This window comes from Giraffa tippelskirchi, chromosome 5 (assembly GCF_054371585.1).
Source record: "Giraffa tippelskirchi isolate mGirTip1 chromosome 5, T2T-mGirTip1v1.2.pri, whole genome shotgun sequence".
In the NCBI taxonomy this organism is placed as follows: Eukaryota; Metazoa; Chordata; class Mammalia; order Artiodactyla; family Giraffidae; genus Giraffa; species Giraffa tippelskirchi.
In genome coordinates this window covers 180,978,955-181,122,709 of record NC_137279.1, presented here as the reverse complement: position 1 = coordinate 181,122,709, position 143,755 = coordinate 180,978,955, and the positions used below count along the sequence as shown (strand labels likewise).

At 42.9% G+C, this 143,755-nt stretch overlaps 6 protein-coding genes, 1 non-coding gene and 1 pseudogene across 14 annotated transcripts; 3 read left to right on the top strand and 5 right to left on the bottom strand.

The window, feature by feature from the left end:
* The first annotated feature begins 3,403 nt into the window (after window positions 1-3,403).
* LOC145505907 (small ribosomal subunit protein eS28) lies at window positions 3,404-3,738 on the top strand. Its single transcript, XM_081489172.1, has one exon. The coding sequence runs from the start codon at window positions 3,430-3,432 to the stop codon at window positions 3,637-3,639; it is 210 nt and encodes a 69-aa protein (XP_081345298.1). The 5' UTR covers window positions 3,404-3,429; the 3' UTR covers window positions 3,640-3,738.
* Window positions 3,739-46,787: 43,049 nt separating this feature from the next.
* RRAGC (Ras related GTP binding C) lies at window positions 46,788-61,283 on the bottom strand. 2 transcript variants are annotated; one of them, XM_081492109.1, is made up of 7 exons: window positions 60,935-61,283; window positions 59,029-59,232; window positions 57,879-58,078; window positions 55,293-55,407; window positions 54,206-54,348; window positions 52,349-52,497; window positions 46,788-48,333 (listed from the first exon to the last, which is right to left on the bottom strand). In XM_081492109.1, the coding sequence occupies exons 1-7, from the start codon at window positions 61,169-61,171 to the stop codon at window positions 48,182-48,184; spliced, it is 1,200 nt and encodes a 399-aa protein (XP_081348235.1). In that variant the 5' UTR covers window positions 61,172-61,283; the 3' UTR covers window positions 46,788-48,181. The 2 variants fall into 2 exon arrangements, with proteins under 2 accessions (XP_081348235.1, XP_081348236.1); XM_081492110.1 differs by having other exon boundaries at window positions 59,029-59,132; window positions 60,937-61,283.
* A 3,370-nt stretch (window positions 61,284-64,653) lies between these two features.
* Window positions 64,654-71,960, bottom strand: MYCBP (MYC binding protein). Of its 4 annotated transcripts, none has more exons than XM_081492116.1 (5): window positions 71,873-71,960; window positions 71,609-71,681; window positions 67,444-67,492; window positions 67,120-67,249; window positions 64,654-65,878 (listed from the first exon to the last, which is right to left on the bottom strand). In XM_081492116.1, the coding sequence occupies exons 1-5, from the start codon at window positions 71,954-71,956 to the stop codon at window positions 65,834-65,836; spliced, it is 381 nt and encodes a 126-aa protein (XP_081348242.1). In that variant the 5' UTR covers window positions 71,957-71,960; the 3' UTR covers window positions 64,654-65,833. The 4 variants fall into 4 exon arrangements, 1 of the variants encoding a protein (XP_081348242.1); XR_014054314.1 differs by having other exon boundaries at window positions 65,647-65,878; window positions 67,444-69,530; window positions 69,672-71,681; XR_014054315.1 differs by having other exon boundaries at window positions 65,647-65,878; window positions 67,444-69,549; window positions 69,694-71,681.
* A 22-nt stretch (window positions 71,961-71,982) lies between these two features.
* Window positions 71,983-126,672, top strand: LOC145506771 (uncharacterized). Its single transcript, XM_081492115.1, has 6 exons — window positions 71,983-72,493; window positions 117,928-118,025; window positions 120,038-120,213; window positions 124,365-124,457; window positions 125,184-125,490; window positions 126,477-126,672. Exons 3-6 carry the CDS (start codon window positions 120,209-120,211, stop codon window positions 126,486-126,488), a joined length of 417 nt encoding a protein of 138 aa, XP_081348241.1. The 5' UTR covers window positions 71,983-72,493; window positions 117,928-118,025; window positions 120,038-120,208; the 3' UTR covers window positions 126,489-126,672.
* GJA9 (gap junction protein alpha 9) lies at window positions 73,004-75,505 on the bottom strand. The gene has a single exon (XM_081492108.1). It carries the CDS (start codon window positions 75,486-75,488, stop codon window positions 73,947-73,949), a length of 1,542 nt encoding a protein of 513 aa, XP_081348234.1. The 5' UTR covers window positions 75,489-75,505; the 3' UTR covers window positions 73,004-73,946.
* RHBDL2 (rhomboid like 2) lies at window positions 73,374-134,693 on the bottom strand. 3 transcript variants are annotated; one of them, XM_081492112.1, is made up of 8 exons: window positions 134,435-134,693; window positions 111,574-111,839; window positions 108,749-108,897; window positions 106,938-107,050; window positions 89,159-89,259; window positions 87,413-87,473; window positions 81,350-81,411; window positions 73,374-75,583 (listed from the first exon to the last, which is right to left on the bottom strand). In XM_081492112.1, exons 2-8 carry the CDS (start codon window positions 111,817-111,819, stop codon window positions 75,503-75,505), a joined length of 813 nt encoding a protein of 270 aa, XP_081348238.1. In that variant the 5' UTR covers window positions 111,820-111,839; window positions 134,435-134,693; the 3' UTR covers window positions 73,374-75,502. The 3 variants fall into 3 exon arrangements, with proteins under 3 accessions (XP_081348238.1, XP_081348237.1, XP_081348240.1); XM_081492111.1 differs by lacking the exon at window positions 73,374-75,583 and adding an exon at window positions 80,001-80,575; XM_081492114.1 differs by lacking the exons at window positions 73,374-75,583; window positions 87,413-87,473; window positions 89,159-89,259 and adding an exon at window positions 80,001-80,575.
* On the bottom strand, window positions 102,863-106,641 carry LOC145506770 (NADH-cytochrome b5 reductase 3 pseudogene; annotated as a pseudogene). The gene has a single exon (XR_014054313.1). The product of XR_014054313.1 is annotated as an NADH-cytochrome b5 reductase 3 pseudogene (transcript).
* A 7,846-nt stretch (window positions 134,694-142,539) lies between the features above and the next one.
* TRNAA-UGC (transfer RNA alanine (anticodon UGC)) lies at window positions 142,540-142,611 on the top strand. The gene has a single exon. It is a non-coding gene; the product is annotated as a tRNA-Ala (tRNA).
* The last annotated feature ends 1,144 nt before the right edge of the window (window positions 142,612-143,755 follow it).

Here is a 143,755-nt window from a genome sequence, read left to right as displayed (position 1 = left end):
AGACCAATTTGGAGGGTTTTCTTCTCTTCACACCACCCCGGGACCGGCGGTTACCAGTCAAGTTCACATTGATTATATTCCTATGATCTTTTCTCAACCCTCTGATTTTGGAGCTAGAGATGTCAGCCTGAATAATTAATTAAAGCATCTGGAGCAGGCTTTACAAACAGGAGCTTCAACCTAAGGGGATATTTGCTACCTTGGGTTCAGAGACCATCTTAGTGAAGAGACTTGGAAGGATGCTTTGGAATCTTCAAGGTCAGTCTCCCCCAGAGTGGGACATGACTTGCCCAAGGTCACACAGCTCACTGCACTGGTACCCCCAAGAAGACCTCACCTGTGCATGCATCTGGTGGGAGCTGCCCTTCCCCAGTTTGGGAAGATGAGGCAGGCTCCCTTGGAGAGGCTGACTCAGCATGGTGGTCACCCCCTCAGACTCTGGAATCAGACCACTGGACAATCTTGGATAAGTCACTTTACCTCTTTGAGCTATGACTTCCTCATCTGCAAAAGAAGGTTAATTCTAGAACCTTCCTCAAAGGTGGCTGCTGCTGCTGCGGCTAAGTCGCTTCAGTCGTGTCCGACTCTGTGCGACCCCATAGACGGCAGCCCACCAGGCTCCGTCGTCCCTGGGATTCTCCAGGCAAGAATACTGGAGTGGGTTGCCATTTCCTTCTCCAGTGCATGAAAGGGAAAAGTGAAAGTGAAGTCGCTCAGTCGTGTCCGACTCTTAGCGACCCCATGGACTTTAGCCCACCAGGCTCCTCCGTCCATGAGATTTTCCAGGCAAGAGTACTGGAGTGGGGTGCCATTGCCTTCTCCTCAAAGGTGGCTACAAGAGTTAAATGAGAATATTCCAGGTTAAATAACCTGGCACAGTGCCTGCCTGGCACATGTACAGTTCTTGATAAATAATAGCAACGATTGTGTATACCAGACCAGAGAGAGGGCTGGTCTAATCTCAAAAAGTAAAAATCGGATTTTAAGAACCATTGGAAAATGCTCATCAATTATTATTTTTTTAAGGGCAAGTGACTAGATTGACGTTAGCCAGGCTCTAAGTCTAACAAACCTAGTTGTAGTTCCCATAACTAGGTCCTTAGAGGCCTGCTGTGGTGGATTGACAAGGCATTATGGTAAGCATATCAATTGTTTATGTGTAAATAGTAAGGCACACTTGGCTGGGTCTCTTCAAAATCAGTTGTCCTCTTAGGGCAACTAAAGGCACTCCCCCTCACTCAGTCACCATTCCTATTTGCTTGTGCAAACCCTTTCTCTATGGAAGCTTCTTTGGGGAGTTCTAGCCCAACACTGGTTAGAAACCAAACCAGATTCCAAATCCTCAAATCACCAGGTCTTACTGCATTCACAAAAGCACTCTACTGTTTCCAGCATCTGCCAAGGATGCTCTAGGCCACCCAAGATTCAAAGCTGGTACTTCTCCCAACCTCCAAGGGTCCCACCAGACCCACTGTTCCATCACAATGGCTGTGTCACAAATTATCCCCAAAATTATCCTAAAGTATTCACTTATTACACTCGTGGGTCCTGCCAGTCAGGAATTTGGATGAGGCATAGCAGGGATGGGTGGTCTCTGCTCCACGATCCCTGGGGCCCCACTAGATGCTGGGCCAGTTGGGGCTCTTCAAGCATCTTTCTCTTTCTCCATGTAGCCCATTCACATGATCTCTCCAGCACATGAGCTTGAAGGTAGTCAAATGGCTTGCATGCAGCCCAGGGCTCCCAAGGGGCACGGAGAGGCCAGGGAAGGGAGGGGAGGAAAGTATAGGGGAGGAGAGGCCACCTATCACCTTCTATGATTTGACCTCCAAAGTCATACAGCCTCACTTCCCCCACACTCTCTTGGTCAAGGCAGTTACAAAAGTCCACCCAGGTTCATGGAGAGGGTCAACCTCACATTGCAAGAAGAGCAAGATTGGGATGCCTTTTAGTGGGGCCATCTTTGGACATGACAATCTGCCACACTCTCCATGAGACTCGCCTAGAAGCCAAACTGACACCATTTCCAGGGAAGGCTCATGGCTCCAGCTCCAGGTGAGGATGTGACCCCATCAAGGGTCAGCCATAGACCTTTGGGCTTCCCTGATAGTTCAGTTGGTAAAGAATCTGCCTGCAATGCAGGAGATTCTGGTTCAATTCCTGGGTTGGGAAGATCTGCTGGAGAAGAGATAGGCTACCCACTCCAGTATTCTTGGGCTTCCCTTGTGGCCCAGCTGGTAAAGAATCTACCTGCAATGTGGGAGACCTGGGCTCGATCCTTGGGTTGGAAAGATCCCCTAGAGAAGGGAAAAGCTACCCACTCCAGTATTCTGGCCTGGAGAATTCCATGGACTCTATAGTCCATGGGGTCGCAAAGAGTCAGACATGACTGAGCAACTTTCACTTTCACTTTCATGGACTCTCTAAAACTGTGAGTGGGAAGAAGTCTTGAGGGTGCTATCTTGACATCATGCTCAGCCTCTGCACACAGAGGGTCCAATCACAGTTAGTGCCTTTGACTGGCATTTACTCTGACAATTTCTTAGAATAAGTGATGCCACCCATGCCTGGAACGTACCATTCTCTTTTTGCCCCAGGGCCTTGGCATTTCCTCTGCTGGGAATCCTCAGGTCACTTGGCAGAGACACACGACAGGGTCCCACTTCATCTCAGCCTGTGGCTACCAGCATCCTTGTTCAAAATGAGCCCAAGTTCATTTTTCTTTCCTCTGTGAACTCTATATGGGCTCCTTCTTGCTCTCTGCCAATAGACAGTAAGCTTTCTATGCATGATAATAGATAGTACCTAGATTTACTACAGTGATCATTTCACAATATATACAAATATCAGATCATTATGTTGTACTGTACCTGAAACCAATATAATGTTTCATGTCAATTAACCCTCATTAAAATTTTTGCTGGGACTTCCCTGGTGGTCCAGTGTCCCCCTCCCAATGCAGGAGACACAAGTTCTGTCCCTGGTCCGGGAACTAAGATCCCACGTGCCAAGGGCATCTGAGCCCGCCTACCACAACTACTGAGCCCAGGCACTCTAGACCCCATGCTCTGCAACTAGAAGACCCTGCATGCTGCAACTAGAGAAGAAGCTCATGAGCTGCAACAAAGACCCAGCACAGCCAATTTTTTCTTTAAAGTTTTTGTAAAAAAAAAAAAACAACAACAAACAACAGTAAGCCTTGCTGTCTAAAGAACATCAAATTCTGTGGGTTTTTATGCCTTGAGTAAAATCAACCCCTCAGCTTGGGTAACAGACCTGGCCTCATGCAGACACTGTCCAGTAGAACTTTCTGTAATGATAGAAATGTTTTGCTCTTTTTACAGATCAATAGCCATCAGCCACAAATGGCTATTGAGCACTTAAAATGTGGCTAATACCTCTCCGCCCGACCGCCGCAGTGCCGCCATCATGGACACGAGCCGTGTGCAGCCCATCAAGCTTGCCAGGGTCACCAAGGTGTTGGGCAGGACCGGTTCGCAGGGACAGTGCACGCAGGTACGCGTAGAATTCATGGACGACACGAGCCGCTCCATCATCCGAAATGTGAAAGGCCCCGTGCGCGAGGGCGACGTGCTCACCCTGTTGGAGTCAGAGCGAGAGGCTCGGAGGCTGCGCTGAACTTGTGACTGGGTGCTGGATGTCTGGGTTGATGCCTTGGCCCACCGGGATGATCTGCTGTTAATAAAGCGTTTATATTGTATGTAAAAAAAAAAAAAAAAAAACGTGGCTAATACAACTGAAGGATGAAATCTTTGATTTTTTTACAATTTTTAAAAATTTATTTGTTTTTGATAATTGCTTTACAATGTTGTGTTGGTTTCTGCCATACATCAACATGAATCTGCCACGGATATACATGCATCCCTTCCCTCTTAAACCTCCCAACCACCTCCCACTCCATTCCACCCCTTTAGGTTGTCACGGAGCACCAGGATGAGCTCTCTGCATCATATACAAATTCCCACTAGCTATCTATTTTACATATGGTAGTGTATGTTTCAGTACTACTCTCTCAATTCGTCCCACCCTCTCCTTCCTCCACTGCGTCCACAAGGCTATTCTCTATGTCTGCATGAGGGATCAAATCGTAATTTTATTTTTGTTTCATGAACTTGGACTTCAATTAAACTAGCCACATGTGGCTCCTTGCTACCATATTGGACAGTGCAGATTCCGTTCTCAGGCCTCCAGACAGGTCTAGCTTCTAAGACAGAGAAGAGATTCAAGGCTCAAGGACGACCCTACAGGAGACAGGCTCACCACTGTGCCTCTGGACCCCCTGGGTCCTGACTAGCTTGGAGCATCATTTAAAGAGAAAAGAAGAAATAACAAAAGGTGAGCTCAGAACCCTTCTCCACTGATTGCTCCATTCAATCTGATCTTTTCTGAAAATTATATTCAGACTGCTTCTCTCACTAAATATTAGAAGGCCGAGGAGCAGGGATTCAGCAGTAGAAAACCAACAGGCTTCTGCCTTGAGCATCCTCTCCATCATGCCAGCACCTGCCCAGAAAGCAGAAAACATCTCAGGCCCATTTTTTTACTTTTAATTCTGAAAGATCAGAATGCAAGAGCCACCCAGCAGGTGGTGAAAAGAGTATGCAGAGTGTGCTCCGGGAAGGAATCTAAAAACACCAGGACCAGCCCTCAGCTTAATCTGGGGCTGACAGGGGCTTCAAGCAGAACTAATGGCTCAGTTACAGACCTCATTAGGGGATGGGATTTTCCCACTTTCCTTACTGTGATTGAGGGTTGTTTTTTTTCCCCCCTCTCTGCTGTTGAGCAGAAGGAGTAACAATGTTAAATTATTTGCCGTTTTCAAGAGGGGGAAAAAATCAATTAAAAAAGAGAGAGAAGGTAAAAATGAATTTCTCAATCATTGGTGCTGATTATTGAAGACAGGATTTTCCCCTGCAGAGCTACTGCAAAGCAAAAACGGTACTTCTAGGGCATTTGCTAAAGAAAAAGTTCTTTTTCACTGGTGATTGTCACTGCCATGTCCCACCCCTTTCCCGCAAAAGGGGCTTGGAATTCTTCAGTTTAATCTCCAGCTTGGCGCAGTCTCCTTGATGTTCCAATCTGGGGTGCTCAGAAAAGGAGATTTTATATGGAAGCAGCCATGCCGTGCTCACCGTGGACAAACGCAGAGCCCTTATGAAATAAAAATGCATTTTGTCCCTCCTGCAGACCTTTCTGGGGAAAGCCTGGCTGCCCTTCCTGCCAATGAGTCTCTTTCTAGAAAATAGGGAAATGAACTCCCCAATACCAAGCCTCCTTATCTGTCCACCCTTGTGCTGAACCAGAAGCTTTCTGCACCCCAAGCAAACCTCCATCTCTGCTCTCATAACCTCTAGGAAGTCGAATTGCTAACAATATTTCCGTTTGGAGAAACTTTTATAAAATATTACAATCAATTCAATTGCATTAACACACTTGAACCTCTTAAGTTCACCACAGTGGAAAACATAATACTTCTCTATTACATCAAATGTCTGGTCAGATCTGTATCATAGGAAACTGAAAGCAGAGGCACTGGGGGTGGGGGGGCTGTTTATCCCAACTTAGCAAAAGGAATTATCTGACAGTTGGAAATGAAAAACTTCTAATAAACATTATGGTTTATTGAAAAGTTTAAACAATAAGATTAAGGAAACTTCTGCAATATTAAGAAATGTATATTATCCTACTTTACCTTGCTTGGGGAATTCCTCAAGGATTTATTATTCTGTTACACCACCAAAAAGCCTGTGTTATGTTAAGAGATTCTGTCTTCCTGCCTGCATTCCGCATGAATCTAAAATTAAGAGGCAATCTTTCTTCAGCACGTTGTACTTCCCTAAATTAGGTTTGGTTTCCAGTGCAGAATTTGGAAGCCAGTGTTTTTCCTCCGGGTACCATTGGCCCCTAATAATAAATGCTCTAGAGAAAAGAGTCCCCTTTTCTCTAGTGCTTTTGTTGTTCCCACTGAAAAATATATGCCTGTGAGGCTGGTGAGGATGCTGGCATGGAAGCTGATCCCCAGAGCCAGGGGCCCAGGGTACAGGGTGATGGGCAGGAGCTTGGGGCTGCTGCAGGAAGTGGTCTAGCCTTTGACTAGCCAGGAACAAACAGGTCCTTGGGTGTTTCAGCCTTCCAGAGAGCAGCCTCTAAAATCCTCAGAATATGGTCAACCTATGAGTGGCCTGACCCATGGCAATGTCCTGCTTCCTGGACTACCTTACTCCCCCTTGAAAGGAACTCATCTTTCAGTGGGTCTCCACCTGACCCCCAGCAGCCTACCAAGTCTCTCTCCAGGCATGAGAGATTTTAGGAGAATCAGGGTAGGGTGTTGCTAGCAGGATCTAAAGCTCCAGATGGGAAAAGAATCTAACACTTGACCAGTCATCCAACAACCTCTCAAGGTTCAGATGCCTCCACTATAAATAAAGGGTGTTGATAATATCAGCCAGATGTAACCCCAGTCTGGGGGAGCTACCGATGGCCTTTTCAAACTTTCCCAGGATGTGAGTTGTGTCCGCAGACTCACACACCTGTGGTCTTAATTCTGCTCCCCCATCATGCCTCTGTTCTGCCCATCACCCCAAGTGAAAAACTCAGCCGCTTGACTAGTGTCCACTGGAAATCCATTCACTCTGAGCATTTAGTGAGTTTCAGTGGAATCAATGAAGACGGTAACAGCAAAGGAAGTGGGGAGAGGGGAGAGGGAGGTGCCGCATCAGAGAGTACAGAGCATGCCACCCCTCCCCCATCTTGCACTACCAGTTCACTGATAATCCCACAGCTTTTTAGTAGCAGTGAGCATTCCACCACCTCAGTGACACTCCCTGCAGCAGGCACTCCTGCCTCTGAATTGTTTATGCAGCGGGGCGGGGGGAAAAGCACCCAGAGTCATCCACACTCAGCCTCCTGGGAGGACCAACTGCAGGGCATGGGGCAGATAATACAGCCTTTGGCTAGGATTTGAAGGTTTCTCTCCTCCACATTGCTAATTAGCACCTGCTGAAGCTGAATCTATAATCCTGGTCGAGTTCATGCCAGCCCAAACAACAGGGTATTTAGATCCAGTTGGAGAGGATCCATGTGTAAGACCAGGATAAGGAGATGTGCATTATTGTCTCACATACGCCTCACTCCTCGGGTAGCCTCTAGAAATCTGTGTGTTTCTGAGCCTCAGTTTACCCCAGCTACAGAATGGGCATCATTTTTTGTCCATACTGGTACTAAATGGATCTTTACCAATGCCACCATCTTTTATAACTGAAACTCCAAACCAAAACTACTTTTCTGTCCCAGAATCAATTTATTTCAACAACCTGTGGTGGTTTAGTTCTTACTTCTCCCCTTAAAATCAAATTCGCTAAAGACCCCTTGGTCTCTTGAATGCCACCCCCCTCAGTTAGAGGTGTGAGGACAAAGCTTGGCTCCCACAGGTTAGCTCATTTAGGACTTGCTTTCATCCACTCTGTTCATGTATGTTGGAAATGTCCCCAAATGCATTTTAATCTCCATCTGCCATTATAGGGAAATTTTCCCAAATTTTTTTATTATTACATCTTGTAGTTCTAGAACGTAATGTTTAACTATCAAACCTCAAGACAGGCTTGTCCTTCAAAATTCCAGATCTTTCCTCTCTTGGAAATTTCTGCATCATGAATTGTTAAAGTGTTAAAAATGTAATGGTTTGCAATGGTATTCAACTGTATTTCTTTTTTCAGCACAATAGAATTTACACTCCAATCTGACTTTCCTCAGCTCCACAGGAAGCAACCAGGCAGCTTCATTTCTTGTCCAAGGAAGGTCACTTTACCAAACTGGACATCCCAATAATGCCCCAATAACTAATTCACAAAGCTAGGAAAAATAGACAATGAAGCCAAGTATAACAGAAACCACAACACACAACAGAACCCACTCATCATGATATTTGGTCTGGTCTGGCCACAGTCACAGCTTCCGTATAATCTAAACCCTCTAATGTGAAAACCTCTAAACCCAAGCATATCGTTTGCTGTGTAGAAAAGATGAGATTGAGCTGCAAAGACACACAAGTGCTAAAAACAACAACATTCATCTTCCTGAATGTTAGAGAGAATCCTCCCTACTTCACAGAATCTTGGGGTGAAAAGAAACAGCACATTTTCTCCCTATTACCCCATTTGCTCTTCACAACCTCCTGTGAAGTTGATATGTCTGTGCCCATTTCATAGATGGGGAAACTGAGGCTCTTTTCAGCAGTGATTTGCCAGAAATCGCACTATTAGGGAATTGCAGAGGTAGGAAGTTGTACTCAGTTCTGTCCAGCTTTAAAGCTCTTCTCACTGGTTTTTAATAGTCCAATCAATGCCCACCCCACTCTCCATACCCACGCCCATCATCTAATGCCTGAATCCCTTCTGAAACTTCCAAATATCTAGTGGCCATCCTGCCTCTGCTTGAATGCCTACAGTGGCAGGGGGCTCACTCCCTTATGAAGGAGCCTCCGTCCCCCATCAGCTCCTCTACCCTTTCTTGCCTCTCCACTGGGGAGAGCCAGGAAGATTTTCACGCCCACCGAGGTAGAATGATAAAAGGGAAGCCTCAGAGCTAGCTTTTAAAAAATTAAAATTAGAAACAATCATTCAAATCAGAGAGGAACAAAAACAGACAATACAGCCTGCTCCAAAGTACTCGTCAATTTTCCTTTTCAAAGGAAAATGGGAACAGGTGAAGGCAGTAGGTGATGGAGGAGACATCCCTCCATGGGTCTGAGTGAGTCCAGCTGGACACATCTGGGAGATGGCTTCTATCATCAACCCAGGTGAACATCCAGGGAAATGTGGATGGCCTTTTCTCACATCCTTACACTGTGTCTAGGAGGGAAAAAACACTGCACAAGTTTTGTGGATCAGCAGAGAAATGCAACAGTTTGACTGATTCAACTCAGCTAAGGAGTTGGAACCAGCTTTGCCGTATCTCTCACGTGCTTGTGGTATACCAGGATCTCTGCTGGAATCTTCACCTGTCATTGCATCTCCTAACTGCCCTGGGAGGCAGATGCCATTATTGTCCCTGTTTTATAGATGAGGATTTGAAAATCTTCTTTATCTCCGTGCTCTGACCCAGTCATTGGCAACTGAGCCTCAGTTGCCCCATGTCACTAGCAAGTGGCAGAGCTGGAATTTGACCCCACTGGGTTTCAGAACCTGTGCTCTTAATCACTGGCTACACTGCCTCAGTATACTGTGGCTGTAAGCATGGTGCTTACACAATAGGCAGCAAGCGTGTGTGTGCTCAGTCATGTCGGACTCTTTGGTTCCTCTGTCCATGGGATTAACTAGGCAAGAATACTGGAGTGGGTTGGCATTTCCTTCTCCGGGGGATCTTCTTGACCCAGGGATGGAACTCAGACCAGTAACTTTTATGAGGCCAAAAATCAACCAACCAACAAGCTGGAAAAATAAAATTCATACAGAAACCACAAGTCCAAAATCACTGGTGAGAGTAGAGGCTGCTAAAAAGCTTCCAAATCTGTTTTCATGGTCAGTATAATATCAAAACCAAAACTCCACAAAGAACCAAAAATGAAAATATCTTATCATATTCATGAATATTGAATAATAATCTAAATAGATGATTAGCAAACAGGCTCCTACCACATATTAGAAGACTAACATACCATGACTAAATGGAGTTCATCCCAGGAATGCAAGGCTGGTTCAATTTTAGAAAGTCTATTACTATAATTCACTATAATAACCAATTAAAAAATAAGGACCATATGATCATTTTACAGGTGCTGGAAGAGATTTTATAAATTTCAACATTCATTCCAGATTTTTGAAACAGAAAAACTCAATAAAATAGGAATAGGTAGATACTTCATTAACACGATTTATACATCTTAAGCATCAACACAAAATTTAGGCAATGCTGAGTATTGGCTAGGATGCAGAGCAACTGGAACTCTCATATACTGTTGGTGGACATGCCAAACTTTTTGAAAAAGGTCTGGTACTTTCTTATAAAATCCAATATATACCTATCATCTTACAACCTAGCAATTTTCCTAGGTATATTTCCTAGAGGAATGAAAGCAAATGTCCTCAAAAGACTTTTACATAAATATTCATAACACCTTTATTCATATTAGCCTAAGACTGGAAAGTATCTGGGTATTCATCAATAGGATAATAGTTAAGCAAGCTGTAGTATATTCATGTATTGAATATCTTAGTCTGCTTGGGCTGTTATAACAAAATACCAAGGACTGGTGGCTTAAACAACCCAGAAGTCTATTTTTTCACAGTTCTGTAGACTAGACAGTCCAAGGTGAAGGTGTTAGCATGGTCTGGTTCTAGCGAAGGAGCTTTTGTTGGGTTGCAGATGGCTAGCTTCTCATTGCATCTGCACATGGAGAGGAAAAAGAAAGGGAGAGAGAGAGCTTTGCAGTGTCTCTTCTTATAAGGGCACTAATGCCATCAGACCAGGGCTCCATCACGATGGCCTCATCTAACCCTAACTGTCTCCCAAGGGCCCCATCTCCAACTACCATCACATTGGGGGCTCAGGCTTCAATGTATCAATTTTGGGGGGAACACAGCCTTCACTTCCTAAAAATGAAATAAGACCTAGCAATGAAAGGACTGCTGATACCTATAGCAACATGAATGTATCTCAAAAACATTACACTTTCTGAAATAAAACTTACACAAGAGAATGATTTATTTTATATGAAATTCTAGAAGAAATCTAACTAATCTATGGTAGGAAAAAAATCACAACTGTGGTTGCCTGAGGTGGAGGGATGGGAACTGAGCTAGGAATGAATACAATAGTATTCTGGAATTATAGTAATATCATATATTGATAAGAGTTTAGGTTATGGAAATGTATGAATTCGTCTAAATTCACAGAATGGTAGAATTAGGATCTGTGCATTGAATTGTATGTAAATTTTACCCTCCTTAAAAAAAAGGAACCATCTCAAACATTGAACTCTGGTTAATGAGATGCATGCTGAAATTTTTAGAAGTAAATTGCACTGATGTCTTCAACTCACTTTGAAATGCATCCAAAAAAATCAAATAGAAAGATGGATGGATGAAGCGAATGGTAGATGGATAGATATGTAATAAAACATGTAATAATATGTTAATTGTAGCAACCAGGGGCTGGGTATGTGAGTGTTTGCTATATACAATTCTCTCCACTTTTCTGATATTTGAAATTTTTCATAATAAAATGTTAGAGAAAAAAGCCAGCTTCATACTTAACAGTAAAATACTAGAAGCATTTCCATTAAAATCAGAAATAAGTCAAGGATTTTCACTATCCATCAATATTAACTTAATTTCTTTCTGAAAGTACCGGCAAGGTTACAAACTCAAATGCCTTCAGGGGCCATGCAGGTAATGAAAAAAGTAAAGAGAATTAGGTTTAAAAAAAATAGGGACAGGTTAAATTCTAGAGTCTTGACCCATCTTAGGACAGCAGCTCATGAGTTCCAATGCATTTTCTCCTGCAGGAATACCAGCCCAGTGTGGTCTAATCACCTAAAATTTCACATGAAGCTAGGATTCCAGCTTTTGGTGTATGTGGGAAAGCTCTCAATTTTTTAAAAGATGGTTTAATTGTTTTGCAAATACAGAAAATACACCTGGCCCTAGAACACTTAGTTATCAACCTCCAGAGTGACAAATAAATAAAAAGAAGGTCATTTACATGTGGAACCCAGAAAACAATACAAATAAACGTATATGCAAAATAGAAACAGACTCATAGAAAACATACTGGTAGTTACCAAAAAGGAGAGAGGGGCAAAGTAGGGGCATGGGATTAAAAGATACAAACTACTATGTATAAAATAAACAATAAGGATATACTGTATAGCACAGGGAAAAAGAGCCATTATCCCCTTGTAACTTTTAATGGCGTATAATCTATAAAAATACTGAATCACTATGCTATACACCTGAAGCTAATATTATAAATCAACTATACTTCAACTTAAAAAATTAAAACTTTTAAAAGGAAAGTAAATCCAAAATAATCAACTGAAAATCTATTAGAAAATCTAAGAGTTTCAGTAAGATGAGTAATTACAGATGTAATATATAAACACTGATAGCTTTCCTATACATAAATCACAAGCCATTAGAAAATATACAGGAAGGAAAAAAATGTCATCTATAATAGCAACAAAAGAAAGAAAGAAACCTAACAAGAAATGAGCAGGATCTAAAAGAACAAAGCTTTACTGAAGGTGCATCAGGCAGTATTGGCTAAATGATGTTGCAGAAACAAATGGCACCAAAATCCCAGTGGTTTAACACACCTGAAGTCAGTTGAGTATCGAAGCGGCTTTCCTCCTGTGTGGTTCACTGATAGGCTTGCTTGGATCCTACAACACCTCATGCTTCTATAATAACCAAAGCAAAGGAAGAAAACAGAGAAAACCACACGTGAGTTTGTCATTGTCTCAGCCCCAAAGTGTCACATGTCCCCTTTACTCATATTTCACTGGGCAGAACCAGTTAGGTAGCCCCACCATGTCCAAGATGCTGCAAAATATAGGAGAACAAATTAAATACTTGCTGAGCATTTTCTCCTCCAGAGTAAAAGAAAGTCATATTATGACCTTGACAGAAAAGAATGAAGATATCAATTCTCCCTAAATTATGCCATAAATGTAACATAATCCCAAAATATCAAAAGAATAATTCTTGGAACAAGACAAGTAAATCTTAAGTTTATATGTAAAAATAAGCATATAAATATAGCCAGGAAAATTCTGGGGAAAAAAAGAATAATGGCATGGTGATTGATCCTATTACACATTAAAATATAAAACATCAGTAATTAAAATAATTTGGTACTGAAACATGAATAGACCAACCAATCAACGGAGAGAATAAAGGGTCTAGAAATAGACACAAACATATATCAGGATTAGGTATATAATAAAGATGGCATTTCAAAACAATGAGAAAATATTTGATTCTTTAATAAATACGGTTGGAACAACTGGCTAGCCATTTTGGGGAAAAAAATTAAATTATTACCTCATTTCTTATACTAAAACATATTCTGAAAAGATGAAAGATTTAAACACTAAAAAATGAAATTAGAAACATAAGAAAGAAAACATGAATAATATTTTTGAAAATGTAAAAAATATTTTTAAGATCTTTCCAAGTAAAATACACATATGATGAATTATTTCAAAATTAATCAATTTAACTACACCAAGATGTAAAAATTTCTGCCAGACAAAAAAAAAACCAAATCAAAAGACAATGTCAAGCTGGAAAAAAAACTAATTTCCATAATATTATGTAAGAACTCTTAGAAACCAAGAAGAAAAAGTCCAACAACCCAATAGAAAAAAAGATCATAAAAAGAACACAAATGACTTAAATATTTTAAAAGATGTTCAGCCTCAGCCATTAAAACAATGAATTATTTTTTACCTAGCAGACTGGCAAAGATAAAAAATGTAATAATACCTAGTGTAGACAAAGAAATGGAGATACCAGCATGCTCATGAATTATCAACAGGGGTATAAATGGGTACAACTTTCTCTGAAGGACAAATTGGCAATAAGTTTCACATTTTCAATCTACTTATTCTCTGAGCCAGCAGTTTTGCCTCTAAGAATTTGTCTTACAGGCATGCTCACACACATGTACCAAAAGTATGTTTGCTGCAGCTTTTTTATGGGATCACCAAAAAAATAAAATAAAAATAACTGAAAAACTTAAACATTTGTCAGTAGGATAGCTAAACACTTCAAGAAGTATAGTGAATGTCATACAAAGAGACCTTGGAAAGAGACACTAATAAAAGCAGATGCTCAAGGTGGAAGGAGAACACCCACCGGGGAGACAGGGATAGGAGTAAGACTTCTGAATATATTCCTCTTCCATGATTCTGATTTTTGAATCTTTTGAATGTATTACCTATTTCAAAAAAAAAATTGAATTGAAATAAAAAAACAAGGAGAAGAAGGAGATCGATCTGTATATGCCAATAAAAAATGATCTCCAAATACAATGTTAGCAGGGGAAAAGCAAGGTTCAGAAGCCTGTGGAGTATGCTACTGTTTATGTGGCAAAGTGTATGCATTGAAAACGTCTAGAAAGATACATAAGAAACTACTAACAGCAGTTTCCTCTCTAACAAGGAAACTAGAAATCTGGAGTGGAAGAATTACTTTTCACTTCATACCCACTAATGCTTGTTAACAAACTAATGCAATACAATTTCAAATATTTAATCCTCAGGTCAAAATCACTAGTCTAGAATCACCCTGATGAAATCAGCAGAATCTCACAGAAAAAGATGTAAAGCTTGTGTGTGAGATTTAAAATTAAAAAAAAGAAAAAAAAAATCTAGCAGGGTAGGGAAAGAGCCCCCTGCCAACATTCAGTGACCTAAAAGATACATCTAGCTGGGCACTGAGCTTTGGGAGAAGAACAGGAGTTCAGAGTCAAGTCCACTTGAATCCTAACTTTGCCACTTGTTGGCTGTGTGATCTCAGGCAAGTTCCTTCACCTCTCTGGGCCTGTTTCTTCATTCCTTAAAAAACGAATTATTACACTTGCCTTCTGTTATGATGATTAAATGACATGGTACAGGTAAGGCTCTTAAAGACCTAGCATGTAGCAAGCATTTAATTAGTAGTAGCAAGAGAAAGGTTAAGTTAATTATTATACCCTGGTGCTCTGGAATATTATTATACGGTTTTGAAAAGAATTACACAGGACTTGGCCTGATAACGTGGAAAGATCTCCAGGCACATTCTTACGCGAAGAAAGCAAGTGAGAGACCAGAATGCATAACAGGATTGCAGCATGCGGGGAGGGAGGACCTATATTATGTTTCGATTAGGAATTTTTTTTAAAAATCGAATTGTTATATTAAAAAGTCTGGAAGGCTCCATACCAATTGTAAACGGTGTTTATCTCTGGAGAGGAAGTTTGGGGAAAGACAGGTTGGGAGGACTTTCGCTTTTTACTTCATGTGTCGCGGTATTGTCCGAGCTTTTCACTATTAGCGTTGATCACTTTTTATTTTAAAAGAAGTAAAGACCTTTTCATTAGAAAATTAATGGGAATTAGGAATCAGGGGGAGGCTTCTGCAGCGGCCGGGGAGGTGGGGCGGCAAGGCGCCCACTCCTAGCTCTTGATACAGACCTCCCTACCCGCTCCGCGTCCCCTGCCCTCCCCCCAGCGCGCCCCTGCCCTGGAGGACCGCGGGGGGCACACAGGTTCACTGGGGCCGCGGGGACGGGAAGGGGTCAGGGGACCGAGGGTGGAGGGATCCGCGAGGGACTCGGGGGTGGAGGGGGCGCGGCGGCCAAGGGCGCGGAGGTGGAGAAGGGACGCCGGGGGCCAAGGGGGACCCGGGGTGAAGGGGGCGCGCGGGAGCAGGGAAGGGGGGACACAGAGCCACGGGGGCGCGGGGCCCCGGAGCGTGCGGCCCGGGCAAGCCGGGCGCCCGCTGAGCCCGCGGGCCTCGCCGCCGCGCCGTCAGCGCCACCATCAGCCGCGCCGCGTGCGGCCCCGTGTCCCCTGCTGCTCGCGGCCGCGGGCCCCCGGCAGCAATAATGAGGCAGAGCGCCGTGACCGCGGCCCCGGGCTGCGCCGCCGCCAGCCACGCGGGCGCCGCATTAGCATTTCCGAGGCCTTCCTGTTTGTTCTTTTGTGCTCATTTTCCAGCCTGAATGCTCAGCACATCCCAGGCCGCGTCCTTAGCAGCGGGGCCACCGAGGCAGAACGCGGCTGCCCGGGTTTGGGAAGGCGCGCCGGCCGCGGGCCCGGTGGCCTCCGGAGGACCCCTGCCTCCCGCCCTGCCCGACCAGACCTCCTTGGGGACGGCCCCCCAGGGAAGAAAAGGCTGGGAAGGAAACCGGGCAGAGACAGGCTTCCCCCCAGAATATGCCCTGAGCGTGGGCCGTCGTCTCTGCAATTTCGGCGGGGGCGCACAGGCTCCAGAGACCGGAGTGAGCTTGGGTCCGGGCTCTGCCACGAAATAATATGGTGCCCTGATCTACAGGCTCTTCTCTGTGTGCCTCGATTTCCCCACCTTAAAAATGAAGCTGAGTGCGTATCTCTTCCGAGTAAATGCTTGTAAAGCACTTAGTGCTTGACACATTATCTAATTTATTCTTCAACAATCCTGAGAGGTGGGTATTAATACTGTCAAAGTAAATGGAGCTCAGAGGGGTGAAGTGGCAGAGGTCTTGACAGCTAGGGAGCTGCCGCACGGCTGGAGGAAGCAGCCAAGAGCAGAAGTATTTGTCTCTAAGGTAGACTGAGGCGTTCTCTTTGCGACTGACGTTTTCAGGCCCATGAGTTTAAATGAGGAGGCTGGAGAAGGCTATGCTTGGGGTGACACTTTTTAATAAGGGGCTAAGGAGCCCCGGTTCAAATGTAAGTGTGCATGCATCTGCTAACCCCAGCATCAGTTTAAAAGACCAGCTGCCTCTTTCCACCACTGGTGCACCAAGTGTACGCTAAGCACCTGCCCATAGCCTGGGGAAAGGGACTGGGGAAGGGGGCGCAAAACCTACTACAAAGCTACAGTCATCAAGACAGCATGGCACTGGCATAAGGCTAGGCATAGATCAATGGAATAGAATGAAAGTCCAGAAACACGCCTTTACATTTATGGTCAATTGATTTTTTACAAAGGAGTCAAGCTATGTTTACCTATGGCTGATTCATGTTGAGATTTGACAGAAAACAAAATTCTGTAAAGCAATTATCCTTCAATTAAAAATAAATAGATTAAAAAAAATAATAACTCAATGGGGAAAGACTAGTCCTTACAACAAATAATGCTGATACAACTGGATAGCCACATCATCATACACAGAAAAGAACTGAAAATAGATCACAGGCCTAAATGTAAGAGCTAAAACTATAGGACTCTTAGGCGAAAACATAGGAGTAAATCTTTGTAGCTTCATGGTAAGCAGTGGTTTTTCACGTATAATACTGAAAGTGTGTGTGCATGTGCACAAAGGAAAACCGAACTACATCAAAATTTAAAACATTTGAGCTAAAAAAAAGAAAAGACAATCCCCAAATAGGAGAAAATATTTGCAAATCACATATCTAGTTAAGGGACTTGTATCTAGAATATATAAAGAACTTTTACAACTTGATAATAAAAAGATACCTACCTGATTATTTTTAATAGGGAAAGAATTTGAATAGATATTTTCCAAAAGAGATATACCAAATGTACATGAAAATAAGTACATGAAAAGATGTTCAATATCATTCATGAGGGAAATCATGTTAAAAATACAATGAGCTACTACCTCACCCACTAGGATAGCTATAGCCAAACAGGCAGGATGTGGAGACGCTGGAGCCCTCATACACTACTGGTGGGAATGCGGAATGCTGTAGTGACTGGAAAACAGTTAAACAGAGAGTTACCATGTGACTCAGCAATTCTACTCCTAGGTATGTACCCAAGAGAACTGAAAACATATGTCCACACAAAAACTTGTATATGAATGTTCACAGCAGCTTTTATTCATAATAGCTAAAATGTATTAAAACTCAGGCTTCCCAGGGGGCACTAGTGGTAAAGAACCCACCTGCCAATGCAGGAGACATAAGAGACTCAGGTTCGATCCCTGAGCCAGGAAGATCCCCTAAAGGAGGGCATGGCAACCCACTCCAGTATTCTTGCCTGGAGAAGCCCATGGACAGAGGAGCCTGGCGGGCTACAGTCCATAGGGTCACAAAGAGTTGGACATGATTAAAGTGACTTAGCATGCATGCATGTGTTAAAACCCAAATGTCCATCAACTGATGAATGGAAAAATAAAATATGGCATATCAGTACAATGAAATATTCAGCCAGCACTGTCTCCAGGTATAGGAAGTGGTCTCTATCTGTGTTGAACGAGTGACCGAATGGAAGGTGAAAGAATGACTTCAGCTGAAAGTGGTCAATCCACATTCCCTGGGTCCCTGGAGAAAATCTCAAGGCACAAGTAAAGTCCTACCCTGAAGCAGTGTGGGGACCCTGCCTGGCTCCCCCACCTCCTGGCTGTGTGAGCTTGCGCTGCCCTCTTGGAGCATGTTCACTCACCTGTCACAGAGTCATCAGTGCCTGCCCACTTCCCTTCAGGGCTGTGTGACTCAAATGGAGTGTGGCACGTATTAAGTGCAATCTTCACACTCAAGTGGCCAAGGAATCTTTTTATTTTTTTAAGTAAGTTTAAGTCCAGCTCTGAAGACCCAGCCCTCTAAACCACTGGAAATCTAAACAGGCATGACTAGGTCTCTTCCTTGCCCCAGGGTTGCTCCAGGATACTGGGGTCTTGGGCAGGACCAAGCCTCAGACAGGCCCTCTGGTCACTACCTGCCCTACTTGTTCCAAAGGATGTGCCGGGAGGCCCAGCCTTACAGTCCCTTAGGCCAGACCAACTCTGCTACCCCCATACCCCACAGCCAGCCTTCTGAGGCTGTGTTCTCTCTCCCAGAAATGGGTCCCTGGGATCCCTTTAGAGGAATCCACTACCCTCTCCCATCCCAGGCTCATGAACCCTCTGTCTTCTCCCTCTCTCAGTGCTTTCCAAGGCAGTCCCTACTTTCTAAGCCAGCCAGCAACATTTTCAAGGAACTTTGGCTTTTACAGAACAAGAGCCCTCTCTTCAATCAACTCCTGCTTTGCCCCGGGAATTTGAAGGACCAGGCTATTGGCTTAGAGCATAAGGTCTGGAGAATAGAAAAAAAAAAAAAAGCAAAATGCATTCATATGTCAAAAATAGATCCTGCCACAAGCATGTACCAAAAAAGCTCTAATAGATCACGAAGGGCCATGCCTAGGGTAGAAGTTACACAGCCTGAGCAGGGCTTTACTTACTTCCACGTGGGGACATCATTTGGGAAATGCCCTGCCACAGGAGGCGTGGCAGGCAAATAATAATTTGTGGAAAGAAGAAAAAGGTCTGACTTCTTCAGTCCCAAGCAGCAAGTTTTTCCGACTTAAGCAAGGCCTTCAAAATTCAAAACTCAGTTGCTTGATACCCGACGTTGGCCTTTGGGCTTGCTTTGGTTTCTCTGTTGTTCTAGACCAAGGGCAGGATCTGCAACCAGAGTGCCGGCGCTGACTGCCCCAACTGGGCTGCTACTTTAGAGAAAACATCTTGCTGAGCCATCCTGGGAATACCCACAACCATTCTGACACTGAACACACTAAACACTAGCTTCCGAATGCCAGCACCCTCCTCTCTTTGAGATGGTATTTCACTTAATCTGTAGAAGAGTCTTCCTGCATTTCTCTCTCTTTTTTTTTCTTCTTTCACCACATGGGATCTCAGTTCCCCGGGGATCGAACCCGAGCCCCTATGTAGTGGAAGTGAGGAGTCTTAATCACTGGACTGCCAGGGAAGTCCCTGCATTCCTCTTTTGACACCAAGAAAATTACAGCACAGAGAAGTGGGTTCAACTAGCATCTGTCTGACTCCCGAGGCTGTGTTCCTAACCTCCCTCACACATACTGCCTCCAGTTGTTTTTTAAAACTCTGGAAATTTACCCGCGATGGGAGAAGAAAACTCATTAGTCCCCTGGGAGAAAATTACTAGCTTCTAGCAGGATTTTGGGGCTTTTCTGGTGGCTGAGATGGTAAAGAATCCACCTGCAATGTGCGAGACCTGGGTTCAATCCCTGGGTTGGGAATATCCCCTAGAGGAGGGCATGGCAACCCGCTCCAGTATTCTTGCCGGGAGAATCCCATGGACAGAGGAGCCTGGAGGGATACAGTCTATGGAGTCACAAAGAGTTGGACACGACTGAGCGACTAAACACACAGCAACAGCAGGATTTGGGGGAGAGGGTTACTCAGCACTGGCCCACAGAGCACCAGTAGGGGGCAGAGTCACAATAGCCCTGGTGTGTGTAATACTGCCCCTCACTGTCTCGGACTGCCCTGGGGTTCTGGGGCTCAAGATACAAGATCAAATGCCCAGGTAGTCCACACCACATCATACTTCTGCTCAAACATCTTCAAGGCTTTCCCATCACCCCCACAACCAGACCTCTCGACCTTTTTCCAATCTGCTGTGGAGCAAGCACTGGTCTGGAGTCTGGCGATCTGAACTTTGTTTTCCTCCTGGGACCTTGACTTCCTCCTCTGAGAAAAGAGCGTCCACATCCCTCGGCCCTTCCAGCTCTAGTGGGTCTCTCTGCAGTCCCCTCTCTCAGCCTTTCACACTTCACCCAAAGGATTTGCCTTGCCCTGAATCCTCATGCTTTCTCTCCCCTTTGTTTGTTCATGATAATCCTTTCTTGTGAAATCTTCCTCCCTCCCATCTCTGCCCACCCACATCCTCCTCCTACTCCTAGCCCAAACATCACTTCCTCCAAGAAGTCTGCTAAAGTCCCAAGAGGAAGCCATCTCATCCCCTCTGCACTCTCCCAGCACGATGTTGGTGGTTTTCCCTTCTTTATTTTTTCCTGGGGTGGGGGAAAATTTCTGAATTTTGCATTCAGAAAACTGGTGGCACAACATTGTGAACTTACGTTAGTTACCTAACATTGTTGAACTATACACTTAAAAATAGTTAAGATAGTAACTTTTATGCAATGTATATTTTATCATAAAACTAAATAAGATAAAAATCAATAACTTGCTCAGACCTTTAAAAAAAAAAGAGTAGATTTAGGCTGAATCCCTCAAGAGTCTCAGTAGGAACAGAGCAGCAGAAAAGATGCTCTTAAAGTTTCAAATATTTGGGTATAAAATTTGTTTTAATGTCCATGAACCATTCATATATACATATGCTCCAAACGAGCTCATTTTTCTTCTCCTTTCTGCTCTGAAGGGTGACATAAAGATCACCAGCACAGGAAAGATCTGAACGACCTGCTGATTACAGGATAATATTCATACAATGAGGTTAAAAGCACTGGCTGAAAAGTTCTTTCATAAAACCTGCTACATGAGAAGAGAAAATAATTTATGAGAACATGAACAATTAGCACTTTGTAAAAAAGAAATAATGCACTTAACTTGATCCCTATATTTAACATCAATTAAAGATTATCCTCATGAATGAAACTCGACCTGGAAATTAACAAGGGATTTAAATTGCATTATGCAAGCGAAAGATAGAAACCAAGAAGCCAGTATGCGAGCTCAGGGCTTCCAATATTCAGCTAGGCTGGCATCTGTACAATGAAGCCTGACCATTTCTTCACATTTCTCTGAGCCACAAGATGTTGCTGCAACATATAAGAACATTTGTTTCAGCCCCAAAATTTCATGATAAAAATCCCTAGGTAGCTGCAAGCACGAGGTTGGCACCCTTCATTTTTAAAAATAACTTCTGGGTCATTTTTTTTTTTAACTAATAAAACTAACCAAGAGATTCCCTTTAAAAGAATGTCTGCATTGCTTCTAGATTTGACTCTGAATCATTTCCATAAAACAAGTGAATCTATAGGGTGAGGGTAGATCAGAAATTATATTCTGGGTCACCTAGTTTCTTCCCAAGTTACAGAGCATTTTATTCTCTAAAATGAGCAGCTCAAAGGGTGTGAAATGGGTCTTAGAAAACAAGTGTGGACTGTAGCTACTTATGTGTGATTTTTAAAAAATAAGTTACCTTGTACCGAGCCATACTCTGTGCTAAGCAACACACAACCCAGGAGGCCAGTTTTACTACCCCCATTTTATAACTAAGAAGACAGAGGCCCAGAGAGTTCACTTATTGAGGTTCACATGGGCAGATCTGGGATGGGAACCCAGGTTCCTCTGTTTCCAGAGTTCACTAGCAGTCATACTCTTTACCGTGGAGGGCAGAGATGATGGCAGAAGCAGAGAAACCCTCAAAGAAGACATGCACAAGACCCCCCTCAGAATGCCCCAGAGCCTGTGTCTAGAACCAGAGGCTGAATCTCTGTTTGTCTCCTGATACAAAGCATCATGCTGCTCCCCAGGGGACATGTCAGGACCACAACTCTGATGCTGATTGCTAAGAATTGCCCCACTGGGAGGAAGCAGAGAGCTTCTTACCATCATTCAGACCCCCTGCAAGAAAGGGTCTTGTTCACAGCCCCATGAGAGATTTGGCTTTGCTTTGTTTTTTGTTTTTTTTTTTCCTTCTATCGCTGTCACTCTTGCTACATCCAAGTTTTCTGGTTATTGTTTCTAGTGCCAGATCTGGGGACAATTTACCTCTTTGCTGAGAGAAAAATTCGGCTCTCATAGTCCTGGCTTGGTGTGTGTGTGTGCAGAGCATAGGCTTCCCATTGTTATCTTGGGAAAGAGAAAGCAGATGTTAACCGCTACCCCTTGAGAATTCACCTTGCTGTGCTGTAAAAGTCTGCATTATTAATATTCCAAAATCCTTCCACTCTTGTACGCATCTTAGATGGGAGTGCATTTTTGAGAATTCAAAAATGTGGAGAGGGTGGAGGTGGCAGAAGTTTATTAAATTGGCCCAGGGCAGTTTTGAAATTTGAAAGTTTCTCACTCTCCATGGCTCTGGGCCAACTCACAGCCAACTTGGTTGAATAGCTTGTGCAGAAGTTTCTCACTGGGTAGCCTTCTCCATCCTCACAGAGGGTGAAGGGCAAGTACAGTGGGTACCTAGCGAGGAGAGATTCATCCAGCTCCACTCTGGAAAAAGGGCACAGTGGCAAAAGGAAGACACTCCATAAGACTTCACAGTAAGTGCATTAAATATTAGTTAAATTAATCGATCACTTTTAGACAAATAATTCTAAGGCAACTTCTCTGTTCTATAAGCCAGCAATGAAACTCAGCAGTTTCTTCCTCCTCTGATCCGGCTGACCCATTGGAAAGTAAGAGCTGGGGCACGCTTTTTTTCACTCTATTTTGAAAAAAAAAAAAGAGAGAAACAGAAAAACCAAACACCCACTCATTGCAAAATTGTAAAATAATTGTAAAGGGTATTTCCCAACATACAAATGTGCTTTGCAGCAAATAACTGCAAGTTTCTGTAACAATAGAGCAGAGCAAATAAGTCCAGAGTTTTGAAATCAGAAGGACTTAGGCTGAGTTCCACCTCTGTTCCTTTCCAGCTGTGTCACCATAAGCAAGTTAATTAACCTCCTTGAGCCTCAGTTTCCTCCCTTGCCAAATGGAGATGACAACAGCACCTACTTTATAGGTCTGCTCTGAAGATTAAATAAGATACTGGAGACAGAGAGTGTCTGACACATACTAGGCGCCCAAGGAATGTTAGCTGCCTCATGTTATTATTTTCATCATCATTATTGTTGGTGAGGTTGTTTTTCAAGTACACTGGCCCCCAGATGCAGTAGCATCCACACATCCTACCCTGAGACCAACAGTTGGGATCTGATTTTGCCTCAGGAGCTAGACCCAAGGATCTCCTAACAGGAGACAAACTGTAAAATAAAGGCACTTTCCAGTAGGAAAGGCCTCTCTTCCCCAACCCTCAGCCCCACCCCCTGGTTTTGATCTCAGAATTCCCAGCTACTGAAGATTTATTAAGGCCATTTGGGGATAGGGAGAAACGAAAGACAAAATAGAATCTATTTCTGTAATTAACTGCTTAACTAGAGCTTTCAATTAATGGAATCTCTTAAAGAAGAGAGGGATGGATACCCACCATCTCTCATCTGTCTTCCCAGGGGTGAGTTGTTCCCTAGCCCAAGGGCAAAGTGCCATCCCAAGGGAACTCAGGTGAGTCCTGTTTGTTACCTCCTGAGCCTAAGGCATCTGAGGACAGAAGACCCTCGAGGGTTTGTAGTAGTAATAAAAGGTGGGGTCAGCGGAGCCCGGAGCGGGAGACGGACGTTTACGAAAGACTGGCACAGGTCAGGATGAAACCGAAAAGACTGGTCTCATTAACACAAAGTAACCGGCCAAGTTAACTGACCCAGAGCCCATCTTCCCCGAGCATTTGGGGAAAGGGAGCTTGCTGAAGCCACAGCGCCTGGTGTGGGAGGCTGAGCGGCGCTCCCTGCAGAGGGAGCTGTGCAGGCGCTCCCCCGCCCGGGAAGACAGCCATCCATCACTCCGGGAGCGGCAGCGGTGGGGACGTGAACTCGGTCACCTCCTCCCCCTCTCCCTTCCCCTGCAGGCTCCGAGGAGCCGAGGCGGTGGCGGCAGCGCGAGGAACAGAACGCGCTGCAAACTGCTTGGCTACCCCCTTTGCAAGACTGACGCCGCCGACACAAGTTTTTCCATTTCCCCAAACAGCCTCTTCGGCTGCCAATAAAGACGGCGGCGCTAGGCCCAGGCACACGGTCAAAGGAGGCCTTTCCAGCGGCTTCGGAGAGGCCCTCTGCACCCGCGGCGCGCGCTGAGGGCCCCGGGGGACGCTCAATCTTCCCCTCTCTGTCTGCTGGTGGGCACGCCGGCGACCCGGGCCGATTGCAAGGTTGTGCGGAATAATTACCGAGTAATTGATGGCGGGCCTGATAAGGTCCAAGTCCCCTTCGAAACCGCCGTCTGCGTCCTGCGTGGGTAAGGCACGGTTAACGCCCTGGATCCTACTTTCGCAGGGCTCTGAGGCTCTGAGTTGACAGGCTCCATTAGAGAACGGCTGTGTCATGGAAATTGTGGTCTTAACAGAGGGGTATGTAGTGGATACCCAATTACCTGAACCAGCCTACACTGGCTGGCAGGCCTCTCTCCCTGCCTGCTTAATGGGATCAGGGGCTGTTCTCATCCCTGACCTAACCCATCACCATGAACTAACTCCACAGACCTGTCCTCATTGGACTTGACCTGCAGGGCAAAGATTGGGGAAGGCATGGCCTGGAGACCCACAGCAGGGGAAACAATGTCCCTTCCATGCCTGACCAATTCCTAGACCCAGGCCTTCTACCAAGAAGCTTCAGATGCTTCTCCAAACCAAAGCAAACTGCAGAACTTTGCAAGGCTCTCAGATCTAAAGTAGAAAAGTCTTTGGAACAAGGCTTGCAGCTGTGCAAGACATGTGGATGCCAGGGAGTGACCTTGAGAAAGGCCTCCCGGGTCCTCAGTGATCCCCTCCCCGCCCCCCCGCCCCCCCACCAAGTGCCACGACAAGGCCCAATCTCAGAACCTGAAGCAGATCAGGTCTGTCCCTGACCAGTGCATGAAGATGGCTGCTAGGCCAGGACAAATTCTGGTGCAGCCCCCTTCCTTCTAGAAAGCAGAGAAGGCACCTGCAGAGAAGGGACTTGCCTGGAGAAGGGAGGGGAGAGGGTGTTTGTAAACCTCACCTGCTCCCAAAAGAAAAACTTGGAGCCCAAAAGAAAGAGGCCAATAAAACAAATCCACCAATTCACACCACACACTCCAGAGACAACAGGACTGGCCACAGGCCCCTGGGTCCTCCCTTCCCCCTACTCAGGAAGGACGGTATTTGCCCCACCACCACCATGGCCCCCTCCTCTACACAAACAAATGTCTCTCTCCAGTGGCTGGACCCAGGTCCCAAGGTGTGCTAGCCTCAGAGACACGCCAATCGCTGCTCCCCAAAGGTGGGGCCGTGGGGATGGGGAGAGGAGGGGTGACTGTCCGCCACTGCGGGTCTTGGTGGACCAAGCATCGCCGTGGCTGAGAGGCCAGCAGGGACTGGCCCAGGGTCACCACGCCCCTAGTGAGGCTCAGAACGCTCAAGTCTGGGGCAGAGAGAAGGGGGAAGGCTTAACCGTGGGCCACGTCTAAAGGGACCGGATTAGGACTGGCCAGGTGGCCTCCCTGAGGGCCCTGCGCCGGCGCGCCCTGGATTGCCAGGGCTGAAAGCGCCGCCACCCCGCGGAGAATCCCGGAGCTCCCTCGGACCCCGCGCCAGGAAAGCCCGGAACAAGACCCTGTTCATTCCAGGCAGGGGAGCCTGGACTGCTTCTAGCAACCCTCTTCCCTTGGTCACTTGGACCCTGTCACCCGGTCCTGGGTACCCACGGCAGCGCCTCCCACGGAGCAGCCCGCGGGGCCTCCGGCCGGACCCTCTGGAGCTTGGCGGCAGCCCCCGCTGAGCCCTGTCTGGCCGCGCGCGCGGCGGAGACCAAGGCTGCCATCTAGCGGGCACGGTGGGCGGGAGCCGGGGGGACCGGAGCCGGGGGGATCCCGGGGTCCGCTGCAGCCCGGCAGGGTTTGGAAGCCAAGGACTCGGCTCAAACTTCAGCGCAAGCTGTGTGACCCTGGACAAGCCCCCGACCCTTTTTGAATCAAACCTGTTTTCCTGGTAAAACGGAGAGGGAACGACTTCTCCGCTCAGGGTCGTCGGGAAAGATGTGTCGGGGAGAAAGGCGCAGCCCCCTTCCTCCAGGCCAGCCCTCAGCACGCCTGCTTCACACCCCACTCCTGCCCAAATGAGTCTTGAGCAAACCCAGTCACCCCAAGACGGGAGAAGAAGGCGGCGCTGAGGAAAGCCAGCAAAGCAGGAATCCGCACTGAACAGCAGGATCCTTTTCTAGGAATTGTAAACCCAGAATTGTAAATAAAATGCTAATGATTTATTCGTGCTCAAACTCCGGGGGCTGCGTCGCAGCTTTTGAAGACAATTCCAAGCGAAGCTTTCCAGGAAGGCAGGCCTCCCCGCGGCGCCTTCCAGGGCTCACGGGGGGCTTCCAGGCGGTGGTTCTCGGCCGAGAACTCTGAACTGCCCTCGACTGAGACCTGTACGGGGTTAGAGGAGGACTGGTCTTTTTCCTTCAGTCCGCAACTGAGTCAGACCCCTAAGCATTCACCCATCATTCATTCAACAAATATTTATCCATCACTAAGTACCTACCAAACCCTTAGCTAAAACCTGGGGATCAAAACAGACATAGAATTCACATCTGGTTGGGTAAGTTTGACTTAATGAACAATCCTAGAAATAAATCCATGCAAATTACAGTGAGTGCCTCAAAGAGGAAAAAAAGCAAGAGTATAGATTTTTAACTTCCAAGGAGGGATTCCATAAAAGTTCTGGAAGCTTCCAGGGGCTCTGGAGGGTGGAGCTGAGGGTTGATCTTTGAGTGTCCTAAATATTTCACAGTATTTCTTCAAGGACGAGCTTCTAAAAAAAAAAAAAACAAACTTAAAAACAATTCAACAATATGTATAGACATCTGCTGCGCGTGGTACCCATGGTGATGCCTGACCTGGCTGGGTAAGGTGGGGATCACTGAGCACCCGTAGGTTGAGAAGGAGAACACAGATAGCCCATCAGACTGCTGTCCAACCAGTGCAACCCACAAAGCAGCAGCGAGAGCCTCGCTTTTAGCTGCTTCTCCCGACAAAGCAAGAAGCTCAGCGCATCCTGGGAGAAGCCACAGTGGCTACAAACCCTACCCCTCAGATCAGGAGACCTGGAGCAGCCCCACCCAGCTCCCAGAGCTCCCTGCAAAAGCACCTTGCAGGCTGTGTTTGTTTTTAATAAACCTCTCTTCCCCACACTCCCTTTTATGTAATTTCTTGAGAAATGGTGAGTCTCTGGTTAACACTGACCTTTCCAAGGTCTTTTTGCATATAAGACACAAATGTACTAAGGATGATCCAGATTCCTGCTTCTATCACTAAGCTGGTTTTTGCGTTTCAGGGGCCTCCATCAGCCCACCAAGGAAATAGTTCCTCCCTCGCTGGTCACTGAAGGCCATATTGTTGAGGAAATTCAGGCATCCTGCAGAGGGCTATTCTAAATAACTTTTATTCCTTCCTTCAGTGGACAAATTTTTATTGCTCTCCTACTGTGCATGTGTGCTAAGTTGCTTCAGTCATGTTCCACTCTTTGCAATCCCATGGACTGTAGCCCTCTGTCCATGGGATTATCTGGGCAAGAATACTGGAGTGGGTTGCCATGCCCTTCTGCAGGGGGATCTCCCCAACCCAGGGTTCGAACCTGCCTCTCATGTCTCCTGCATTGGCAGGCAGAATCTTTACCACTAGTGTGACTTGTAGACTGACTCTATACTGGGTCCTGGTGATGTAAGGCAGATAAAACACCTCCTGCCCTTAGGGGGCTCACAGTTTTAAGTCTGGCTTCTCCTTTGCAAAGCAAGGAGTTAGGAATTCCCTTTCCCTGGCCTGGCTGTGTCGAGACATGGACCCCAGTACAATCCTTTGAATTAGTGTATGCTTTGAGGGAATTCATAAAGCAATCAGGTCCCTAATGCTATAAAAAGAGGATAGCATTTGATCAAAGCATCCAGAACCAAAGTCCAAAGAACAACCTTTCTGGGACACAGTTGTTCCAACTCCTCCCCTGTAAGCTAAGTTTTATCATGCTTTATTTCACAAGGCTGGGTTCTAATAAGTTTCTTTAAGATAGTTCCCATGTAAAAGGAAAAATGCTTGCAATGAAAATGAATGAAATTCAACTACAGGAAACAGTATGGATGAATCTCATAATGTTAGAACCAAGAAATAAGACACATACATACAAGATGATTCCATTTATCCAAAGTTTAAAAGCAAGCAGCAATAAGCTATTTGGGTGGGAACATTATGAAGAAAGGCAAGGATAACGGTCAAGAGAGGGATTATTTCTAGGAGGGAGGGGTTGAGATAAGGGAGGGGCAAACAGTGGGCTTTGGGGGAGCTGGTCTAGTTCTTAACCTGTATTGTGGCTGCAAAGTTATTTGCTTTATATAGTATTTGTCAAATAAAGTCTGTTTTATGCACATTTCTATATATGTGTGATAGCTCGCGGAGAAGGCAATGACACCCCACCCACTCCAGTACTCTTGCCTGGAAAATCCCATGGATGGAGGAGCCTGGTAGGCTGCAGTTCATGGGGTCGCTAAGAGTCTGACACAACTGAGCGACTTCACTTTCACTTTTCACTTTCATGCATTGGAGAAGGAAATGGCAACCCACTCCAGTGTTCTTGCCTGGAGAATCCCAGGGACAGCAGAGCCTGGTGGGCTGCCATCTATGGGATCACACAGAGTCGGACACGACTGAGGTGACTTAGCAGTGATAGCTCACAATAAAAAACATGTTCAAGAAATAGGTAGAAAAGTAATATCCAACCTGTTTTTTAATGTATTACAATTTTCTTCAAACTGAATTCTTCAGTTTGAGTATCTATACCCTTCCTGAATTCTCTATAACTGCTGTATCAACCCTTTGTTTGATTCTCTCACGTGACGGCAACAGATTCTAATCCTGACTCAGCTTTATAGATAACACAGATGAGGGAGAGCTCAGCCCAGGAGCTGGAATTCTGGTTCTGTAGTATTACTAATTTACTGTGTGACCTTGGACAAGTCCCTTCCCTCTCTGGGCTTCCGTTTCCTCTAGTACACAATGAGGGGGTTAGAGGAGATGATTCCCCAGGTCTGTAGTTATGTGAGAGGTATCTTGCATGTTGAGCGAGGTTTTCTCTGTTCTAGAAACCCCCTTCCATCTCCCAAAGGACCCATACTTGTGGAGCCCAGCAAATCTCACAGTAATGTCACACTGCAGAGGAAGTGAGTGCACATCCTAAAAGCAAGGCCATCAAACACCCCAGGTGGCTGTCTGAAACTGCCATAGGCACCCTGTCTTTCACCACCTCCCAGCATCCACGCCCAGAGAATCCCAGCGCCTTCAGTTCTCAGATGTCTCCCTTTGGCGAAGGTAAGAGCTGTCTTTGGGCCTGATGGCCCTTAGGGACGTGAACACTGCTAAAATCCCATTGATTAATCGGGTCCCACCCTTGGATCAATGGCTGGCATTAGGCGAGCTTAGCACAGTTTTATTAGTCTGGCTGCCCTCTTGTAGATGTTATAGATGAAGAAATAAAATGAGGAGGAGAGGGAAAAAGGACAAAATCATTAGTCTGAAAGGAGCAAAAGAGCATCCTCTCTATTTTGTATTCAGATTTAGAACTGCACTGGGAGCACACACAACAATCCATTTTTATGCTGTTTCCAGAAGTTCAGTTCAGCCTCCTGATTTCTCACTTTGCCTGAGAGCTAAGATCCCAGGAGGATCTGATCCAGAGCCAAGGCCAGCCTGGGCTCTTAAGCCATTCCAGGACCCCCCAAACACCTAAGGTCCCATTCATTAATTTGTTCATTTCTCACAAGGGTAGAAGGCTTTTGCCTGATGCAGGGGAACGGCCCTAATCCTCCACCAGAAAGTCCATCTTGAAAGGGTCCTGTTTGCTCTGAAGGTACTGCTCCTCGCACAGGACTTGCAGAGAAACCTGCTATACACACATCCCCTTGTTTCCAAAGCTTTGGTTCCAACAGAGGAAACCCATGGCCTCTGCTCACTGAGAGAGACGCTCTCCAGAGAGACACTTTGAATTAAGACCAGAAATGCTTTTAAAAGACTTCAGTCCCTGGCCTTCTGATGATGACCTCTTCCTTAATTTTGTGATGGCTTCATGTGCCTCCTTCCATCATCTAGGTAGCTATAAAAAGCTAAACACCTCCTACTAACCCCATTAGGATGAAAGCGGAGGATTTTATTATTCATTTTTAATAGGAAGAGGCTCAAACTCCCCCAGGAAGTGTAAAAGGTAGGGTTTTGATGTATCTGATGTGGAGAGGTTGCAACAAAGCCGAACCCCCGAGAACGGGGAAGCCTTGTCAGAGGACAAACAGGAAAGACCAGGGTGACCGGCTTCCGCACACAAGGCAATGATCTCAGGCAGCCCCAACTGACTTCTCCAAGGCGCTGAGCTCTGCGGCACGAACTGCTTTCAGAACCTGCCTGGGAATCCAGGAATACCCTGAATCCCCTAGAACACCGTCTCCTGATAATTGTCTGTTAAACATTTGCAACTCACACACAAAGGTAACTAATCGGAATGGTTCCCTCCAGGACCACACTGTTCATAACAGTGATAAAGCCCCTGCCACAGACAGCGTCATTATCCAAACGCCATTAACGTCAATATTCGTATCAAATGCCATCTGGCAAAGAAGCCTGCAAGCCTTAACCCCTCCTACTCTGGGACTTGGCAGCCTGGTGGGGTGAGGGTGGCCCACAGCCCTCCTCCCCCTGTAGCCTGATGCTCCGGACAGGCCTGCCAGGGAATCAGGGCCCAGCTAGTAGGCTGATCCCGGGAGGAGACTGAGGCATATATACAAAGAAGAGCAAGACAAGAAGAGCAAAAACGTCTAATTTATTCACTGCCGTTGACTTTTCTTCAAGTCTTAATTATGAAGATGCAGTCAACTGCTCCTCCACATTGTCATAATAGGAAACTGATTGAGTATTTATATAAACCTCGAAAGAATCATTGTTTGGAAGAGAAACAGAACTTAACCGCCCGCCGGTCCTTGGGGTTGCCTTGCAGACAGCGTCATCTCCAGAACCCTATACTTAAGTTGAAAGAGCTTTCTGCAGGGAGTAATTAGGTGACCCCAGAACACGAGTTCTTCTTGGAGAGAGAGGCTGCGTGCTTGGGCCACAGCTCAGCTCCTCCTCGGGGCTGGATCCCGTTTCCTCAGCCACTGCATTTCTGTCACCAGATGGCCCTCTGAGAATCACGAGTCACCAGGCCATGGGGCCATCCTCCCTGAGCGTGGGCATGTGAAGGCAATGGAGAAGGCAGGAGCCTTGTAGGTGTGGGCTTGTCAAAGTGGTGCTAGACACAGGCAGAAAGAAACACAAGAGCAAGCTTCAAGGAGATCCTCACAAACCACGCCGGGCCTCATTTTTTCCCTCTGTCAACTGTCACTATTATGGTTCTGTTGCTGTTGTCGTTTAGTCACTAAGTCATATCCAACTCTTTTGCAACCCCATGGACTGTAGCCCGCCAGGCTCTTCTGTCCATGGGATTTCCCCAAAATACTGGGAAATTTCCAGTATTATTTCCAAAAATACTGGAGTGGGTTATGATTTCCTTCTCCAGGGGATCTTCCCAACCCAGGAATGGAAACCACGTCTCCTGCATTGCAGGCAGATTCTCTACCACTGAGCTGCCTGGGAATAGATAGCTATAAATGAATCAATGCATACCTGTTGCATGGGGTTATGGTGAGATTTTGAGTGAAGTAGTAATGATGATGGTGATGATGTTGATGGTTGTCATTTATGGAGTATATGTGTCAGGTACAAGGCTGAGTGCTTCATGTTTTATCTCATCTAATCCTCACCACAATCATGTTAAAAAGTATTGATCTCCATTTCATACAAGCAAAACAGAGGTTCAGAGAAGTTAGGTGAGCTACCTAAGCTTACCTTAGCTAAGTAACCTACTAAGTGGGACAGCTAGAATTTGAGATCAAATCCACCCAGCTCTAGTGCCCAAGTACTTGACCACTATTCCACCCTCCTCCCAAAAGCATTTTGTGAGCTCTGATATACTGAGCACAGGATCTTGAATTAGAAGGCCAGCGTTTCAGTCCCAGCCCCACTGACGGCTAGCTGTGTGACCTTGGGTTGGTCACTTTGCCTCTCTGAGTCAAAGTTTGTTTTCCTGCCTCATGGAGCAGCAGTGATGCTCTTAGGATATGAAGGCTGAGACTAACTGCTCTTAATGGGTAAAGTACTGCACAGATGAAAAGAGCAACCACCAGGCTTGCTCCTAGGAGAGCAGCATGGACCAGCAGTAAACAGCTGGGAAGCAGCGGCAGCATCTGCAAAGATGAGTGGCTTTGAGGACGCACCAGGGAAGGAGGCTCTGTTTGAGCCCAGGGTCTGAGGCAGCCAAAAAGCAGAACAACTGTTTCTAACCACAGTGGGCTCCCAAGAGAGCAACCAAGGGCCAGAGAGATGGGAACTGGGGCTATCTGGGAACAATGGACTCCCAGAACCAGGAACCTGGGCGATGGTAAGGGGAACATAATTGCCCTTAGCAGCAGCTGCCAGGTCTTTTGTACTGAGACGTGACTGACCGGCAGCAGCACTTAGAACTGCTCTGACTTATACTGTCCTTAGAACGGCTCTGACTTATACTGTCTCAGTGAAAAGTGAAAAAGTAATCATAAGGCAGGAAGCTCTTCTCTAATCCCATTGTAAATCCTTTTGGGAGAGATACTGGGCTCAATAAATTCAAAAAACAAAACAGAAAGAAGGGAGCTTCCCGACACAGCCCACCAAGTGCTGTCCTAGGGAGGAATTCCTTCATTGAGAGGGAAGTCTTTAGTCCCGAAAAGTAGTTCTGTAGCCACCCTTTGTAATCACCCAGCACAAAGCCTTCATACTGAAGATAGGGACAGACTCTGAGAGGAGATATCGTTATTTCCTGGAAGAATCTAAGTCTTTGGTGCCTCTACTCCATGTAGCTCCTGTGATAAAAGCAGAATCATCCCACAGTCCTTCTCCCTTTCTATATGCCTCTTGGGGCCAGCATAGTGGACACTTGTCAAGGGCTAGGATGGGGTAGGTTTGGAGGTCAGGACAGAACTGGAGTTCTCTGGCCTTGGAAAGCAGAAGACACCACTGCCAGATGGGAGCGAAGTCAGAATGAAGCTCTGAGTCCGGAGCAAGAAGGTAAGTCCAGCGAGGCAGGTCAGTATCTAGTGGAAAATCTGTGTGATTGCATCGAATTCCAGCCAGCATTTAGAGCTCACCTTTACAACCGATGAGGACTTGACTCATGGCTTGGTCAGCCCTGTTCAGAAAAGATCGGAGAGGATGGGTGCTTGGAGTGAATAGGAGCCGCCCCTGCTCGTGCCTGTACCCTGACATACATAGGACCCTCTGAAAACCTTGGGCACATCCTTCTTCGACTCTAACCTACTAATACTGCAACTCTGGCAGAGAGAGCTTTTTCCTTTTCTACTTTTCCCTAATGCATTCAGACAGAAGAGTCATTAATACTTCACAAGGAATGAAAAATCAAAGGAAGAAGACAATTTTTTGCTGTATTTCTTAAACATTTGGGTAAGAAAAGTCAGATGCCAAAAAAAAAATCCCCATTTACATCTTTTAAAATGTGAGCAATTAATATTTTCCATGGAGGTTCACGCTCCCTCTCTTCATTCTGTTTTCAGGGTATTGTTAAGCCATGCTTTGTAATTTGTTGCATGTTTAAATATTCAGTCTGTATTTCATTTGGGCTCCACATTTAATTCAGCCAACATGTTCATTTTAAGATCAATACTGTCATAACTATGTTGAAAAATTAAATTATTGTAACTTTATTTACATTTCTTAAAAGTACTGTGAAAATTATTCTTAACCAGGACCTAATCAATGTTAGAGTCTAAAAATATGCCACTCTGCATGAAGCTATAAAAAGATTAATGTACATTTTTTTACAAGAAATTAGTAGCTTAATGAAGTGGATAAAAACGCTGTCACAATTTTTATTGGATCTAAATTGCATAGTAGTGGAGGTACAGTAAGTGCCTTCTACATAATGACATAATGAGTCATGACTGGTGCTGGAAGGCTAATTTGCCCTTAACTGACACAAAACCAGGGAATTAACATCCCAGTCGCTCTACGCCAATAGCAGATGCATTATTTCATTGCACAGCAGGGTTTTTAACTAAACTCTTAACTGTAGAAATATTGATCTATTCTTCTGTGAAATGATGAAATTGGAATTTTTTAAAAGGACGTCTTAAATTATGGCTGCTGCAGTGACATTTGCTTTCACAGTACCACGTCTGCCGACAGAGCAAATGTAACCAGAGAAGTTTGATGAGGCTCCTACCTGTGTTTTAGAATCTTTAGTCAGAGGAGAGAGGAAGGGGAAATTTTGTGTGAGAGCAAATGCTGGCGTTTGAGAAAATGACGGACCATCTATAGGAGCCCCAGTTCTAGAGGAAATGTTCTTGAGCATTGTCCTAGCCCAAGTACTGGTTTCCTTTAAAGAGTATTTAGTGCTTGAAAGTTGTTTGGGGAAAAACACCACCAAAACAATAATATTCAACTTAAGTCCAAAATAATAATGTAGTGGTGCAAGGTAGCCTGGGAGAAGTTGAAGGAGCTAGAGACCCTCATAAGAGATAAATATAAAGTTAGAGACACTGTACTACCACGGTTTCAATTTTGTGATTCATTCATTCACTCATTCATTCATTCTGCCTATATTTACTTAGCACCTATCAAGTGCCAGAGGTAGATAAAAACAGTCAATTCTCTATGGGGGCTAATGATTGCTTCTGTCAAATAGTGCATTGCAACATATTTCTTTGTTTAACCAAGTGAATCAAACTTCATCTTGCTTTGAAATTTTTGCAATAAACCTGGTAATAACTGCAGACAGTTTGAGCTATCGCAACCCAGGAAGTTAAAAGAAAAAAGAACAGTGTAGAGACTAGCAGATATACATCTGACACCTCTCATGTGTCTCTATCGACACATGAGTTAGCATCAAAAAATAGTAGTAATAATAAAGATTGGCAAAATCCAAATTCTTTGTGATCAAGGAGCTGGCAGACCAAATCTATATAACTCAATTCAACAAGCTTGTATTATGCTTATGACCTAAACCTGGACACCCAGAGTAACTAGATGTGGTTGGATCCAGAGGATCTCAACAACACTAAAAGACAGCAAGTCACAACGGGACAGCCTTATTAGGACAAGCTGGTATCACTATTTTTTTAAGTCAGCCCCAAGTGATTCTGGAGTGCAGCTGGGGTTCACAACCACTGCTTAAAAGGCATACAACATAACAACAATAGAGACTGCTCAGACCACACTCAGAAAGTTGGAGGACTTGACGATCAGGCTCTGACTAGGAGCAGAAAGGGAAAGAGCCATACATCGGCAAGGTGAGGATGCACAAAAAAGGGGCAATTTGAGTTACTGGAAACTACAGACAACAAATTGGGTCCCATATGCAGGTTCTTTAATGTCTGAGCCACCAGGGAAGCCCTAACACTGTTCCGAGTCTAGGACCATGTTCTACTGTATATTAGAAATCACAAGACCTCTACTCCTCATCTTCCCTTCAATTTGTATATGATATTTTTAAATCCGTGTGTGTGTGTGTATATATGTATATTTATGTAGTTATTTATAAAAAGGATACATATTCATTGTAGAAAAATTGGAAAACTATTAAAAAGGTTAAAAAAAAAGGAAGATTTTTCAAATCTGTCATTTTTAAAGAAGTACAAGAATCGATCACTTTTAAACCATCCAAAAATGATCTGACAGCAACACATGTGTGAAAGATCCCATTCTTAGACTCTCATCCAGCATCATCCCTTGGGAAAAAGTGCCCATTTGATAAGGAGAAAGGGAAGCTGGTTGTTCTTTTAATTTGCGTTTCTTTCTATTACTTGTGAGGTGTTATGGGTTTTCATGTTTTGGGCCTCCTCTACTTTGTGTGTCTGTGTCATTTTTTCTCCTCACTCTACTTTGGAATGTGTTTCTTATGATTTGTAAAATTACTTTAAGAATATTAACATTATCTATTACACATTAGTGAGCGTTTTCCCTGGTTTCTCTGTTTTGTTTATAGTACATTTTGACATAAAAAGCTTTCCATTCTTATGGGGCAGGGGGAGCAGACAACAAACAGAACTCTGTTAAATTGCCTCTAATATATTGCTTATTTCTCCTCCCTACACTCTACGTGTATCGACAAATCCCTGGGACATGGAGTCAAAAGATCATTTAAATAGTCACTTACTAGCGTTTAATTGAGGGCACCCAACTTCATGTCTCTAAATCTGTTTTCCTTCATCAACATCCCAGCTTTTATCAGGATGAAATTCAGTCAACACTCTAATGGCAAGAACTTGGCTATCTTGCCCACTGATATGTCCTCAAGATCTAAAACAGAGTACTCAGTAGGCACTCAACATTGTGGTCACTCACAGCAAGCCCAGATGCCACTGTCTTAACCTGTCAGAATCTGTATCTTGTAGTCCCGCCATTTACATCTTTGCCATGATTCCCCAAGTACAGTAATGTATGTATTGAGTGTAGAGTATGAGGATAGGCCTGTTCTGAGCATCCCTGGTGGATATGAAAGAGGGCTACTGCACAAACTCTGCCTTCAGCCTAGTGACAACTCTTGTAGGATTTCACTGTACATACAGAATTCAAAGAGGAGATGAGATGAGCCAGAATGTGGGCCAGGAGTCTCACTGAGAAGTGAGATCAAGAAGGGAAAAGCAGAACCACGGAAGGCTTGTTAAAGAAGGAGGCCCCCAGCAAGAGATTTGAAGGATGAAGATTCTTCCAACATGCAGTGGCGAGGAGGCTTCGAGCCCAGATTTTAAACAAGGATCCAGGCTTGCTTTTCCTCCTGACTATTGGCCTAATGTGTTACTTGACCACAAGACAATTGTATTATATATTCATGATTTCCCTCACCCAGACTATTTTACTTGCTCATTGGCAATCACACCACATGCTAGTGTACTGGTTTCTAGAAAAGCGCTCCTTTTCCTCTTAGGATTGGAAACCCCAGGGAAAAAATGTGAAACCCAGAACATTCAGCCAAGTCAGGCTTTCATTGTAGTTCTAAATCAACCTAAGTGGTTTATGTTCAGATTCACAACTGATTCTTCACTTTTTTGAGTGCAGACACACTGGAGAGTGAGAAGAAAAGTGGGTTCCTTCTGTCCATGGGGTTCCTTCTGGTACATGTAATTTTGCACACAAATGCAGGAGCTCTCAGAACCCCTGTAGCCCATCCAATGACTCCTAGGGTCATACAGTGAACCCCTGGCATCAGAAGTTGACCCTGAAGAGTAGCCAGCAAACTGCAGCCTTCAGATTCTGTAATTATTATAATCTCCTTGGCCTGAAAAGGATTGTTTTGGGCATTTTGCAACTGGCTACAAAATCTGAATCTTTCCAGTTTACTTCTTTCAAGAGATAATTTCCTTTATCACTCACTACCTGTCCAAGTTCCTACCTAAGAATTACAACTGAAAGAGTGTGTAGGTGTGTAAGTTAAGATAATACCAACTGCTATAACAAATCAAGTCTAAGGACTTCCCTGGTGGTCCAATGGTTAAGAATCCAATGCTGAAGCCAATCCAAAGCCTTCCAATGCTGAAGATGCAGGTTCAGTCCTTGGTCTGGGAACTAAGATCCCACATGCCCCAGGGCAACTACTGAACCCTCAGGCGCTGAAGCCTATGTGCCACAATTAGTGAACCCTGCATGACTCAACTAATATCCCGCATGATGCGATGAAGATCCTGCATGTCTCAACTAAGACCCGACACAGTCAAATAAACAAACAAAAACTAAATCAAGTCCGTCATCTCAAAGACTTCACATCATTTATTCACAGTTTATGTAACATTCCAATGCAACTGTTTCTGGTCAGCAAATGAGGCTCTCACAGTCTGTCCGGGAATCCAGGCTCCACCCACATCAAAACTCTGCATTTTCTGAAGAGTTGTAATGCTCTTGGGCGGCCATCTTGTGGAAAGAAAGGATAATGAGTGGGAGGATTTTATCGGTTAGACCTGCAGTGGTGTGCACCACTCCCTCACATTCTTAGAGCCAGAATTCAATCATATAACCATCTGCAATTGCAAGGGAGGCTGGAAATGTTATCCCTGCGCCCAAGAGGAGAAAGCTTATTGGTGAACAGGTATCCTGCTTCGACCACGATGGATGACTACAGCTATTCTCAAACTGCTCTTGGGCAAGCTGTTCAGAGTCCTCACTAGCCATTTTTCCTCCTCGTTTTGTAGACTCAGCCTCTAAGGAGTTCTGCCACTACCAAGAAGGAAGCCCTTTGCTCAGGCATCAGACAAGTGAGACTTCAAATCCAAGCTCTGCCAGTAACGAGCAATATGTTCCTGGAAGTTCATCTCTGTGCCTCAGTTTTCTCATCTATAAAGTGGACCACACAATAGCTCTAACCTCATGACATTACTTATTTAACTTATATGCAGAGTACGTCATAAAAATGCTGGGCTGGATGAATCACAAGCTAGAATCAAGATTGCCCAGAGAAATATTAACAACATCAGATATGCAGATGATACCACCCTAATGGCAGAAAGCGAAGAGGAACTAAAGAGCCTCCTGATGAAGGTGAAAGATGAGAGTGAAAAAAACGGGCTTAAAACTCATAATTCAAAAAACTAAGATCATGGCACCCTATTCTACCACTCCACGGCAAATATATGGGGAAAAATGGAAACAGTGACAGATTTTATTTTCTTGGGCTCCAAAATCACTGTGGATGGTGACTGCAGCCATGAAATTAAAAGACGCTTGTTCCTTGGAAGAAAAGCTATGACAAACCTAAACAGCATATTAAAAGGCAGAGACATTACTTTGCCAACAAAGGTCCGAATAGTTAGAACTATGGTTTTTCCAGTAGTCATGTACGGATGTGAGAGATGGACCATAAAGAAAGCAGAGTGCTGAAGAATTGATTCTTTTGAACTGTGGTGTTGGAGAAGACTCTTGAGAGTCCCTTGGACTGCAAGGAGATCAAACCAGCCAATCTTAAAGAAAATCAACCCTGAATATTCATTGGAAGAACTGATGCTAAAGCTGAAGTTCCAATACTTTGGCCACCTGATGCAAAGAGTCAACTCATTGGAAAAGACCCTGATGCTGGGGGGGTGGAGAAGGGAGTGACAGAGAATGAGATTGTTGGATGGCATCATTGACTCAATGGACATGAATTTGAGCAAACTCTTCGAGATAGTAAAGGACAGGGAAGCCTGGTGTGCTGTGCTGCAGTCCATGAGATTGCAAAGAGTCAGACACAACTTAGTGACTAGACAACAACAGCAACATAACATTGGTGGACTACATGAGAAGGCACAAGTAAAGTTCTTAGCCTGATTGTTGGTGAGTTGTAAGCACTCAACTAACCTAATACCAATGCTACTGCTAATAATACTTATAACAAAGACAAAGCTATTATTATGGGGCTTCCCTGGTGGCTCAGACAGTAAAGAATCCGCCTGCAATGCAGGAGACCTGGATTCAATCCTGGGGTTGGGAAGATTCCCTGGAGAAGGAAATGGCTACCCACTCCAGTATTCTTGCCTGAAGAATTCCATGGACAAAGGAGCCTGGTGGGCTACTGTCCATGGGGTCACAAAGAGTCAGACGCGACTGAGTGACTAACACCTTCGCTTTCACTTACATTTCCTTTTTTTATAGGCTAGTCCAGATTTTGAAAATGAAGAATCTAAGAGATAAGCCAAGGCTTCTGTAAGAATTTTGATGAAATGTGATAAAGATTTGGCCTGGGGTAAAATGAAAAAGAATTCCAGTGTTCAACAGGTACTTTTATAACCATTATCTTGGATCTGAAAGAAATCAAGAATAAATAATTTGGGGACTTCCCTGGTAGCTCAGTGGGTAAGACTCTGTGGTTCCAGTGCAGGAAGTGAGAGTTCAATTCCTGGTCAGACAACTAAAATCCCACATGCCACATGGTGCAGCCAAAAATTTTTTTAAAAAATAAGTAATTCCAAGATTTAATAATACATTGGGAGAGGAAAGTAAAGAACCTATAGAAGTTGCAAATGGTCCAGATCTCCAGTTCAGAGGTTTTTCCAAGTCTCCAGTACTTCTAAGTAAAATTAAGATCTATTTGCTCTCACCCTTCAGATCTCTTGCTGCATTTCACATTTCACAATCTACCTGGTTTTCTTCTCACAGTAAGGATCATTCTGACTTCTTCCCCAGCGAGCCTCCTTCTACTGATCAACCATGGCCTTCACTCAGTCCTGCCCCCAATCCCTCCCTCAAACTTCAGCTCAGCCTCCAGCTCAGCCTTGTCACTCGAGTTGTCCAGGGAACATTTCCACTAAGATCCTGTGACCTTTGACACCTAAATGAGTTCCTTTTTGCCAAATAGGCTGCCTTTCTCAATTATCCCATTTCTATCAATACCCCACCACAAGGGTCATGCAGTGAGGACACAGAGCCCAGAGAACTTTCCGTCTTAACAACTAACCAGGAAGAGCTGCAGTGCAGCTATAAAGCATCCTCCAAGCATGAAATGGCAAACAGCTCTAATTTCCAAAGACAGGTATTAGAAAATGTCAGTAGGGCTCTAAGCTTACTTTTTAGTTCATCTTACAAAAGTGTAAAGCCAATACCTTGTCTGGGACAAGGTTCCAGTACAGAGAGTTCCAGTACTGTTTTTTAGAGTAAGATAGGCTCAAATAAGGGCTTCCCAGGTAGCACTAGTGGTAAAGAATCTGCCAGCCAATGTAGGAGACACAAGAGAAGCGGATTCGATCCCTGGGTCGGGAAGATCCCCTGGAGGAGGGCATGGCAACCTACTCCAGTATTCTTGCCTGAAGAATCCCATGGACAGAGAAGCCTGACAGTACTTAGGGTTGCAAAGAGTCAGACACGACTGAAGCAACTTAGCACCCACACACACAGGCTCAAATAAATTAACATTCTCTTCTCAGCTGACTCATTACCTAGAACACAAACTTTGCATGCCTGTTTGAATAGAGACAGGAGAGAGGACAATGAAAAGAAAGGAAGGAATATACACAACTTACTAACATGAGTGTTAACAGTACCTCTCTTAAAAAACAAGAACAGCAAAAAGAACATTTGTAGAAGATCAATATTCCATTTTTACAACCCAAGCTCCTATCTATGTTGTAGTAAACCAGATTTTAATTGTCTGCCGTGTCCCTTCTGATATTTGATCACTTTAGCTCAAAAGATGCTTTTTTAAAAAAGAAAAATTTAGTAGATTTACAACTTTGTATCAGTTTCAAGTATATAGCTTCCCTGGTGGCTCAGTCCATAAAGAATCCGCCTGCAATGAAGGAGACTGCCTGCAATGCAGGAGACCTGGGTTCAACCCCTGAGTTGGGAAGACCCCTGGAGAAGGAAATGACAGCCTACTCCAGTATTCTTGTCTGGGAAATTCCATGGACAGAGGAACCTAGCAGGCTACAGTCCGTTGGATCACAAGAGTCAGACACGACTTAGCAACTAAACCACCATCACCACCAGGAATACAGCAAAGTGATTTGGTTACACAAACATATATATATTCTTTTTCAGATTCTTTCCATTACAGGTTATTAGAAGATATTGAATATAGTTCCCTGTGTTATACAGTAGGTCCTTGTTGTTTATCTATTATAATATAGTAGTATGTATCTGTTACTCCCAAACTCCTAATTTATCCCTCTTTCCTTCCCCTTTGTTAACCTTAAGACTGTGTTCTATACCTGTGAGTCTGTCTCTGTTTTTTAAATAAGTTCATTTGTATCCATTTTTAGATTTCATATTTAAGTGGTATCCTTTGATACTTATCTTTCTCTGATTTATTTCACTTAGTGTGATAATCTCTAGGTCCATCATGTTGCTGCAAATGGCATTATTTCATTCTTTTTGTGACTAATATTCCTCTGTATACATATCGCATCTTTATTCATTCATCTGTCAATGGACACTTAGGCTGCTTTCATGTCTTGGCTACTGTAAACAGTGCTGCTATGAACATTGGGTACATGTATCTTTTCAAATTAGATTTTCCAGTTTTTCCGGCTATATGCCCAGTAGTGGGATTGCTGGCTCATATGGTAGCTCTATTTTTAGTTTTTTAAGGAACCTCCATACTATTCTCGTAGTGGCTGCACCAATTTACATTTCCACCAACATTGTAGGAGGGTTCCCTTTTCTCCACACCTTCTCCAGCATTTATTATTTATAGACTTTTTGATGATGGCCAGTCTAGTCAAGGCTATGTTTTTTCCAGTGGTCATGTATGGATGTGAGAGTTGGACTATAAAGAAAGCTGAGCGCCAAAGAATTGATGCTTTTGAACTGTGGTGTTGGAGAAGACTCTTGAGAGTCCCTTGGACTGCAAGGAGATCCAATCAATCCATCCTAAAAGAGATCAATCCTAGGTGTTCATTGGAAGGACTGATGTTGAAGCTGAAACTCCAATACTTTGGCCACCTCATGCGAAGAGTTGACTCATTGGAAAAGACCCTAATGCTGGGTAGGATTGGGGCAGGAGGAGAAGGGGACGACAGAGGATGAGATGGTTGGATGGCATCACCGACTCGATGGACATGGGTTTGGGTAGACTCCGGGAGTTGGTGATGGACAGAGAGGCCTGGCGTGCTGCAATTCATGGGGTCGCAAAGAGTAGGACACGACTGAGCGACTGAACTGAACTGATTCTGACTGGCATGAGGTGATTTCTCATTGTTTTGCATTTCTCTAATAATTAGCAATATTGAGCAAAAGGATGGTTTTTGAAGTGCAAAGGTCTTAAAGTGGAAGTTGCAGTACTTTTTGAACGACACATTGGTAGTAATGGGCACTGGGGGGTGGGGGAAGGGGGTAACTAGTTTCCTTCTACTCAGTTCCTCGTTACAACTGTCCTTTTGCAATTTTCTCAGTTATATTTTAAACAGTTCTGAAGTTACACTGATGAATCTAGTTTTTTTACATTAAAATTTGTCTTTGTGGAACAAAGTCACAGCTGGGGATTGTGGAAAGATGATATGTCCATGGAAGGATAATGTGCTGCAGCCTTTTCTTTTGCAGTGTTTTAGCTCTCAAGTGTGAAATAATTACACAAACCTCATCTGAGGCCAAAAAAAATGATGAATGCAGCAATTATCATTCAAACGTGGCATTTCCTTCCAAACGAGCACCCCCATTACTACCCGCCCCCAGTGCCCATTACTACCGATGTGTTGTTAGAAAAGTACTGCAACTTCCACCTTAAGACCCTTGCACTTCAAAAACCATCCTTTTGCTCAACATTGCTAATTATTAGAGAAATGCAAATTTCCTTCCTTCAAGAGCACATTCATCTATGGCAGATGGCTTGGTGAGCAAGTCGTTCTGCCTGCTATAGGCATAAGGACAGCATGGGCTTATTAAAGCTCCTTTGTAACCCATAATCCAATGAAGAAAATGATGTTATGACCTTCATCCTATTCAACCCCTTGTTAAAAAGCTGGTAATTAACAGAAAAAGTGAAAATCACAAACTGCTTCGCCTCCAACAAAATCTCAAATCAGCACGGAGTATGATTTCAGGGGAAATAACTTCAGCAATCCTTTGACTCTCTAAGTTAGGTGTACGCTTGGGTGATACAGGTAACTGAGAAACTTGCAGAACACAGCCAACTTCTGGGAGCCTGAAAGCTTGAGTTTAAGTGATACAACACCGCCACCTAGAGGTCAACCAGTGAGGAATTGGACACTGCAGCCAAACCCGGTAAAAAGCTTGACAAGCTTACTGCCCAGCTGGGAAAAGCATCATTGCCTTCACATCAAAGCTGCAATGAGAGACATTTAAATGAGTCTGGGTTTTCCTCAACATATGAGATATTGCAGAAATTCTACAGAGTAGAAAATATGCTTCCCCCATCACTACCTACAAAGACAGGTGCTGAGCAAGTCACCAAAAAAGGGGGCAGAGAACAAACCCACCCATGTCAAGGTGCTAGGGAGGCTCAGCGGTTTGAGGGCTTTTGTAGAAGATAGGACATTTAAGCTGACATTGGTAGGATGAACAGAATTTCTATAAGCCAAGGGAAGCAGATTCCAAGCTGAAGGAACAGCATGAACTACTAATTTCAATTATGAAAATATACAAGATTTACTCATCACCAGTTCACTACAGGTTATATTAAGCCACTTGGAAAATGGAATAAAAAATCATATTTCCAACCCCACTGAAAACATGCCAGTAAAGTGTCCTTCCGTGTATTTTTTTAATATGCTGTCACGCCCTTCTGTTTGCGATCCAATGAACTATAGCCCGCCAGGCTCCTCTGTCCATGGGATTCTCCAGGCAAGAATACCAGAGTGGGCGGCCATTTCCTCCTCCAGGGGATCTTCCCAACCTAGGCACTGAACCCAAGTCTCCTGGACTGGCAGGCAGGTTCTTTACCACTGAGTCACCTGTGAAGCCCATGCTCTTGAAAAGGCATTTCTTAAAACAATCAAACTTAGGAACATGGGCTATAAACCAAGGTAATCAGACTTACTCCTTTACTGCAGGTCTTCCTCAAAGAATTTAGTATTTTACTGTACATAGTAAATCGCCGAGAACTACAGAATGCGGTTTCCAAACTTTACATAATTTGTTTCTGCACAATTTTCCATGAACAAACCCTCGCTCCCTATAAAGGCAGTGAGGTAAAGTGATGGTTGAAGGATGCAGGTTCTAGAATCAAACAGCATGGACTTCAATTCTAGCTCCACCACTATGCCTCCACAGGCCTGTTTCCCCATCTGCAAATAGAACTAGAGGACCTACCTCACCAGGTACTGTGAAGATTACATGAGGTAATACACACAGAAAACCCCTGAAATAATTAGTAGTTGCTACCCCTTCATGTCCCTCCCTCCACGCTCTTTACAGCTAGACTCAGCTCCATAGGACCAGTTCAAGCACTACTAATGGAAATACACTCCAGCTTTGCCTAGCTGCCGCCTACAGTCCCTTGGAAGACTGTGTTCCTTCAAGGTCTCTGGGGGACAAAAGGGGAATGTTTCAAGTTACTTTGGTAGCTTAGATGAAAAATAACAATATTCACTAATTAACCTCTTCTGGATATAACTCCAAGAGCTGTCAGCAGTTGCAAAACAAAACAGGACCGATACAGAACCTTAACAAAGCCCACGAATCACACACATTAAGCTTGTGACAATCATAATTTTATCTTTCAAGTCATTTGTTTCTGTGTGTACACACAGAATCCTAAATGTAGGAGGTAAATATATACAATTCCAAATACCTTGAGCATTCGGTTATTGAGACATTATTACATAAGTGTGTCTGTGTACACATATACACATGTATGTATGTATGAGTGTGTGTGAACAGGAGAGGCAGTGTTATGTGAAACAGTTCAAACACCCTGCTGCAAAAGATGATAAAGGTTTTCTTCCACCATCCCTGCCAGCTCTCTGAGGTAGCCTGGTAACATATAAACATCCATGGAGATGCAAAACATTTCAGGCAAATCCTTAAGTTTTGACTTTTGTTTCCTTTTTCCTGAGTCTGTTTCACCATTTTCCACTTGTTCTCCTTATCACTCCCTGAGTTTATAACTTCCCACAGTAGTAGAAAAAAAGTATTTTATGGGCACCTGTGTCCCTCTTGAAGCATTATCTCCACTGGGTCAACAGGAGCCTGAGGCTGGAGATGCAGGCAGGCAGCACAGGGCTGCCAGGTCTGGAGCACAGGCACCCCTTCACCACTAACTAGATCTATGACTGAGCTGCCACCTGGCTTACCCCGCACAGCACAGTACACACCTGTTGCTCTGGTGCAGTTATTAATGGCATCCCTTTCACTCTCAACAGTACCCTGGATTTAGAGTTTAAGTTACAGTGGTCATCCCATCTATCACCCTAGACATGGCTCTTAACTCCTCTGGATTCCAATCTCCATAATTTGAAAATGGATATAGGATTAGATAGTACTTTAAGGGCTTTTTTGTTTTAATCTGTTTTTGTGATTTCCATTTTTTTAAATAGCCCAATCACAAAATTAAAAATCTTTCAACCTCTACCTACCTCCCTCCTAATATATATATTTTCCCCAACCAGTTGAGATCCAACCTAACTATATAAGCAGAACAGACATTAAGAGTCAATAATGAGTATCTCAGAAACTGGAAGAAATGAAAACTGCAATCAATACGTATTTTGTATTATGTGTTCTACTTAACTCATTCCTTTACATGCTTCCTGGCTTAGATGTTGTACACCAATTATGCAAGGCCCTGGATAGTCCCCACCATGAACCACCACAACCAGAAGACCCATTTTTACCTGTTTCGATCTCCTAAACAGAAAAGGGCAAAGAAGAGATGCCTGGACACAAGGCATGCAATTCCTGCACCAGGACAGAACTTTTAAGTCCTGAAACATACAACATCTTAACCATACGAGGCAGCAAAAGAAACGGACAATAAAACCACAGAGGGGCCAGCCAGTGTTTCCTTGCCCCAACCCTCCATACCTTATGCAAATAAAAAACTGATTTTGGAGTAAATACATTTATTGATACCCATTTTATATAGTTCAATGAAATAACCTATAAATATAAAAGCATTTTTCTTTTGGATATCACCATGGTCCATGTAAATACTCAACAGTCAGAATCATCTGCAGGAAGCACTCCAAGTCACAGAGTTGGGTTTACAGACCTGAATACACATATTTCATATAACAGTGGCACTTATGTACTCAAGTGGTCCAGTGGCTTTGGAATATATGACAACTGGGCATGTGGAATAAAAGTAATGTGTAAGTTTAAGTCAATGGGAAGGGTATCAACCTTCAACAACAAAAAACAATTATAAATCAATATCCTAGGTGAAGAAAGTACCACAGTTGACACTTGGTGTCGGAACACTGGAGACAAAAGTATGTTTAACGACACACGTGGTGTCGTATGCTCTCTTCAACCCCCAGTGGACAGTCCACCAGTGCCTTTGGGTAATTCAGGGTCAACAAAACAGCAATTCTTAACAGAATCTCAACAGCTTAGAATAAAAGGTATGTGGGAACTAGTATCAAGTTTAAAGAAAAATGAGCTAAATATTTCAATGACATGATGAGTTTTTCTCCTAAGAGGAGGAAGAGATTGTGGGGAAAACAACCTTTTTAATTCTTTTTTTTTAACAGTGATCAGAATCATTTATCAAATGTGAGGGAAGGAACCCAGGTATCTGGTATCCAAAACACAGGTGCAAAAATTTTCTTCTATCTCAAAGTTTGTTCCTCAACACTTGCGAGGGAACGAACACAGCAGCCACTGTTGGAGACTTGCTCTCGACTTGATGCAGCATAGAATTTTCTCATTTCTTCAGAAACAAATACAGGAATGTCCTTTTTTGCTGCAGTCAGACCATGTGTCTTCTGAGTTAGCAAGCAAATGCATTTAGAAGGTCTGAGGTGTGCAAGGTCCAAAATTGAAATCTGAAAGGCAGTGTTAGAACTTAAGCGAGGCAAGATTTTTAGAGACTACTCAAATGAAAATCTAAGTGAAGCATATAAAAATTCAGTTCTTTCTATTATTTTCAACTGGTATTTGATGGCGACATTCCCTGGTAAGGACGGGTTAAGGGCTGTTATCTCCAGGTCCAAGATATCCCAACTACTTAAAGTAGGGCCCCCAAGAGGAGAAAGACACACACTTCTGTGGTCTCTGGAATTCTTTTTTGCCTTTTTTTTTTTTTTAAGAAATAGTAGCTTCAGTTGCACACCACTGGCTGAAGGGGTTTTCATCCAAATGAGAAACTCTACCCCTTGTCTCTAGTGGAACAGGTACCAGGTTCCCACAAGCGGCAACTCCCATGTCCTGTAGCACGTGGCATCTGACCCTGGAGTGAAGAATAAGCTGGCACAGAGCCCCGATCGCTGGCATCCAGGCTAGATGGCGTTTCGTGGCGTGCCGTTGTGTGTCAACGCTTTCAGGCTGGGGGCACTGGTCTGGTGACTACAGCTCCTGTGAGAAGTCACACCCACCTCAAAAACCTCATGAATAGCTTTTCGGAAACAATGGAAGTTATAGTCTATTAAACCTGCAGGAGAGAAAAAGGAAGATCAGGCGCCTGAATGTCAACTATCTGCTAGGAAACATTTGGTGACGGAAATAAATAATTGGTATGTATTTTAAAACATATATCCAATTGAGAAATTCTCTACAATGGAAGCACGATAAAGCATACGCCCAAGTTGTTAATACTGATTACCTCTGGGCCTGAGAATGAAGAGGGTAAATAAAAAAGCAATTAGGAAGACAAATTCGCTAAGAAAATTTACAATGAACTCTAAAGTGAAAGTAAAATACTTTCGATACATCAAGTTTTTCCTTTTACAAGTCTCTGGGGCAGGCAAAGAAAAGCTGAAGGAAAACAGTTGGAACAATATTTGGGCAACCTGCTCAGTAGAGCCACGGGGATCGGAGGTATCAGAAAGGCCCATAGGGCAGAGCCTCAGGAAGCCAGCTCCCCCACCTCAGAGGGGAGGGAGGGCAACTCTGTCCTTATCTGCTTATGAACTGGTTTCCAAATCAGATTTTAGTCAAAGGGTTCCTTGCAGGTACATATGGACATATGACCAATTCCGGCCACGAAGAAAAGTGCAAGTGTGTGAGACTTCCATGGAGTCTCCTTAAAAGGAAGACCTCCCTCTTCCTCCCTCAGTCCTCCTCAGTGCCCAGAATTTGGGGAAGATTGCTGGAGATCCAGAAGTCCTTCCACATCACGAGAACCTGAAACTAGCAGCCAGTAATGAGAACAGCAGAGCTGAAAGAGAAGCACCTAGGTCCTCGAGGATACTGAGACAGAAAGACAACACGCAAGAAACAAACCACAAGCATCTAGTGGCAAAGTGACTACAGATGGGGAAGTAGCCCCAAAGGTGGGAGAGTCAAGTGCAAGGCAAAAGCAGCCAAGAAAACTTCAGGGCGGAGACAAGACTCTTGAGGATATGGGCAAGATTTAAATAGGCAGGAAAGAGGAGCAAAATCACAAGAAAATGGCAGGGAGTTTGCCCTGAGAGAACACAGCACACAGGTGGAAGACAGGAAAGAAGCTGGTCTGACTGGAGATGGGAGCAGACAATTCTTGGGAGAAGTACTGGGAATGGAGTCTGAAGAAGCAGGTTAGAGTCAAATTAAGGAGCTCCTTCAGATTCAGAAAAAAATAAAGGTTTTGATAAGTTCAACTACATTAAAATTGAGTTCTCTGCAAATGGTAAAATTAAACTGACAATCAAGGAAACATGAATAGTGGGTAGATATGTGGTGATGATATGAAATCACTGTTAATTTTTTTTTTAACATCTATTAGTGGTAATACTGTTATGCTTTAAAAAGGGCACTACTTCTTAGAGATACCTGCTGAAATCTCTATAGACAAAATGATTTGATGTCAGAGATTTGCTTCCAAATAACCCAATAGGAGAAAAACTATAGAGATGAAATAAGAATGGCTATGATTTTGATAGTTGTTCAGTCTGGGTGATAGATAAGAAGGGCTTCCTTACATTATTTTCTCTACTGTTTTATGTCTGACAGTTTCCACAACAAAGGATAAAAAAGAATGAACATATACAGGAAACAAGACCGACCATGTGTTCATGACTGAAAGCAGGGACAGGTACATGGAATCACTGTGCCGCTCAACTTTTGTGTTTACTTGAAAATTTCCAAGAGCCAAAAGTTTTTTTTTAATTTTTAAAGATTAGAATGGAGAAAAACAAGAAACTCCTAAGAGGTACAATAAAGATAAAAGTATAGGAACAAATAAATTACTAGAGAAGCCTAAACAGACATGAAAGAGTACCTGCAATGAAAAAGACACTTGCTCTAACCAGTAATTAGAGAAATAAAAATGAGGCCCAAATGAGACATCGTTTCCCACCTACCAAACTGACAACAACTGAACATTCTAACAACATTAAACATTAGCAGGAAATGAAGTGACAGAAATGCCCACAAAGCACTGTCTGGGGTGAAAACGATAAAGCCACTTTGGAGAGCAATTCAATAATACCTAATAAAACTGACATGAACTTGAGCAGGAGACATGAACTTGGGCAAACTTTGGGAGATGGTGAGGGACAGAGAGGCCTAGGGGGCTGCAGTCCATGGGGTCACAAAGAGTCAGACTGGGCGACTGGACAACAACAATAAAACTGAACGCATACGCCCTCCATAAATTCCACTCCTAAATACTTACTATTCTAGAGAAATTCTCTGTATGTGCAAAGGCAAGCTTGTTCATGAACATTTCTTGCAAAACTATTTGTAATCTTAAAAATCATGTAAACATACAGCAAAAAGAATATAAACTGTGATATACGCACTCCACAGACAGTGACAAAGAATGAACTGAAGCAACATGCTATTGATATGGATAAACCTCAAAACCAAACTTGAATGAAGAGAAACAAGCAAGTTGCAGAAGATGATTTACATTCTGACATGGTTTACACAAAGATACATAATACCCTATATAGTTTAAGGATAGAGAAGAAGTAAAAGACTAATTCAGACACAGGAAGAAGAAAACACTACATTCAACAGAGCACAAGAGAGGGTTTCAACTGAGAAATACACAAAAGACAAACATGTATTGGTCACGTTTCAGATCTTACGCTCAAAGGGGAATATACACATTTTTGTTTTATCAAAAAAACTCTGTATATCTAAAATATTTCATTAATATGAGCATCAGTGAAATAATATTAATTCATTCAATATTAATTAATATCACAAACCCAGAGAGAAGAACAGGAACTTAGTTGCAGTGAATAACAGAGCTACTACAGATCCTTGAGCAGTTAAATAACATGATAAAAGGAATATTCTGAAAACTAGTCTGCCTTTAGAATAAAAGACGATATAGACTGAGCCCTCAATATATGTTGAATGCAGCACCTTAGGCCTAGATGACAGGCCTAAGAGACCTGGAGACATTGCTGGACTCCTGCTGGACTGGAGACACCAACAGTGGAAATGGATAGGACACCCTAGAAAGTTCCACAAGAAACAAATGTTACAAGTTGGTGAAGATTCAAGGAAAACCACAGAAAAGAACGGAAAAAGGAGAACAAAGAACACCCTCTGTGAGATGCTGTGCAAGGGCCTCGGAAGCAATTACACCACACGATTACCAGACTGCACACAGCTAAACGTGGACACCAGGAAAATGGCGTAACTAATAACAGAAGGAGAGTAGCCAGGAGAGTCACGAAACAATGGGGAAAATATCCATCGGCTTTTGACACCATGGAGAGAGAAACATTTACGTGAAGATGCCTTACTAACACTTCAAACACGGGATGGCAATAGGCCCGAATCAGTCAACTACACGGAGATTAGCTGAAGCCACAGATGTGATGTGCTGGCCGGGAGAATAAGTGAAGAAGGGAGCCAGAAGCCCTGGTTCTGAAGGGCACTCAGAACTGACAAAAAGAAAAATGATTAGAAGAAACAGCTGGTCAGAGAAACAGACACAGAGAAGAACTCAAAGAGCTCTGCTTTGGGAAAGCAGAGAGAAGAGAGCTTGAGGGAGGACTGGATGACAGGGTCACATGCTTTGGAAGGCTGAAGAGGAAAGGCCACCAAATGTGGCAAGAAGGAGACCTGATAACTTCTCAAACCACCTCAGCAGACTGGTTCAGGTGGAAGCCAAATGCAGGCAGACAGGTAACAGAAGGATGTGCAATCAGAGGCTGGAATAAAAAATGTGATTTAAAAACAAAAGACCAAAAGAAGCCAGGAGAAAGCATGGACTGTACATGGAGGGAAAGGCACAAAAGTAGTTGAAAACGTCATGAAAGTGAAAGTGTTAAGTCACTCAGTCATGTCCAATTCTTTGTGACCCCACAGACTGTAGCCTGCAAGGCTCCTCTGTCCATGGAATTCTCCAGGCAAGAATACTAGAGTAGGTTGCCATGCCCTTCTCCAGGGGATCAAACTAACTGGTAAATCGTCTAACACTGCAACAATGTTTTCTCTTGTTTTCCAGAACCTAAGAAATTATGACAAAGACCTTTATATGAAGATGGTTTTTAAAATGTCATTACCTTTTCTTTCAAAACTTTCTTCCCTAAGGATGCAAACCAGTGCCAAAAATTTAGTCACCTCCTTTAAATACAGGACAGTTGTGTTATTCAGCTTGATGATGGCCATGGACTCTTTGTCATAAGCACTTCCACTTCCATCTTCCTTTAACCTGTTTTAAAACAAAGTATCGTTCATTATAGGTTTCCCAACTCAGCATTTTGTCACATTTGCACAACAAGGCTTTCTACCCAAGGCTTTCTACCCAGTTTCCTAAATGTCTTTTGAGAAAACATGCTGGCTCGACCACAGTGGAACAGAAGCTGTGTTTAGCTGTGGGTGCCCAGCCCCTGCTGCATAATCATTCCATGTGCTCACACCACCTTGTTGACCTAGGATGCGTGGAACGCAGCAGACTTCTCATTTTCCCTCACACTAATCAGTGCTGACACCCTCCGCAAATAATGGAGGACTTGAAATATGGGAATTGTCAGTAGTGAAAAAGGAGTAAGTACAAAAACTACAGTAAGTATGGTCTATCAAAGATACTGTGGAATCCTGTTGCCTGCAAAGTGAGCCTTACAGGGTCTGAAAGCTATTTCATTTATCAGATTCGATTGTCAGAATTACATGGAGTCCCCCTTCAAAAAACACAAATCAAGAGCCAAGTAAGCAACAAACTGAACTTCAATAAAGCATACCAAGTTTCACACACAGGTTAATAACACTCAAGTAATGGCTGTTTCTCTTCTTTTTTATAATGTCCTTTATCACGTGTAATGTAGTTTACAATGTACCTCATACTGAAAATAAAATTTACAACTAAATTTGATTCTTTAATTATAAAAAATACATTCTATTCATCTATTTTTAAAATTAGGAAAGGGAACATGAAACTTTTCTGCATAACCTACAGACAAAATCACATTTTCGCTGGGGAAAGAATAAAAACAAAGGTGAGCATGTAATCACAAAACTGACAGGAATTGAAAACAAGAATAGACAGGTAAAGAAGAGCTAAGACGAATGCATTCTCCTACCCCGAGGCAGCTGGAGAAAGATACTGACAAGTTAGGCAGAAAGACCAAGGTGCAGGGTAGGGACAGAGAGATGAAAGAGGAATTTAGACTAGGTGGAACACAGAAGAACAACAGATCAAGGACACAGGTATCAAAAAGCAAAGGTAATGTCACAGCATCAGGACAGTGCTTGGGAGGGCTGACATTAACATACAAGATGAACCATCACTATGAGAGGCTGCAGAGGTTACTGGCTTTTGAAATAATTATTAGTAAATCCACCAAAGTTTTCACTTGTCTTCTGGACTATTCTACAAAACCACTTCTTCACAAATTTCTGTATAAAGTGTGGTGAATTTGCATAAAAGAAGTTTATACTTTAGAGACTTCTTAGAAACTGAGATGTATAGGTCAAACATTCCTTGCTTCTGTGCTCTCTGAAAGATTAAGTACTCCTCAGTTCCACAGAGCCTGAAATCTAACTAGGAACCTGTACATACTAGTTATTCAGTGTTTTAAATAAATCAGTCTAGTTTATTGATCTAACAGTAGTGAAAAGTCACAGTAGTGAGAAGACACAGTACAAACCCCCCAAATTAAAGCAGGTGAAACTTTCACTGATAATTAAGTCTGGCACTAGTCACACCTTCTCAACTGCTCCTGTCCATCCATTCATCAAGAGTAAGACCCAGCAGTCCATTCACAGAGAAATTATGCTCCAAACTGAAGCAGTATGGTCAGAACAATTCTACTTCATACAGTACTTGCTAGATGCCTCAGAAATTAATCCCCCTAACAAATCAAACTGGTGGTTTTCCACTTGTCTGAGCTCTTACAAATATATATATAAACACAACTTACCCATATATACAAGACACATCAATTACAACATCAATCATGTCACAGCAAAGTTCATATGACTGCATATCCACAGGAGAACTGTCTGTTGCAATATAGATTTTGCTGACAACATCGAAGAGAAAAGCTTTTTCAATACCTGAATTCTTGAAAAAAGCAAAATCGAGTGTTCATTTTTTAAAGAATCACAATTCGTAAACTTATCAAAGATCCTCAATCATTAACATCCAAGAGCATTTTTAATGATACAACCCAATACCAAGAGTAAACAGTACTTGCTTAGGAGACACTTCTCTTATCCAAAGAAGAAAAGTCGAATTGTTTCTCTGCTCTGATTTACTGACATAATAGCACACTCAAATTTGTTCTTCTTTCATCCTCTTTACTTAAATGAATTATTTTCTAAGACACCACCAAAAAACAAACAAAAACATCCTCCAAAAATCAAGCCACGCTACATTTTTAATAATCCTTTTCTTGACAATAATCAATCTCTGATTCAAATGATCCTGCTACCAGAAAGGTTTGATGTGGCACTCAGCAGACAATGGTCACATCAACATCTAGCATAGTGCAAAAGCCCAAAGAATTGGTGATCACTACACAGAGTCCTTCAAAGTAGTGTTTGGAAAATACAGTCACTGAATGCTAAACTGATGGGAAGAATATCCTTTTTAATTAAGCTGAATCCTCAAAATAAGAAATGTGAAATATGACACTGAGATTACAGTTAACAAGGATCAACTTTTCAATGTGACCTCCTAAGGCAGAGATTAAACTAAGTCTAATTCCCATCACCCAGTATATCCCAGTTTCTACTCTTCCTTCAGGAAAAGAGATCACGAAGATATTTTTAATTAAGAAAAACATGAGAAAATTTTTCATCAGGGCCTTTTAAGACAAAAAAAGGTGAGTATTAAGGAAAATTTCAGAAAATAATTCAAGCCATTTTTTAAATGTTTCTATTATTTATTTAACTGTATCATTAGTCTTTAAGCTTGACTCAGATTAATTCAAGGCATTTTTTTGGAAAATTTGATAATACAAATATATTCAACAAAAACAGAACCAGAAATGACAGCACACTTACTGATATAAAGATATTTAATAGGTTTTCCAAGGTCGGTAGCTGTGGGATAAGTTTCTGCACCACCTTACTAAAGGCTTCAAATATTGAATGGTCATAGATACTAGTCAAATAAAAGCTGAAAGACACAACACAGTTTGATTAATTTGAAAAATAAATCTTAAGTCCAGCAACAATTATCACAATACATAAAATTTTAAGTTTCTTCACATTTGACTTCAGGAAGTTCAAATAAAGCCTATTTTGTGCACCATCTCCCTCACTCAAGATGACAAATGCAATTTCCCCACCTGGCTCGTAGCTCTCCATCCCTTTAATACATTTACACAGAGGGCAACTGAGGTGGTACTAGGAAAACATTTTCAGATGCAGAAACCTGAACATTCACCTAAGTCCTTGCAATCTGATCCAAAAAGCTTGGTTTCTTAAGCCCCCAACTGACAAAAAACCAAGAGAAAGCTCAGAGGAGATAGGTGACATTTATTAAATAAGAATACAGTACAGGTTTCTACTAAAATGTTACCTCCTCAGAAAGTTCCTTCCTGACCCCACCTATAACGGTACTCCTGTACCCTTTGCTTTCAACCTCTTCCCCCTTTGTTTTTCTGCACAGCACTGATGAGTAAAATTACACTATATGTTTATTTATGTGCTTTTGAGCGGTCTCATTCATCAGAATGTAAGCTCCATGAGAATAAAGGCTGTCAGCCTTGCTCACAGCTGCATGCCCACTGCCCTGTAGAGTATTCATGAATATTTGTTGAGTAAACAAATGAATAAAACTGGCACTTAGAATTTATGTAAATAACATGCTAAGGAAGATGAGAGCAGGAGCTCTAGAGAGAAGGGACAGCTATCTGGAGGCCTAAAAGGATACACAAAGAAGTAAATTTGTAGATTTAACAAAACATATACTTGAGAGAGAGAGAGGCTCTTAACAATTTAAACAGTGTGGTCAACTGTACCTGCTTTTTCACTCAGGAAGTATACTCTTAGTTACACAGCTGTATCCATTACGTAATTATAAACACAGATAACAAAGTCAGAGACACAGACCTGTTTATATCACACTTTTTATCATAATTCAAAGATACTTTCAAAGAGTGCACCTAACAACCTAACTTAGGTGGGGCTCTAATCTAGATGTTAGAACAATGGAAGAGGTAAGACCAAGATTATCCCTCCACAGGTACTAAGGTAAAGGAATATTTTAGGTTAGCAATGTAAGAAGGTCCTGCAGGAACTGTGAGGTTTGGAGGATGGGGACAGGAAGAACCTCCCAAGGCACAGGGCATTCTAGGAAGCTGAGTTTCTGGAAACTGGAAATTAAAAGAACCTCATCCATAGGTCTGCTAGTAATTAATAAAAGTTTAATGCTGTTAACAAGGCCCAGGGCCCCACAGAGAACTGGAAAAAGGGGTAGTGTATACCACTGAGGTGGGTGCTCTGGAAAGGGACACAGACATGGTGCTAAGAGGATGAGAAGGGTTCCTATGGGTCCTGGAGAACACAGGACAATCATGGCTTAAAATCCATCATTCATGGTAGAAAATAAGACTGAGGAATTTTATTGGAAGATACTTTCACTTTCTCCTACAAATACTGAATTTTTTTTAAAGCATGAATTACTTGTACATATTTTAATCCAGGCTAAAGGTCAACGGGACTTTTCTGTGTGGTTTCTTAGGAGAGTAACAAAAAGATCTTACAGCCGGAGGCCCTAGGGAATATTAGGGTAGGGATGGGGGTTGGCTTGAGCCTGGAGGGAAGTCATTATAACAGACCAAGGATAAGGAAATAGCTACGGTTGTCTCTCCGCTGCTTCCCCTTAAGTTGTTTGTACCATCAAAAGAACATTTTCTTGGGTACTTTTTATTACTCATTTCTACCTAAACCATAAAAAAGATGCAAGAAATAATTCTCACATATTTTTAAAATACAAGCACACAAAACCATGGAGTTTATCTAGTAGGTGTTCTTCAATATTAATTTTGCAATGAGAATTACGAAATCAGCAGTTCTTTAACTTGATAGCAACCCTAAGCAGATAATGGATACAATCACGTCACCCAATTTTTAGAGGTTTATAAAAGCATAAAGTGTTTTAAAAAACATAAGAAACATTAGAATCCAAACTTAAAATGTGCCCTCTTTAAAAGGCTCTTCCTACTGAGAGAGATACTGTGAAAGATCAAGCTACCGAGTTCTACAACGAATGTGAGATTCCTTGAACTGAGGCAAGGAGGGTGGGGAAAAAAAAAAAAATGAAACCAAGAGAGGGGAATCCCAAAGCAGATTTAATGCCATGAGGAAACAGCCTGACTCCAGTCTCTTGAGATGAACTTGTAAACACACCTACAGAAACAGACCTCGCATGACTTCAACCTCTGGGAAAATGCAAAAAAGCAGGGGAATTAACTTCTCAATAACATCAGGCTCCCAAAACTGCTTGAATTCAACAGAGATCAAAAACATTACACATTTGGGAAGGGTATACCATTAACAGAGAGCTACGTGTTTGTAATGACAGAGATGGGAATACATTTACACACTTTTCAGGGCTCCCATATCAAACACACAGGTTGTTACCTAAGGTGGAGTTTTTCTAGCCCAGCATCTGCAAGGTCATCATTGGCCCTTTGATGAATGTCCCTCTGTGTTTCTATTTTGTGATCATCAGACAGACCATCAACTTTGTGAATAAAAACCTCAAAATTCATGTCTGGGTTAACTTTGTAGGCTTTAGAAACAGTAATGTGAAGTCTTGTTAAAGCCTCCATGTAGTCATCCTGTAAGTCAGAACAAAATATTTTTTAAAAAGAAATCTTACGTTAGGAAAGCCTCAAACCACCTCTTTACCCAACCACAGAATATATATTACCCTAATCATTCATAAGTATTCAAACAACTACATTAACTTATACCACTAAATAAATCTTCAATCTGTCTTGATAAAGAATTCAACTACCAAGTTAATGCTTGTAATTTTTAATACTGATAAGAAAAGGAAATGGAAAATGGACACTTCTTCCCAATAAAAATTTTTTTAAGTAATCCCAGCTCTGCCATTTATTAGATGTGTGACTTTAAGCAGGTTGCTTAAATTCTGTGATCTCAGTTTACTCAGCCATAGAATTGTAATTACAATACCTACCTTACAGCACTGTGAAGAAGAAATTAAATTAGGTCACATGTATGAACGCACTCGTAACAGAGTCTGTACCTCATAACTCATTCCTAGATAATGCTTAAGCTTAGGAAAAAACTAAGATTCTTAAGAATAGAGACATGTCCCATTTACCCAAGTGTCTGCCACATGCTAGGCCCTCAATAAGTGCTAGTTGAGCTCAACTGAATGTGGACAACTAAAAAGACGATTCATTTAATATTTACCAACTCAGTTCTCACACTCCCCATTACAGGCACAGAGAAGACCTTGTCAGTGAGTGACAACATTACAACAGTTAATAAAAATATACCAATATCTACTAATAACAAAAACGGAACACTGCTCATTAACTAGAACTCAGAGACATAAACCCTATCTCCCAGTCATCTCATATTCTGTACCTGCGCAAAGGCATGCCTGCTCCTAAAGCACCGCTGCAGGTACATCTCTCACAGTTAGGAAATCTAGCGGCAAAGAAACAAGCTGCAAGAAGCACATGACAAGATAAACAACTTTCCTTTGTTCCTACATCTTCCGCCATCAAAGAAAGTAAACATCATTTCCAACTACCTGTGCATCAATGACATATATCAGCGCTCCTGTTCCCCTGAAGATCATCTCGTAGTCAAAAGTTGGGTCAAAAAAGTCCATTTGCCCAGGAAAATCCCATATTTGGAAATTCACAAAGGAGCTATTAGAAATGTCATCTTTGTAAATCTTGTTGGTACTTTCCAAAAAGAGGGTCTCATTGGGTGACATTTTATGAAACACCACCTGTTAAAAGAAAAAAAGACAATTTAACGACTATTCCACATTTTATTTACAATAAACACAAAACTCCACCCAGAATTAACATTAAGAATTTGACCCTACCGCAAAAATTTTAAAAGAGATGAAAAGTAAATGGTGTATCCATTGGTACTCACTACTCTCCAACTTCTAACAGAAAACATCAAATTACTAAAACCAAATCACCCAAAAAAGCTAAAACTTTTCTATTTTCTCTGTATACAATACTAGCAGTAGCAATGTCTCTCCTCATTTTTTCTCCCCATTACATTGTATAAATTCTGCTCTAAGATTACGAAAATTTATAGCTAAAGTTTAAGAAGTTTTGTTCATCGAAAAATATCAGAATGCCCACATCAGGTTCTAATGAATAATCAGAAAAGAAACTGACTGGACCCTGTCCTTCACGGGTTTGCAGTCTTGTGGAAGAAATAAAACAAAGGCAAATTATACCAAATAGGAAAAGGCATATTGGTAGAGAAGGAATATTTGTAAGGAGAGGACAAATGGGACTTGACAAGAAAAAGACAGCTCCCATGAGAAAAAAAAAAAGGTAAACGCAATTAAGAATCACAAATATCACAATCCACACAATTCCAACATGAAACTAATTTCCCTCTACTCGCTGGATGAGAAAAACGGATAGTTACTCCTGAGGTTTAGACGATGAGAAATAATGTAATGAATCAAAGTAAGTTTGCTTAAAACTTGCCATCAATGTACTCAGATTTTGCTGTAACGGTGAAAAGATAAATAAAACACAATAATCCCGTAAGTCTGGAAAGCTACTTTTTAATAAAATCATCATGTCTACAGAATATCACGCAGAGATTTATTTTGGAGATCTTTGCCTCAGAGTGAAAAGAGCAAAAGGCCACGTATCTGGCATTTTATCGCCAGCTCACCTTGCGTTTAAGAGGAATGGCTGATGGAGGGCGTCAACCCTGCCTCTATTGCCCCTTACTAAAAAAGCGAATAGCCCTCCATCCTTTCCTGCCATTTCCCAAGTGAAAGCACATGTACAAAGGTCTGTAAATATTCCCCAGGTCTCAAGACTTTTGTAGCCACACAGAGGGGAAATCACTACTAATTATACTCACCGGACTAAAAGTGCTAAAACAGGTGGAAGAACAGCCCCCATTCCCACTAAGGAATGCCACAGTGAAGTCTCCTTCGTACTAGTAACAAGAGGAGGCATTACAAAGGCCAAGAAGTTTAGTCACACCTCTTTCTGACGCTGCTCCCTGGGGCTCACCTGGGAAGCCCTGCAAACTCAGGTAACCTGAAGGGAGAGGCACACACAGAACCGGAGTCGAGGAGGGAGTGTGGTAAAGTTCTCCGAGTTAGAACCGGGGAGCAAGTCTCAGGTTCGTGAATGGCACAGGAGCTGGGTCCCAGGAAGTGAGGTCCCAGGAGGTGAGGCCACGGGCACCTGCCTCGCTCCGACCACTCGGGGAGCGCGGGGATCCACTTGGCCTCGGCTGACCTGGGCGTGGACTCCAAGATCGGGGTCCCGGAGCGAACCGCGCCCGGGCTCTGCTTCCCAGAGGAGAAGAGAAAGCGCGCTGGGATAGTCCAGCCGGCCACCCCGGCCGCCGCCCTCCTCAGGGCCTCCCCTCTCGGCTGGCCCCCGGCGACCCCGGGGAGGGGAGGGGGAGGGGCGGAGGGCCCGAACGGCCCCACTCACCTTCTGGATGGAGGACTTGCCGCTGCGCCGGAGGCCCATGAGCAGAATCCTCGGCTTGGAGCTGTCAGCGCCCCCCGGGCCACAGCCTCCTCCGGCCCCCGCCCCAACCCCGCCGCCCGCGGCTGCGGCCTCTTCTTCCTCCTCCTCCACGCCGTAGCCGAAATCCTTTGGGAACGAATCCGCCGCTCCGTAACTGCCGGCGAGGGGCGTCTCCTCCGCCCCGTACTGCAGGGACATGGTGCTGGAGCCGCCGCCGCCGCCCGCGCCCTGACAGGCCAGGCCAGGCCAACCCAGGCCGCCGCCTCCCCAGTCCGCCGCCGCCGCCGCCCCCGGCAGCCGCCGCCGCTGTGCGGCCCGCCCCCAGGAGCCCGGCTCTCATAGGCTCCCCGCCCGAGCGCGGCCCCTCATTGGTCACCTGAGCTGCCACTCGGGAGCAGCAAGGTAGGTGGTGCCCGTCACGTGCCCGGAATCACCTGACTCGGAGCCGTGGAGGGGGGAGGAGGAGTCACGAGGAGGGTGGCCGGGCCGAGCCTTCTGCCCTCCGCCCCAGCCCGCACTTCGGTCCGACCCAGCCACGCGCCTCGCTTCTCACCGCTCTCTTCTCTTCTTCGGGACTCCGGAGGCCAACGCAATGAGTGACGCTCTCTGGGCACTTGGGAGAATTGACTGTCCTCCTCCTACTATTGTGTTTGCCCAACCAATACTTACTGATGTCCGCGAAGTCCTGGGGCACACGGGGCACAAAACTGGAACTACCTCGGACCCTGCCTGCCCTCAAGTTGCCCCAAGGTTAATGGAGATCGGACCTCTGAGTAAGTAGCTTCTGTATGAGATAGGAAGTGGGAAGGTCAAAGGTGCAGATAAAAATGCTCGGCATGGGTGGGTGAGAGCATCTCTAAGGAGCTGGCGTCTGAACAGGTCTGGAAGGATGGCGTTGGTTGGGATGTTCAAAGGTAGAGAGGAGGAGCTAGCCAGAGTGAGGGCAAAACCTCAAACAAGGCCGAGTCATCGGTGAGATCGTTTGTTCCAGCAGGTAGCTGGACCCTGATAGGAAAGCAAATGCTAGCAAGCTAGAATCTTACCCTCTTTCTTCAGCAAATCAGTGAATATTGCTACTGTTTCACACTCATCAGGATCTGATTCCCCCTCCTCCCCACCCAGTGTCTACTTCTTTAGTAATTCCATCACCCCATGGAACATTGCATCTTCTGTGACCTCCTTCAGATCAGAGACCAAAGGAATGAATAATGAAAGCAGACCAGAACAAATGCTTGTCAGCAAAATATGGGAAAGCTAGAGGAATTTTACTCTTCACAGGGCGGCTTTAGAATTGGAAATTTAGCCAAAGATGGCCCTCTTAAAGAAGACATGGGGGTGGTGGTATTGATCTTTCAAGGAAATTTTCTTGATTATGAAGGGAAAGCAGGTATACAAATCTGGAAGTTGGTTTTGTCTGAATCTCGACGTTAAAGGTAGGACTTCCTTAGAGGTCATCTAGTGCAACCTCTCACCTAAAAAGAATCCACTGGACAGTGTCTCTGACGCTGCATGAAAAGACTTGCAGCATACATTTCAGTCGAGCCCAGGGAAGAGAGCTCACTATCTCAATAGGCAAACAATTCCACTGTGGTAAAACTTGGCTTAAAAGTCTTATTCAGGCCAAAAATCACACTCCTTGGAGCTTATACACCACAGTCTGTTAGCAGTGGTCATCTTTTTTATGACAGCACCTCAGATATTGGATTATAGTCTTCATTACCCACTGTCTTCTATGTTCCACATTAAACATACTTCAGCCAGGTCTTCTACAGTAATGTCCAGTAGCACTTCCTGTGATGACAGAAATGTTCCACATCTATACTGCTCAATATAGTAGCCAGTGTGGATTGAGCACTTAAATTGCTGCTAGTGTGACTCAGGAACTGAATTTTTAATTTTACGTGCCAGATGTGGCTAGCAGCCACCATGTTGGACAATACAGCTTTGTGGTTTCAAATGTACTCTCCAAATTTATATGCAATTGAACTTGTCAACATCCATCACATGTCTGACACCTACAACACAATAAGGACCAATAGAGCCTTCGGCATGACTGTTTAGCACCTGGACAGTATTTCTATTAATGCTTTCCAGAATGGAATTTTTAAAAAAATATACAGGGTATAAGTGATTCACACTAACAGTCACTGGAACCAGTACTTTGTCAGCAATCCCTCAGTGCCTAAAGTTGTAGAGCTGCATTTTTAACCTAAATGTAAGACTTGATATTTCAACTTTTTCGTTTAGGCATTCCCAAGTTGTGAATTGTTTTCAAGCTCATCTCAATACAGTCTACCAACAAGCCCCTTCCAACTCTGTGGCAGTTAGAGAATTAGCATTACTACCATCTGACCCATATGTAGTCCTTTATAATTTGCAAGGTACCTTTTACATCCATTATATTTTATTTGACCCTTATAACACGTTGTGAGATAGGCAAATTTGAAATCTATATTTTATAGATAAGGCAGCTGGAACAGGAGGAACTGAACAGATCGGATCCTTTTTTTTACTCCATTGAGCATCATGTATACTGTCTTCATCCAGATCCTTGATAGAAATGTTGAAGAGGACCTGCAGAGGCCAGGCTCACCCTGAATTCTTACACAGCACTGACTGATACAGCAGTGTAAGCATGTCAGTTCCCCCCGAAAGTCTGATTATCCAGCCCACAGGTTGCCATTTTCAAAAGGATGGTACAGGAGACAATCACCTGATTTACATAAATATTAATACCAGTTTCATTAGGGAAAAAAGCAAATAAGGGTTGCTGCTGCTGCTGCTGCGAAGTCACTTCAGTCGTGTCCGACTCTGTGCGACCCCATAGACGGTAGCCCACCAGGCTCCCCCGTCCCTGGGATTCTCCAGGCAAGAACACTGGAGTGGGTTGCCATTTCCTTCTCCAATGCATGAAAGTGAAAAGTGAAAGTGAAGTCTCTCAGTCATGTCCGACGCTTAGCGACCCCATGGACTGCAGCCTACCAGGCTCCTCCGTCCATGGGAGTTTCCCGGCAAGAGTACTGGAGTGGGTTGCCATTTCCTTCTCCGAAATAAGGGTTGGCTGCCAGAAAAAATTTCTACTTGCCTGTCCACAAAGGGACTATCACACCAACTGGTTAAAGAAGCCACGTCTCCCTCTCTTCCAAACCCCCCCTTGAGGCCATGTTTTATTATTATTTATCGTTTTTAGCACATCCTATCCCACACTGATTATATACATGTCTTATAGTTAACTTCAAGTCATTCATCTTTATAATACTCGGCCCACTGCTGTCCCTGTAGGAGGCACTCAAACTGGTAAAAGATAAACCAATTCAAGTAAATGTTCTTCCAGCCATATCTGACTCCCCTACAAAAACAAACTTGTGACTGGAAGAGACAGACCACTGCCACATTCCTGCCAATGTGACTGATTAAAATGCCCTTATAACTGGCTTGGTCAGAGCTTCTAGCAGGTACTGAGGCTTTTGCTAGTTAAAAACCAGCTTTCATTGTATTGTTTTCTCTGTGTGTTTTGACCAAAAAATAAAGACATTTCTGTAACACTGGGGACAGAATACATGACATAGGGCTACTTCTTAATAATGCTAGTCAATCAATAAGGAAAATAAGTGATGAGTAACAAAAACATCTGACTGTAGGTCTTCCAAGAAAGGAAAAAGGACTAACAAACAAGAATATAGTGCTTTACCATTTACAAATCTTTCACATACATTCCATTTGACCCTCACAACAACCCTGTGAGGTAGGCAGCACAGATATTATTTTCATTTAACAGATGAGAAAAGTGAATCTCTGAGCAATTAACTAATGTGCCCAAGGTTCTACAATTGGTAAATAATTGGTATTCATATCAGTCTTTGGCCTAAAGATTCAGCACCCCACCTCCCCTCACACTTGCCTACCTACTTCACAGGGATAATGAAGATAAAATGAATTCAAAGCTAGAAAAATACTTTGAGGGAAAAAAGCACTATATAATTATACCCGCAAACTATAATTTTCCACAATATATGGCTCATTCCCCTTGTCATCCAGGCTTGTGCGTGAACCCAGAATTTTATATTGCCTCTGTTCTGTGTTCCGCTAAGCAACTAAGTAAAGCAGGGGAACAGTGTGATCCTCTTTAAGTTTATATAAATTACAATCAGGGTAACTGCTATTACAGGAAATTGAAAAACAACACAGAAAGGCCAATGTGCAACTGGGACCCAGGGAAGCACAGTAAAGCAAGGCAACATTATCAGATAGGGCATGATTGCATAGAAGGAAAGGTGGTGTCAGAGTTCACACTGGCACACACACAGGTATCTAAGGCAAAGTGGTGGCAAAGAGTCATTCGTTCCACCTAATATAAACAAGAGCAGAAGATTCATGAGACCCCCATGCAACAGCATCGTGTATCACACAGATCTCTCCAGCTGCCTACAGAGAATATAAAACAGTGTCATCTTCATTTTAAAGAATGACTGTACCTGTGCTCATAATCCTGAGCTAAACCAAGGAATAGCTCTGTGCTAAACTTCCTTGGCTAAAATACAACCAGTACCATCATTCCTAGTCAGACTGATAGAATGTCTTTTAAGGTAATGAATTCGATGGCTGTGTTTATAGATTTTTTTTTTTTCTTTCCAGGATTCACTTTTGATTCTCCTGCTTTTTTAAGACCCAAAGAAAGTTATACTGAGTTTTTATTGGTGATTCTAAGTATATGTGTTTATAACAGTTAACGTGTGATAGGTGAATTTAACATATTTAAAAGAGTGCTATAGCATCTGTTCGGAAAAGATTATATACTGTACAAACTATTCGAGTCATACAAAACCATTTTTTTCAGTGTCTTTTCAACTGAGAAGAATCCTATTCAGCACGTTTCTCCTCCTGAGGTGGTTCATACTGAGCAAGCTATGGGGGCAAAGACAGAGGCGTTTAGGTGAATTTTATTCTAAATTGGGTAAAAAAAAAAAAACTTTTAACAGTAATAAAATGAGTCAACTACTTTGTTCAATTTAATGACTGAATCAGTTTATAAAATCCTAGCCTTTTTAAACCAGTGAGTTTTTAATATTTAATACAATCAAACCTAGTGAAAGTTTTTTTTGTATAAACCTTAAAAATTACTGGGAAACTAAAATTTAATTCCCATTCATGACTGCACTGCACAAACATCTGCTATGCAATAATCCGTATCTTCCCAAAGATGTTGTGGCTTATATAGTAAAGGTACTTTCTTCCTCTCCACTGTAAGTTTACTGAAAACTTTCTTCTAGAACGTAGAAAAAAAAAATCATGTGACATATATTAATGCAAAAGCAGCTAATGTCTTCCACTTTAAACGGTGCCAAAAAAGTTATCTAGCGTTTATACACTGAAATCTTGAATAGTTTTAAGATACTGAATTATCTCTAATGCCGAACTGTGGTTACTGCAAGAACACTAAGATTTGAGTTGTTCCAATTAGCTGTCAGATTCGAGAAGCTAGACTTCACTGTGCTTTAGTTTCCTCACCTATAAAATAGTCTGTGTACCTGTGTCATTTATCTCACAAAGTTGTTGAGAAGATAAAACACATTATGAGCAATGCCTAGAGTCATGTGAAATGCATTATGTGATTCAGAATGCGGTAAAACCTCAAAGGCTTAGTTGACTAAAAGTTTATGAAAATTCTCATGGGAGTTTAAACAAAGAAAAAACTTCAGCACTAGACAAAATTAAGTGCAAACAAATGTACAGAGTGCAAACAAGTTTACAGCTAACACATTTCAGGGCCACCACATAACTACAGATCATGCACTGCACAGTCTTAAGGGGTGCCATTCGCAAAGCAGTGGCCCCATACTGACCTACTTAACTGCCTAAGACGTCCAGAAATTTCCGTTTACTTACAAACCAGTATTCTTCACCAGTATTTTCATCATTTTGCTGATGAAGGTTCCCAAGAACCTCTTCTTGACCACACTTTGCTCATCCTGTTTACAATTTGCTTGTGGTTTTCTAGACAGGGTATCAGCTTGTCCTTGCAGTTAACTGAGCTGAGATTGATATTCACCCTCCTTCCTCCTCTACTGTCCATTTTAGTGAGGTTCTGATCATATAATCATTAAAGGTGAAATTATTTTTAACATGAATTCTTTCAAAAATTTTACCTTTGTTTTCAGTTTTTTATTTTCTTCTACAATAGCTTCATATTTCTCTTTCATTTCTGCCAATTCTAGGCGAAGCAGCTCTATTTCTGGATTTTCTGGGGTAGCAGCTCCTAAGTGATGCTTTAGAAAACTAATATCAAAGTTAAGGATTTACTTGAGCTCATTAAAACTAATGAAATAGCCCTCTATTGAAATAACTCTGATGAGAGTCACCCCAACCCTACCACCAATATTTACCCAGATATCAAAATCCAAATACTCAAAGAAAGTAACTTTTTCAATAGAATAAAGGCCTTTTTCTGACTTGAAAAATGAAAAGGATACTCCAAAGCACTATTAGGTTTCTCTGGTTCTTCATATAAGGCTACCAATACTGCAAATCAAAAAGCAGAAAAAAAAATTAAAGTCTTAAAATGGCCAAAATTATATGCCATACCTCAGTAAATAGTAAGCGTCTATTATACACCACACACATCACTAGGACATACCAGGGTGAACAAGACAAAGTCCTTGTTCTCAATGTATTTACAGTCTAGTGCAAAAGAGTATCAAGCATCAATAAGGGTAATGGGTGATGGGAGCACACTGGAAGAACACCTAACTCAGCCCAGGGCACCAGGGAAGGGAAATAAGACCTAAGACCTAAGCAATGAAGGTTTCAGATAAAAAGGGAAGGCCAAGGGCCAAAGAACAATGTATTCAGGAACTGAAAATTCAAGTGTGGCTAGATGGAGTTGTGAACTGAAAGGAAGCTGAAAAGGTGGTTAGGGAGGAGATTGGAGGATCCTGCAAGTTCAGTCGGGCCTTGATCCTTAAAACAAAATGGCATATAATTAAAACAGTTTTAAGCAGGGGAGTGACCGGATCACTCTTGACTCCTGTGTGGAGTCAAGTAGGCTAACAAGTGGGACAGGGATTTAAACGGAGGAAGAGCAATTACGGCTCAGTGGTAAAGGATCCGCCTGTTAATGGAGACGGGGTTTGATCCCTGGGTGGGGAAGATCCCCTAGAAAAGGAAATGGCAACCAGTATTCTTGCCTGGAAAATCCCATGGACAGAGGAACCTGGCGGGCTTCAGTCCATGGGATCGCAAGAGTCTTAGACACAACCTAGCAACTAAACAACAACAACATGCTAATCAGTTTAAAAAGAGAGTGACCTGGGAATTCCCTGGCTGTCCAGTGGTTAGGACTCCAAGCTTTCACTACAGGGGGAATGGGCCCGATCCTTGGTCAGAGAACTAAAATCCTGCATGCCACGTGGCATCCCCCACCACCACCAAAAAAAAAAAAATAGAAGCGACCTGTACTAGAGTTAACAGAGGGATGAAAACAAGGTAGATACATTTGAGAAAAATTTTTAGAGAATCAATAAGGCTGTGGTTAACTGTTGGAAGAAAGCAGCTTTGAATCCAAAATAGTCTTCAAGAATGAAGTTTCACACACTACATGCTAAACAACCACCAACCAAAAACTACCAGTAATCAACGTGCTCAAATTAAAATACATACTTTAGTGGTTTCATATCCAGTAATTCATGTCAGCACTACCTTTTCCATCTTATATTGAACACATACCTTCTAGGATCTGAGTAGTAACTCAGATAAAAATCTCTCTAAATCAATGGTTAAGTTTTTTGTGCACAAAATTCTGAAAAATCTGATCAAAGACCAAAAGCTGTAACTACATACAAAAAAACATGAATATCTAGGCCCCAAGTTAAGAACTCTTGTAAACCAACTTAACATGCTTTGCTCTTTTTAGTTTTAATAACATCAAAATAATTTATAGACAGCATGAAAAAAAATCAAACGGCCAACTACTACAAACAACTTACATTAAGTTCTGATAGTTATACTTTTAAATGTATTTACAGCACTATTTTTTGAGAAATTGGCATATTTATGTCACCACTAACCTCTCCTCTCCTTCCCTCTTCTTTCAGTTACAGGACACTTTATTCCTCTACTTACTAGCTTTTTCTTCAAACTATATACTCAACCCTCTGTTTCTTCTTCCATTAATTCCCACTGATTCCTACCAAATTCTAATTTTATAAGACATAAGTACTCTTACCTTTTCTTCCTCTTTTTCTCCTACCCTTTTAGCTTCTAAATTTCTGTCAGTGGTACTTAGAAGGTTGGTAATTACAGAACATAATGTAAATGTCAAGTTCCTGTGTTTTTTTTTTCTGTGTTTTTCTATAGATGAAATATACTTCCTTTTAAACAGACAAGAACTCTATACCCAGTGTTTCCCTTTTTATCTTAGCAGCCAGGATTTTTAGAGGTTGATACAGTGCTCAACGGAGAAGGCAATGGCACCCCACTCCAGTACTCTTGCCTGGAAAATCCCATGGACGGAAGAGCCTGGTAGGCTACAGTCCAGGGGGTCGCTAAGAGTCGGACACGACTGAGCGACTTCACTTTCACTTTTCCCTTTCATGCATTGGAGAAGGAAATGGCAACCCACTCCAGTACTCTTGCCTGGAAAATCCCATGGACGGAAGAGCCTGGTAGGCTACAGTCCAGGGGGTCGCTAAGAGTCGGACACGACTGAGCGACTTCACTTTCACTTTTCCCTTTCATGCATTGGAGAAGGAAATGGCAACCCACTCCAGTATTCTCCCCTGGAGAATCCTAGGGACGGCGGAGCCTGGTGGGCTGCCATCTATGGGGTCGCACAGAGTCGGACACGACTGAAGTGACTTAGCACAGTGCTCAAAATAACTTAAATGCCTTTTCTTCCAAATGACTTATCTTTAGCCATTCTTATAGTGCTTTAGCGTTAGAAGCAGTTTAAATCCTCGTGGAAATAAGCTGGATAAAAATTATATGTTAAATCTGTGTGAAGTACACAAAATCAAATGTTAAATAGATCATATCAGTAGATACTCTGTTGTCTGATGTTACTTAGGAAACTGAAAACCCAGGAATGTTGAGGGGGAATATCAGTAGATGTCAGCAAGTGAAAAGAAGCCTCCAAGGGTTTATTTTCTCATGAAGGAAAATCCACATATGGCCACAAGGCTTAATATCTTCATTTACCTCCTACAATGGTCACTTCTCTGCCCTTTACCAATGTATGTTTCATTTACTCTGTCCAGCCACTCTGGCTTCCTTATACTTCCTGAAGCTCAACAGCACACTTCTTTGAGTTCTTTGTTCAAAGGTTACTTAAGAGAGGCCTTCCCCCACCACCCTAGGTAAAATGCCACACCCATCCCTCTATCAGCAATGTTCTTTTCACAACACTTACCACTGGTTGACACTATGTATTTATTATCTGTCTTCCCCAACGAGTATGTAAGTTCATTTAGAGCACTGGCCTTCCCCCCCACTTCCCCCCACTGTTGTATCCTCAGTGCCTATAACAGACACCTGAATAAAATGGTTAAATAAATGAAAGAAATGTGCTTGTGGAGTTTTTTGAGGGGAGGGGAAGGGCCATGAAATTCCAATAATGTGATACTTTCCAGGATGACAGCACAGTGCTTTCACACTCCCTTAATGTTTACTGAAATTTGCAGAGATAGGAAATTGAAACTAAGGTAGGTAGCAATTCAAAATGACCAACCCAGGCTTGAGAATTAAAAGCCCTGCTTTCTGCTAAGACCCAGAGTTGTTGTTCCCCCAGAGTTTTCTAACTTTTGCTGCTGGACAAAGAGCAGGTACCAAAGTATTTCCAGATACTTAACTTTACTTCTCATAGGGACCCAAATCATCCCTGCTAGCTCCTCTGTTCCACACCCTTGAAAGGCCCAGCCAGTGAGCTATCACTCCGCATTCGCCTTACTGCCTAGCTGATGAAATAAGCAGGACACACACTAGCTCTTGGAAGCCTCCAGTGTCAATCACCTTATTCATCTACTTAGATCTTGAAGTCCAGATTAAGAGATACAGTGTAACGACTTCCATTTTAAAAAGTGAAAACATAACCATTTTGATGTGTCCTCACGTTCTTTAAACTAATTCTTTTAATTACGAAATCTGCACAAAGTAGGAGTTGATCGAGACTACAAAACGGGGTTCAGTTGAAAAGCCACATCCAAAGAGCTATTTCAGGGATTAGGTTCACTTAACTACTTTATAAGCTGCTTTCAAATCTGGTCATTTTCCCGTTTGTCCTTTGTTCGAGGGGAAATGTTTCTGTACACGATTTGGAGGGCTCGGAAAAAACTGTCAGGAGAGAGGAGCTGGGCTCTCCCAAGGTCTCTAGCAACATGCTCACTGCGGCGGCTAGAGGCAGAGCAACGGAAGTTGGAGGGACTTTGCAACAGCTGCAAGAGTTTTACTCACCACGGGGAGGGTGAGGCTACCCGACCGGGGCAGCGTCCGGCAGCCAGGCGTGCGCCGGTCCCCGCTGACCCCCTCGCCAGACCCGGAGTGGGTCCCTCCTGTTCCCCTCCTGCCCCACACCACGGCCCATTCGGGGCACCGGCCGAGGAACACGACGACAGCATGAGGAACCCTCTCTTGGCCCATGCTCACCCTTGGTCAGCGTGTCCAGCACCCCCGACTTCTCCAAGTACCTCCGGAACTGCTCGCGCTTCGAGTCGGCGGCCTGAGGAGACACGGCGGGTCAGTGGCCGAAGCCCGGGGGCCAGAGCAGGAAGGAGCCGGGAGTCCGGCAACGCCGCCTCCGCCTCACTACCTCAAGCCCCCCAAACCTGCGCGCACGCCCCCACTCCCACCCGAGCCGACCAGCGCCTGGCTACCGCCCGCACGCCCCCAGCCACGCCGCGCCCCCCTCACTTTGTAATGGGCCATAGTGACAGCGGCAGCGGCGTAGCTGGCGCCGGAGACCGTGGCTGGCGGGCTCGGAGCAGCACTGCTCATGCGCGGAAGGGCACGGGCGCCTGCGCACTTGGGATCCCCGGGCCGGGATTGCCGGGGTGTGGCCTGTTTTCATGGCGACCAGGACGCTCTGAATGCCCCATAGTGAGATAAGCCGAAAGAGGCTGCGTGCGTCCGCCCCCCTGGTTAGCGAAGCCTCGCCTCTCCTTCCTCTTCCGGTCCTCGCCAAGATTTGGTTGCTTAGTAGGAGGCTACGTTTTGGTAACTCGGGGTTAGTGTCCAGGTGGGGCCAAAGATGGGCGAGGCGCCAAGGGGCGGGGCCTGCGGAGCCCTGGAGCGCGAGGACTCACTCCAGACGCCGAGAGTGGGCGGACCCGTCTCAGCTAGGACGTCAGAAGCCGCGGCAGCCGGCGCCTACTGGTTTGTCGACTCTCGTTTTGAAAGAGCGCGCACGACCGTCGAGGACAACCCTTGGATTTCCAATGGCTGGAAGACTGCTCAGAATCGTCTGTTTGGGCTCCAGCTCTGACGTTTGGAGTCACCTTGTTTTGTGGCCGACTTGATGTGGGTCTCCAGAGGGTGAGCAGTAATGTATTAATAATAGCTAGCACTTTTGAGCGCTTACTATATGCCTGGCAGTGCGTTAAACACCTGTGTTTCTTATTTTACTCCTCACACCATCCTTGTTAGCTAGATACTGTTAGTAAAATGTCATGGTTAGATGGCCAGTGAGTAGTAGAGCCAAGACTCGGATCCTGGCACTGAATCACGATGCTGCTGCTGCTGCTGCTAAGTCGCTTCAGTCGTGTCCCACTCTGTGCGACCCCATAGACGACAGCCCATCAGGCTCCCCCGTCCCTGGGATTCTCCGGGCAAGAACACTGGAGTGGGTTGCCATTTCCTTCTTCAATGCATGAAAGTGAAAAGTGAAAGTGAAGTCGCTCAGTCGTGTCCGACTCTTAGCGACCCCATGGACTGCAGCCTATCAGGCTCCTCCATCCATGGGATTTTCCAGGCAAGAGTACTGGAGTGGGGTGCATTGCCTTCTCCGAATCACGATGCTATAAACTGGTAAAAGAAAGCGACATCTTTTTAGGATTTTATTGACTAGAAGCAACATGATGATTACATCCAGGACACATCGGATTGCAGTCCATAAGGAAACTAAGTTAAGAACCAAGGGCAGACAAAGTTTAATCAGTGTCCAGAAATAAAAGATCAGTAACTAAAAGCGGGAATTACATAGATCAAGAACAATCTCCGAAGACTGTTTTCCCTTAAAGGAAAAACCTGGTTCCATTTAGCTTCAATTCTGACATAGATTTTTCCCAGAATCAGTGTTTTTCTGAAGGGAACCCACCAAAAAGTAATCCTGATTTGGTAACTCTGTGTCTTTAAACTTGAAACTAATCCTTCCCAGTTCAGAACTAGAGCCATTTTCCCTTTTTTTTAATATAAATTTATTTATTTTAGTTGGGGGCTAATTACTTTACAATATTGTAGTGGTTTTTGCCATACATTGACATGAATCAGCCATGGGTTTACATCTGTTCCCCATCCTGAACCCCCCTCCCACCTCCCTCCCCATCCCATCCCTCTGGGTCATCCCATTGCCCCAGCCCTGAGCATTTGTCTCATGCATCGAACCTGGAATGGTGTTCTGTTTCACATGTGATAATATACATGTTTCAATGCTGTTCTCCCAGAACGTCCCACCCTCACCTTCTCCCTCGGAGTCCATAAGACTGTTCTATGCATCTGTGTCTCTTATTCTGTCTCGTATATAGGGTTATCGTTACCATCTTTCAAATTCCATATATATGCATTAGTATACTGTATTGGTGTTTTTCTTTCTGGCTTATTTCACTCTGTATAATGGGCTCCACATTTTCCCTTTTTAAAATGGATTTGTAGTAGTTTGTCTAAACAGCTGGTCTTCAGAGCTGCCCTATCTGTTTTTTCTGTGCTCCACCATCACTAGGCTACTTCTGTGATAATGTAATATGTAGAATGTCTAAACGCCAACGGATGTTCAGATCTGAAGGTCTGTGGGAGCCCGCCTTCCAATGAGGTTGTTTGTCAGTGACGCTAAATGATTTGGAGTACAAGCAGTAGGGTTACTGCAGGTTCTGACCAACTCGGATTCAAAGGACAGCCCTCTCAAAGAATCAGGAGTGTCTGGAATGTCAAGTGGTTGAAAGTCTCCCTGTGAAAGAGGAAGGGTTCTGGTTGTGCTCTCCCTGAGCTGGCCCTTGAGGTTACCTTTAGGAGGTAATGCCTGGTTTTCATTTTCTGCAGAGGGACCCCGGGTAGCACGAGGCCACTTCGGTTTCCAGGTGCAGTTAGCTGGCAGAGAGAAAGCTGTTTGGGGTGACTGTCCCACATGGTTGTTAAGCTCTATAGCATCACCTGGACTAGAATAGTGACCTTTAAAGTAGTGATTTCTTTTGCTGTGTTTGCCATCAATTTCTCTTTTTCCCCTCAACTGGTTACCATTAACTTCTTTTCCAGACAGTTTATGAGTGTCTTCTTTATTACTTGAGCTGACGTTTTGAAGATGACCACGGGCCGTACTAAATGTGGACATCTCAGAAAGCCGAGTTTCCTGTTCATCCAAAATGCCTTTGTCATCATTTCCAATATGGTTATCAGGATCTGTCCGAAATGCAGAGGGATTTAAACTAGGATACGCTGCTGTGTGTGTTTGCTTTTCCACTAACAGACTGTAATCAGGTGCAGAAGAGAGTCGTTTCAGTGAGTTTGCAGATGTGTTTTGATATTTGGCAAGGTTTTGTTTTGACTTGGTACAAATTTCATTATGTTCATCCTTCAATTTATATTGTCCCAAAAGGCCTCTTTTAATCTTTTTAAAACCTAGATGGGAAATTTCTAAAACATTTAAGAAAAGTGAAACAGTCGCTATGGATTGCATGAATAATAGGAATATCGTCTTTTCTGTGGGTCTAGAGACAAAACAATCAATTGTATTTGGACATGGGTGGCCGTGGCATTTAAATAGAGGCTCTAAGTGAAATCCATATAAAAGATATTGTCCAATCATGAACCCAACTTCAACCACAGAGCGAGTGAAAATGTGTATCACATAAGTGCAGAGCAAGGTTCCTCTGAGTGGAACTTTATTTACTTTCCTTTGCTCCAGCTGACACAGTTCTTCCTCCAGTCGCCTCCGATCCCCAGGTGTTTCAAGCTCTACCTCCTCCAGTTCACCTCTCAGTTGCGCCTTCTTCATCTGCCTCTCCTTCTCCAGAACTCTCAGTCGGTACAAAGCATGGCCCATGTAGACCAGGGATGGTGAAGACACAAATATCACCTGCAAAACCCAGTATCTAATGAGGGAGATAGGGAAGGCCTGATCATAGCATACATTTCTGCAGCCGGGTTGTTCTGTATTACAGATGAAGCCAGACTGCTCATCATTCCAGACATCTTCAGCTGCTACACCCAGAACAAGCATTCGAAATATGAACAGGATGGTGAGCCACATCTTTCCAATCACGGTGGAGTGGATATGAACCTCCTCCAGAATGCCTCCAAGGAAATTCCAGTCCCCCATGTTTATTTAGTCAGTCATCTTATCTCTGAAGCCCACCAAATAGGAGGCAGATACATTCTTCCATTTCTGAAGCGTGTGCTATTTCTTAAGCAAACCTGTGGCCAAAAGACGAACAAAGCATCACTCTTTCAGCATGGTGGTTGCTCTCTTTTTTCCCTAGAAAGTTGTAATGTTACCAAGAAGATGTTTAAGATGTCAAGAATAGAAAGTCATTTACGTTTATACCTTATAATGCAGTGGGGGGAAAAAAATACCTGGAGGAGGGGTGTATGTATTCTCTATGAAGAATAGAATTGTAGGAGTTCCTGGAAGAAAGGAGTCTTACTTGGCTTTTTGCTTTGTTATTTTAAACTGAGAACTCTTAGAGAGGTTTCTGAGACTACTGACTTGATCTTACAAACCTATTTATTAAGATTATTTTATATGAAAGATGTGACCAATGTCAGTGATTTTAAAATCTCATTTATGTACAAAGGAAAAGGCATGTGTTTCATTTCATAATCCAGTAAGGTACAGCATTTTATGAAACCAAAGGAGACAGATCTGGCTCTTGCTATAAGAATTTAGATCAGTTTTTTAATCCACATTTAAATGTCTAAATTCTCGAGTCTTTCTGGCAGTTTTTGAGCATTTTCAGAAATCATTCCAGTAAAAATATTTATGAATATTTAGGTAATTATTACTGTACTTTGCTATGAAAAATTGCTGTGAGGATGTTATTAGATATTGCTTGGATCATTGGTATGTTGGTAGTAGTATAGAAATTTTGATTACAACAAAAGCTATATGACCCTTTTAAGACATATAGCTTGCTTTGTGGAGCAAGCAGTAGGGCGAGTTATAATTCAGATGCTTGGATTATCAGCCAGTAGGTTCCATATTAGAGTTGATACCCTGGGATATCTAAGAGGAAATATATCCCAAAGGAAAGAGAAAAGAGGAGAATGTTTTCATTCATTTTCATTTAATATATAGATGCATGTCCTGTATTCTTCATAGAAAGGGAAATGTTACACAATCAAACAACATACTGGGATATTGTAACCGCAAGATATACTCATCACAGAACTCCTCTGAGCTGGGTGTATTGTTTCCCCATTTTACAGATAGGTAAACTGAAGCACACCTTAGATTACCCAATGTCATACAGCTAGAACTGGTGTTCAAAGGTCAGTGTGGTTCTAAAGTCACCTCTTAACTGTTTCACTAAACTGTTATTTTTCTTCTCTAAATACACTTCAATTTTTCATGAGAGAGATATTAAGAAATCACCTATTTTCTCTTACAATTTCAATTATTTAAACTAGGTATGTCAAATAGTGAAAGTTTTGATTTTTTAAATAACAGGTTCTAGAGTCTTTAGTTCCTTTTTGAAAGCTTTATATAGTTCAAAAGTTGCAAAAGCGTCAGCCTTCTAAAATTTAGTTGTATTCCTGAGATAGAGAAATTTTGTATTTGACTTTATTATGTTAATAGCAGTATACTCTTTGACCCACAGTCCAAAGCACTTTAAAATATGAGCAAAGATATTATTCTTATTGTTGTTTATAATAATTATAACTTGAAACTATCCAAATAATTATCAATACAAGAAAGACTGTATTTGTACATATAAGTAATAGTACATCCACAGTATGGTACTATGCAACCAGTAAAGATAATAAATATATACTAATATAAAAAGACATTGGATATATTGTTTCAGTGACATTCAGGTTATAAAACAGAATACTATAGCCCATTGTAAATTTATTTATATGTAGAGATGCATACAATAAAGCCTAGAAGGATATTCATCAAAATATTAACTGTGATTATCTCTGGGTAGAATGATAATTGACTTAAGTTTTTATAATTATATTTTTATGTTTAATTTCTTTTACCATGAGCACTTTACTTTTAAAATTACCAAAGAAAATTAAAGTCTTTTTTTTCCACTAAAAGGACAAGTGCATAGTATTTTCCGAAAGAGGAAGTACTGTTATGTAGCTTCAAATCTTAGGTCCTCAAGCTTTCATAGCAAATAGCATGAATACTACTATACATAGCTACAGTAGCATAAAATTCAAAAGAAAAAGAAAAAATATTTCAAATTACTCTTAATTAGCTAAGACAGAGAGATTAACACAGACCTTTCTTGATCTAGGTAAATTTGAAGCAGATCACGCTTAAAAGTTATACCACAGCCATCTTCAATGTGTTTTCTTAATGTGTCCCTTTGCAGGTGTAGAGCAGATTCAGTTTGGTTCAGCACAGTGAGTCAGCCATCAGCTAAACTCCATCTCCCTGCCTTCATTCTTGCTTCTCACACAGTGCCACCCAATGGAAGTTTTTTTAATCCAATGGAACTTTTTGCAGCAGCGTTGGAGTAGACTGTCTGCACTGTTCGATAAGATGGCCACTATTAATACATAGCTATTGAGTACTTGCAACGAGGCTTGTGTAACAGAGACACAGTTTTTAATTTCATTTAATTTTAATTAAATGTAAATAGCTACATGTGCCTAGTGGCTACCTTATTGGGCAGCCCACAGAAAGAATATTTCCAATATTTCTCATAATACAGCACAGTTTAGAAGACTAAAACTGTGAGCCCCAAATTAAGCTGAATAAATGGTTCCTCTATTATTCAGAAATGTCAAATTTAAAATGCCAGACATTTGTGTGCTTTTTTAATGGTAACTTTGCCTCCTGGAGACCCAGAAAGATATCACTGTTTTTGGTGATGTAAACAATGTTTCTAGTACCAAAATAACCTAACTAGATAATAACTTCTTAGTCATCAGTCTTAATAATCAATGGGTCATGTCTGATTTCATGGTTAGATGAATCCTATTTCTCTGTCTAGTTTTCTATTATTAACAATTACTTTGCACTTTAGGTCATTAAAGATCTCCAGAGTACTGACCTGGTGGGTTGGTGATGGCAGATAAATATTTCTTCCTTGGGCTTCTTTGCCATCTAATAGCTACTTTTCAGTTTAAATTCAACCCTTTCATCAGGAAATATATATATATTCATAATCGTGTGTTATATATTATATAAATTATATGTTATGTATAATATATAAATTATAAATTATTAATAAACTTAAAATGTTAAGCTTCATTAGTGTTACATATGAATTAAAATAATATTTTTTAATCAAAATGTACATTTTTTCAAGATTTATAAAGCCACCTTTTGGCAAATGTATGAGGAAACTATCACTGTCATATAATATCAGTAAGAATATAACTGGATACAACTATTTAAAAGGTAATTTAGGGGATTCCCTGGCATCCATTGGTTAGAGGGGCTTCCCTAGTGGCTCAGCGGTAAAGAATCGGGCCGCATTGCAGGAGATGCACGAGACCCAGTTTCCATCCCTGAGTTGGGAAGATCCCTTGGAGGAGAGCATGGCAACCCACTCCAGGATTCTTGCCTGGAGAATCCTATGGACACAAGACCCTGGCAGGCTACAGTCCATAGGGTTGCAAAGAGTTGAATACAACTGAAGCAACTTAGCACACACCAGTGGTTAGAACTCAAAACTTTTACTGTGGTGGTCCAGGTTCAATCCTTGGTTGGGGATCTAAGATCCTGCAAGCTGTGTGGCACAGCCAAAAAAAAAAAAGAAGTAGTTTAAATCTATCAAAATTAATATAACATTTCTGCTTCTGGATGCTTGAAATACCAATTCATTCAATCATTCTCGAAGACACACCGTACATACTAGGATGCTCACGTAGCACTGTTGGTAATGGTACAAAATCAGCAGCAACTTAAGTGTTCAATAGAGGAATGGTTAAGTAAACAATAGCACATCTTTTTTGTTTAGTTACTAAGTCATGTCCAACTCTTTGTGACCCCATGGACTGTAGCCAGCTGCTGTGTCCACGGGATTCTCCATCCTGAGCGGGTTTCCATGCCCTCCTCCAGGGGATCTTCCAGACCCAGTAATCAAATGCACGTCTCCTGTGTCTCCTGCGTTGCCCACGGATTCTTTACTCACTGAGCCACCTGGGAAGCCCTGTCAAGTCATTAGCAACCTTTAAGTCCTGCCCCCTCTTAGACAAATTATTTGGGTTTTTTTTTTTTTTTTTAAAGAGTTCTCATAGCCTCCTCTGGAGAAGGCACTGGCAACCCACTCCAGTACTCTTGCCTGGAAAATCCCATGGACGGAGGAGCCTGGTAGGCTGCGGTCCATGGGTTGCGCAGAGTCAGACACGACTGAAGCGACTTCACTTTCACTTTTCACTTTCATGCATTGGAGAAGGCACTGGCAACCCACTCCGGTACTCTTGCCTGGAGAATCCCAGGGGCGGGGGACCCTGGTGGGCTGCCATCTATGGGGTCGCACAGAGTCGGACACGACTGAAGTGACTTAGCAGCAGCAGCATAGCCTCCTCTCTAAGATGCAGAGTAATAGCTGCCTTTCTGGGTTGTTAAAAGATTAACAATAATGCACATAAAGCACCCCAAACAGTGACCTTTGACTCAAACAGTGATGGAAAGTGATAATCAGTAGTCTGACAGATATGAAAAGTTTTTATTATCAGCAGAGTACATTATTTGTGGATTCTATCAAGCAATCTCTATACTATATCCTCCTAAGAGCAACTTCTTTTAGAGAATGCATGCCCTTGACACGGCATGCCTAGAAAAGAGCCAGTCTCTGGTTCTCACTTCCCTTCCCTTTTCTCTATTCCTCTTCCCCCTCATTCCCTCGGAAGAGCTCCTTCCTTAAACCCTAACCCCTTTTGTAAGCAGTCTTTGAAACCGACAACTTCAGGGGTGTTTGTTCTCTTTATAAAATTGTTAGCATTTGCTGGACTTCTCTGTTTCTTCATAGACAGTTCTCCAGTTTTGTTTTTTTTTTCCCCCCAGATGGCCCTTTTTATTCATTGGTTTGTGTTAGGGGCAAGTCAGTTCGCTGGGGATAGGAAAATGTTGAAAAACACAGCAAATAAAACAAAAGCTAAATAAGCTGCAATCGCTGTCCAAAACCTTGGATCTTTCATCAGTGCCTGATCAAAGCAGCTGAACACAGTATAACCAATGGACATTCCAGCAAATCCACCCGCAATGTGAGCTGCAAAAGACACCTTGGGAGAAAAGGGGAAAATGAAAATGAGTGAAGAAAATGCTAATTGTATATTTCAGCTGCATCTCTCTTACTAGAGAACAAATACCATCCCAGTCAAAGAGTCTTAAAAGTCTGAATAGCAAGGCAGTGAGACAAAAAAGACAACAAAACTCCATCATGCAAAGCTAAAAAAATGCCATTTCACTGACTCTTGAGTACACGCGACAGCCATCCTGTGTCTCTTCTAGGCCACCATTGCATTTAGGATGGTTGTGTACAAGGCCAGCCAAGAGAGTAAGAGTTGAGATTAGTGAGGGTTCTTTGTAGGAACATAATCTTATCCCAGATAAATGGAATGTCTGAATTAAAACACAGGTAATAACATACACACAAATACTCAAACAAAAATTACCAAATTCAGGAACCAATTTCAATAAAACTGGAAACCTTTGCCAGTTTTCTTTATATTATAAATTCATCTGGACCCATATTATTGCTGCTTTCCAATCTGCATTTTATTCTCCATAAGACAGTAGAGTCTCTTCACTCCTGTTTTTTGGAACAGCTACCCATATAGCAGGTGCAGAGAACTGGAGCCAGTTATCTGGGCTATGAGAGAAGTGAAAAGGACAACCCAAAAGGCCAGTTTGCTCAGGAATTTTCTTAACTTCCAAATGGGAATCTGACAGCTTTAAATCTCAGAATTGTTGCTGCCCCTATTTGGTGACCCTTTTTAGCTATTGATATCATAGGTAAGCAAATTTCTATTTAAAAAGTAATAAGCTGAACTCACCGGAGACCCATTTGCAGGAACAAAGAACCGTCTGTAGAGAGCAAATCCCATGTCCGACACAACTAGAAGGGAAAGCAGCCTGATGAAGCCCCAGGATCTCTGCAAGTGTACCAGTTATTTTTCGTTCCCCTCTAGCAATGGTAACATGTATTGAGACTTACCTGGTACTCTGTGCCAGGTACTGTTCTAAGAACTTTGCATGTACTAACTTTGTATCATTAATCCTCACAACAATGCCATGAAATTAGTACTGTCATTACCCCATTTTATAGATGCATTGATCCAACAAGTATTTATTAATGTTCTCCCATGTGCCAGCCACTATTCTAGGTGGTGGATATACTGCCATGAAAAGATTAGACTGCCTCATGGAACTGAAAGTCTTAGCTGGGCAAGGCGAATGAATAAGTAAAACATAGTATTGTCAAAGGATGCTTAGTGCTGTAGAGAGTATACCAAGAGAAGAAGGAGAGTTGAGAATGCTGGGAGTTGGGTGTGATTTTTAACTGGAGAGTCAAGAAGGATCTCAAGGAGAATATGCCATCTGATGAAGATAAGGGAGCAAGCCATGCTGACCTTTGAAAGAGCTTCTAGGCAGACTGAAGTACAAAGTCCCTAAAGCAGGACCAACAGTGCCTGGTATGTTTGAAGAATACCAAAGCAGTCGATTTGATGGCATGGATGGTTCCCCTTTTCGCTGGGGAATCCCAGCATCACTGGGAACTTACTAGAAATGAAAACTCTCAGGCCCACCCCAAACTTTCTGAACCAGAAACTCTACAGGTATGATTCAACAGTCTGTGCTTTATCAAGACCTGCAGATGATTCTGGACTCAAGTTGGGGATGAAGTTGTAGGTGAGGAGATCAAACCGTGGCAGATACAGATCACGTAGAGCCTTATGGACCCTCGTAAGGACTTTGACTTTTACCCTTTAGAAGCTTTTGAGCACAGAAGTGTGACATGTCTGACTTGGGTTTTTAATAACTTTTATTTATTTATTTATTGGCTGTACTGGGTCTTCCTTGATGCATGAGAGGCCAGCGGGGTCTCTAGTTGCGGTGCACAGGCTTCTCATTGCAGTGGCTTCTCTTGCTGAGCACAGGCTCTAGGGTTCAAGGGCTTCAGTATTTGCGGTGTGAGGGCTCAGTAGTTGCGGTCCCCTAGGCTCGATAGTTGTGGCGCATGGGCTTAGTTGCTCCATGGCATGTGGGATCCTCCCTGATCAGGGATCGAACCGTGTCTCCTGAACTGGCAGGTGGTCTCTTTACCACCGAGCCACCAGGGAAACCCCCTGACTCACATTTTTAAAAGATGATTCTTGCTGCCGTATAGAAAACATACTCTAAAGAAGCAAAGACAGAAGCAGGCAGGCAAATTAATTACTACTATTGCAGCACCTCGAGTGAAGAAAGACCTGGTGTTTTATACATAAAGAAACCAAGACACAAAGGCTAAGTACTCACCCAAGGCCACATACTCTGAGGCAGTGGTGGGATTTGAACCTTAAGCCGTCTGACTATGGGGGCTTCACTCTCACCCACCTAATCACCCCTAATTAAAAGATGAAAGCTTACACCTTGTCTTGAAGATCCCTAAGGAGCTCCCAAGATGAAAGGTTGTGGCTGTGAGCCATGAACGATGCCGGGATTCTTGGCCTCCAGAGGAAAGGCTTTTGATGTGAGGCCAGAGACGAGGCTTGACCACTTGGAGCTTTTGTGTAGCAAAGTTTTTATTAAAAGTATAAAAGAGATAAAGCTTCTCACATAGACATCAGAAGGGGGCAGGAGAGTAGCCCCTTTCCAGTTTTTTGCAAGGCATCTTATACTCTTTAGCAAGCTGCTGATCATAGATAAAGAAACCCCTCAAGGCTGAGAGAGTTGCCCCCCTGTCTGGCTCTTGCCCACAACAGATACATCTACACAAGTGGAGTCATCTCTGGACCTAGACATCTCTGGGCAAGATACTAAAGGAAAACAGACCTCCAAGCAGGATACATAGTTTTATTAACATAGCCTAAGAAAAACATTCCCATGAGTAAGATGTATTGTTTTGTTGGGCAATTAGCCCCTCAAGTTTGGGAAAAAGTAACTTTCAGGAAGAGCCCATTGTCTCACAGCAACAGAATTAAAGGCTCCTCCTACCTGGCTAAAGCGGGAGCAAAGGAATGGAGGAAAAAAAAGTCCACCACTGCCATTTGTCTCCTCTTGCAGTTTGGGGACCTCTGGCCCCCTTAGTGAGACCTGCCTACTCATTAACCCTTTCATAACTACCAGCAGGAATACAGAAGACAGCCCAAGAAAGGAAGTGATTGCACAGTCACTAATGGAACAGTAGTAGTCAGAACGTAAGACGTTCCTCAAATAAGCCATATCGGTGATGCTAAAGGACCTTCCAGGCTTCTTGGGTTAGAAGAACTCTGCCCTACATGTGTGCTTGGAAACATCTCCTGCAACTGTCACATTCCACACCCATCCCCCAATGCCCTATGCTCTGCTTAGTGAGTGTCCTAGGAGACCTAGCCCTTGCCTTTGGGAAAATAGCATCAGGACCATGTGTTCCTGCTAGCTTCCCTTTCAATACAGTATTGATGCTGAAGTCACTGGGTAGGAATTGAGGTCGAGGAAGTACTCAATATTAATTTAATTCTAAATGACTATCATACCAAATGCTAGATAAATGTGGCTGTTATTGTATTTTAAGTCATTTGCATTTCCTGATGGAGTGTAAATAACAGATATAGTACTAGGAAAGTATAAGAAAACCACCACAGGGCAGACTTACTAGAAACAGTTACTTTGGTCTAGTCTTTCAGAGTAGGAGGCCTCCTTTCAAAAACTCTCTGTAACCCTTACCACGTCAGTTTCTCCATTTAGTTTCTCTTCTGCCTTCTGACTTGTATCTGCTTGGCCCTTTCTGCTTCCAGAGGGTGTTTACTTTTCTAAACTGCTGCAGTCTCTAAACTGAGACCTGTCTTCTCACCTGAAAAGAAGCCCGTATTCCAATAAACCAAATCATTATCTTCAATAAAACCTAACACTCATTTTAAGGGAGTTGCCTTTATATGGGTTTTTTGAAGGACGAAAGTTGAGATTTCCTGAACTTTTTCCAGGGAAGCTCAGTTGCTTTGTTAGAAAACACATCTAAAAATTGGTGCTTAATGAAGGAAGGTCCGTAAGACCAACTGTCCTTCACAGCTAAGAATATTTACCATTTAAAAAAAAAAACTACAAATTTTCCCAAGGAAACGTGTTTAAAATTAAAATTATTTGTGTTTCATTAATCTGGAGTTTGTTGTAGGTGTGTGTGCATGCATGCTCAGTTGTGGCTGACTCTTTGGGACCCCATGTGCTGTAACCTGCCAGGCTCCTCTGTCCATGGAATTTTCCAGGCAAGAATGCTGGAGCAGATTGCTCTTTCCTTCTCCAAGGATCTTCCCAACCCAGGGATCAAACCCGCATCTTGCATCTCCTGCATTGGCAGGCAGGTTCTTTACAGCTGAGCCACCAGGGAAGCCCCAACCAGGCCAAAGAACTTTTAGAAAAAATGGCATGTGGGGAAGGTTGATGTTAGCTGTCCTACCTGTGTTTGTAGGATATAGTAAAACCACATCATTCAGTGACTGTATTACTTACCTCAAGAATGACAGAATGTTACATAAACTGTATTTGGAGATAACTTTGTGCATGAGGAAAGGGTTTTTACTCCACCATTAAAGAGTATTAGAGAACTAAAATCATTGCTCCACTGAGAGTTTGAGGCTTATTTTACAAAAGTCGTTATTTGAAAGAAACAGATCAACTGAAAACCCAGGTAACTTGTGTAAGAATATTTTTCTGTCTAAGGGCTTGTTCCTTGGTTCTGGTTGTGACCCTTAACAACTCAGGTAGCTCAGCTCACACAGTGACTCCTCCTAACTAACTCCCAGACATCTGCCCTCCTTCCTGTGCTGACTGTTTTCCCTCTTTTTAAATTTCTCGGTGATGTCTATGGAGAAAAACATTATATACAGTATGGTATAAACTATAAACAAGTCACTTCTTTTCTATCTGGGTGAAATGTTTTATAATTATACTATTCATAAACTAAACTTAGTCTCTTTTTTGAACACTTGATATCAATTTGCAGGATCATTTTTTTCCTACTATGTGGACAGCCAAAATTGCGCGCGCGTGTGCTAAGTCTCTTCAGTCATGTCAGATTCTTTGCAGCCTATGGACGGTAGCCCACTAGGCTCCTCTGTCCATGGGATTCTCCAGGCAAGAACACTAGAGTGGGTCGTGCCCTCCTCCAGGTTATCTTCCCGACCCAGGGATTGAACCCATGTCTCTTACGTCGCCTGCATTGGCAGGCGGGTTCTTTACCACTAGCGCCACCTGGGAAGCCCTGAAAGCCAAAAGTAGCCTGTATCAAATGTCACTTCTGTCTTTGTCTTCAAGTCTGAGCCTTAAGGTCAGCCTTCTCCCCACACCCTCTGTGCAGATACAGCTGCAGCAGGAGCAGGCTCGGAAATACAAGTTACAAGCCCTGCCTTTGCTCTTGTTTGCTTCTGCTCTGTATGGCCTGCCATCATCCAAAGTCCCGACTTTCAGACCCAACTAAAATTCTACCTCTTCTCCAGAATGAGGCTTCCTAAGCTCCTTCGTGGGGAAGGCAATGGCACCCCACTCCAGTACTCTTGCCTGGAAAATCCTGTGGACGGAGGAGCCTGGTAGGCTACAGTCCATGGGGTCGCGAAGAGTCAGGCATGACTGAGCGACTTCACTTTCACTTTTTCCTTTCATGCGCTGGAGAAGGAAATGGCAACCCACTCCAGTGTTCTTGCCTGGAGAATCCCAGGGACGGCGGAGCCTGGTGGGCTGCCGTCTATGGGGTCGCACAGAGTTGGACACGACTGAAGCGACTTAGCAGCAGCAAGCTCCTTCAGCATGTCCTTCTCCACTATCATTCTGGAGATTTCCAAAGCCACATCAGTCATCCTCCTGGTTCCCTGACCCCTCTCTTCCTGCACCTCTGCTCTCATCTTCAATCCTCAGCCACCACTCCATGCTTATATCTTAGATCAGTTTTTTTTTAATCTGAAAATGTAGAAATTGAAGAAGAAAATGGATAATGTGAATAGTTTTTAAATTTTCCCTTTCAAACAAAATTGTATACAGAATCTAGTTTATGAGTGAGAAAAATCCAGTGTATAAAAAATAAATGACAGGGACTTCTCTGGTAATCCAGTGGGTGAGAATCTGCCTCCCAATGCAGAGGATGTAGGATCCCTGGTAGGAGAATGAAGATCCCGCATGCCACAGGGCAGCTGAGCCCGCACACTGCAACTAGAGAAGCCCTCGCACCACAATGAAGAGCCCACACAGTCAGAAATAAATAGGGCTTCCCTGGGAGCTCAGTGGTAAAGAATCCACCTGCCAGTGTAAGAGACACGGATGATCCCTGGTCTGGGAAGATCCCACATGCCATGGAGCAACTAAGCCCATTCAGCACCACTATTAAGCCTATGCTCTGGGGCCTTGCAACCGCAGCTACTGAAGCCCGCACATCCTAGAGCTCCTGCTCCTCAACAGGAAAAGCCGCTGCAATGAGAAGCCCAAGCGCTGTAACTAGAGAGCAGCCCCCACGCCCTACAACTAGAGAAAAGCCCATGTGGTAACAAAGACCCAGCACAACCAAAATAAATAAAAGTAAATAATTAATTTTTTTAATTTAATAAAAAATAAATGACAGCAGAAGGTAACAATGTAAATCAGCTATACTCCAATAAAAAATTTTTTAAAATAAAAAACATAAGTGATGTTATTGTGGATGAAGTGGACGGAGTACCTCGAGCCCTGCTCTCGACTCCCCCACACCCCAGAAACAGGCCCCTCTAGGAACCACCCTCCAGGGTCTGCGAGAACTCCACTCGTATCCTTCTGCTTCAAGCTAGTAGCTGAACCATTGTTTCAGACTCTGGGCTCATGGTCATCCTGCATGTCCTGTGTTTGGGAAATATGAGAAGGCCTTTGAAGGTTGAACCCATAAACTTGAAGCTGTGAAGTATTCACAAAACACTTACTTATAAGAACAATGATGAGTAGTCTGACAACTCCAAAAGCAGGAATCATTTCTTGAAAATTCTTGCAAAGAGATAAATGACAGTAATAATAACATAAGTTATCTATTGGCAAAGAAAGCCTCAACTGTACTCCCCCTCCATCTGCTTTTTCTTTTAAAATAAAGTGTGTCTAAAATTGGCAAAAAAAAATAATAATAATAAAAAAATAATAATAAAGTGTGTCAAATGTTTGCCAATCAAAGCATCGGTGTAACAGTCCAGTTTTCAAATGTATTTGGGAAGTACAATGCCGGTATACTTTGGAGTGAAAATGAAACATGATATTCCTTGATATAGCAAGAAATACTCTAAATATAAGTAACAAAAAATCAACTCTTAATATGTCAGATAGTTAATAGATGCTGTCAAACTAAATCTGGTGAAAATATTTCCAAGTTTTTTGTTTAATATTCATTTGATACAGCTTTAGCCTCTTTCTAAGTAGGAGTTAGCAAAGACAGCTAAAATTTGAGCATTACCTTGGTTGTTTTAAAAATAATTTTTTAAAAATTTAAAACACTGGTCCAAAAACACTCGGTTTGATTTTAGTTTCGAAAAGCCTCAGACCAACTTGCATTACCCTCATGTGTTACTAGAGGACCGAGCAGACTCCGAAAGACACCTCTATTTCAACCCAAATTACCTGTCCCTTCCCTTTGAAGTTATTAACTTTCTTCCCAGAGAGAAATGCTAAAATATCTGTGTTAATTCAAAATCAATTATTTTCAAACTGTTGTGACCAAGACCTACATTAACAAATAATTTACGTAACAATCCAGCACACACATAAACAATACTTACTCTTTATTATACATGATGCATACTGAAATTTTTGTGTAAAAGGATTTTCACAGTCCCTTCAACTGAGTTCACAACTCCTAATGTGATGCAACCCAAGGTTTGAAAAACATTTTTCTAAATGACTTCTAGTTTGGGAACGGTTTTTTAATTGCTTCAAATTTTTCCTCTTAGAGTATTTTTAAAAGGCACACCTACATGGTTAAAGGGTTAATTTAATCAGGATTTTACCCTGTTTTAAAAAGTGATTGGCATCTCACATACTATATCATGGTTGTGTAAAATGGTATGCCAACTTTGGAGGCATTTATATATAAAAATGTAAAGCCTTCACCCAGTAAGTCCACTTCTAGGAATCTGCCTACAAAAGAATCACACAAATACAAAAAGACAGGTGAAAGAACATTCCTGACAGCATTATTTTGCAATGTAAAAGGCTGTAACCACCCTGAATCTTTTCTTTCAACGAAAAATTGAGTGAGTAGGGCTACTACATACAAGGTGCTGTGGAGCACTTGAAAAGACTGAGGTGGATTTCTGTGTCCTACTCAAGTATCCTGTGAGTAGATAGGATACTTTATTTTAAGATACAGAATAATGTAAGGGTAGTTCCATTTTTGTAGTGTTACTATTGGTAGAATTTTGAATACATACAGAAAACACCTTAACGGACGTATATCAGACTGGTAACAGATACTAAACTGGGGACTTTGACTTTTCTATTTTTCAATTTTGAACTTTATTTAGTATTTATTACTTTTGAGATCAGAGATGAAAGGAAAACTCTTGTGGTCAGATGGAAGATGTGTGCTTAGTAAATATTGATAAATAAGATTCCCTGAACCAAATACCAGTAATTATTTTTAAATTTTTTCTTAAGGTCCATAGATTGATTCCCAAAGTTCTTACCACTAGAACATTCATAAAATAGCCTCCCATCAGAGCATAGACTCCTCCTGAAGCTCCCACAAGAGATTTGAGTGGGTCAAAGATGGAGCTGGCAAGGGATCCTAAAGAAATAAAACAAAGAATTTCAGACATGACTATAAGAATCATGAAGGGTAAATCTTTCTAATCTAAGGTAAAAGTTGGGGAAGCTTGGGCCATTATATTAACAAACAACAAATTCACTTTGTTCCTTCCATACTAGTGTGATCTAACTCTGTCAATTATTATGAAACATTCAATGTTCATTATGAAGGCACTCTAACAGTGACAAAAACAAATACTCTGAAACCAGAATTAGCAACTGTGTGACTTGAGCAAGTTTTTTTAATGTCTCTGTGCCTTTGTTTCCCTTTCTATAAAAATGGAGGTGTTAAATAGAACTTACTTCAGTGGGTTGTCAGGGGAAATAAATGAGTTTACATGTACATCATGATTAGAATACTCCCTGACATGTGTTACATATTTGTTAGCTGTTGTTTCAAAATATCCTACACGTTTAACCAAAACTATCAAAATACCTGAGACATTCCAACATTTTATTATCTATGGGCTGGCTTTCTCATGGAGTCAAGATGTGGTCTCAGAATCCTTCTTAATATACCATTCAATCAGTTTCACCAAGCAAGACGAAATTCTGTTTGCTAATTCAATCTTACCTTGTCTGAACCAAAACAAGGCTTTAGAACCACCTTATCCCAACTCTGAAGTGTTCTCTATACTGCTTAGTTCTATTATTCCCTTGCCTTCAAGTCCCTCCTTCATCTTTTAAGATACAATTCAATACCTACTTTAGGACTGCTCTAGTGGCCCAGTGGTAAGCATCTGCCTGCCACTGCAGGGCCAGAGGTTCGATTCCTGGTCCCAGAAGATCCGACATGCTGTAAGCCCACACCCTAGAGCTCATGCTCCGCAACAAGGGTAGCCACTGCAGTGAGAAGCCAACTACAGAGTACCCCCCACCCCGCGCCTACCACAACTAGAGAAAGCCCAGCAACAAAGACCCAGTGCAGCCCAAAAGAGGTTCTCATTAAAAAGTAGCTACTCAATGCAAAAAAGGGGAAGTGTCTGATCTTAGGAATCTTACAAACAGATGATCAGTTATCAAAAAATGCAGACTCTAATAATAACTGTGATTTTTTAAATGTGATAAATTTGCTATGGAAGCACTTAGGAAAGAATGACTTTCTGAGCAGAAAGGTGGAGGCCCTGCTACTCTGAGAGCAAGGAGACAGCGTTTTTTAAAATTTATTTATTTATTATAATTGGAGGCTGATTACCTTACAATATTGTGGTGGTTTTTGCCATACTTTGACATCAATCAGCCACAGGTGGGTGGTCCCAGTGCACCAGCTTCGAGTGCCCTGTTTCATGGATCGAACTTGGACTGGTCATCTGTTTCACATGTGGTAATATACATGTTTCATTGCTGTTCTCACAAATCATCCCACCCTCGCATTCTCCCACAGAGTCCAAAAGTCTGTTCTTTATATCTGTGTCTCTTTTGCTGTCTCACATGTAGGGTCGTTGTTACCATCTTTCTAAATTCCGTATATATGCGTTAATATACTGTATTGATGTTTTCTTTCTGACTTACTTCACTCTGTATAATAGGCTCCAGTTTCATCCAACTCTTTAGAACTGACTCAAATGCATTCTTTTTAACAGCTGAGACATATTCCATTCTCAAAAACGACACAGTGATCTCTGCTTGTTTCCAAGGCAAGCTATTCAATATCATGGTTATCCAAGCCTATGCCCCAGCCAGTAACACTGAAGAAGCTGAAGTTGAATGGTTCTATGAAGACCTACAAGACCTTCTAGAACTAACACCCAAAAAAGATGTCCTTTTCATTATAGGGGACTGGAATGCAAAAGTAGGAAGTCAAGAAACACCTGGAGTAACAGGCAAATTTGGCCTTGGAGTACAGAATGAAGCAGGGCAAAGGCTAATAAGAGTTCTGCCAAGAGAGTGCACTGGTCATAGCAAATACCCTCTTCCAACAACACAAGAGAAGACTCTACACGTGGACATCACCAGATGGTCAACACCGAAATCAGATTGATTATATTCTTTGCAGCCAAAGATGGAGAAGCTCTATATAGTCAGCAAAAACAAGACGGGAGCGGACTGTGGCGCAGATCATGAACTCCTTGTTGCCAAATTCAGACTTAAATTGAAGAAAATAGGGAAATCCACTAGACCATTCAGGTATGACCTAAATCAAATCCCTTATGATTATGCAGTGGAAGTGAGAAATAGATTTAAGGGACTAGATCTGATAGAGTGCCTGATGAACTATGGACAGAGGTTCGTGACATTGTATGGGAGACAGGGATCAAGACCATCCCCATGGAAAACAAATGCAAAAAAGCAAAATGGCTGTCTGAGGAGGCCTTACAAATAGCTGTGAAAAGAAGAGAAGTGAAAAGCAAAGGAGAAAAGGAAAGATATTCCCATCTGAAAGCAGAGTTCCAAAGAATAGCAAGGAGAGATAAGAAAGCCTTCCTCAGTGATCAGTGCAAAGAAATAGAGGAAAACAACAGAATGGGAAAGACTAGAGATCTCTTCAAGAAAATTAAGAGATACCAAGGGAACATTTCATGCAAAGATGGGCTCGATAAAGGACAGAAATGGTATGGACCTAACAGAAGCAGAAGATATTGAGAACAGGTGGCAAGAATACACAGAAGAACTGTACAAAAAAGATCTTCATGACCCAGATAATCACGATGGTGTGATCACTCACCTAGAGCCAGACATCCTGGAATGTGAAGTCAAGTGGGCCTTAGGAAGCATCACTACGAACAAAGCTAGTGGAGGTGATGGAATTCCAGTTGAGTTAGTTCAAATCCTGAAAGATGATGCTGTGAAAGTGCTGCACTCAATATGCCAGCAAATTTGGAAAACTCAGCAGTGGCCATAGGACTGGAAAAGGTCAGTTTTCATTCCAATCCCAAAGAAAGGCAATGCCAAAGAATGTTCAAACTACCGCACAATTGCACTAGTAAAGTAATGCTCAAAATTCTCCAAGCCAGGCTTCAGCAATACGTGAACCGTGAGCTTCCAGATGTTCAAGCTGGTTTTAGAAAAGGCAGAGGAACCAGAGATCAAATTGCCAACATCCGCTGAATCATCGAAAAAGCAAGAGAGTTCCAGAAAAACATCTATTTCTGCTTTATTGACTATGCCAAAGCCTTTGACTGTGTGAATCACAATAAACTGTGGAAAATTCTTAAAGAGATGGGAATACCAGACCACCTGACCTGTCTCTTGAGAAACCTGTCTGCAGGTCAGGAAGCAACAGTTAGAACTGGACATGGAACAACAAACTCGTTCCAAATAGGAAAAGGAGTCCGTCAAGGCTGTATATTGTCACCCTGCTTATTTAACTTATATGCAGAGTACATCATGAGAAACACTGGGCTGGAAGAAGCACAAGCTGGAATCAAGATCACCGGGAGAAATATCAATAAACTCAGATATGCAGATGACACCACCCTTATGGCAGAAAGTGAAGAGGAACTAAAAAGCCTCTTGATGAAAGTGAAAGAGGAGAGTGAAAAAGTTGGCTTAAAGTTCAACATTCAGAAAACTAAGATCATGGCATCCGGTCCCATCACTTCATGGGAAATAGATGGGGAAACAGTGGAAACAGTCAGACTTTATTTTGGGGCTCCAAAATCACTGCAGATGGTGATTGCAGCCATGAAATTAAAAGACGCTTACTCCTTGGAAGGAAAGTTGTGACCAACCTAGATAGCATATTAAAAAGCAGAAACATTACTTTGCCAACAAAGTTCCATCTAGTCAAGGCTATGGTTTTTCCAGTAGTCATGTATGTTTGTGAGAGTTGGACTGTGAAGAAAGCTGAGCGCCAAAGAATTGATGCTTTGGAACTGTGGTGTTGGAGACTCTTGCAAGTCCCTTGGGCTGCAAGGAGATCCAACCAGTCCATCCTAAAGGAGATCAGCCCTAGGTGTTCATTGGAAGGACGGATGTTGAAGCTGAAACTCCAATACTTTGGCCACCTCATGCAAAGAGTTGACTCATTGGGAAAGATCCTGACACTGGGAAGGATTGGGGGCAGGAGGAGAAGGGGATGACAGAGGATTAGATGGCTGGATGGCATCACCGACTCGATGGACATGAGCTTGGGTAAACTCCGGGAGCTGGTGATGGATAGGGAGGCCTGGCGTGCTGCAATTCATGGGGTCGCAAAGAGTCGGACACAACTGAGCGACTGAACTGAACTGAATATTCCATTGTGTATATGTACAACAACTTTCTTATCCATTCGTCTGCCGATGGACCTCTAGGTTGCTTCCGTGTCCTAACTATTGTAAACAATGCTGTGTTGAACATTGGGGTATACATGGCGAGACAGCATTTTGATTAAATTCTGAAGACACTTTAAGATTTGGACAGGAAAAGGGACAAGGCCAGGATTTAGGGATCTGGAAAAGCAAAGACATAGAAACAAAGTTGTATGGGCTACTGAAGATAAGTGAGAAGCAGTCCAATAGGGTTAAAGCAGTGGTTCTCAAATGTTAACCTACAAACTAGAGCTGGGGTGGTTGTGTCTTAGTTATGAGAAATTTATTTTTAAAATACAGATGTCCACTTCCGGCCACAGTGAAGTAACAGGACAAGAGTTTTCCTCCTACTTGAAAGCAATGGACAAAATACATGAAACAGTGGTCTTAAAGATACTCGACATCAGATAACAAGGGACAATGAACCCTAAGAAACAAGAAATAAATGAGTTGACTAATTGCCCAGCTTACTGCCTTGAAAGAGACTGCAGGTAGCCATGCATGAAGGGGAAACCTAGGCAGATCACAGTAAACTTCAAGTTGATGAGATATAGAGTCTAGAGTCTAGGTCTATATAGAGCTCAGCAGCTAAAGTTCAGACTCCTTCCAAGTAACTTAACTGAGTTACAGAGCAAATCTAAAGAATACTTACACGAATACAATAATACCTTCCATCCAAAGATAAAATGTCTAGCATCCAAACAAAAACTCAGACATGCAAAACATGCAAAGAAGCATGAAATTATGACCCATAATGAAGAGAAAAAAATCAATTAAAACCTACCAAAACTAAAAAAAAAAAACCAAACCCTAAAAGTAAACTTATTTATGATTTAGCAGTCCCACCCAGAGGGAACTATAACTTGAGAAGATACACACACCCCAGTGTTCGTTGCACTACTCGTTACATAGCCAAGACATGGAAGCAACCTAAACATCCATCTAGAGATGAATGGGTAAATAACATGTGATATGTATACACAAGGGAATATCGTTGTTTAGTCGCTAAGTCATGTCCAACTCTTTTGTGACCCCCTGGACTGTAGCCCTCCAAGCTCCTCTGTCCAAGGGATTTCCCAAGCAAGAATACTGGAGTCGGTTGCTGTTTCCTTCTCCAGGGAATCTTCCTGACCCAGGGATCGAACCCACATTTCCTGCATTGCAGGCAGATTCTTTGCCACTGAGCCATCAAGGAACCCTCACAATGGAATACTAGTCAGTCATAAAAAAGAGTGAAATAATACCATTTGCAGCAACACAGGTGGATTCAGAGATTATCATACTAAATGAAGTAAGCTACACAGAGAAAGGCGTATCATATGATGCTATCTATATGTGGAATCTGTAAAAAATGATACAAATGAACTTATTCTTAAAACAGAAATAGTCACAGGCATAGAAAACAAACTTATGGTTACCAAAAGGGAAGGGGAAAGAAAAAATAGGAGTCTGGGATTAATATATACAACTATTATATATAAAATAGATAACCAACAAGGGCCTACTGTATAGAACAGGGAACTATACTCAATATCTAGTAGGAACCTATAAGGGAAAAGAATCTGAAAAAGAATGTGTGTGTGTGTGTGTGTGTGTGTGCGCGCGCGTGCATGTCTGTACAACTGAATCACTTCTGCACTCCTAAAACTAACATAACATTTTAAATCAGCTATATTTTAATTTAAAAAAATCTATCCAAACTGACACAGGTGTAAGATTTCGCAAATAAGGGCAATAAATAATTATTTCAAATATATTCAATGTGTTCAAAAGTTAAATAGCAATAAAACAGGCTCCAATCAAACTTCTAAAGATGAAAAGTACAACATCTAAGATGAAATAACAAACTTGTTGAATTGATTGACCAATTAGACATTACAAAAGAAAAACTTAGTGAACATGAAGACGTGGCAATAAAACTATCCAAAATAAAACACACAGGGGACTACCCTGGCAGTCCAGTGGTTAAGACTCACCACTTCCACTCCAGGAGACACAGGTTCAATCCCCAGTCAGAGAACTAAGCTCCCCCATATCGTGGGGTTAAAAAAAAAAAACAAGAATATTTTTAAAAATATATACAGCATTGATGAGCTATAGGTCAATTTCAAGCAGCCTCATAATATGTATAATAATAATAAGTGCATAATTGGAGTCCCCAGAAAAGAAGAATGAAGGCAGATAAAAAATACTTGAAGAAATAATAACGAAATTTTTTCCAAAGTTTTGTGAAAACTATAAACCTACAGATTCAAGAACCTCAAAAAACCCAACACAGGAATCAAGAAGAAAACTACAACAAGGCGTAACAAAATCACATCTTCAAAACAAGTCTTAAAAGTATCTTAGAATAAAAAGACACGCTGCATACTGAGAAAGGTAAGGATGACAAGAGATTTATCATCAGAAACAGTGCAAATGAGAACAACAGTAGAGCGACATTTTAAAGTAAAGAAAGGAAAATACTGTCAAGCTAGAACTGCAAACCTCAAACTATATTACAGAAATGAAGGCAAAAGACAGATTTTCTTTTTCAGACATACAGAGGCTGAAATAATAGATGACTAGCATTTCCATGCTATGAGAAATGTTAAAGGAAATCTTCAGGAAGAAGGAAAAAGATATTAGATGGAAAAATAAAGCTACACAAAGGATAGAGAGCATTAGAAATGGTAAGAACATGCAAATATACAGGATTTTGTTATTATTTAAATCTCTTTAGAAGTCCATTGTTTAACAGTTAAACTATTGGACTACTAGAAATAATAAGTGAATTTATCAAGCTTAGAGGGTACAAGATCAATACCAAAAAAATCAACTGTATTTCTATGTAAAGCAATGAAAATCAGAAATAGAAATTTTAAAAATAGTACCATTTATAGTACATCAAAAATATGAAATGTAGAAATAAATATGACCCCAAAAATGGGCAAGCTCTAAACACCGAAAGCTAAAGAAGATGCTGAAAGGAATTCTGAAAGACCTAAATAAACAGCAGTCTATACCTTGTTCGTGGGTTGGAAGACTCTCATATTGTTAAAATGTCTATTCTTCCCCAGTTGATCTAAAGATACATTGCAATCCAAATCAAAATCCTAGTAGACTATCTTATAGAAATTAACAAACTGATTCTCAAGTTTACATGGAAATGCAGAGGCCCTAGAATAACCAAAACAACTTGAAAAAGAGCAAAGTTGGAGCACTGAGGTGTCCCAATTTCAAAACTTAGTAGAAAACTACTTAATCAAGATAGTATGGAATTGATGTAAAGATATACAAATATATGAGAGAAACACAACAGAAAGTCCAGAAATAAACCCACATATATGTGGACAACTGATTTTGACAAGATACAAAGGCAATTTATTACAGAAGAGATTGTCTTCTCAACCAATGATGCTGGCACAATCAGACATTTACATGCAAAAAAGTGATACTTCAGTCCATACCTTGCACCATGAATAAAAATGGATCATATACCTATATGTAAAGTCTAAGATTATAAAACTTCTAGAGCAAAACATAGAGAAAAATCTTTGTGATTTTAGATCAAGCAAAATTTCTTAAATATGACACTGAAAGCATAATTCCTAAAATTTAAAAACTGATATATTATATTTAATCAAAATTCAGTAATTTGAGTCTTCAGAATGTACTATTAAGAGAAAAAACAAGCAACAGACTCGGAGGAAATATTTATAAGTCATATTTCTGATAAAGAACTTGTAGTTAGAATATATAATAAGGAATGTAAATCAATTTTTTTTAATATTTGTTTGTATCTGTGTCAGCCCTTAGCTGTGGTTCGTTGCGGCCTTAGTTGTTCTGCGGCATGTGGGATCTTAGTCTCCCAACCAGGGCTCAAACCCGTGTCCCCTGCACTGAAAGGCAGATTCTTAACCACTGGACCACCAGGGAAGTCCCTAATTCAGTTTTTAAATTGGCAAAAGATTTAAACATATACTTTACCAAAGAAGATGTATGGGTAGCAACTAAGCACATTAAAAGATGCTCACCGTCATTGTCATTAGGAAATGTAAATTTAAACCCAATGAAATACCTTTATATACCTAACAGATTGGCTAAAATTAAAAGACTGATCATACCAAGTGTTGATGAGGATACAGAGGAGCTGGAACTTATGGTGAGGATGTTAGAATTAAACTATACACTTTGTTACCATATGACTTAATTCCACTCACAGATATTAATATATACACAAGAGATCCACACAAAAACTTGTACACAAATATTCATGGCAGTGTTACGCATAATAGACAAAAGTGAAAACAACCCAAATGTCCACCAAATGGTGAATGGATAAAGAAAATGTGGTATATCCATACAATGGAATATCATCCAACAATAAAAAGGAATGTAGTACTAATACATGCTACAACATGGGTGAAGGATTAAAACATTATGCTTAAAAAAAAAGTCAAGAAAAGACCACATATTTTATTATTTCATTTATATGAAATGTCTAGAATGGGTAGATATAAAGAGACAGAAATTAGATTAGTGGTTGCCTAAGGCTAGGGAAGGGATTTGGGGTAAGGAGTGGGAAGTGACTTCTAATGGCTACAGGGTTTCTTTGGAGCACAAAAGTGTTTTAAATTTAGATTGTGATAACCCTGTAAATAAACAGGGTGCATAACCCTGTTAATAAACTAAAAAACACTGAATTATACACTTTAAATGGGTGCATTATAGGTTGTATGAATTATTGATATATCTTAGAAAAGCTGTTTTAAAAGTTTGATAGTTTCTTAAAAGTTAAATATAACCCTATGATAGAATCCAGCCATTCTATTCCTAGGTAATTGTCCAAGAGAACTGAAAACATTTGTCCACACAAAGACTGTACTGTGTTCATAGTAACTTCATCTGTAATAACCCCAAACTGGAAACATCCCAAATGTCCATCAACTGGAGAGTGAATAAACAAATTTCAGTATCTTCCCACAATGAAATACTACTCAGCAACAAAAAGGAATCAACTGTTTATACGCAACAGCAACATGGACACACCTCAGAATAATTATGCTGAATAACATAAGTGACCAAAAAAAAGTACATATTTCATTATTCCATTTATATAAAATTCTAGAAAATACAAGTTAATCTATGATGATCAATGGTTGCCAGGGGAAGGTATAAGGAGGATAAGGAGAGGCAGGAAGAGGTGATTCCATCAGATTACAGGAACTCTGAGGGGAGTAATGTTCATTAACTTGACTGTGGATAGTTTCAGTTATATACACATATCAAAACGTCAGCAGTGGACTTCTCTGGTGGTACAGTGCATAAGAATTCACCTGCCAACGCAGAGGACATGGGTTCGATTCCTGGTCCAGGAAGACTCCACATGCTGCAGAGCAACTAAGTCCACGTGCCACAACTACTGAGCCTGAGCACCTGGAGCCTGTGCTGTGCAACAAGAGAAGTCACCCAACGCACCAAAACGAAGAGTCGCAACTAGAGAAACCCTACGTCTAGCAACGAAGACCCAGCGCAACCAAAAATAAATTACTTTTTAAAATCAGCAGTTATTATATGTCGATTATACCTCTCTAAGGGCTTCCCCAGTGGCTCAGTGGTAAAGAGTCACCCTGCAATGCTGGAGACTTGCAGGAGACGCAGGTTCAATCCCTGGGTCAGGAAGATCCCCTGGAAAAGGAAATGGCAACCTGCTGCAGTATTCTTGCCTGGGAAGTTCCATGCAAGAAGCTTGGCGGGCTGCAGTCCATGGAGTGGCAAAGAGACAGACATGACAGAGCAACTAAACAGCAACAAAAAAAAACCTCACTGAACAGAAAAATGAAAAAGCAAAAAAACCCCCACAGATCCTAGGGCCATGTTCTTGGAGATTCTGATTCAGGAGATCTGGGTGCGATCTGAATAATTTTAGTTGTAATAAGTTCTTCAGGTGATTCTGATGGTCAGTCAGATTAGGGGACCCAGGGCTGGAGTGAAGGCCAGTAGTCCTCAATTTTTATGAATCACCTGTGGACTTGTCCAAATGCAAATTCTGGTTAGTATGTCTGGTGTGGGGCCCCAAAATTCTGCATGTTAACAAGATCTCAGTTGAGGACAGTGCTGCCGATTCGGTGACCGCACTTTGCCTGGAGTAAGGATAGGAAAACTAGACTTATGTTTTGTATGAAGGAATCCAGGAAAAAAGCAAAGCAATGGAAGAAATAGGTGAAAGGAGTCAAAAGGTAAAAATAAAGTATTACTGCTGTCCTCATTTAAAAAGCAAAGCAAGAAAGACACTACCAGAAAGAAACTTTCATAGATGATAGATATGTTTAAGGCATAGAATATGGTGATGGTTTTATGGGTGTACTTTTCTCCAAATTCGTCAAGTTGTGTACATTAAATATGTACAAAATTTTGTATGTCAGTTACACCTCAAAAGTGATTTTTTTGAATGTTTTATGTTATATAAACATGTCTAACATCTTCATATATATTCTTCCCTGAAGAAAAAGGAGAAAAGAATAAAAGGCAGTGGGGCCAGATGGTGGAGGGTAATACAGAGCAATCTCAGACATTTCAGGGACTTTCTGGTGCAGTGGTTGAGAATCCACCTCCCAATGCAGGGGACCTGGGTTAGTTGCCCCATGGCAACTAAAGCCCACCTGCCACAATGAAGACCCAACCCAGCTCCCCTCCACCCCCCCCAAAAAAAAATCTTGGATGTTTCAACTTTCTATCAGCCACTGTAAGTGTTTTAGGAAGGATGTGTTTGAGGAAGGTGACCAGCAGCAGTGTGAAGGAGAGACCGATAGATACAGCAAAGAGATACCTGCCAAAAGGTATTGCAAAAATAGGCAGAGGACGTGAACAGGTTATTCACGTTCTCTCCTCTCTCTCCCTATGCTGAAACTGGGGCACAGCTGATTCCACAGGTTGAAATCCAGCTGTGGGGGAAACAAGCCAGGAAAAACGAGTGTGTGCAGGAACACAAGGAGGAGGTGGAACAACAGCATCCACAAAGGCAGGAGGGAAGTAAGTTGGGGAGCTGCGTCACTAGGCCTGGCCAAGCCCATCTCTTTACCGCGTCTTTACCACGGCTTCCCACTCTCCATCCCCACTGCTCTAGGAAGCAGGCACAGTTGTGATTGGTAAAGTTTTGAGCACTGCCATGGGTCGGATTGGGTCCTCCCCTCCCCAAAATATGTTTAAGTCCTAACCCCCAGCACCTCAGAATGTGACCTTATTTGGAAACAGGATTGTTACAGATGTGAGTGGGTAAGAGGAGGTCATATTGGCCTTGGAAACTAATACAACCACCCCCTGCAATATAGGTATATTCACTTATAAATTACGTGTATTGATATATGTACCACTACTTTAATGTTTTGTAAAATCACAAACATAGAATTTTAAAGGATGGGACATATTGGTAACATGATATTTTAAAATTATTTTTACTTCATTAATGATACAAAAAATTCTTATCAAGAAGTAAAAAGACATGGGGGAAACTGAAATGAATATTACTAAGTGAAACCAATCTGCAAAGGCTACATAGTGTATGATTCCAACTATATGACATTCTGGAAAAGGAAACAATGGAGACAGTAAAAGGATACCCTTTATAATACTACAATGATGGATACGTGTCAGTATACATTTGTCCAAAACCACATAATGTACAACACCAAAGATGAACCCTAGTTTTAATGGACTTTAGGTGCTTATGATGCCATCAATGTAGGTTCATCAGTTGCAACAAATGTACCATTCTGTTGATAATGGAGGCGGCTATGCAGGTGTGGGGACGGGATGAATGGGAAACTTCAGTACTGTCCTCTCGGTTTTGCCGTGAACCCAAAACTGCTCTAAAAATTAGTCTTTGAAAAAAAAAAAAAAATCTTTCAATGAGCAGTGTTATTAAATAAGGGCTTCCCAGGTGGCGTTAGAACCCACCTGCCAATGCGGGAGACACAAGAGACGCAGGTTCAATCCTTGGGTCGGGAAGATCCCCTGGAGGAGGGCTGGCAACCCACTCAAATATTCTTGACTGGAGAATCCCATGGACACAGGAGCCTGTCAGGCTACAGTCCATAGGGTCGCAAAGAGTCAAACACAGCTGAAGCAGCTTAGCACGCATGCACATTATTAAATAAGCATTATTATATTTTAAAATCCTAGTTAAATATCATGCCACAGAAATACAGAGATTTTTTTTCAAAGCAGCAGAGTTTTACTTTAATGTTATGTTTGCTCATAAATGACTGAAAAAGCTGATAGGCAAGAGGCTAACACGCTGCGGTCTAAAGCAACGTCAAGGCCACTGAGAACATCCTTCAGGAAAGAGACTGTGTTCTAAATCTCCCCCACCTGGGGCAAGGGCAGCAGAAGGGGTTACTGGGATAGACAAATAAATACACATGGTCTTACCTTTGCCACCAGGGCTGGCGGCCCAGGACCCCAAGGCACATGATCGGAGGTCGATTGCTTGGAACTTCCAAAGCCTCCCAAATGTTTGGGTCTTTGAGGGAAAGGCTGAGGTTTTGGGAGGGCCCATGTGCCAGCTGGAAGGGCCCTCAGCCAGCTCCCTCCTCCTGCTCCAGCCCCAGGGAGAGCCTAACTCCCTGCTGGCCAGGCCTGCTGGGCCCTGGGATGGGGGCAGACTTTCACCCCAGCAGCCCCTGCCAAAGGGATATTTTGGTGTTCCCTGCCATGCAGTGTCAGGTGCTGAGGCCCGGCAGTGGCCCTGAAGCAGAAGTAAGCCAAATGCACATGAAAAATTGTGATTCCCCAAGACACACTTAGTTATACCGGCACAGGGTTGTCACTTTTCTCAGGGGGTAGATTTGTGATTGCTGGGCCTTAGGAAGAGGGAGTGGGGGGCTGTTGAGGCTCCTTGCCAGGGTGGAAAGGCAGGTGGGAGGAGGAGGCAAGGGTCCCAAGGCAGGGGGTAGGTAGGAGCTTGGCACCTACAACTAGGGGCTACCAGTACCTTCATGTTTATTTCCAGAGTGCGGGATGCTCTGCGGAGGGTGGGGCACATGGTGCTGGCTGGCAGCCTCTAGCCAGTAGTGTGTGTGTTGGGGGCGAGAGTGGGGCAGGGAAGGGCAAGGGCCCCCAAGCATCTGTGGTGAGGCCCTAACAGGAATCTGCCCTAAAGGTGGCTGACAGTGGCCCACCTGTAACAGAGCCCTGCTCTCAAAGGCAGGGGCCAGCCCAGCAGGGTGACCTCCCAGGCATGGGCAAGCCAGGCTGAACCCAGCCACAGCAGGAGTTGCAAGGAAAAGTGGTAATGAATAGTGGTAGGAGAAGTAGGTGCAGACAGGGCACAGTGAATGCGGGGTGGGCCCAGCGGCCAGGGCCCATCCATCAGAAGGCGAAGTAGTACTCCTTGGGGTGGCCCACATGGTCCAGGCAGGTATATTGGCTCATGGGCAGGGGTCCGCACATCTGTACCAGCAGCCTCCTCCTCCAGGGATGGAAGGTGGTCCTGGATCATCTCCCCATTCTTGAAGCTGTGGCTGTAGTCCCAGGCTTCAGGGACTCTGTCCACCGTGTACCAGAGCTTGAAGCATGCAGAATGTTTGTTCCTCAGTTTCTCCAGCTCGGGCTGCAGCACAATGTCCTTCTCGCTGGGGTCCTTCATGATGGCATGGATCACCCACAGCATTGAGGTGATGCTGGTCCCTCCAGCGATCATGCCCACAGACTTCAGCATCTTGAAGACAGGGTTTGATGTCTTGTCCAGACAGATGGCAAACTTTGCTTTGCCCTGGTAGACCAGCAGCCCATTGGAGCCCCACACCTCAAATGGTGTCTCCCATCTTCATGCCTTCCATGGACTGGGACATCTTTCCTCCAGTGGAAAACGTGGGGTGGGTGTCTTTAAAGTAAACCTTGATGACCAGGTCCACAAAGCCCTGGTCGTCATCACTGGAAACGGGCGTGTAGGGCCAAAGGACCAAGTTCCTGTTGATTCGAGCAGAGAGGTAGATGTGCTGGCCAACAGGGAGGCCCAAGATGTGCTGGGGTGACGGCAGAGCAAAGCAGAACTGCCGGGTATCCTGGCTGATGACCTCCTTGTTGATGAGCCACAGCAGGTACTTGATGTCCCAACTCTGGAGCATGATGGCCAGGATGGAGTGCTGGAACAGCTTCCCAAGGAGGCTGCACAGAAGCCAGACTGGGGGGAGGACCACGTGGCCCAGTGTGCCCAGCTGGGCCCCCATATTGGCACCACTCTGCACTCACTCCACAACTGCCACCACCAAGACCCGCAAAGATGTACTTTTAAGTTCAGTTATTTTCCATAGAAACTTTTTTCTTAATCACTTAAACTATGAAATTAAAAAAGTGATGTCCAGTTTCAGCTGGAAGAATTGCATTGTTTGCGTGTGTGTGTGTGCACGCGCGCGTGCACGCATTCAGTCTCTTCAGTCGCATCTGACTCTCTGAGGCTATGGACTATAGCCTGCCGGGCTCCTCAGTCCATGGGATTCTCCAGGCAAGAACACTGGAGTGGATTGCCATTTCCTCTCCCAAGAGATCTTACCCACTCAGAGATGGGACCCATGTCTCCTGTGTCTCCTGCATTGCAGGCAGATTCTTTACCCTCTGAGCCACCAGGGAAGCCCCATCATTGTCTATGCTTATTCCAATTATCCAAAAAATTTGTTGTAATATGGCTATTAATTCCCACCTTCCCTAACATCAGTCAGTTGTTCTTGCAAACTAATCAGAAAGTGTTACATCAGTAAGTTTAAAATTTACTAAAACTCTCCACTGAGACATTTTAAATCAGATGAGTAAAGTGTTTGCTGGCTTTTTAAGTGTGAACTTTAAAGAGTTACTTCACCTTCTTCAGCAGCAAAACCACATAATGATGGAATGATTTCCAATAACCAGTTTTCAAAATGCCCTTTTCAGAGCATGGGTATTTTTGGAAAAGCAGTTACATTCTCACTTCTTAAGAGAAAAATACTATTATGTCTTCAAAGGGACATATTTTGTGTTTGTTTTTCAACATCTGTAAAGTAGCTTACTAGTGAAAGCCCTTTGTTATCACAGAAAAAACAGACACCCAACTGTTTTTAAAAGAAAAATACAGAAACTAATCAGTAAATGAGCAAAAAATGAGAGGAATCCCTCTCGCTGATTTCAGGACTTACGGATACAGTGGTACTGACTGTGTGGTATTAGTAGAGAGAGAGACACATTGATCAGTGAAACAAAAAGGAGAACCCAGAAATAGTTCCATGAAACTACAACCACCTGATTTTTGACAAGGTATAAAAGCAACTCAGTGAAGGAAAAATGGTCTTTTCAGCAGTTTATTCTGATATTCACAGACAAACAAAAAGAAAATCTGAACCTCATGCTTTATGGAAAAACTAACCAACTCAAATAAATCACATATTTAAATGTAAAGTGCAAAACATAACTTTGGAAGATAACACAGAGAATAAATTCAAGACTTAGGGCTCAGTGAAGAGTTCTTAGACATGACACCAAAAGCATGACTCGTAAAAGGAAAAAACTGATAAACTAGACCTCATCAAAACTGAAAACTTTCGCTCTGTGAAAGATTCTGCTAAGACAATGAAAACATAAGCTACAGACTGAGAGAATATCTGTAAACTACATAGTCTATAAAGCACTAAGTCTGGGATATATAAAGAAGTCTCAAAATTCAACAGTTAAAAAAAATCTAATTAGATAGCAAAATTCATGAACAGATATTTCACTGAAGAGGATACATAAATGGCAAATAAGCACATGAAGAGATGTTTAACATCATTAGCCACTAGGGAACATGCAAGTTAAGACCATGATGAGATCACACACACGTGAGCACAGCTAAAATCAAAAAGAGTGACAGTGGACTTTCCTGGTATCCCAGTGGTTAAGAATCCACCTGCCAACTTAGGGGACACAGGTTCGATCCCTGGTCCAGGGAGATGGCACATGCTGCAGGGCAGCTAAGCCCATGTGCCACAACTACTGACGCCTGCGTGCCTAGAGCCCGTGCTCTACAAGAAAAGCCACCGTAATGAGAAGCCCGCACACCCACAGCTAGAGAGTAGCCTCCACTCGCCACAACTAGAGAAAGCCCGAGTGCAGCAGCAGAGACCCAGCTCAGCCAGAAATAGATAAATGTTTTAAAAAATAGTGACCACACCAAATGCTGGTGAGGATGTGGAGAACTGAATTGCTTACACAGTAGTGGGAGGAAAGTGAAATGGAACAGCCATTCTGGAAAACATTTTGGCTGGTTCTTAAAAAAACTAAATATGCAACTATCATACAACTCAACCAACTTGCTCTTGGGCATTCATCCTAGAGAAATGAAAACTCAAGTTCAGAAAACTATACTTAACGTTTTAAAAAACCTGTACACAAATGCTTACTGGAACTTTATTTATATAACCAAAAACTGGAAACAATACAGATATCCCCCAGTGAGTGAACGATTAAACTGGTGGTAGTATTCCATCCGTACCATTGAATACTACCCAGCAATAAAAATGAATAAACTATTGATATATACAACAACCTACATGACTCTCCAGAGGCTTATGCTGAGTGAAGAAAGCTAATCCTAAATGGCTATACACTGTATTATTCCATTTATATAACATTATTGAAGTGAGAAAATTATAGAGACAGAGAACAGATTTAGTGGGGTTGCCAGGGAGGTGGAAGAAAAAGGGGTATGGCTATAAAAATGAAACTGTGAGGAATCTTTGTGATGTTGGAAATATTTTGTACTTTGTATCTTTGTATCTTAGTGTGGATATCCTGATTAGGATACTGTACTGTGGTTTTGTCAGCTGTTACCATTGGGGGTAACTAGTTAAAGGGTATATGAGACCTATAGGTATTTATTTCTTACAGTGTAAATTTATAATTATCTCAAAAAGTTTAATTTTTTAAAGTTTCTAATAAATAAATGGATAGATAGGGGTTCTAATATTTTCTGCCCACACAGTAATGAATTATTGGCATACCCACTTTGAGAGATCATTGGCACATGCTGCTAGTCCCAGGACGCTAGTCCCTACCCAGTCTTTGGGTCCCTTTAGCTGTTCTCAATGTTCTCTTGAAGTTATCTTTCTTAAATGCAAATTTGATCACGTTATTTCCCAAAATCGTTAGTCTTGGGACATAAGGACCTTCTGGCTTTAGTCCTTTATCCAGTACATACACCTGGCCACCAAACTTCTCACAGTCTCCAACTGTGCAGAACTCTGACTCGGAGGCACCTGCGAATGGGCACAAAGACCTCTCGATATGCTTATCTCTAGATAACTTATTTCTAAACTTACCAGGTGCCCTAGCACATATTAGGAATGCAGTAAATCTTGATTTAAAAGTTTATTACCTTTGCTTATTACCTCCTAAGGGTCCAGAGATGTTGATTCTGTGTTATATTTGGAACACTAACCTGCTATGACTCCTGCCAGGTACACCAGCCCCACTCGGAGGCCTTTGTGGACCATTTCCAAGGGGATACCCAGACCGAGCTGCATAATAAGATTCCCCAGGATGTGCTGAACTCTGTAGAGACAAACACCATTGTCAAACATTATGACTAGCCCAGGCAGTTATTTCCTTGGGAGGTTAACAGGCATTGATATGTTGTTTCTAGTTAAGAACATGCTTAATGTGAATTCCATTTTCTAATTTTTTTAGGTGACTTTTTAAAGAGATAAACTCTTACATGGAGCTTCAATATGTGAAGCAGTTAAAAGGACATTTTAGAAATATACTTTTACTTTATAAGTTTTGTTTTACAATAATTACTGATAATGTCAAACAGCAGTGAGGAAGCTTTAAGGAATGGAATATAAGCTTGCAATTATGGGTTTAGCTGACAGTTGCCATCACATGTCAGCCTCAGCACTTGATTTTGTTTTAGTTGCGAGTGAATTACTAATTCACTCAATTCACTCATACTGAGTTGAAATTTCGTAGGTTTTTAAACATCTCTTGCAAGCTCAAGGTAGTCTTTAATAAAACAGAGGTGGTGGGACTTCCCTGGCGATCCAGTGGCTAAGATTGCACTCGCTCCTAATGTAGGAAGCCTGGATTTGATCCCTGGTCAGGGAACTAGATCCCACAAGCCACAGCTAAGACCTGGCATAGCCGAAGAAATAAATAAAACAGATATGGCAAGAGAAACCTCATTCCCAGTTCTGTATTTAAAAGGTTTTAAGTTTACCAGAATGGGAAAAAAACAATGTTTACCTAGTAACACTAGCTAAACTTGGTTTCTCTCATATAAATATACTATAATTTGATATATAACATTGTTGAGTACAAATGCTTTTTATTATAGTTTATAAATATGGAAAAATATTTTTAAGTGAAATTGACATTACTTTGCTTGTCAAACCCCACGGGCATCTATGGAAACTCTCTGAATGTCATTTAGCAAATCTCCATATAACAGTAATCCTTAATTTAGTTGCTATGTAGCAAAATGCTTTCGTTTTTTTGAGTGGGCATGGTGAATCAGAATTCTGAGCGAAGTCATAAAAGGCTATTAGCATTTAAGAGACTGTAAGCAAAACTAAAAGGCAGGCACTGCATCACCTATTGCTTGTATTATTCTAAATAAACTGTTTTACATCCATCAAAATGTTGATAAATTATGTTTTTAACTTTGGCAGAGGTGGGGAAGAAGGCACTGGCAATTCACATTTTAAAGGGAACATTTAACAACACCACACAACTTGGGGGACACGGTTCTGGTTTGGTGATAATTTGGTCTCTTCTCATTTATATTCCTACATAAATACCAATATTAGGCAGTTACAATACAATACAAAGTACACTGGACTTGGAGTTAGCACTAATGGGTTGAGATCCTCACTCTACAAATGACTACATCCTGTAAGCCTCGCACAAAACAGCAGGAGCAGTGCTTGCCTCCTAGGGTTGCCAGGAGCATCAAACAAGATTATGGATATAAAAGTGCCTGATCAATAATAAACCACCTATAGCTCAGGGAACTGTGCTCAATATTCTGTAACAACCTCATTGGGAAAAGAATTTGAAAAAGAATAAGTACATGTACATATATAACTGAATTACTTTGTTGTACACCTGAAACTAACACAGCATTGTTAATCAACTATAGTCCAATATAAAATAAAAAGTTAAAATAATAATAATAAAGTACCAAACAAATGTTCAGGGTTATGGTTACTTACAGTCACCTCTGATATCAGTGACTCAACTGTCATTCCTTACCCAGCATGAACCAGCATGTATGAGATAAATCTCCAGGCTTCCTCCCGCTTCTCAGGATTGTAGATAAAGGGACTCTCCAAGATGCCCGTGTCCAAGGTGATCCACTGTTTCTGAGGCTTCCATACAGCATAGTAAATAAATACCGCCAGCTGACAGGGAGGGGCAGACACTAAAGTTAACCATGCCTGCTGCAGAAAGCGGCCCCATTAAAGCCCATGGGCACTACCTCTGTTTGAAACAATTTGCTCTTAAGAGAGCCGTTCCATACTATGTGCTCAGATGGCAGGAATTCAATTCCCTGATGTACATCTGACCATGTAACTGTAGGTATCTCCTACTTCTTCCAGCAATTAGGAGCAGCCCTAGACCAAACTTCAAAGAAGAATCTTTCTTGAACCCACTTTCCCCTCCTCCTCTGCCCTCCTCTTCCCACCTTCACTATTTGGTCCTTCATTTACAACTTAATATGAAATTAGGTCACTGCTGGCTTCTGAAAAATAGAGGAGGGAAAGGGAAAAATAGTAACTTTACAGTGGGAAAACCTAGCAAACATGATCTTAACCAAGTGATGAAGGCTCATGTCACAGGGATGTCATGTGGATGTCCCCCATTCCCTAATGTGATGTGATGAGAAGGGTACTTCACTTCTGTGGTCTTCCTCCCCCAAACCCATAACTCCAGTCTAACCATGAGAAAAAAACATCAGACAAACCCAGACAGAGGGACATTGTATAGGATACCCGGCCAGTACTCCTCAAGACTATGAAGACCATGGAAAGCAAACACTGAGAGAGGGTCAGAGATCAGAGTAGACGGGGAGAAGTGACAACTAAACACAGTGTGATACCCTGGGTTCCAAAGTACAAAAGGGACAGAAAGAGGTCACTGATGGAAAAACTGGTAAAATTCAAATTAAGCCTGGAGTTTAGTTAATACTAATATAACAATATGAGTTTCCTAGTTTTGACAAATGTAAAACTATGGAAATGTAATATATTAACATTGGGAGAAATTGGGTAAGGAGCATAAGGAACTCTTTTACTATCTCAATAACTTTTCTATAAAGCTAAAATGACATTACTTTGCCAACAAAGGTCCATCTAGTCAAGGCTATGGTTTTTCTAGTGGTCATGTATGGATGTGAGAGTTGGATAGTGAAGAAAGCTGAGCGCTGAAGAATTGATGCTTTTGAACTGTGGTGTTGGAGATGACTCTTGGACTGCAAGGAGATCCCACCAGTCCATCCTAAAGGAGATCCGTCCTGGGTGTTCATTGGAAGGACTGATGTTGAAGCTGAAACTCCAATACTTTGGCCACCTCATGCGAAGAGTTGACTCATTGGAAAAGACCCTGATGCTGGGAAGGATTGGGGGCAGGAGGAGAAGGGGACGACAGAGGATGAGATGGTTGGATGGCATCACTGACTCGATGGACATGGGTTTGGGTAAACTCCGGGAGTTGGTGATGGACAAGAAGGCCTGGTGTGCTGCGATTCATGGGGTCGCAAAGAGTCGGACACGACTGAGCGACTGAACTGAACTGAAAATTACTCCAAAATAAAAAATTTGCTGAAAAAATTTGGCAGCACCACTCAGTCTGCAGGATCTTAGTTTCTTGACCAGGGATTGAACCCAGGCCCCTGCAGTAAAAGTATCAAATTCTAACCTCTGAACCGCCAGGGAATTCCCCCTTTTCTTTTTTTAATGTACAGTCTATCACCTCCAGCAAAATATTGAGTAGAAATTGTGATGATGGGCATTCTTGTCTTATTTCTGATTCTAAAGGAAAAAATGATTTTAACATTTCAGTGTTTGTAGTATTAAGCCCCTAAGATGGTCCTCAAGGGTCCTCACCACTTAATATTCACACCCTTGAATAGTTTCCTCCTTCAGTGAATCAGGGCTGGTTTCTGTGTCTGCCCCAACCAAAACAGCATTGACAAAAGCTTCTTTCAGGAATGCTACATTTTGGGCTTACCTTTATATAAGCCATAAGAGGCCAGGTCCCTATGATAGTTAAATTTATGTGTCAACCTAACCAAACCACAGTATTTGGTCAACAAACATCATTCTACATGTTTCTGTGACTTTGAATAAAGCAGACTACCCTCCATAATGCAGGTGAGCTCATATCAGTTGAAGGCTTAATAGAACAAACACTCCTTGACCAAGAAGGAATTGTGCCAACAAATGGCGTTTGAACTTCAACTTATCCCCAGGTTGCTGGTCTGCTGGCCCACCCTGTAGATGTTAAATTTGCCAAGCCTCCGCAATTACATGAGCCAATTCCTTAAAATAAATCAATCTCTCTTTCTACATATATATATATGTGTATAGATAGATGATAGATAGTGTGTGTATGTGTACATCCTATTGATGCTGCTTCTTTAAAGAACCCTGACTAATACAGTCCTTGATAAGAAAGTTAAAATCTGGAGGCAACCTATAGCCCTTAAACATACGGCTCCTGATACACCTTACCAATCAATCAAAGTTGGTTCATGAGATCAAACCAATTGGAAACCCAGAGATTATTTGATCTCTAAAGCCCCACCAACTAAAATGAAATGAAACCACTGCAACTGTGGTCAATGCTGGGCAGAGGAGTTGTTTGAAAAATAAAACTCAACACTTGACTGAAAGTGTCTGGGAAGGCAGGAAGAACCTGGGAAGGGAACTCTGAAGAGTTCTGTGTGAGTGGTGCCGCCACCCCCAAGCTCTCTTCATATGTTTTCCAGTCGTTTCTCTAGATCTGATCTAAAGCGCCAGTGTATCTGCAGCCCCCCAGGAGTCCTTGAGCCAGTGGACACCACCCGGCGTGTTTACCTCAGCGATGCTGATGGAGATGATGAACACAGGGGGCGGGAGGCAGTTAGCTCTTTCCAGGTATGTTCTTCGCACCGGTTCAGGAAGCATCCATTTTGAGACAATCCTATGGACCTTTCTAGGCTTGAAGGGATCTTTACCTGTCCTGCCCTCTCTCATTTTCTCCTCTTCCAGCTCTTCTTTCATCTCTCTATCCATATTCAGACTCACATCCTCCTCTATCTCCAAGTCATGAGCAGCAGCCATTGTCCTGGGTCCTCCTCCACCTGAAAGGAACAAGACTGTCAGGGGAAAACAGATGACCCTATAGTTTTCGGGCCATAGCTCTTTCCTGGGCTCTCTGGCACAACCATTGGTTTCCAGTGCCTTCCCAGTGAGTCAGTAGAAGGTGGCTGAAGATCTGTTGCCCAAATACACGTAATATCCATACCCTCACCATCCAGGTATAATTGTGAAAAAGTACTAAGTTCTCCCCAGCTGAGAAAGAGGACTCCCCAGAAGTCACTTATGGAATTACCTACTGTCAGCCCCCAGAGGGTGGACTGGAGCTTTGGGATGGCAGCTCTACCTCATACACCCTTTCCTTCCCCTCTGCCACTGACTCCCAAGGCAATTATTAGTGTAAGAGATAGCTTTGCCATGAGGCGATGCAGCTCAGAGTCTAAGCCACACACATGCGTAACCGAATTCAGTTTTGACTAGCTTAAGTAAATAGTCTCCTCTCAACTCTTAGTTTCATCTTGCTTCTACTCCCAAGCCAAACACAGGTCTCTGGCTTCTGATTCCGAATCAAAAATTATTTAATGAGCATCGACTGTGTATCAGGTACTATGCTGAGAGGTACTATGTATCAGGTACCCATTTTAGTTTAAAAAATTCCCCTCCCCTCAAAAAAGACTTAAAACCACATCATCTCTTTCTAAATTATCAGTGTCCCTTCTAACATGCCACCGCTGCCATTCTGTGGCACATGAGTTAAGGAGGCCATTGCTTCCTGGTCCTTCAGGTGCAGTGCAGCAACTCTCGCTGAAACACATCTTCCAAGCAACTCTTTGACGTCTGACACTCTTGGCTGAGATCCTACTAATTTCTACACCCAGTATCCCCTTGAACTCAATCCTCAATATCCAAACACTCTAGCATTTATTCAACAGATATCTGTTGAACACCTACTATGTATCAGGCCACCATTCCTATCCCAAAGTGTTTACAATGTCATGGAGGAGGCTGAGGTCAAAAAAATCACACAAATAATTGTATAATTACAGCTGTGCTAAGAGACACCAAGCAGATGCATAAGTTACTGAGGCAGCATGTCTGTAACAGTGAGGCCTGAACTACATACTCCCTCCTCTCCATGTGTCGTGGTGCTATCTGTCCAGTCTTTCTCCTTTTGGTTTAGTTCTGTTATATTTTACTTCTGGTTGAACTATTTAATCAAATATTTTCATAGTCAAAAAAATGGGTGCTGCTGCTGCTTAGTCACTTCAGTCGTGTCCGACTCTGTGCAGCCCTATGGACTGCAGCCTACCAAGCTCCTCAGTCCATAGGATTCTCCAGGCAAGAGTACTAGAGTGGGTTGCTATGACCTCCTCTGGGGGATCTTCGCAACCCAGGGATCGAACTTGGGTCTCCTGCATTGCAGGCAGATTCTTTACCACTGAGCCACCAGGGGAGCCCCTGGCAGGGATGGGGGAGGCTCAAATACATTAAAGGAAAAAATAATATTGCCAGACACTACATAGAGTACAGTCCAATTTTTAAAAAAGTAATGTATTGATATACAGGGAAAACATCTGGAGAATTAACCATGATTATATTTGCATGAAGGGATGTCACTAGATTTTTGCCCTTTATGCAGGAGTGGGTCCACATTTTATGTATGCTGAAGCGTAAACAATATGGGGGGGTGCTCTTTGGAAAAAATAACATTAAATTAAAATTATAAAACAGAAAAACTATAAAAGTACTTAGAGTGCTTTAGAAGAAGCCTGTGTAAGTAGAAATCTGAAGCGTAAGCTTTGTTAGTGTCACAGATAACCCAGCCAAAACAATCTTAAAAAAGAAGAACAAAACAGGAGGTACCGCATTCTCTGATCTCAAACTATAATTTAAAAAACTACAGTAATCAAAACAGTATGGTACTGGCACAAAAACAGATACAGAGCAAAGGAATTGAATAGAGAGGCCAGAAATGAACTCACACCTATACGGGCAATTAACCTATGACAAAGGAAGCAAGAATATACAGTGGGGAAAAGATGGCATCACACCACATACAAAAATAAACTCAAAATGGATTAAAGACTAAAATGTAAGACCTGAAACCATAAAAATTCTAGAAGAAAACACATGCAGTCTGCTCTTTGACATCAGTCTTAGCAATATTTTTTCTGGATATGTCTCCTCAGGAAAGGGAAACAAAAGCAAAAATAAACAAATGGGACTGTATCATACTAAAAAGCTTTTGCACAGCAAAGAAAACTACCAACAAAAGGAAAAGGCTGCCTACTGAATGGGAGGAGATACTTGCAAATGATAGATCTGACAAGGAATCAATATCCAAAATATATAAAGAATTCATAATACAACCCAGCACAAAAAACAAACAAACCCAATGGAAGAATGGACAGAGGACCTGAATAGATATTTTTCCTATAAAGAAGTCATACAGATGGCCAATAGACACATGAAAATATGCACATCACTAATCATCAGAGAAACACAATCAGAACCACAATGAGGGGGATTTCCTGGCATCTCAGTGGTTAGGACTCCACATTTTTCACTGCTGTGGCCCAGGTTCAATCCCTGGTCGGGAAAATAGATCCAACAAATCATGCAGTGCAGCCAAAAACAAACAATCAAAAAAAACACAATGAGAATCACTTCACACCTGACAGAAAGGCCGTTAACAAGAAAGACAACATAACAAGTGTTGGCCAGGATGCTGAGAAAAGACAGCCTTCGCGCACAGTTGGTAGAAATGTACATTGGTACAGCCACTATGGAAAGTAGTACATGGTGGTGGTTTAGTCACTAAGTTGGGTCCAACTCTTGAGACCCTGTGGACTCTAGCCTGCCAGGCTCCTTTGTCCACAAATTTCCCAGGCAAGAATACTGGAGTAGGTTGTCATTTCCTTCTCCAGGGGATCTTCCTAACCCAGGGATCAAATCAGAGTCTCCTGCACTGCAGGTGGTTTCTTTACCAACGGAGCCACCAGGGAAGTCCATGGAAAACAGTATATGGATTCCTCAAAGAAAAGGAGAATTACCATTAGATCCAGAAATTCCATTTCCAGGCATTTATCCAAAGAAAATGAAAATGTACCTCTATGTTAAATGCTAAATTATTTACAATAGCTAAGATATGGAAGCAATCTAAAGTGTCCATCAATAGATGCATGGATAAAGAGTATGTGGTATGCACACACACGCACACACACACAAAGGAATATTTCTCAGCCATGAAACAGAATAAAATCTTGCTGTGCAACAACACGGATGGACTGAAAGGGTATTATGCTAAGAGAAATGAGTCAGGCAGAGAAAGACAAATACTGTATGATTTCATCTACACGGGTAATCTAAAGACACGTGAACAAACACAACCAAACAGAAACAGAGTCATAGATACAGAGAACAAACAGGTTTTTGCCAGAGAGGAGGAGGTTGGAAGGAGGTAAGAAAAAGGTGGGAGATGAAGAGGTACATTTCAGCTACAAAATAAATGTCACAGGAATAAAACGTAGTGTGGGGAATACAGTCAATAATTGGGTAATAGCTATGTATGGTAACAGATGACAACCAGACTTTTCATGGTGATCGTTTTGAAATGTAGAGAAATAACAAATCACTGTGCTGAGTACCAGGAAGTAACAGTGTTGTGGGTCAATTATTTCAAAAACAAATAACGTCATAGAAAAAAGATCATCCACATCAGATATATGTGACTACCAAAGGTGGGGGTGGGAGGGGGAATTAGGTGAAGGTAGTTAAAAGGTACAAATTCCTGCTGCTGCTGCTCACTCAGCTGGGTCCACCTCTTTGCGATCCCATGGACTGTAGCCTGCCAGGCTCCTCTATCCATGGGATTCTCCCAGAAAGAATCCTGGAGTGGGGTGTCATTTACTCCTCCACGGGGATCTTCCCGGCCCAGGGATTGAACCCACATCTCTTACCTCTGCTGTGGTTATAAGATAAATGTGTACTAGGGATGTAACAGTACAACATCGTAAAGATAATTAACATTGCTGTACATTATAAATGAAAGTTGTTAAGAGAATAAATCCCAATAGTTCTCATCATGAAGAAAATTTTTTTTCGATTTTTTTAATGTTGTGTCTATATGAAATGATAGATGCTCACTAAATGTATTGTGGTAATCATTTCATGATATATGTAAGTTGTACAACAATCACTATGTTGTACACCTTAAACTTAAAAAAAAAATAAGATATAATAAAAACAGAGCCATATGTATGAGACCTTTGCTGGACCCTAAATTCTCAAGCACTGTACTATTTCTTCCCTCCCCTTGTGGATCAATGTCTTGAAGGATGAGTTTGTACCCATTAAACACCTTGTCATCTGCAACCCCGATCGAAACTGCTCTGCTAAGTTATGCCCTTTAAACAAACCCACTTCTGTTGTAATGGGAGTCCTAACGAAGTGTGCAGAGCAGCCCAGTCTCTTCAAAGCACATCCTCATGCAAATTCTCACGTACTCCTCCGAACAATCTGGGAAGAAAAGGCAAGCAATATGTTCCCAATTCTCACCTTCCACTCTCCTAACTGAGCTTCCTGTTGAAAACCCTTCATCCTTGCCTTTCATCCCAACCACATTCCATCGGCTGACTTCTTTTTCCCACTACCCAGCCACAGGCATCCCCTCTGCGCACTTCAGCAACACTGTCCTCCTGCAACTGGCCTTCTCTAACTTGGTGGGAAAAGGCAGTATCAAGGTCACTAAAGGGCAGGTACACAGGCTGGACAGACCTGGGGAATGGCCATGTCTTATTTTTATAGGCCACCCCAGTAAATAGCCCTGGATCTGGGACCGTGAGCCATAGAATGGGGGCTTCAAGGGGTGGGAGGCAGGGGGAATGGAGAATTATATGTTTAATGGGTACAGAGTTTTCAGTTTGGGAAGATGAAAAAGTTCGGGAGATGGATGATGGTGATGGTTGTACAACAATGTGAATGCTATGAATTACACACTTAAAAACAGTTAAAATGGTAAATTTTACGTTATATGTATTTTACCAAACACACAAACTAAATAATAATATTAAATTTTCAAGGTCACTGTGAAGACTAGATAGAATATACTGTTTGTCATCAGCATGTGCTTAATCAGCAGTACCCAATGTCACTGACATTTTCGGCTTAGTCCAGTGTATCTAAACTTCCTCTCACGCACATGCTCAGATGCCCGGTCATGTCTGGCTCTTTACGACCCCATGGAGTATAGCCCTCCTCTGTCCATGGGATTCTCTCAGCAAGAATGCTGAAGTAGGGTGCCATTTCCTTCTCCAGGGGATCTTCTGACCCAGGGATCAAGCCCACGTCTCTTATGTCTCCTGCATTGGAAGTGGTACATCTTCCCAGCTGGTACCACTAGCACCGCCTGGGAAACCCTCTAAGTTTTTCACTGAACTTTCCTCCTTTTTTGGGGGGTGTGTGGGAGGGCCACATCGAGCAGTATGCAGGATCTTAGTTCCCCAACCAGGGATCGAACCCAGGCCCCTTGCAGTGGCAGCACAAAGTCCTAACCACTGGACTGCGAGGGAAGTCCCTAAAATTAACCGTTTTACAGTATACAATTCAGTAGCAATAAATACATTTATAGTGTGGTGCAACCATCACCACTATCTATTTCCAAAATTTTTTCATCACCCCAGACAAAACCTCATACTCAATAAGAAGTCTCTTCCCTATTGCTCCATCCCTCCAGCCTCAGGCAACCATTAATCTGCTTTTGGTCTCTATGGATTTACCTATTCTAGATATTTCATATAAATGGAATTATAAAATATGTGGCCTTTTGAGCCTGGCTTCTTTCACTTAAAGTCTTCAGGGTTCATCCATGCTGTAGCATGTGTCAGTACATCATTCCTTATTATGGCTGAATAATACTGCATTGTTTAGATAAATAAATAAAACCACATTGTTCATCCATTCATGTGTTTAAGGGCATTTGGGTTGTTTCCACCTTTTGGCTACTGTGAATAGAGCTGCTATGAACATCCCAGATACAAGTTTTTATTCAAATACATGTTTTCAATTCTTTCAGGTATATACCTAAGAGTGGAATTGCTGGGTCATATGGTAATTCTATGTTTAATTTATCAGGAAATCTTCGGATCCCGTTTTAAAGTGGTTAAGACTCTGCGCTTCCACTGCAGGTGACACAAGTTCGATCCCTGGTTGGGAAACTAAGATCCCGCAAGGCAAGTAATGAGGTGGAAAAAAAAAAAAATTAAAGTGGGGCTAAGGATAGCACTTACTTCATAACATGTTTCATTGTTTTTTTTATTGCAGTATAGTTGATTTACAGTGTTGTGCCAATCTCTGCTGTGCACCAAAGTGACTCAGTTATACACATATAGACATTCTTTTATTTATATTCTTTTTTATTATGGTTTATCACAGGATATTGATTACAGCTTCCTGTTCCATACAGTAGGCCCTTGTTGTTGATCCACTCTAAATGTAATAGTTTGCATCTACCAACCCCACCTCATAGAGTTTTGGGGGAAGATTATTTAAGATAACACATATAAAGCCTTAGAACAGTTTCTGGCACATAGTAAACACGCCTTAATTATTAGTCTTATCTGCTATGGATGGATGAGTGGGTATGTGGATAGGCAGACAGATGGCTAGAAGGAAGGGTGGGGCTGAGTCTGGGGTCTATTTTCACACTCAAGTTACTAGGAATTAGGTCACATTTAATTTTTTTTCAAATGTATTCCATTAGGCAAGGTTGCACATTATAATAGATTATAGTTAATAAATTTAAGGAAGTCCCCTTTTATGACTTTTTTCCCGGTAACTTTGCTGAAAATAAAGGCTTCTTCCCTCACACTCACCCAGTCTCCGAGGGTCAGACTCTAAGTGTACAGAGATAACTACTGGGTTGGCCAAAAATTTCATTCGGGCTTTTTGCAACATTTTGTCGAAAACCTGGATGAACTTTTTGGCCAATCCAGTATTTTATTAATTTTCCTTGCATATTGATCATTATTTCTAGTTTGTTTCATGTCTCATAAATGGCAAAACAGAGTATGGATTTAAGATCAGCAGCTCTTAAACGCAAATACTAAGGCACTTTTTAAAGAAGTTCAGGGACTCCCTGGTGGTCCAGTGGCTAAGACTCTATACTCTCAACGCAGGGGGCCTGAGTTCAATCCCTGGTCAGGGAACTAGATCCCACATTCCACAGCTGAGACTTGGTGCAGGAAAATAAATAAATACTTTTTTAAAAAATAAGTTCAAGTAGGAGTGATTAACATTGTATTAATAAGCCTGAGTCATACATGATCATTTCATGAGGAAATAAAATTCCACATTGTTAATAACACAACTTTTTCTCTATAAAAGGGCTTCCCTGGTGACTCAGACAGTAAAGAATCTGCCTGCAATGTGGGAGACCCACGTTAAATCCCTGGGTTGGGAAGATCCCCTGCAGAAAGGAATGACCACCCACTCCAGTATTCTTGCCTGGAGAATTCTCATGGACAGAGGAGCCTGGCAGGCTACAGTCGACAGGGTCACAAAGAGTAAGACACAACTGAGTGACTCACACACACACACACACACACACACACACAACACCCCTATAAAAGGAGCTAGAAAAACAAGGTTTACATTTCCCCCCCAATTTTCTTCTTTTTTCCAGACTTCAAAATTTCCAGAAATTTTATGACCTCAAGGCCATCATTTTAGTTATTTTAGTGAAATATACTTCCTGTGTTGCAAAAGTATCTGACCCATTCAGTTTAGCGGAGCTCACTCTGTGTCTGCTTTCTTCCTTGGTATGTGTGTGAGTGTGTATTAGTCACTCGGTTGTGTTCAACTCTTTGCGAGCTCATGGACTGTAGCCCACCAGGCTCCTCTGTTCATGGGATTCTCCAGGCAAAAATACTGGAGTCAGTTGCCACTCCCTTCTCCAGGGGATCTTCCCAACCCAGGGATTGAACCTGGGTCTCCTGCATTGCAAGCAGATTCTTTACTGTCTGAGCCACCAGGGAAGACCTTCTTTCTTGGTACATGCAATAAAGGGATCTGACAGCTAGGTCTACCTACTGTAGTAGATTCTAGAAATAAATGAACATGTTGGTGGTGATGGCGGCATTTTGTTTTTATCTCTCTTCTCAAACACTGTCACACTCTGACTTCCGTACCTGTCTGTGTGCCTGTTGCATGAATATCGAGGCCTCTCTCTGGTTCATCTCCACAGGTGCTGCTTCTCGTCTGACATTCCCTGTCCCTCCCACTCCTGTTTACCTTCTGCTCCCACAGCTGAATTTCTGCGCACAATTCACCACCGTGGAAACACTACTGACCAGATTGGCAACAATGAAAAACACTGATCCATACTTATGAGGCTATATGGAAATGGGTGCCGTTTATGAGGTATAATTGATGCAGGCTTTTCACAAGGCGGTTGGGCGGTTTCTGTAAAATATGAAACTTATATACCTTTCAACAGACTCATTCTACTTCTAGAAATCTACTTCTAGAAATGTATTTGAGCAAGTACTCAAGGCTATCATTCAAAGATGTTCAGAGCAGAACTATTTATAGTAGTGAAAAATTACAAAGAACCTTAAAGTACTTTAATCAGGTTGTTGTATTCTCTGATAGTTCTACTTCCTTATACCGTGCTGAAATCTGCTCACCTGGGTCAAAGCTTCCCCTCCCTAGGGCCTGGGTCAAAGGTTCCCCTCTCTAGGGCCTCACAAAGCAAGTCTAAGCTAGGGTCATGTCATTAATCATGAGAGTGTAGTCTATGTACGCCATGGGTTCTATAATTCAAAATTGAGATAGGTTATCTGAATTTTCTGGATTACCAGAATTTTCGGAGTCTCAGTCCATAGCACAAGATCTCAAAACAAGTCAGCAATGATTACAACACATTATAGTCTCAGAAATATAAGAACATCTACAGCTATTATTTACTTGGTCACTCTCATCACAGTGTTACTCATGGAGTAAATTGTTTACTACATTGACTGCTTCCTTATTCATTAAGCAAAGATCATGCAGGTTTCTTAAGCTTTCTTGAATGTAGACTTGATATTATGCCTCAGCTCCTACCTTTTATCTGCAGCAAGTGTCTGTCAACTCTTTGTTGAAATCACACACACACGAACACACACACACACACATTCAGATCAAAACTGGGTGGGACTGCTGTGAAATGTTCTCATCCTACACTTAGAGAACAACTGGGGTAGATTATTAAAAAGAATACTGGAAAAGTAGAAAAGACTCAGAGCCTTCTGGTTAAAAATGGAGATGTTCCCCTGCACACAAGAACTGAAGACCTTCCCTTCAAGTTAGCAATTATTCTCAAGAAGAGGAAAAATGGAAAGAACTTTTCTACTTCCTGACCTTACCTGGTATAAGCATTGCTCTCGTTATGAATCATGGAGCCAGTGTGCTGGCCAAGGATTGGAAAGGGGAGGACTGTGCTTATTTACCCAGAATAGTGATCTGCCTTTAAAAAATATGTATCTGTAGAAAAAGAAATTTCCATAAGAAGATTTACATAGGAGACTCTAGACATTGGCAAGGGATTTTTCTGAAGACCGCTTGTGAAGTGAAAGTCACTCAGTCATGTCTGACTCTTTGTGACCCCATGGACAATACAGTCCATGGAATTCTCCAGACCAGAATACTAGAGTGGGTATTCTTTCCCCTCTCCAGGGAATTGAACCCAGGTCTCCTGCATTGCAGGCAGATTCTTTATCGGCTGAGCCACAAGGGAAGCCCAAGAATACTGGAGTGGGTAGCCTATCCCTTCTCCAGTGGATCTTCCCAACCCAGGAATCAAACTGGGGTCTCCTGAATTGCCCATGGATTCTTTACCAACTAAGCTATCAGGGAAGCCCAAAGACCTCTTGCTGCTGCTAAGTCGCTTCAGTCGTGTCCAACTCTGTGTGACCCCATAGACAGCAGCCCACCAGGCTCCGCTGTCCCTGGGATTCTCCAGGCAAGAATACTTAGGTGCCCTTATTCACTATTGAGAATACTGATAGGGACAGAGTAAAGAGACAAAGTTGGTAACTAAATAGTTAATCCCACTAGGGGATTATAAGTAAAGAAAAAAGTATGGGAGACCCTTGTAAGTTAATGATCACTCAAGAAAGCAGGTATGCTAACCACAAAACCAAGCAGGGCTGCTTAACAACAAAACCACATAACAGAAATATGAGACATGCCCCCTGACAGTACAACCATGGCGGCATGAGACCCACATCTTGCCCAGTGAGCCTGGTAAGTTAATAACCCATAGGACATGCTCTCTGCACACACGAAAAACAATAATTTATGGGAAAATAACATTTCAAAGTGAAAGATCCTCAATGTACTGAGATCTGAGATAATTTTTCTATAGTGTCATGACAGTCACAGTGTCTTGACCATGCAGGGACAAAAAAACTCCCCCACCTGACATAGAGGAGGAGCTGATGATGGAAGCATGACATCCACTCAAGAATGAGGAAGAAAGCGGTTTTCTCCCTTTCTGACTTCTCCTTTGATTATAAAACTGTAGCCCACTAAATTCTTGGGCTGGGGCACCTTCTCGCCTGCCCACTTATAAGCCTCACAAGCATCCTGTTCTAATAAATTACTTCTTATCTATCACTTTGCCTCTCACTGAATTCTTTCTGCACTGAGACGTAAAGGACTGGAGCTCCTTGGAGTCCCTCAAAATGCCGTGTAGCATTTTCAATATCACATAGTGTTTCTCAAAATTATGTTATAAATTAAGTCAAAAAAATTTAAGTTAAGGACTTCTGTAACTGAGCAGGACCCTCTGGGGCCTTCCCAGGACTGACCTCTCTGCCATATCCTCTGCTTCTGCTCCTCTCTAAAGTACCTAGACAACAGTATCTGATGCACATTTCCTGAATTTTTGCAGATACTAAAACCCCCACCAAATGAAAGACATTAACTACCTGATGACCATGAGCACAGAGTCCCCAGACCTACTGAACCTAAGGATTGATAATGTTAACCCTGTGACACCACCCTGTTACCTCATCAGAGAATTATGTGCCAGCTCATCACATACCCTGGGTCGCCCCTTCCTTGCCTTGCCTTTAAAAAATGCTTGGCTGAAACCCATTAGGGAGTTCAGGTGTTTTGAGAACTAGCCACCCTGGACTCCTTGCTTGATGCCCTGCAATAAACACAGCACTTTCCTTCACCACAACCCAATGTCAGTAGATTGGCTTCAGTGCATGGATGAGTAGATCCAAGTTTGGTTCTGTAACACTTCCACTGTATTCTTTTGATAATGCTTATGTAATGGTCATTTGTTAATTTTCTCAGCCAATTACTCATTTCATGAATCTGGGTGGGCAGCAAGGACCACTTCCCAGTACAAAAGCTAAAAATGTCCAATACTCACTTTTCCAGGTTCTGAGGCTCAGGTATGTGACCTGGGCTTCAGCAATCAGCTGCATTTGCTTAGAATTTGGAGGATTGGAGCTGTGGATGGGGAAGATTCTTTACATGGTGCACTTTAAAGCAATGGCAGCAGTATCTGGTGTCCATCCAGCTGTGCCACTGGAGTCAGTGTGGCACCCAGCATCCAATGCCAGCTGTGTCTTCCATGCAGGTTGAAGGAATGAGCAGGCAGCAGCGACAATGTGGCTCTTTTTGCCTACCTGGCCCTGTAATTTTGGTGTACTTCTAACTGCCTGGACTCCCTTTGTTTCTGCTTATTTCCTTCCAGTGATCTTGTAATCTACCATGACATTGTGATATATTAAGAAATATATGTATTTGGTCTTCCTCCCCAGCTCCAGGCACTGAGCTCCTAAAACCCTTGAAATTTCCTGAGTGATAGGTATGAGAGGAATATCTTTTGCTATTCTTAATAAGCGTCTTTCAACTGTACCTGAGTTTATGCAAATGAAGTTGTTCTTAGAGGATGGGGACTGGTCACCAGAGGAAACAACCATGTGATTAGAGGGTTGGAACTTTCAGTCCCCCACCTCTGGGATGGGAAGAAGTGCTCGAAACTGAGTTTAATCACCAGTGGTCAATAATTTAATCAATCATCCCTGTGTAATTGAATCTCCATACAAATCCTAAACAAATGGGTTTGGAGAGCTTCCAGGTTAGGTGCACAGTTCAAGGTGGGAGGATGATGCATTTACAGAAGGTGTGGAGGCTCTACGTCCTTTCCCACATACCTTGCCCTATGCATCTCTTCCATTTGGCTGCTCTTGAGTTGTAGTCTTTATAATAAACTGATAATAGTAGGTAATGTCCTGTCCTGAGTTCAGTGAGCTGCTCTAGTAAATTATAGAACCCAAGGAGGGAGGTGACAGAAACGCTGAAATTATAGCCATTTGGTCAAAAGCCCTGGAAGCCTAGGCTTGCAACTGCATCTGAAATAGGGAGCAGCTTTGTGGGACTGAGCCCTTAATCTGTAGGGTAGTCAGCGTCAGAATTGCTTGACATGGAAAGCCCACACATTTGGTGTCAGAAGTGTGAGTACTATTAGAGGTCCACTCTATCTCACAATCTCTGTGATCTTCCAACAGGAGGCTGACACAGTTTTGTTGCTGTGTTCCTCAAGCCCAGAAAGTTCCTGATGCGTGGAAGGTGTTCAGAAAATACTTGTATGTGAGTAAAAGGTAAACAAACTCTCTGCAACTTTGATGCATTAGTAAAGCTACAATTGTTCCAAAATACAAAGTTTATTTAAAAGAATACTGGAAGGAGGGAGGGAAGGAGAGCGGAATTCCATGTACACCATATTAACTAAGAGTTTTGGTTACTTCTCTTATACTGCGAAGCACTTCCCCTCATCCTTTTCCTCCACACACCCCAGCCCATTGTCATCATTCTGCCATCACTGAGCCTTCATCGAGACCTGCAGAGCTACCATGCTGTATTGGTTACAAAAGGGACTGTTACCTGTCTTCAGGGAGCACTATTCCTTGTGCTTGGCACTGTGAAGACTCGAGTTCTACTCCCCTCAATATCTTACAGCATTATTGTAAGAATCAAATGAAATCCTAAGAGTAACCATAATAGTGAGCACTTACTGTGTGCCTGGTTCTATGCCAAACACTTTAAGAGCACGCTCTTCTTTACTTCTTACAACAGTCTTGTAAGTTGGGATAATAACATCCCCAATTTATGGATAAGGTAACTCAGTCTTCCTGAGTACCTTGCTCAGGGTCATAGAGCTAGTGAGAAGAAAGCTGGAACAGGAGACTTTGAAGGATCTGACTCCAAAGACCCCGTGTGTTCCTCTGCCTTGTGATTTCCATGTAACAAATGTTCAAGAAGTGTGCATAGTTTTGAGTATTTTCATCCCATCCTTCCCTCTTTTCTCCTCCCACGTCCTCCTCCAGCTCTCCGATCAGATCCCGACTAGACCCTGAGAGTTCCCAGATGGGAACTGTAGAAGAACTGGCAAGCGGGGCTGGGAACACCCACCACTCCCATTACTGCCGCAAGGAGTCAAGATGGAGAAGGACGTCCAGGAAAGAAAAAGGATGTGATTCTCTGAGAACCCGAGGACTAAGTCAGGCTCACCTTCCCTTCTTCACCTCACCCAGGAGAGCACTGCCAAGGCCACCAACCTTAGGACAACTCCTCTTTGGCAGAAGATGCTTTCGATTACTAACTTGTGCTGCTTTCCCAGCTGCATGCAAACAAGTAGGTTTCAGACATCTGAATTGTTTTTTTAAACAGCTGGCCCCACCCATTCATTGGTACCAGGCGGGCCCTTGCAGAGGCTGAGTCCGGCCTTGATGTGGCCGGGGTGTCCAGAAGGCTGGGCGACAGACTATGCTGGGTGTACCCAATTGCTGCCCAGCTGGGCCTAGTTGGGAGGCTTTGGGTGGTGTTGCTAGGCAACCTGGGTAATTGGAGAGGCCACGGATTGGGCTTCTGGGCCACAGAGACGAACAGCCTCCTTCATCACACTGCAGACCATCATTATGCCTCATTCCAGAGTCCTGCAGCAATCTCTCTGTGGTTATAGCCTGAAAGAGGGCTTTTTTAGCTACAGAAATTAAGAACCAGCCTTTCAAATTTATGGGTTTGTGGTTGTGGTTGTTTTCTTTTCACTACATCTCCTAGAACACGCTTGAAATAAATAGGCAAAAGATTTTAAAACCAAATAGAAAGTACCTTCACAAATCCCCTTTTCCAAAAGCGTTCCTTCTTCCTGAAGTAAATAAAGCACACTTGCCCTCAATTGTGAGGGCACCTAAGGTAGGGATGCTCTTCTTCCTGAGGTCCACCACGTGTTAAAAGATTCTTCTTTGGAATCCCACAACTGTGGCTGTGGTTCAAGGTGGGGGTACCAAGACTCTGGTCATGTACAAGACCTCTCAGTGGAATAACTTCTTTGTGTCTCTCCCATTCGAAGACCATCACGGTACTGCCCCTTCCCAATCCACAGAACCACTTTCACTTGTGGGGTTTTTAGTTTGTGTTTTGTTTTCGTTTCATTCGGCCATGCCTCAAGGCTTGCAGAATCTTAGTTGCCTGAACGGGGATCGAACTTCGGCCCACAGCAGTAAAAGTGCTGAGCCCTAACCACTGGACCACCAGGGAATCCCCGTCACTTGTGGTATTTTGATGAATCCTCCTAGCTGCCCTGTGGAGAAGACACCATTTTTATTCCCATTTTACAGATGAACAACTAAGGCAAAAAGAGGTACCTGTGACTGCACATCAAAAGCAAAGCCAGAGCACTGTCCCATTCTTCTGAGGCTAGATCCTGAGCCACTCCACTATTAATATACCCACTGCCTCCCCACAGAGCTATTTAAGTACTCTATTATAACATTCTTGTGTTCTATTATAATAAATAATAGTAATAATAACACATACTGTAAAGACCAAAGCTTTATGTTGTATCTCATACTATCCTCACCACATTTTCCTTGTTGATTGTGGTTAGACTTTCAAAGTTGCCTCATGCACACTAAGAAACAGAATGTGGAAGAAGTCCCAAAGACACACTATTTAACTAGGCTAATGACCCAGCCCACTAGAGCACAGGGCTAAAGGAAAACTCCCAGATGGCACAGGTGGTAAAGAACCCATCTGCCAATGCAGGAGACATAAGAGACACAAGTTTGATCCCTGGCTTGGGAAGATCCCCTGGAGGAAGAAATGGCAACCTACTCCAGTACTCTTGCCCGGAGAATCCCATGGACAGAGAAGCCTGGCGGGCTACAGTTCATGGGGTCACACAGAGTCAGGCATGACTGAAGTGACTTAGCATACAGCACGCAATGACCTAGCCCACCAGAGCACAGGGCTGAAAGAAAATTCCCAACCTCCTTAATTCAAGGAGTTGGCTCTGTTTGATAACATTATGATACTATTACAGTCCCTTCAGTAAGGAGGCAGAATCACTGCTCTCATTAGGTATTTGTAGGTATTCTTCAAAAAGCCTTTCACTGCCTCATCTTCATAATGGTTCATTGATGATAACCAACTGTGCTGCTTTGCACGGGACTAGGGATATGTGTTTTAGGGTGCTAAAATTAGGACAGTCCTGGGCACACCAAGGACAGCTGGTCACCCTGACATAAACCAGCTACAGAGTCATCTTAAAAAGTCAAGTGGAGATGGTTGGTTCTAATCCTAGGGCAGTGGTTCTTAACCCTGGCTACACATCAGAATTGTCTATGGAGATAGTAAAGCAGTTGAACTAAGGCCTCTGGAGCTAGGGCCTGGGCACTGGGATTTTTTGATGTGCAGCTAAGATTGAAACCCCCTGCCCTAGAAATTTGGATTCTGGGCTGGGGTCTTGCCCAGGAATCTGCCTGTCTTTGTAACAGTTCCCCAGGGGATTCTCATGTACACTATAATTTGATAACCAATGAATTCTTACGTGATGTGTGAAGTTATTGGACAACATACCCTGAATGCCTTGTATATGCTATACTCGGGAAACACACAAAAAAACAAAAAGCAAAACCACTTCCTATTCCCCAGGCCCTCTTCATTCCCCAGTGGAGAACAAAGACCTATAAATTGTTACAACACAGTATACAGTAGTTGCCCCTTATCCACAGCAATACATTCCAAGTTCTCAGGGAATATCTGATCCTGTGGGTAGCACCAAATTTTATCTACACAATGGTTTTTCCTATACACACATATCTATGGTAAAGTTTAATTTATAAATTAAACATTAACAACAATAACTAATAATAAAATGGAATAATTAAAACAATATTCTGTAATAAAAGTTGTGTGAATGTTGTCATCTTTCTCTCTCTCTCCAAATGTCTTCTTGTACAAATTTAATGCTATTTCCATCTTAACTAAGCACTTATCACACATTGTGGCTGTAACTTTTGCAGTTTGAGGTGAGATAGCAAACCTAGCATGAATTTTTTTTTTCCTTCCTCACAATTTCATAGATAGATGATTCATTTTTACCACAGATCTTAGCAGCCTCAGAATGCAATTTTTTTTCTTACCATTTGTTGTTGTTATTGGTGGTCACACCATGTGACTTGTGGAATCTTAGTTCCCTGACCAGGAATTGAACTTGTGCCCCCTACAGTGGGAACACAGAGTCCTCGGCACTGAACCACCAGGGAAGTTCCCTTTTTTCTTTCCTTATTAAGTCAGGAACTTTCACCTTTTCACTTAAAGGAAACACTTGACAGCTTATCTGTGGCATATCCGAATTGCCAGCATTATTACCCTTGTGGTTTGGGGCCATTATTAAGTAAAATAAGGCTGACTTTGGCATACCTCAACTGATAACCAAGACTGCAGCTAGGTGACTGGGCAGGATACACTAGACAAAGAAACGATTCATGTCCCGGGCCAGATGGAGCAGGACAACTTGAGGTTTCATCAAGCTACTCAGAAGAGTGCACAATTCAAAATTTATGAATTGTTCATTTCTGGAATTTTCCACTGAAGATTTTCAAACCAAGGTTGACTTCAGGTAACTGAAACTGGGGAAAGCAAAACCTCGGGTAAGAAGGGGGCACTACTGAACTGTGGTTTAGATTCTAAGGTGGGTCAGTATCATCAGGGCAGTTGTCGTCCCTCAGTTTCCAGGAGCCCAGTGTGGCAGATTAAAGACGGGGCATATTACTTGCTGTTTCTCCACTAAAAGGTGGTTTTGTTTCCCCACCTTGAATCTGGGCCAGTCCTGTGGCTCGTCTTGACTGATAACACGAGGCAGAAGTAGTGCCGGATACCTCCAAGGCCAGGCCTGCGGAGATCTGCAGCCCTACTTCTGTTCCTCTTGGAACGTTCCCTCTTTGAGGTCTGACGTCATATAAGAAGAATGACCTCCACTGAGGCCACCATCCCATGAGGAAGTCCAAGCTACTCATAAGGCGAGAGAGCCCACGTAGAAGAGCACCAAAGTGCCAGACCTATGAGTGAAGCCTTCTTGGACCTTCCAGCCCAGTTTATCCACCAGCTGAATATAGCCGAGGGAATGATCTCAGCTGACACCACATGCAGCAGAACTGCTCACTTAAACCCAAATTCCGGACCCACAGACTCATGACAAAATCAAATGGCCGTTGTTGGGAGTTACTATGCTTTATAGTGATTTGTTATATGGCAATAGTAACTAGCAGCCCTCATCAGAACTAGAGGATGACGTGACATTCCACACCATTCTGCCTTCCTGTTAACACCGTTCATCTTCACACTCCCTCAGCAGAGTAGACAGCAACTGTCTCACCTGAAAGAGCCTCTCAATTCATCTCCATCACTGTTTCCATTCCTGCCCCACTTCCAAAACAAAACACAATCATACGTCAGAGTACATCGACTGTCTACTTAAAAATTCTTCAGTGGGGGGACTTTCCTGGTGGTCCAGTGACTGGGAGTCCACTTTGCAATGCAGGGGACACTGTTCAATCCTTGGTCTGGGAGGATCTCACATGCCCTAGAGCAACTGAGCCTATGCGTCACAACTACTGAGCCCATGCGTGGCTACTACTGAAGCCCAAGCATTAGAGTCCGTGTTCTGCAACAAGAGAAGCCTCCTCAATGAGAAGTCCCCACAAAGCAACTAGAGGGTAGCCCCTGCTCACTGCAACTAAAGAAAGCCCACGCACAGTAACAACGACCCAGCACAGCCAAAATACATAAATCCTTCAGTGTTTCCCATTGTCTTCAGGGTAAATACAGGATCCTTGGCATGGCTGATAAATCCTGTACCACCTAGCTCCAGCCTCCTTTTAACCTTCTACTACTCTCCCAACATCTCTGTGCTGCAACCACAGGGGCTTCTTTCTGTCTCAAGCACACACCAAGCTCTCTCCTGTCTCAGGGTCTTTGCACTTGCTGTTCCCGCTGCCTAACCCTTTCTCCTCCCCACTCCCTACACCCCAAACCCCAGCACACACTCAAGGCTAGCTCTTTTTCTGGTCTCTCCGTAGTGGCAGCCCAACCTCTGCCCACCCCATATACTCTATCGCATCCCCCTTCTTACTCACTTTCAGCACTTAACTATCTAAAAATACCTGGTTTGGGGATTTCCCTGGTGGTCTAGTGGTTAATAATCTACCTTCCAATGTAGGGTACGTGGGTTCAATCTCTGGTCAGGGAACTAAGATTCCACATTGGTTGGTTGGTTGGCTTAGTCGCTAAGTCATGTCAGATTCTTGCAACCCCATGGACTGTAGCCCGCCAGGCTCCTCTGTCCATGGGATTTTCCAGGCAAGAATACTAGAGCGGATTGCCATTTCCTTCCCCAGGGGATCTTCCTGACCCAGGAATCGAACCCAGGTCTCCTGCATTGCAGGCAGATTCTTTACTGACTGAGCTATGAGAGAAGATTCCACATGCCACGGGGCAACTAAGCCTGTGTGCCACAACTACAGAGCCTACACACTGCAGCTACTGAGCCAGAGCTCTGGAGCCCATGTGCTGCAACAAATTGAAGCTCACATGCCACAATCATTAATGATCCCACATGCCACAAAGATCATCTCTGGCATGACAACTAAGACTCAGTGTTGCTGTTGTTGTTGTTTTCAGTCACTAAGTTGTGTCCGGCTCTTTGCAACCCCATGAACTGGAGCATGCAAGCCAGGCTTCCCTGTCCTTCACTATTTCCTGGCATTTGCTCAAATTCATATCCATTGAGCTGGTAATGCTATCTAACCATCTCAGCCTCTGCCACTTTCTTCTCCTTTCGCTGCCTAAGACTCGATGCAGTCAAATAAATATGTAAAAATAAAAATCTGGTTTGTTTATCTGTTGTCTGTCTCTTTCTATTAGAACATAAGCTCCAGGGAAGTAGGAAATTTTCCTTTTTATCCCATCTAATGGTGCTTACTGTTTGCTGAATAAACCACCAAGTGAGTAGAAGAAGGAAGATGGAGAAATTTGGAAAGAACACTGAATTGCCACACTCAGAACACCCTGGTTCTTGCTCCAATTCTGCCTCCTGCTTATCTCCAGACAAGCCACTTCACCTCACCTGATCAGTCCCCCATGATGTCCCTGGACAACGATGTTGTGTGTGCCATACACCTGTCGTGTTCACATTTTTACTCATGAAGCCCCATAAGAATTTCGGACAAGCTATGTTACTCTCATACATTTTTAAGTCAACAATAAATCATTCCTCACAAATTAAAATCAGTTGCAAGATAGAACTTTCTGGCATAGTCTTTATTAGAGACATGCTTTAGATATGTCTTCCTCCAAACCTTGGAGCTACAGATTTAGCTTGCTCAGTTTATGGAAAATGTCTGCCATATAATCCAATTGTCAAAGCCAGTCCTCACTGTCAAATCGATCAGCCAAACCAGAATAATCTTCTGTCTGTAAGAGAATCCACCTTCATTCTTTTCTTCCTTGTTACCTCTAATTAATTTTTTATTGAGGTATAGTTGACTTGTGATACTATGTTAGTTTCAGGTGTACAACATAGTAATTCAAAAATTTTATCGGTTATACTCCATTTAAAGCTGCTATAAAATATTGGCTATATTCCTTGTGCTATATAATATATCCCTGTAGCTTATTTATTTTACACGTAGTAGCCTGAACCTCTCAGTCTCCTACTCCTATATTGCCCCATCCCTTTCTCTCTCCCCACTGGTAATCACTAGTTTTGGTCTTACTGAGCGCCTAGCAATTCTAGCTCCCACCCTCCACTAGGCCTTTTCATGAGCATCTCTCTCTGCTGGAACATCTTCCCTCCCCAATTTGTTCTCCTGGCCAAGTCCTAACACCCCCTCCAAGACTCTGTCCTAACATTTCCTCTGCAAAGCCTTATTAAGCCTCTACTATTCTTGCCTGGAGAATCCCAGGGACGGAGGAGCCTGGTGGGCTGCCGTCTATGGGGTCGCACAGAGTCGGACACGACTGAAGCGACTTAGCAGCAGCAGCATGCACCTGCCATTGTGCTAAGCAAGGAATACAGTAACCAATAAAGCAGACATGGAAGAATCAAATGCCCCTTAGGGTACCACTGTCTTCTTTGTATTATCACTGTCTCCTCCACAAGGCTGTGAAAGCCCTGAAGATAGAACTTCTGTTTTATTCATCTTTTAAATTTATTTATTTATTTATGCTTGGCTGTGCTGGGTCTTCGTTGCTGCGTGGGCTATTCTCTACTTGTGGTGTGCAGGCTTCTCATTGTGGTGGCTTCTCTTGTTGTAAAGCATGGGATTTAGGGCGAGTGGGCTTCAGTAATTGCAGCTCCCGGGCTCTAGAGCATAGGCTCAATAATTGTGGTGAATGGACCAAGTTGCTCCATGGCATGTGGGATCTTCCCAGATCAGGGAATCGAACCCACGTATCCTGCATTGGCAGGCGTATTCTTTACTACTGAGTCACCAGGGAAGACCCATTTTATTCATTTTTGAATCCCTATTATGGAACCCATGGAACGAATCAGATTATGTTTGTTGAATTAACTTACTCACTAAAGATTCATCGATCGAACATTTCTATATCAGGAACATACAGGGTGCTCACTATAAGCTGTGAACATATACATAGGATCAACAGAGCACATGACTGAATGAATGAAGTATGAATGAGTGACTGAATGAAGGAATCAGGGGAGGACTGTGCTCTTTCCCACTTCGATGAAGCAGCCAAGAGCAGGAGATGTACTGATGAACAGCAAGTGAGAAGCCAGTGTCTAGGAAGCTAGGGGAAGGCTGATGCCCTTTTGCTCTTTCTGATACACAGAAACTTGAAGGACAATAAGGATTTGAACAAAGTGCACGGAGTCCAGAGTCTGACCTAGATTTGAATTCTGGATCCACTACTTATTATTAGCCATGTGACCTTAGGCAAATCCCTTTGTCTGTTCTTATCTTCATGTCCTCGACTGTAAAATGGGGCTGAGGATAATATAATAGGGTTATGATTAAATGAGATTACGCATTTAAAAGGCTGTAACCTGAGGCCAGGCAGAGTTGGTGGTAGGAACTGATGGTTCCCATCACTGACTCTAAGTATGCAAATTCAGAAACACAGCGGGAGAGCCTTCCTTTCCTTCCAGCTAGAGGTCCCAGCCCTGATCGCTGTTCTAACCTCAAACGGCAGGAGGCGCTTTCCCTATTCAGCCCCTCCCTTCACCACCTGCCCCTTCACTCCCAGCTCAGTGTTTACAGGTCGGCCCAAGTGCCTTCAAGGCCAAGGGCGTCTGCTACGTCTTTACAAGATAAATAGGGGAGGGTGGCAGTTAGGGTGGGTCATGGCAGGAAGCGGGCCAAAGAAGCACAGGTGTTTCTGGAGGCCCTGCTGTGTGCCTGGCACTGGGCTTGGTGTTTGATATGTATCATCTCATGTCCATGGAGTCCCAGCAACAACAACAACAGCTTATGTCCTCGTCATAACAATACTATTTAGAGCTAAGGAAACTGACGTTCAGGAAGAGGTAGGATATCAATCCAAATGCCTCTAAGACTCCAAAAGTGTTTCCACTCTGCCTCACTGGCCACCTGCTTATAGATGATCACCCTACATTTGTGAAATAAATTTCGGTTCTCTTATTCCCAGGAAGAGCAGAAACTGTGTGTCCCACCCCTAACTTCACCCCTGCCCCACCCTATCCCCCCACCCCACCCCCACCCCCCACCCTCCGCGGAGAACCATGAATAAAGAATAAAAAGTAACATATTAAGGAGTGAACAGATCCTTCAGACACCCATACCAGGAAGGAGGAAACAACCTCGGAGAGTTGCTGGGCAGGAAGCAGCCAGAGACTGCCGGTCCCTGGCTGTGGTCTCCCAGGGCCAAGTTCTAGCGAAGACTAGGATCTGGCTCAGTTGGAGGGAGGAGAGAACTGGGGACTGGAGTTGGGGACAGGTTACTGAGAACGGGATGAAGGGAGAGAAAGAAGGCGAGAGATTGACCAGGGCTCAGAGGGGCAATGGCATTACCTGGTCCTCCCACCATCGGGGAGAGGGGTGAGTCAGAGACAGCCCCCTGACTCCTGGCCCAACCTGCTGCCAACTTTTAAAATGAAAGTAGCAGGATCCCAAGCGGACACTCCTGAAGCCTCCTCCGGAAGGAGGTTGCCAAGGAAGCACTCCTCGGTCGGCCCTGGGCCTCGGGCGCTTCCCCCCACCCCACCCACCCAACAGAGGGACCGGGTCGACGGCTCCCAGCGCCCTCAGCTTACCTGGGGGAGGCCAAGGTGCATCCCAGGCAGGATAGGCTGCTCCCTGCCTTCCAGGCCGAGGGGCTGCCTCAGGTGTCCTGAAGTTCCCGCCCTGGCAGACACTCCTAGGTCGCTCCTCAAATTAAAATCCTCCGCACAGGTTCCCGCTCGCCCAGCCCCCGGGGGAGGGAGCCCGAGGAAATCCCCTCCCAGCCCTGAGAGGGCCGGGGCCGGGCCAGCCAGCTCGGCAGCCTCAGCCCTGGGCTGGCCCTGGATGAATGAGCCCTCCCGCTCCGCCTGTCTGGGTTTGAGCCAGGGAGCCTGTGACCGCCTCTTCGCTCTTCTTGGCCCTGGCCCTGAACTCCGATCCTCTTCCTAGTCCTACCCTCCCAGGTCTCTTGCCCTGCGTTCTCAGCTCTCTGGACAAAGACCTCCGCCGGAGGACCCCTTTCTTTTCCCACCTTCTTATTTCTTGATTCCTTCTCAAAAAGATGCCGGAGAGCAAGAGAGCTTATTATTGATGCATCCCACAGGGGTCCGCACCCCAAGACCCAGAGCAAGACAGAGCCGGAAAGAGAATGGATGGTGGCGGGGAGGAAGTCTAAGGAAAAAACAGTCTTCCCTCCTGTGTTTCTTCTTTACTCACAAAGGGATACCATCCAACACTTCTGACACCAGATGTGTGGGTTTAACCCACCCCAAACAGTTCTGCAATAGCAGCTGGGTGTCCTCCAGTTTAACTCAGTTCTGACACAATCTACCTGAAGCAAATGTCAGATCCCACAGGTGAAGGCCTCAGACTGCTGCCCACTTCAGAAGCCAATTGCAAGAAGTAGGTCCCCAGGTCACCCACAGCTTTCGTCCAACTTAGCTACACATCAGAGGTTCCTGTGTTCCCTTCCTGAGATCTATAGGGTGAGGTCTGGATGACTACCAAGCATGGGAGTGTCTGTCCTCATGGAGTTGGGATGCAACACCCTACCCATAGGTGGATGCGTTTACCAACCTGGAAAGTCCCCGAACTCCTAATGTTGGGATTTTATGGAGACCTCCTCACAAAGGCATGATCAATTATTAACTCCATGTCCAGCCCCTCTATCCTGTCCGAGGACAGAAAATTTCAATCTTCTAATACTGCCTGGCTTGGTCTTTCTAGTGACCAACTCCCATTCAGGAGCTCACCCACAGTGGCCTCGTTAGAACAAAAGATGTTCATTGTGCTCTTATCTGGACTGAGAAGTTTTACAAGTCTTTTAAGAGCCTTGTGACAGGGACAGAGTCAAAAATCAAATATTAGAACAAAAAGATGCTGGCAGCGCTCTTATCACTTGGGAAATTACAAGACTTTTAGGCGCTCTCTCTAAACCAGGAACCTGGGACAGAGACCAATATATATATATATATATATATATATTTTTTTTTTCTATTATCTCACACAGGGGAACCAAACAGCTGGAAAAAAGATATTTAGGAGTGGTACAGAAATAGCAACTGAAGCCCTGGGAGTGGGTGAGTTCACTCAGGGAGAGAAACCAGAGAAAGGAGAAAAGGGAATCTAGCACAGGACCTTGGGAAATACCAAGGGACATGCAGAGGATGGGGCAGGAAAAAGAAAGAGGAAAGGGGATGTGCATGGTGGTCCAGTAGCTGACTCCACACTCCCAATGCAAGGAGCCCAGGTTTGATCCCTGGTCAGGGAGCTAGATCCCACATATAGCAACTAAGATTTTGCATGCTGTAACTAAGACCTGGCACAGCCAAATAAATAAATAAATAGGAAATAAAGAAAGAGGAAAAGGCCAGAAATGAGAGCCAAGGGTTTGAGTCAGTTTGGGCTCCTATAACAACACATTATAGGGACCTGGCAGTCCAGTGGTTAAGACTCCACCTTCCAATGAGTTGGCTACTTGGTTGGGGAACTGAGGTCCCAAAAGTCGCAGGGTGCAGCCAAAAGTTAAAAACAAACTGGCTGACTGGCTGGCTTAAACAACGCTCATTTTCCAGTTCTGGATGCCGGGAAGTCCAAGATCAAGGTGCTGGCAGATCAGTGTCTCGAGATGGCCTTCTTCCTGGCTTGCAGACAGTCACCTTCTCTCCAAGTCCTCATCTGGTGGAAAGCAGAGAGAAGCAAGCTCTCTGGCATCTCTGCAAAAGGGCTCTCATCTCTTCATGAGGGCTCCACCCTCCTGACCTAATTATCCCCCAGAGGCTCCATGTCCAACACCATCACATGGGAGCTTGGGGTTTCAACACATGAACTGGCTGGAGAGGGAACACAATCCCACTATAGGGGTTGAGCAGAAAGTCCAGAAAAACAGATGCGAATTGGAGCAGACAGAGCAAGTAGGCTGAAGTGGGGAGGGGTGACCCTGGAAAGCACTAAAGATGGATAGCTGAGCCTTTCTTCAAGAGCTTAAGGGAGTGGCACCCCACCCCTATTTCCTGACTAAAGTAAGTGGCACGGTCACCTGTTAGGAGTTAGAGGGATAGCGGTTGGGTGGAAGATTGAAGGGAATTGTCAAATGTTTGAAAAAACTGTTGGGAGGAGAGAAACTCGACCAAAGTGATGTAGGGGCTCACAGAGAAGCGTGGAGAGTCCAATCAGAACAACGCACGTACGTGCAGACTTCCCTTGTGGTCCAGTGGTTGAGAATCCACCTACCAATGCAGGGGGTGTGCATTTGATCCAGGGTTGGGAAACAAAGGTCCCAAGCCTGGGTGCTGTAACTACTCAGCACATGGCACTCTGGAGCCTGCGCCCTTAAATAAAAAGAACAACACAGATTAACAAGGAGGCAAGGCTAAGGGGCCCTCAGGGCAGCTCCTGTCCTAAGTGACATGATGGTAAGATCAATGGGAGATGGGTGAGACTCATGGGGAATGCCACCAACACCGTTCAGCTCCCAGATCTGGGGGGAGATTTTCCGTAAGATGGGAACTCTCTACAGAGAAAAGTCCGGCTTTAAGGGACTATGGGCAGCCATAAAAGTGCAAAGAGCATCTGAGACCAGCAGTGGCCGTGCTGGGTTGCAGAACTGCACAGGAACAGTGGCTGTGCCAACTCAACTCCAGGATCCAGTTCTCCCCACCAAGTAAAGCAGGACACAGGCTGTCAGAGACACCACAGTGCAGTCCAGCCTCCAACCAACCCCCCGTGTTCTTGTCTCACCCTCAACAAGCTGCTTCCCGATTATGACTTGGTTTCTTAAGGTGTGTGATTTCACAGAGGGAAGGTGTCGGCCCACACCCAACAAACACTTAAATTAGGGAGCTCTCAGAGAGCAAAGCCTATACCTATTTATCTCTGTGTCCCCAGCACCCAACACAGGGTTCAGCATTCAGCTGGGGTTCAAAAAGCTATTTGAAAAACAGATCTGGAGAAGACTGATATGCCTTTAAATACATTTTGTAAATTAATAAATTCTCATTTGGGATTTGTATATCGGTTGCTGTTGAACCCCATTCATATGGATCAGTATCTACAAATCATGTCAGGGCTGAAACTTTGACAAGCTCATGTTTCTAAACCCGCAAAATTCAGAGCCTGGCCCTGCACTGTGGTGAATTCTCCAAAATCATACTCATTCCCTTTTTAAAAATTTATTTTATTGAAGTATAGTTGATTTACAAATTGTGTTCTTTTCTGCTGTACATCAAAGTGATTTTATATATATATACATACATTCTTTTTCATATTCTTTTCCATTATGGTTTATCAGGAGATATTGAATATCCCTGTGTTATACAGCAGGGCCTTCTTTATCCATCCTGTATATAATAATTTGCATCTGCTAATCCCAAATTCTCAATCCATCCCTCCCCCATCCCCTCCCCCTTGGCAACCACAAGTCTGTTCTCTATGTCTGTAAGTCTGTTTCTGTTTTGCAAAGAAGTTTATTTGTGTCATACTTTATATTCCACATATAAGTAATAAAATATGGTATTTGTCTTTCTATTTCTGACTTACTTCACTTAGTATGTTAATCTCTAGGTCCATCCATGTTGCTACAAACAACATTATTTCATTCTTTTTTATGGCTGAGTAGTATTCCATTGTATATAAAGATCATGGCCCTTCGAGGTCAGTGAAACAGGCTTCTTCTTTGTAAAGTAACATACCCAGCACCATCCCTCCTCATCCAGCCAACATCATGAGATCTAGATCTTTTGCCTGGGAATTCCTAGGCAGCCCAGTGTTCAGGACTGGGCTTTGCTGCTCTGGCAAAGAATGTAGTAGGGTGGTAGGACTGATTTGGGTTTGGGTGCTATAGGAAGGCAAGGGCCACACATCTTTTCAGCTCACCACACCCAGCTCCTCCCCATTCATCCCTCAAAACTTTGGCTGTCGTGTATGTAATCTGTGCCCAGAATTTGTTTCATTGATTTTTCAGTCTCCTCAGAAAGAGGACATTTAACTCAGGCTGGGCCAATTTGTTTCCTTTTCCTAAAAATGGCCAGAGGGGAAGGGAGACTCTACTTTGTCTCTGCTTATAGCTGTAACTGGAGAAGGAAATGGCAACCCACTCCAGTGTTCTTGCCTGGAGAATCCCAGGGACAGAGGAGCCTGGTGGGCTGCCATCTACGGGGTCACACAGAGTTGGACACAACTAAAGTGACTTAAAAAATGACTTAGCAGCAGCAGCAGCATAGCTGTAACTAAAAGAAGTAAACCTGGGAGCTACAGAGAGTTCCTTATGAAGAGATGAAGAGTTAACTAATCTTTTCCGCGGCACTCTGAACTTGCCACACAACTTCTGACACTTCTGGTCATCAAATGTGTGACCACTAAGCAATTCTCAGTGACCCCAGCTGGGTGTCCTACAATTAACTCTGTTCTGACACGATCGCCCTGAAGAGAGTGTCACATCGCACAGATGAAGGGCTCAGTCCCATGAGACTGTCCCCATTCCAGATGCCTGTCCCAAATAACAGGCTACCCACAACTTCTAAACACCTTGGTTACAAATTGGAGGTTCCCACATTCCTCTACTCAGATTTGATTAACTTGCTACAGTGGATCACAGAACTCAGAAACCCATTTACCAGTCTGTTAAAACATTATACGATAAAGGATACAGATGAAGAGGTAGGTGAAGACACACAGGACAAGGTCTGGGAGGGTCCCAAGAGCAGGAGCTTCTGTTTCCATGGAGTTAGGGTGCACACCTTCCCAGTATATGGCTGTATTCACTGGCATGAAAGCTTTCAGAAGCCCGTGCTATTGACATTTTACAGAGGCTTACTTTTATAGGTGTGATCAATTATTTACTCCTATTTCCAACCCCTCTACCCTCACTAGAGAAGTGGGGGGTGGAGGCAGGGCTGAAAATTCCAAGCTTCTAATCATGGCTCGGTCTTTCTGGTGACCAGCCCCCATCCAGGAGCCCACTCAAAGTTGCTCCATTAGAGAGAAAGATGCTTTTATCTATTAAGAAACTACAAGGGTGTCAGCAGCTAAGCCAGGAACTGGCTGCAAAGACTTATGCATATGTTCTATTATCTCACACACATCATAACACCTACCACAATGTAGTTAAAATACCTGAGTGTGTGTCTTTCTCTTTCCCTGCTAAAGGGCATGCCCTGGGATTATGAGTTCTTCAAGAACAGTAACCTTCACTGTTTCATCTTTGTACCCATGCAGTTATGCCCCAAATCTGACACCAAGTAGGAAACAATGAATGTTTGTTGAACTTTCAAACTGGGCAACAAAAATGAGGTTCCCACCTTCCCCAGGTGAAGACTCCCTCAGCCACCAGCAGGTGTCAGGACATGTCTCTGTGGCTTCTGGCTACCAAGCTCCTTGTCCGATCCGTAGCGACTGGTACAAGTACAGGTGAGTCACTGGAGGTATGAAGAGTGACCGCCTGGACAACTCTAAGGCCAGGGTGTCAGGCTCTAACAAGAAGTGGTATAATTGAGGCTGCAACAAGCTACTCCTCATATTCCTCCAGATTCCCAGTAGCATGTTTCCCGAATGTTGAGCTCTTGCCTAAACAGGTTGTATATGTCTGTGTGTGTTAGTTGCTCAGTCGTGTCCGACTCTTTGCGACTCCATGGACTGCAGCCTGCCAGGCTCCTCTGTACCTGGGATTCTCCAGGCAAGAAGACTGGAGAGGGTTGCCATTTCCTCCTCCACCTAAACAGGTTAGATGAACTGCAAAGAGAAGCCTCTCAATAAGTGATCTTTCCTTATGGGTTTTAACATTCTATGTCTAAAGGACAAATAAATTGTTAAAAAGATACTCATCTATGAAAAAGTACAGAAAATCTAATACAGCGGAGCTGGTAAAGAATACACCTGCAATGCGGGAGACCTGGGTTTGATCCCTGGGTTGGGAAAATCCACCGGAGAAGGGACCAGCTACCCACTCCGTATTCTGGCCTGGAGAATTCCATGGACTGTATAGTCCATGGGGTCGCAAAGAGTTGGAGATGACTGAGGACTTTCACTTCACTTCAAAAAAAAAAAATCAAAAACAAGGCAAACAAAAGAAACTAGATAAAATGAAAAGAAAATCTTTTTAATGCATGACTGACCTTGACCGGAATGTGAGGAGTCTCTAGGAGAAAACAGGCGTAAGCAAGTGTGAGAGTCATATTTGTGCCAGTGTCATATACAGATTCCTAGTGACCCAGCATCTGTGTTTTCACGGACCATGGAGGTAAGGAAAAGTGAAAGTCACTCAGTCATGTCCGACACTTTGCAACCACATGGACTGTGGTGAATTCTCCAGGCCAGAATACTGGCGTAGGTTTGCCATGCCTTCCTCCATGGGATCTTTGCAACCCAGGGATCGAACCCAGGCCTCCCACATTACAAGTGAATTCTTTACCATCTGAGCCACCAGGGAAATCCAAGAAAACTGGAGTGGGTAGCCTATCCTTTCTCCAGGGGATTCTTCTCTAGCCAGGAATCAAACTGGGGTCTCCTGCATTGCAGGTGAATTCTTGAACAGCTGAGCTACAGGGAAGCCCATCCTAGACCTAAAGAGAGCAGAAAATAAAGTCAGAGGTCAAGGCTGAGCCTCTCCAGTACCCAAGCCACTAATACTCTCAGTGGAAGCGAGCAAAGTGAAAACAAAAACTGGGAGAGTGGGAGTGGGGATGCAGGCCTATCTTCACTAGGATCAGAGAAGAGTGAAAAATAAACACAAAACTGTCTCTCCTAAGAATTCTCTATCCCATGCCTCCACTTACATGTGTTCACCTTGGGACGTATTCTCCTTATCTGTATGAACCAAACACTCCAGGATGGAAATTTAGAGTGTTTCTGGATTGGCAGGACAGAGAGATAGCTGGGAGAAGCAAACCCAAACTTCCTCTTGAAGAATATGATTAAACTCAGGCCTCAAATATTTCCCGCAAAGTTTCAACATCACTCACAATTTTTTTAAAAAGCTTCTGACCACTCGAAGAAACAAATCCCTACAAGCAGAAACAACCAACTAGAGGATCATATGCGTAAAGATCAGAAATATGGGGGTTTTTTTAATTGAAAAGAAAATTGGGGGCTGCGTTGACTCTCCGTTGCTGCACATGGGCTTTCTCTAGTTGTGTTGAGTGGGGTCTACTCTTCAGTGTGGTGCCTGGGCCTCTTATTGCAGTGGTTTCTCTTGCTGCAGAGCATGGACTCTAGACACTTGGGCTTCAGTAGTTGCAGCCCTCCAGGATCTGGGGCTTAGACTCAATACCTGTGATACACAGGATTAGTGGGATGTGGGTGGGGTCCTGTGCCATGTGGGATCTTTCCAGACCAGGGATTGAACCTGTGTCCTCAGCATTGCAAATTGGATTCTTAACTACTGGACCACCAGGAAAGTCCCGAGATACTGCTATTTTGAACTATAAACTATAATTTAATTATGTTTAATGTGTTGAAATAAATTAGAGGGATTTAAAAGTACAGCCAAGAAAAATCAAATAGCAATGACTGGAAGTCTAGGCAAGTAACAAGAGAATCTAAAAATTCTGGATATTTTCCTTTGTTAAATTTTACTAGAGAAATTTAGGAACCCTTGACTGCCAGAAAAACCAACAGTAGAGTGATTGGAAGGATTGGTATATGCAGCATGATTTCTGACTGTATTCACTGTATTGAAGTTCACTGTGCTGAAAGTTGGTCAGGGGATGTAGCTCAGTGGTAGAGCGCATGCTTTGCATGTATGAGGCCCTGGGTTCAATCCCCAGCATCTCCATATTTTGGGCTTCCCACATGGCTCAGTGGTAAAGAATCTGCCTGCTAGTGCAAAAGATGCACAAGATGCAGGTTTGATCTCTTGGCTCAGGAAGATCCTCTGGAGTAGGAAAGAGTAACCCATTCCAGTATTCTTGTCTGGAAAATTCCATCGGCAGAGGAGCCTGGCAGGCTACAGTCCATGGGGTCACAAGGAGTTGGACGTGACCGAGTATATGCGCGCGCGCACACACACACACACATGCGCGCGCCTGCAAGTTACAGAGATTGGTGAAAGTTTTAATTTAGAACTGTTGACCTTAGTTAAGCTTCTCAGAACTTTTTTTGATAAAATATATATAACATAGTATTTACCATTTTAGCTATCTTTAAGTGTACAACTCAGTGGATTCTCGTTGCTTTTTAAGTCTTCTCTTTGTTCTTGATGTTTTATTGTTCAGTCGCTAAGTCATGTCCAACTCTGCGAGCCCATGGACTGCAGCACACCAGGCTTCCCTGTCCTCCACTATCTCCTGGAGTTTGCTGAAACTCATGTCCATTGAGTAAGTGATGCTATGTAACCATCTCATCCTTTGCCTCCACATTTTCCTGTTGCCTTAAGTCTTTCCCAGTATCAGGGTCTTTTCTAATGAGTCAGCTCTGTGCATCAGGTGGCCAAAGTATTGAAGCTTTACCTTCAGCATCAACTCTTCTAATGAATATTCAGGGTTGATTTCTTTAGGATTGACTGATTTGATCTCCTTGCTGTCCAAGGGACTCTCAATAGTCTTCTCCAGGTTCACAGTTCGAAAACATCAATTCTTCTCTCCTTAGCCTTCTTTATGGTCCAACTCGCACATCTGTACATGACTACTAGAAAAACTATAGCTTTGACTAGACAGACCTTTGTCGGCAAAGTGATGTCTGCTTTTTAATATTCAGTTTAGGTTTGTCATAGGTTTCCTTCCAAGGAGCAAGCATCTTTTAATTTCATGGCTTCAATCACCATCCACAGTGATTTTGGAGCCTAGGAAAAGAAAATCTGTCACTGCTACCGCTTTTTCCCCTTCTATTTGCCATGAAGTGATGGGACCAGATGCCATGATCTTAGTTTTTTGGTGATGGTTTTATAACATGGTGAATATAACCAGTACCACTGAATTGTA

Coding starts and splice junctions, on each gene's coding strand:
- LOC145506771 (XM_081492115.1), top strand. Junction 124,458..125,183: donor TACTTGTATGTGAGTAAAAG/GTAAACAAACTC, acceptor GTCCTCCTCCAG/CTCTCCGATCAGATCCCGAC.
- RRAGC (XM_081492109.1), bottom strand. CDS start 61,171: ATGTCCCTGCAGTACGGGGCGGAGGAGACGCCCCTCGCCGGCAGTTAC. Junction 54,349..55,292: donor TATTAAATATCTTTATATCA/GTAAGTGTGCTG, acceptor GCTTTTTTCAAG/AATTCAGGTATTGAAAAAGC. Junction 52,498..54,205: donor GATGTGTCTTGTATATATGG/GTAAGTTGTGTT, acceptor GTTTTAAAACAG/GTTAAAGGAAGATGGAAGTG.
- RHBDL2 (XM_081492111.1), bottom strand. CDS start 111,819: ATGGCTGCTGCTCATGACTTGGAGATAGAGGAGGATGTGAGTCTGAAT. Junction 108,898..111,573: donor TCTCCATCAGCATCGCTGAG/GTAAACACGCCG, acceptor CCTCCCTGTCAG/CTGGCGGTATTTATTTACTA. Junction 80,576..81,349: donor TTCCTGCAAATGGGTCTCCG/GTGAGTTCAGCT, acceptor TTTTCTCCCAAG/GTGTCTTTTGCAGCTCACAT.
- MYCBP (XM_081492116.1), bottom strand. CDS start 71,956: ATGAGCAGTGCTGCTCCGAGCCCGCCAGCCACGGTCTCCGGCGCCAGC. Junction 67,493..71,608: donor GCTGGACACGCTGACCAAGG/GTGAGCATGGGC, acceptor TTTGATTTGCAG/TATTGGTAGCCTTATATGAA. Junction 65,879..67,119: donor ATAAAAAACTGAAAACAAAG/GTAAAATTTTTG, acceptor TTGCCCCCATAG/CTTGCTCAGTATGAACCACC.
- LOC145505907 (XM_081489172.1), top strand. CDS start 3,430: ATGGACACGAGCCGTGTGCAGCCCATCAAGCTTGCCAGGGTCACCAAG.
- GJA9 (XM_081492108.1), bottom strand. CDS start 75,488: ATGGGGGACTGGAATTTCCTTGGAGGCATTCTGGAGGAGGTTCATATC.